The sequence below is a fragment of the Spinacia oleracea genome, chromosome 2, assembly GCF_020520425.1.
Source record: "Spinacia oleracea cultivar Varoflay chromosome 2, BTI_SOV_V1, whole genome shotgun sequence".
NCBI lineage: Eukaryota > Viridiplantae > Streptophyta > Magnoliopsida > Caryophyllales > Amaranthaceae > Spinacia > Spinacia oleracea.
Window position 1 is genome coordinate 69,135,951 of NC_079488.1, and position 144,179 is coordinate 69,280,129.

At 36.7% G+C, this 144,179-nt stretch overlaps 4 protein-coding genes, 3 long non-coding RNA genes and 16 other non-coding genes across 27 annotated transcripts; 16 read left to right on the forward strand and 7 right to left on the reverse strand.

The window, feature by feature from the left end:
• Positions 1-14,942: 14,942 nt before the first annotated feature.
• On the forward strand, positions 14,943-18,974 carry LOC110788265 (protein EIN6 ENHANCER). 3 transcript variants are annotated; one of them, XM_021992908.2, is made up of 4 exons: positions 14,943-15,123; positions 16,332-16,723; positions 17,105-17,172; positions 18,581-18,974. In XM_021992908.2, the coding sequence occupies exons 2-4, from the start codon at positions 16,549-16,551 to the stop codon at positions 18,710-18,712; spliced, it is 375 nt and encodes a 124-aa protein (XP_021848600.1). In that variant the 5' UTR covers positions 14,943-15,123; positions 16,332-16,548; the 3' UTR covers positions 18,713-18,974. The 3 variants fall into 3 exon arrangements, with proteins under 3 accessions (XP_021848600.1, XP_021848598.1, XP_021848599.1); XM_021992906.2 differs by having other exon boundaries at positions 16,350-16,723; XM_021992907.2 differs by having other exon boundaries at positions 16,353-16,723.
• Positions 18,975-19,432: 458 nt separating this feature from the next.
• Positions 19,433-19,506, reverse strand: TRNAT-AGU (transfer RNA threonine (anticodon AGU)). The gene has a single exon. It is a non-coding gene; the product is annotated as a tRNA-Thr (tRNA).
• A 5,039-nt stretch (positions 19,507-24,545) lies between these two features.
• TRNAV-AAC (transfer RNA valine (anticodon AAC)) lies at positions 24,546-24,619 on the forward strand. Its single transcript has one exon. It is a non-coding gene; the product is annotated as a tRNA-Val (tRNA).
• LOC110788264 (uncharacterized) lies at positions 24,615-38,603 on the forward strand. Of its 2 annotated transcripts, XR_008927929.1 has the most exons (6): positions 24,615-24,761; positions 27,927-28,024; positions 28,120-28,181; positions 31,828-32,021; positions 32,249-32,435; positions 38,187-38,603. It is a non-coding gene; the product is annotated as an uncharacterized lncRNA (long non-coding RNA). The 2 variants fall into 2 exon arrangements; XR_008927928.1 differs by lacking the exon at positions 38,187-38,603 and having other exon boundaries at positions 32,249-32,807.
• On the forward strand, positions 25,977-26,064 carry TRNAY-GUA (transfer RNA tyrosine (anticodon GUA)). Its single transcript is given in 2 exon segments — positions 25,977-26,013; positions 26,029-26,064. It is a non-coding gene; the product is annotated as a tRNA-Tyr (tRNA).
• On the reverse strand, positions 31,679-31,752 carry TRNAT-AGU (transfer RNA threonine (anticodon AGU)). The gene has a single exon. It is a non-coding gene; the product is annotated as a tRNA-Thr (tRNA).
• LOC130467913 (uncharacterized) lies at positions 32,918-33,951 on the reverse strand. Its single transcript, XR_008927930.1, has 3 exons — positions 33,848-33,951; positions 33,577-33,747; positions 32,918-33,474 (listed from the first exon to the last, which is right to left on the reverse strand). It is a non-coding gene; the product is annotated as an uncharacterized lncRNA (long non-coding RNA).
• Positions 38,604-52,900: 14,297 nt separating the features above from the next.
• Positions 52,901-52,988, forward strand: TRNAY-GUA (transfer RNA tyrosine (anticodon GUA)). Its single transcript is given in 2 exon segments — positions 52,901-52,937; positions 52,953-52,988. It is a non-coding gene; the product is annotated as a tRNA-Tyr (tRNA).
• Positions 52,989-53,484: 496 nt separating this feature from the next.
• On the forward strand, positions 53,485-53,572 carry TRNAY-GUA (transfer RNA tyrosine (anticodon GUA)). Its single transcript is given in 2 exon segments — positions 53,485-53,521; positions 53,537-53,572. It is a non-coding gene; the product is annotated as a tRNA-Tyr (tRNA).
• Positions 53,573-55,291: 1,719 nt separating this feature from the next.
• On the forward strand, positions 55,292-55,379 carry TRNAY-GUA (transfer RNA tyrosine (anticodon GUA)). The gene is given in 2 exon segments: positions 55,292-55,328; positions 55,344-55,379. It is a non-coding gene; the product is annotated as a tRNA-Tyr (tRNA).
• Positions 55,380-60,168: 4,789 nt separating this feature from the next.
• On the forward strand, positions 60,169-60,242 carry TRNAV-CAC (transfer RNA valine (anticodon CAC)). The gene has a single exon. It is a non-coding gene; the product is annotated as a tRNA-Val (tRNA).
• Positions 60,243-60,316: 74 nt separating this feature from the next.
• Positions 60,317-60,390, forward strand: TRNAV-AAC (transfer RNA valine (anticodon AAC)). Its single transcript has one exon. It is a non-coding gene; the product is annotated as a tRNA-Val (tRNA).
• A 72-nt stretch (positions 60,391-60,462) lies between these two features.
• On the forward strand, positions 60,463-60,536 carry TRNAV-AAC (transfer RNA valine (anticodon AAC)). The gene has a single exon. It is a non-coding gene; the product is annotated as a tRNA-Val (tRNA).
• A 927-nt stretch (positions 60,537-61,463) lies between these two features.
• On the forward strand, positions 61,464-61,537 carry TRNAV-AAC (transfer RNA valine (anticodon AAC)). Its single transcript has one exon. It is a non-coding gene; the product is annotated as a tRNA-Val (tRNA).
• A 73-nt stretch (positions 61,538-61,610) lies between these two features.
• TRNAV-AAC (transfer RNA valine (anticodon AAC)) lies at positions 61,611-61,684 on the forward strand. The gene has a single exon. It is a non-coding gene; the product is annotated as a tRNA-Val (tRNA).
• A 73-nt stretch (positions 61,685-61,757) lies between these two features.
• On the forward strand, positions 61,758-61,831 carry TRNAV-AAC (transfer RNA valine (anticodon AAC)). Its single transcript has one exon. It is a non-coding gene; the product is annotated as a tRNA-Val (tRNA).
• A 61-nt stretch (positions 61,832-61,892) lies between these two features.
• Positions 61,893-61,967, reverse strand: TRNAT-AGU (transfer RNA threonine (anticodon AGU)). The gene has a single exon. It is a non-coding gene; the product is annotated as a tRNA-Thr (tRNA).
• A 5,430-nt stretch (positions 61,968-67,397) lies between these two features.
• TRNAY-GUA (transfer RNA tyrosine (anticodon GUA)) lies at positions 67,398-67,483 on the forward strand. Its single transcript is given in 2 exon segments — positions 67,398-67,434; positions 67,448-67,483. It is a non-coding gene; the product is annotated as a tRNA-Tyr (tRNA).
• Positions 67,484-67,565: 82 nt separating this feature from the next.
• Positions 67,566-67,652, forward strand: TRNAY-GUA (transfer RNA tyrosine (anticodon GUA)). Its single transcript is given in 2 exon segments — positions 67,566-67,602; positions 67,617-67,652. It is a non-coding gene; the product is annotated as a tRNA-Tyr (tRNA).
• A 212-nt stretch (positions 67,653-67,864) lies between these two features.
• On the reverse strand, positions 67,865-73,922 carry LOC110788262 (NADP-dependent malic enzyme). Of its 2 annotated transcripts, none has more exons than XM_021992905.2 (20): positions 73,801-73,922; positions 72,898-73,160; positions 71,385-71,505; positions 71,226-71,300; positions 70,824-70,975; positions 70,628-70,733; positions 70,471-70,536; positions 70,290-70,385; positions 70,132-70,203; positions 69,938-70,021; positions 69,758-69,856; positions 69,615-69,662; positions 69,469-69,522; positions 69,274-69,372; positions 69,096-69,185; positions 68,929-69,006; positions 68,759-68,833; positions 68,583-68,673; positions 68,338-68,466; positions 67,865-68,258 (listed from the first exon to the last, which is right to left on the reverse strand). In XM_021992905.2, exons 1-20 carry the CDS (start codon positions 73,828-73,830, stop codon positions 68,170-68,172), a joined length of 1,917 nt encoding a protein of 638 aa, XP_021848597.1. In that variant the 5' UTR covers positions 73,831-73,922; the 3' UTR covers positions 67,865-68,169. The 2 variants fall into 2 exon arrangements, with proteins under 2 accessions (XP_021848597.1, XP_056692927.1); XM_056836949.1 differs by lacking the exon at positions 73,801-73,922 and adding an exon at positions 73,656-73,772.
• On the forward strand, positions 73,922-76,349 carry LOC110788263 (uncharacterized). Its single transcript, XR_002533292.2, has 2 exons — positions 73,922-74,532; positions 76,093-76,349. It is a non-coding gene; the product is annotated as an uncharacterized lncRNA (long non-coding RNA).
• Positions 75,617-89,757, reverse strand: LOC110788261 (probable RNA-dependent RNA polymerase 5). Its single transcript, XM_021992904.2, has 21 exons — positions 89,096-89,757; positions 88,941-88,976; positions 88,265-88,330; positions 88,042-88,168; positions 87,807-87,948; positions 87,574-87,645; positions 87,048-87,240; positions 86,421-86,595; positions 86,231-86,324; positions 85,943-86,086; positions 85,141-85,197; positions 84,950-85,021; positions 83,579-83,685; positions 82,360-82,508; positions 81,985-82,210; positions 80,996-81,221; positions 80,455-80,600; positions 79,342-79,504; positions 78,698-78,839; positions 77,020-77,183; positions 75,617-76,934 (listed from the first exon to the last, which is right to left on the reverse strand). The coding sequence occupies exons 1-21, from the start codon at positions 89,376-89,378 to the stop codon at positions 76,674-76,676; spliced, it is 3,045 nt and encodes a 1,014-aa protein (XP_021848596.2). The 5' UTR covers positions 89,379-89,757; the 3' UTR covers positions 75,617-76,673.
• Positions 89,758-123,320: 33,563 nt separating this feature from the next.
• Positions 123,321-125,544, reverse strand: LOC110779735 (uncharacterized). The gene is made up of 2 exons (XM_021984220.2): positions 124,456-125,544; positions 123,321-124,364 (listed from the first exon to the last, which is right to left on the reverse strand). The coding sequence occupies exons 1-2, from the start codon at positions 125,542-125,544 to the stop codon at positions 123,321-123,323; spliced, it is 2,133 nt and encodes a 710-aa protein (XP_021839912.2).
• Positions 125,545-144,179: the final 18,635 nt, after the last annotated feature.

Here is a 144,179-nt window from a genome sequence, read left to right on the forward strand (position 1 = left end):
AGGAGAGGCGCATTGGACTGCTGCCAAGAACATTCTGAAGTACCTGAAAAGGCACAAAGATGACTTCCTGGTCTATGGTGGAGATGATGAATTAATTGTTAAAGGCTATACGGACGCAAGTTTCCAAACCGACAAAGATGATTTCAGATCACAGTCTGGGTTTGTCTTCTGCCTCAACGGAGGAGCAGTAAGCTGGAAAAGTGCTAAGCAAAGCACCATTGCGGATTCTACAACTGAAGCGGAGTACATTGCTGCACATGAAGCAGCAAAGGAAGCTATATGGCTAAGGAAGTTCATAGGAGAACTTGGTGTAGTCCCCTCCATTAAAGGACCAATAGCCCTGTATTGTGATAATAACGGAGCTATTGCACAGGCAAAAGAGCCTAGACACCACCAGAGAGTCAAGCATGTACTTCGTAGATTTCACCTTCTACGAGAGTTCGTTGAAAGAAAAGAAGTCGAGATAAGCAAAATTGGAACTGATGACAACATATCAGATCCATTAACTAAACCTCTGCCGCAAGCGAAGCACAACTCGCACACTGCAGCTATGGGAATCAAGCATATTGGAGAATGGCTTTGATGTCTCTGTTTAATGTTTTAAAGTTTTAGAGTTTAAATCTTTGTAAAACATTATTGGTTAATCATTCACAATAAATGAAAGGAATTCATTTTTTCCATTTAATTTGTGGTTTATTAAATGATGAGTCCCTTCAACTTGACGATATATTCAAGATAGACTGTCAGGACCAGTCCTGTGACTAAGAAATGTCTATCAAGTGAACTTGAATGTCAAAGGTTGAAAATGGTCCCTAATCGGAGTTTTCTATAAAATTGGACGCATAGAAAACGTTAGACGATTAGAATGCAAGATGACTAGTAGTTCTGTTTCTTGAACTATGTGGACATGGCAATGTCATAATCATTTGCATAGATACTTACTTTGGGAAGACTAGTATCGGACAAGACCTATGAAACTTTACTGTAAGAGATGAAAGTCTGTCATAAGTAAATTTCATTAAATTATTAGACACTAAATCCTCAATACCTGAGTGATTTGAGATTACTTGTTTGAGAACTGGTTGCTTTGACGTTGACCAACCGTCGCACCGTAAAAGGAGGCTATAAAGGCAACGCTCAGGTAATCACCTATCAAACGAAGTCTAATCTCAAGATCGCAAGATTGGGATTGTCCTCCCATAAATCGGGAAGAGATGCTTAAAAGTTGTACAAGGCCACTCGGAGAGCTAGAAACTGTGAAATGCATGGCCGTGCTCGGATGAATCATAGGCTATGATTATCTGTTTATTTGATCAGTTGAACTCTGAAACCGAGGAACACCTCTGGACATAATAAGGATGACAACTCTTACCTTATGTTCAAGAGCAAGCATCGAGCGACAAAGGAATTAGGAAATGCACACTTGTCCCTAAGGACAAGTGGGAGACTGAAGGAAATAATGCCCTTGGTCCAAGTATGCATTCTATGTTAAGTCTAATAAATGCGGTTCAGTATTAATTAACAAGTTAATAATTCAGTGAGATCAAGTGAGCTGAATGCCTAGCTAGAGGCCGCTTCAGTTCAAGTGGAATTAATGATATTAATCCACAGCTTACTCTTGACTGAACCCGTAGGGTCACACAAATAGTACGTAAACGGATCAAGTATTTAATGGCATTAAATACTCCATCTATGAATATTCGGAACCGACGGATCTTGGTTTCAGTGGGAGCTAAGATCGTCACAGGCAAGAAATGAATACTCCGGAAACGATGATATTGCCGGAAACGGAAATATGGATCGTATCGGAAATATGAATATTATCCAAGTCGTAGATGTTGCCGGAAACGGAAACATGGTACGTATCGGAAAATATTATTGGAAATGGAAATATTACCAGAATCGGAAATATTGCCGGAAACGGAAATATTGTCAGAATCGGAAATATTACCGGAATCGGAAAATAATTCCGGAAACGGAAATATTAAATATTTGTTCGAAACGGAAATTAATTCCGGAATCGGAAATATTAAATATTGTTCGTATCGGAAATAAATTCCGGAACTGGAAATTTAATCGGAAGCGTATCGTACGAATTAACATCGGACGAGGCTTGCCGGACGAAGGCCCAGCACGAAGCCGGGGCCATCGCCCAGCAAGCATGCGCGCCACAAGCCCAGCCAAGGCAGCGCCCAGGCCTACCGCAAGGCAGGCCCAGCGCGCGCCAAGGGCCACGGATGCGTGGGCCGCGCTGCGTGGGCTGCTGCTCGCACGCGCATGGGCAGCCCTTGTGGCTGCCGTGTGTGTGTGAGTTTGTGCTCATGCGTGATTCCTGAATCTACAAGAGTCAGTGTATGATTAAATTTCTATTCCTAATTGGATAAATTAATTAAATAGAATTCATGTAGGATTCTAATTTCAATTAATTCGTATCCTACTAGGATTACGATTCCTTTTCCATAACTCTATAAATAAAGGCCTAGGGGTCATAATTTATACACAAGTTTCAAAGTATTCAAAAGTGAGTTTTTTGAGAGAAAATTAAAACACACATCTTGCTCATAAAGTGCCGAAATTTTCTAGTACCTTAAGAGCGATTCTAGTTGGTCAATCTTAAGGCGGATCCGGACGTGCTGTGGACTATCTACGGAGGGACGACACTTGGAGTCCTAAAGACTTGTTCTTGTTCGGTTCGGGCGCAGCTAGGGAGGGCACGCAACAAAGAGTATGCATCTAAATTATGCTATATGATTATGTGTAAATAATATGTTGTCCTGGGTTAATGGTTGTTTCCGCATGATCTATGTAATGTCATATGTATCATAACCTAAAAGAACTTCCTTAGCCATATAGCTTCCTTTGCTGCTTCATGTGCAGCAATGTACTCCGCTTCAGTTGTAGAATCCGCAATGGTGCTTTGCTTAGCACTTTTCCAGCTTACTGCTCCTCCGTTGAGGCAGAAGACAAACCCAGACTGTGATCTGAAATCATCTTTGTCGGTTTGGAAACTTGCGTCCGTATAGCCTTTAACAATTAATTCATCATCTCCACCATAGACCAGGAAGTCATCTTTATGCCTTTTCAGGTACTTCAGAATGTTCTTGGCAGCAGTCCAATGCGCCTCTCCTGGGTCTGACTGGTATCTGCTCGTAGCACTGAGTGCGTACGCAACATCCGGGCGTGTACATATCATAGCATACATTATTGAACCAATCAATGATGCATATGGAATCCCATTCATTCGTCTACGCTCATCAAGTGTTTTTGGGCACTGAGTCTTGCTTAGAGTCATTCCATGAGACATGGGTAGGTAGCCTCGCTTGGAGTCCGCCATCTTGAACCTATCAAGCACCTTATTGATATAAGTGCTTTGACTAAGTCCAATCATCCTTTTAGATCTATCTCTGTAAATCTTGATGCCCAATATGTACTGTGCTTCTCCTAGATCCTTCATCGAAAAACATTTCCCAAGCCAAATCTTGACAGAGTTCAACATAGGAATGTCATTTCCGATAAGTAATATGTCGTCGACATATAATACTAGGAAAGCAATTTTGCTCCCACTGACCTTCTTGTATACACAAGATTCGTCTGCGTTCTTGATGAAACCAAAGTCACTGACTGCTTCATCAAAACGTATATTCCAGCTCCTGGATGCCTGCTTCAATCCGTAGATTGATTTCTTTAGCTTGCATACCTTCTTAGCATTCTTTGGATCCTCAAAACCTTCAGGCTGTGTCATAAACACAGTTTCTGTTAAAACGCCGTTTAAGAAAGCAGTTTTGACATCCATCTGCCATATTTCGTAATTGTAATATGCAGCGATTTCTAACATTATTCGAATAGACTTTAGCATTGAAACTGGTGAAAAGGTTTCATCGTAATCCACACCGTGGACTTGCCTGTAACCTTTTGCAACCAATCTAGCTTTGAAAACTTCAAGTTTCCCATCCTTGTCTTTTTTCAGTTTGAAAACCCATTTGCTTCCAATGGCTTGGTAGCCATCTGGCAAATCGACCAAATCCCATACTTGGTTTTCAGACATGGAGTCTAATTCAGATTGCATGGCTTCTTGCCATTGCTTGGAGCTAGGGCTCGTCATAGCTTGTTTGTAAGTCGCAGGTTCATCACTTTCAAGTAATAGAACGTCATAGCTTTCGTTCGTCAAAATACCTAAGTACCTTTCCGGTTGAGATCTATATCTTTGCGATCTACGCGGGGTAACATTTCTAGATTGACCATGATTCTCACCAGATTCTTCTAAAGATCTCTGAGTTTCATCCTGAATGTCATCTTGAGCATTCTGTAGAGTTTGTTGTTCGACTCGAATTTCTTCGAGGTCTACTTTTCTCCCACTTGTCATTTTGGAAATGTGATCTTTCTCCAAAAAGACACCATCTCGAGCAACAAACACCTTGTTCTCAGATGTATTGTAGAAGTAATACCCCTTTGTTTCCTTTGGATAGCCCACAAGGATACATTTGTCAGATTTTGGATGAAGTTTGTCTGAAATTAATCGTTTGACGTATACTTCACATCCCCAAATCTTAAGAAAAGACACATTTGGAGGCTTTCCAAACCATAATTCGTATGGAGTCTTTTCGACAGCTTTAGACGGAGCTCTATTTATAGTGAGTGCAGCTGTATTTAGTGCATGTCCCCAAAATTCTAATGGAAGTTCGGCCTGACCCATCATTGACCTGACCATGTCTAGCAAGGTTCTGTTCCTCCGTTCCGACACACCATTCCATTGTGGTGTTCCAGGAGGAGTCAATTCTGATAGAATTCCACATTCTTTCAGATGGCCATCAAATTCATAGCTCAGATATTCACCGCCTCTATCAGACCGCAGTGCCTTAATCTTCTTGCCTAATTGATTCTCTACTTCACTCTGAAATTCCTTGAATTTGTCAAAGGATTCAGACTTATGCTTCATTAGGTAGACATAACCATACCTACTGAAGTCATCAGTGAAAGTGATAAAGTAGCTGAAACCACCTCTAGCATTTGTACTCATTGGTCCACATACATCTGTATGGATTAAACCCAATAGTTCATTTGCTCTTTCTCCAACTTTAGAGAAAGGTTGCTTTGTCATTTTGCCAAGTAAACATGATTCGCATTTACCATAATCCTCTAAGTCAAATGGTTCTAGAATTCCTTCCTTTTGAAGTCTTTCTAAGCGTTTCAAGTTTATATGGCCTAATCGACAATGCCACAGATAGGTGAGATCTGAATCATCCTTTTTGGCCTTTTTGGTATTTATGTTATATACTTGTTTGTCGTGATCTAATAAATAAAGTCCATTGACTAATCTAGCAGATCCATAAAACATCTCTTTAAAATAAAACGAACAACTATTGTCTTTTATTAAAAAGGAAAATCCCTTAGCATCTAAGCAAGAAACTGAAATGATGTTTTTCGTAAGACTTGGAACATGGAAACATTCTTCCAGTTCCAAAACTAGCCCGGAGGGCAACGACAAATAGTAAGTTCCTACAGCTAATGCAGCAATCCGTGCTCCATTTCCCACTCGTAGGTCGACTTCACCCTTGCTTAACTTTCTACTTCTTCTTAGTCCCTGTGGATTGGAACATAAGTGTGAGCCACAACCTGTATCTAATACCCAAGAAGTTGAATTAGCAAGTATACAGTCTATAACGAAAATACCTGAAGATGGAACGACTGTTCCGTTCTTCTGATCTTCCTTTAGCTTCAAGCAATCTCTCTTCCAATGCCCCTTCTTCTTGCAGTAGAAGCATTCGGATTCAGAAGTGGGTTGACTGACCTTCCTCTTTACAGATTTGGCGCCAGTTTGCTTAGTTGGGCTGGCCTTGTTGCCACCTTTCTTAGCATTCCTCTTCTTTCCAGATTTCTTGAACTTGCCCCCACGCACCATAAGCACATCCTGCTTATCACTTTTGAGCGTCTTTTCAGCGGTCTTCAGCATACCGTGAAGCTCAGTGAGCGTTTTGTCCAGAATATTCATACTGTAGTTCAGTTTGAACTGATCATACCCGCTATGAAGAGAATGGAGGATGGTGTCTATAGCCATTTCCTGAGAGAATTGCTGATCCAGCCGACTCATATTCTCAATGAGTCCAATCATTTTGAGAACATGTGGACTTACGGGATCGCCCTTCTTAAGCTTGGTCTCAAGAATTTGCCTATGAGTCTCGAATCTTTCGACTCGAGCCAGATCTTGGAACATGTTCTTCAACTCACTGATGATTGTGAAAGCATCTGAGTTGATGAACGTTTTCTGCAGATCCGCACTCATGGTGGCGAGCATTAGACATTTCACATCCTTGTTGGCATCAATCCAACGATTGAGGGCTGCCTGAGTGACCCCGTCGCCTGCAGCTTCGGGCATCGCCTCATCTAGGACATACTCCTTTTCTTCCTGCATAAGAACTATTTGCAAGTTCCTTTGCCAGTCAAGGAAGTTTTTCCCGTTCAACTTCTCCTTTTCGAGAATTGATGGAATGTTGAATGAATTGTTGTTTGCCATATTAAAAACTACAATTGAAAAGAATAAACAAATAAATAACCATTCACAGTTTCTCTTAATAAACTTAAATTCTAGCATACATGCATAATTCAATGTTTATTAAGCATTTTATTCAAGTTATGTGTTCCGGCAGGTGTGAATAAAATGATTCCAAGATCCTAAAATCATTGAAGAACTAAGCACAGTTTGTCGACTTAATCCTAGAACATCTTAGGTAAGCAAAAGCCTTTTGCTAATAGTCTAGAAACTATTCTTGGTTGATAGGTACGTCTAAGAACTTATTAGGTAAACCTATCGATTTTGCCACGACATAAAAGGACTCCTTACTTATATCGTTGAGTTTCACCAAAACTAACATGTACTCACAATTATTTGTGTACCTTGCCCCTTTAGGACCAATAAGTAACACCTCGCTGAGCGAAAACTATTACTAGATTGATGTAAAGGATATCCAAGCAAGTGTATATTTTGGCATGGCACCTTTTAACTCAATTTTTAAGTTTGGAACTTAAGGCTCTTACTATGTTGGTTAGATTTTAAGTGAACTAAAATCCTTAATCATGCAACATAATCAAGCTTTTGATCTCATGAATTTTAAGACATATTTAAAAGCAATAAATAACTTAAAACATGCATAAGATAAATGTGATCTAGTATGGCCCGACTTCATCTTGAAGCTTTGACTTCAAAGTCCGTCTTGAAAATCTCCGTGGGAGGCACCATTTTCTTCAAATAGGATAAGCTATAACTAATTACAACTATTTGATGGTTCGCAGACCATATTTGAATTGAAAAATAACTTTGGTACCTTAGACCAATTACATTCAAATTAATGGTACGCAGACCATATTTTCTATCCTATTTGGGCCATACTAGTCACTTCATAACCTGCAAAACAGTACATATACAATATATACCATTCACCCATTCATTATCATTAATGGCCCACATAGCTGGTTAGTAAAACACATTATGCATCACGTAAACATTTGCAGCAATTAATCAAGGGCACCAATAATCTACCAATTATTCAGTCCTTATTAATTCTAATCAAGTTGTTTTAACCTTAAGGATTTGTAGACCTAATCAAGAGTTTATGACTAAAAAGCGCTCCCACTTAAACCAATAAATTCATATGCTTTACTAATTTTAAACATAAAAATGTATTTCTAGTCTAACCGGAAACATACAAATTTAATTAAAATTTAAAGCTCATATAAATTTATAATTGAATCCAAAAAGTTTAATTTAATTTCAGTCGTTATTTAAATTAATTCATGATTTTAATTTTAGGAAAATAATTAGAATAAATAACATTTATTATAATTACAATATTCAAAATTAAAATCCAAGAAAATAATTTAAATTATTAATTTTAAAATTAATTAAAATTACGTGAACTGAAATTTTCAAATTAAACATTCAAAACGATCTAATCGTAACGCAAACACCCTACGCATTGCACGCCCATGGGCCGCACGCACACAGCCATCGCTGGCCATGTGCGCGCAGCCCATGCGCTCGTCGCATAGCTGCTGCATCTCCATCGCAAGCCATCGCACGCTGTGGTGCTTGCTGCGCGCGCGCCAGCGCTGGACGCACGCGAGCCATCGCTCGTTGTGTGCGCTCGCCAGCGCACGCTGCGCGCGCTCCATCGCTCGCTGTGCGCGCGAGCCATTGCTCGCTGTGCGCGCGAGCAATCGCTCGCTGTGCGCGCGAGCAACACTGGGCGCAGCGCTCGTGGCACGCGAGCTTGCGCTCGCTGTGCGCGAGGCTGCGCGCTCTTGCGCGAGGCAGCGCGCGTTGTGGCGCAGCTCGCTTGCTGCCCACACGCGACTGCCTTGGCTTGCCTTTCGCCCATGCCCATTTGTTCATAGCTCGTGGCCCACGACACAAGGCAGGGCTGCTGCCTTGTGCTCGTGCACCACGCCCTTGCTCATTGCATTCGTGCCGCACGAGCGACGAGCTCCCTTGCTCGTCGTCGAATGCCCGCACTATACAACACCCCTTAAGGGTAACACGAAGCGTCCATTGCTTTGTGCGTGCATGTTTTATGAACGAATCGCATAAAAAATTTAAAATTTATATTTAAAATTAATGACAAATTAATAAATAATATTAATTTCATAATTTTAGGGCGAAAAATCGAAAATTTATTATTCAATTGATTTCCGATTTACATGGATTCAAGTCTAGGTCATAAAAATTTAAAATTTATCATAAATTTACAATTTTTATGGTGGTTTTTAATCATAGGTTTCTAATTAAATTATAATTAATTATGAAAATCAAATTAATTCTAAATTATTCTAATTTTCAACAAATTAATCATAATTACAAATTAGATTGCATAATTAACAAGGCTAGGCATTCAAACTTGTTAAACATATACAGTAGGTCAATCAAAAATTCAAGATTTATCAACAAGAATCGCAAAAATTTAATTTAACATCTTAAATTTACGAAATTTTGCATTCGAAAAACTAAAACCTTCGAAAAGTCATAGTTAGGCTTCGAATTTGAGAATTCTGGGTTCGGCAGAAAAAAAATAAATTTTTGTCAAAATTTTAGAATGCCTTTTACATGCGGAATTGACACAAAAATCACTCGATTTGGATGAGTAACGAAGAAACTGCCGAAAAACTGCGTACGTATAATTAAATAAACGCAATTTGCAATTAATTAACAATTACGAAAATTAATCACCCCTTTTAATTCTTGCAAATTTGTAATATTTAACCATGTTTATGCAAATTAGATTATGAAAATAATAAGGGGCTCGTGATACCACTGTTAGGTTATGATACATATGATATTACATAAATCATGCGGAAACAACCATTAACCCGGGATTACATATTATTTACACATAATCATATAGCATAATTTAGATGCATACTCTTTGTTGCGTGCCCTCCCTAGCTGCGCCCGAAACGAACAAGAACAAGTCTTTAGGACTCCAAGTGTCGTCCCTCCGTAGATAGTCCACAGCACGTCCGGATCCGCCTTAAGATTGACCAACTAGAATCGCCCTTAAGGTACTAGAATTTTCGGCACTTTTGAGCAAGATGTGTGATTGAATTTTTCTCTCAAAAACTCACTTTGAATACTTTGAAACTCGTTATAAATTGTGAACCCAGGCCACATATTTATAGGGGTATGGAAAGGGAATTGGAATCCTATTCAGATACAAATTAATTAAACCTAGAATCCTACAAGAACTCTAATTAATTAATTTATCTAATAGAATTAGGAATTTAATCATTAACCGAACTCTGCATGTTTTAGGAATCGTGCATGAACACAAACACTCACGCACACACACACGGCAGCCACGATGGGCCGCCCATGCGCGTGCGTGCGAGCAGCAGCCCACGCAGCAAGGCCTACGCGAGCTACAAGCCCACGTAGCTCCTGCGCGCGCTGTGCGCGCTGCCACGGCCTGCTGGGCCTGGCCTTGCGCTTGGCTTGCTGGGCGATGGCCTGGCTTCGTGCTGGGCCCTCGTCCGGCAGGCCTCGTCCGATGCTTATTCGTACGATACGCTTCCGATTAAATTTCCGATTCCGGAATTCATTTCCGATACGAACAATATTTAACATTTCCGATTCCGGAATTAATTTCCGTTTCGAACAAATATTTAATATTTCCGTTTCCGGAATTATTTTCCGATTCCGATAATATTTCCGATTCTGACAATATTTCCGTTTCCGGCAATATTTCCGATTCTGGCAATATTTCCATTTCCGATAATATTTTCCAATACGTACCATGTTTCCGTTTCCGGCAACATCTACGACTTGGATAATATTTATATTTCCGATACGATCCATATTTCCGTTTCCGGTAATATCATCGTTTCCGGAGTATTCATTTCTTGCCTGTGACGATCTCAGCTCCCACTGAAACCAAGATCCGTCGATTCCGAATATCCATATATGGAGTATCTAATGCCATTAAATACTTGATCCGTTTACGTACTATTTGTGTGACCCTACGGGTTCAGTCAAGAGTAAGCTGTGGATTAATATCATTAATTCCACTTGAACTGAAGCGGCCTCTAGCTAGGCATTCAGCTCACTTGATCTCACTGAATTATTAACTTGTTAATTAATACTGAACCGCATTTATTAGACTTAACATAGAATGCATACTTGGACCAAGGGCATTATTTCCTTCATTCAATTTGCTCATTGCTTGCAACATCCTGTTTTTTTTCTCTATATCACATGTTGGTTTGTCACATGTTCTTATGTCTTTGTTCTCCAATTCCTTATTTCATCCTTTTTCTCCCTAATTTAGTTTATATTTAACTTGCCCACTTGATATTGAAGTATTTGGTCACTCATTTCAGTGACTTTCAATTGCCTTCACGAGAGTGTCTTCTTTTTATTTGGACTTCCTTTTTTATTGCTTGAGATGGGAGGATACCTGCAAATACAAGATTCAGGTTCCAATCTTCTTTTTCTTCTTATGGCCTATGTAGGATTTAGAATGCTTAGATTTTAAATAGATTTTTATGTCAATATCTTTTTCCTTTCACTTCCTATTAAATAATTGTAGTCTACTGCTGTCACTAGCTCTTCATTCTATTACTACTTTGCGATGGAAAATTTATCATGTTCTTAGTGGATTGATGATCATTCTTGGACATTCACGTTGTTCAAAATAATTGAACACGGAGTATTGTAAATTGTTTTCTGCCTTACGAGTCTAAGACTTGCTATACCTCTATGTCCTACAGAATAAAAATAGGCTATTGAAAGATATATACTTCCTCCGATTTTTAATACTTGCAACTTTTGTCACTTTTACGCATGCCTATGCACAACTTTGATCATTAATACCTTTAATCTCTTTAAGAAAAATTTATAAAAAGTTAATATTTTGAAAATACAAATTGAGACGAATCTAACAAGATCTTACATATAAATCACCAACAATAAAAATAGAATATGTGGAAAGTGTAAAATACACAAATGTTGAGAGTATTAAAAATCGGAGGATGTATGTTACAATTTCCTGCACTAAATATAAAAGATGTAGCATATGGTTCATTGTTATTGCTTATTTGCAAATCATGAGCATTTTTGCTGGTCGCTTTATACGATAATCTTTCAATTTGTTATTGAGTTATGCACAACTTCCATGCTAAGGTTAATGCCACATGGACATTGGGTTACAAAACTTCCATTTACGGTCCCTTCACAAGTTCACATACACACCAAACACCTTTACATACTACTCCCTTACTCGATAACTAAAATTCTATTACTAACAACTCTGCCCTTGCTTTTTGTCCAGTTGTTGTATTTGGTGTTGGGGGACTTAGGATAATTAATAGTATTAACACTCCATATTGTTTGATGTTAAGTCACATACTTCCATAGTTCCATAGGGATATAACTACAACACTTGTGATTTTATGTTCCTATGAAATACCCCAATTGCACCTTTTGGATCCGTTATGGAATATGTATTAGGGGTGTGTCTGTAATCTACATTAACTAATTATCAACGCTTCTTATTGTCTCTATATTCATTCTCTTGAGGATTTTGCAAGAAAACATCACAATATTATGGCATAAGTTTAGAAATATTGCAGCAACAACAGGACAAGACCTGTGTTAACCTTCAGAATGGTGGCTTCTGTTGCCACATCTGTTGAGATAGATTTTCTTTTGTTGTTCTGCAACTCAGTCTCGCAGTGCCATAGGCTTAGACCTCAGGTTCATGTTGTAGATTCAAAGAATTTCTTTCTATTGAAGAATCAGGCTTCTTTAAGTTTGTACACCTAGCCGATGGTCCCACCCTTAAAGCCTAGGTATTAGCTATTAAGGCTTTCCTGATCAATCAATTGCACTTGATGTCATTTTACAGGCTTCTTATGTAATTTCACAGAAACAGGTATTGATGGGGTGTAATGGAGTCATTTCAGTGGTGGCAAAGTGGCTCGCATTCAAGAAACCATCATTGACAAGAAGATCGGCTATAAGGGGTAGTGCATACTACAACTTTTTTTCAATGGATGCATGATCATCATACTTTAAAGGCTAAGTGTACACTTATGTAACAATAGCTTATTTTACCTAATTTCCTAATCTAGGACATACACCAGGGTCACATTCTTGCAGGCTCAAGGTTTACAAGAGGTTGAAGGAAAGTCCATCAGATTTTGGTTAACTCTCTGCTGGGAATTTATTATGTGCTGACGCAAGTTACTCCTGATTCTTTCAAGAACAGCAATCTTAATCATCAAATTTATAATAACAATAATCACAGTATTAATAATCTTTCTAGGTTTCCTTGTACTAATTTTAGAACCAATTATATATATTCTTGAAAATAAAGTAGACGTTGCTTAGTATTCCACTACTATTATTTTACATTTGTAGGTAGTATCAATGAATTCATATATTATTCAAAGTTAGTTTGCAATCATATATGTCCTAACCTAATTTCCTATATTAATTAGGGTCGGGATTTGCTTTGCGTTTATGTAATTATTTTCCTATAACTTGGGGGACTGTGCGCGATAGCGCACAGGCCAACAACTAGTTTATTAAACATAGGAAGTTTTATTTTTGATGAATGGATCGATATCATGGTAGGTTTGAACAAAATGAATATTAAGGTAGTTCTTTTCAAAAGTCAATATATAGATAGATATATCTGGGTTTATACCTTGTAAAATCGAAATCTCGCCTTCAGGCCCCCACTGCCCGACCACTCGAGCATGTTAGGGGGAGATAAGCCACAACATGTGCCTCAGCTAGCAATGCAAAAGGGGTTGCGTTTCTCACAAAATTTTGACCTTGAACTCTAAATACCCCCTTAATGTTTAGTTGTTTATCAACTAAGATAAGCACTTGACTCATTAGTTGATATACCTTAGTTGAGCTTAAAGATGATTGTGAGTCGTGTTGGACCGTTTGTTGTGAGCCTGCATGCTATGGTCCTGACACAAATCAAGCTCACTTGTTTTCGTGTTGGGCCGAAAATTTCAAAAGGGTTTCCCAATCTCACATGCCCTCGTGTCTTGTCGTTCTTCGTGTCTGGGCTAATTTCACTCAATTTAACGTGATTTGTTGTACTCCATCCGTATTTTTTTAGGAGTCACGTGTTGATTGGAACAAGTATTAAGGATGTATAGTTAAATTTAAAATAATAATGATACAAGTGGGGTAGTTGACAATAAAGAAATATAAAAAAACAAGTGGGATGTAAAGTTTACCAAAAATGAAATTATTAATGATTAAAATGGGCTAATAAAAAAATTAAAATAATAATAAGCAATTGGAAAGTAGGTGTGAAAGTTAACAAAAATGAAATTATGACTCCTACAAAAATACGACTGGAAGTAATATTTGTGACTCCTAAAAAAACACAATGGGAGTATTAAACTTTACGGTGACTTTTGTTATTGTGCTTTTTCGGGAAAAAAATGCGCCACAAACCCATCACACTCCACCCCTACAATTTGATACAAATTTGTAGACCGCCTAACGGTTAGACCAATTTGTTGTCACCTAATAAAACTGATTAGTTAAGCATTGAACCAATTAGTTAAATAATGAAATTGATTAGTTAAGCAATGAGATCAATTAGTTAAGATTTTATGAGTTTTAGTTAATAATAAGTTTGTTCAAAAATAATATCTATTCGACTCATAAATTTAACTATTTGTTTTTATACCTTAACTATTTTGTTATTCAATTTAGTTATGATTTTATTACTTTTAGTTATGTTTTACACTTATTTAGTTAGTACAAAAAAAAATGGTATAACCATTAGGCGATTTTACACAAAAGCTTTTGACAATTTATACCTGCGTTTAGGGATGGCAACGGGTAGGATCTGGACCGGATCCTCTAGGATCCAGATCCAGACCCGTTTTTTAGGCAAGGATCCAGGTCCTACCCGGATCCGCTGGGTAATTAAATTGAGGATCCAGATCCAGATCCGACGGATCCTACGGATCCGGGTCCAAAACGGATCCAAAACGGATACTAACTTATTTTTCATCAAACGAAACTAATTTTCATTTTAACCTTAAAACATAGTTTAATAAAACTTCAATAACAAAGCTATTTTTCCATACAAGCATTTACTAAAATAAAATTTAACAAATCCAACATAAATAATACTAAAAGTTCAAAAACTTCAATAATACTACAAGTTTTAAGTCTTTACTTTTATATTTTTATATATTTTTTTTATAAAAACGGGTAAACGGATCTGGATCCGGGTAATGACTTAGGACCCGATCCAGATCCGTTTTTAAAACCAAGGATCCATATCCTACCCGGATCCGTCGGGTCCAAAAATTAAGGATCCAGATCCGTTGAAAACGATCTGGATCCACGGATCCGGGTCGGGTCCATTACCCACTGCCATCCCTACCTGCGTTAGCCGTGTTTTTTTCCGTGCCCGTACCATATTGTGCTTTTTTCGGGCTGAGATGGGGCAGAGCCTCGCCCCGGACTGGGCCCAGTGCCATTTTTAGCTCAACTGACGTTTATTTTTCCTGTTGGCTGTTGCTAATTATGGCGAAGAAGGTTTAGGGAGGGAGGATTGAAGAAGACCGTATCTCCAATTTCTGCCAGAGTCCATGGTAATCCCTCTTCTCCTTCATTATACTATGTTTTTCTCTCTCTAAACACGACGATGGAAACCCTAATTTGTAACTCGTCTTGATTGTTTATATCCACATTCATTAGTATTTTACTTTTAATTGATTTTAGGGTTGCTGTCAATGTGTGTGAATTTGAAATTCAGTTCGAACCCTAAAATTGAATTTGACAAGATTTAATTACGAATAAAAATAAATAATTCAGTTATGTTGCAGTGAATTGGAATTATTTTGGTCTGTTCAAATTGATTGAATTCAAAGATTACTTCTTTTTCAGTCTGATAAGATTAACTTTTGATTTCATTGTCTATTGTTCGAGAAAATTATTGATGGTAGTGTATAGTCCTTCAATGTATGATTGCATTGGAGATGGGGTACGATAACCCTGCCTTATTCTGTTGGTAAATCCCTAAAGTGGAGGACTGTGAGTTCCCAATGCCCAGCAAGACCAGCAGATACTCCTTAGGCCGCTGCTTTGAATCCAGAATATTTTGTTTTACCTTGTATATTTCTGCTCATTTGATAAATTATGTGCGTTATCCAACTTTATCAAATGAGGCAATGAGCAAAAAAGAACACTTCAGGTGCACCTAGCTGCTGATGAATTAAGAATTTTCACATATTTATACCGTTCTTTGTTGTGAAGTTGTCTTGAGTGAAGTCCTTTTATTTCTTGATCAGGGACCGAGTGCATTTCCTATTCCCTAGGAGGCTAGGACTTCTGTTTGGAAACAGCATGCCATTTTGTGAATATAGTTTTCTGAAACAGTTACCGTATCTAATCTGACTGAGAGAATGAGATAGGGATATGAAGTACTTCATATTATTTTGAGTTTTGGGGGTTGATATGCAGGCATGCTTCCCTAATTACTGTTCTATAAGAGTCCTAGTTTGATACATGAAAAATGAAATTAAGTATGTTGTCATATCCTAGATTGAATTTATTAACAGGGTATGGTTACATCTATTTAAATGGGAACAAATTAAAGCTCAGTTGATAGAGCCTAGAACTCTAGTTTGGTTAAAACAGATGATCCTTCAATCGCTGGATCGAATCCAGCACTTCAATATTATTATTATTTTTTTTGCTTTTCCAGTTTTTACTTAATTTAAAGCATGAATTTTTCCTTCTAGATATGATAACATGGATTTTTCTATAATCGGTACTTCAGTTATCAAAGTTATGATAGTTTTTGTTTTTGTGATAGAAGCCTCTGTGAGGGGATCCAGGAGAAGGCTTCTGAAGGGTAAAATCAGTAATCACTTGTACTGTGAAATATCAGCCAAAAGAGTTAAGGCAAAGAGATTTTGAACCCCAGGAACTGTGCTTGTTCCTTCTCTTTATATAGAACTTCGGAGTAATAATAGTGGAATTGTGATTGCCTGATTGGGGGGTGAGAAAGAATCATGGAGAGAGAGGTGTTGGAGTCAGATTTAGTATTGCCGACCCACTTGAAGTTCAAGAAGGTTCAGATGTATGAGAAGTACCCTAAGGGTCAATCCAGGGGAAGGCATTGGAAGCATCTCAAGCAGATTCTCCAGGCTGAAAATTACAACAACTATCCTCCTGATGAACCCAATTGTGAGTATCTTATTCTTACAATGTACTTGTAGTTCACCGCATTTTATTTACTACTAGAAAGATGAATTTATTAAGTTTTTTTTTTAGAATGATTATTTTAAAGTTTTGTTATAGCTTTTGTTGCTATGCTTGGTCTTATGTGTTTATTTGTGGATTTGAAGCGTGATTTTTCTGAGGGAAGAACAAAAAAGTATTTATGAGGGGTCTGTTGGGCCTTGATGATAATTGTGTATGGATGATAGTGGTGATGGTGAACATATGGTTTTTCACTTATGTATATAGGATTGATTGAAAGTATTGGTCATTTTTGTCTACGAGCAATTCAATAGCTTTTGGTGGGTCTTTGATGAATTAATACTCCTTTCCCCTTTTGGATCACAGATGTCAATATTGAGACACCACCTTCAATGCATCCGCCCAAGAGAATTTGTGATTTTACAGGATATGAGGTGAGTCCCTTCTGTTAAATGAAACAATTGGTACTGTGGTACGGCTAAATTATTATCTTCTCATACTATCCAAACATTGTAGTATTGATTGTGTCGTAAATATTTCACTGCTTCATAATTGACATGTTCAACTTCAACTGCCTTCATCCTTTGTTTGTTTATACCGTGGTTGAGTTTTTAAATTCAGCAAGGGAGATCAACTTTGTTTGTGTTTATCAAAGGGCACAGTGGATACTGGATAATCTAAAAAGCTTACAATATTAATATCAAGGCCAAAATGTACTTTCACTTTAAGGATGATAAAAGTTGTCTCATTGTTCAGTTGAAGTCCCGGATTTCTTGAACCCAATGGTTTCTTCGTGAGGAGATGAATCTCAAGTCATGTATATAAGGGCAAGGAAATAGATGAGTATTTTGATCCCAAAGTTTGAGAAAATAATATTTTTATTTAACGATGTTAGTGTGTATATCTGAAGGCTGAATCTCTTCCATCAATTAAACTAAGAGCATGTTTGGTATAGAGTTTTTAAGTGATGAAAATGGAATCACTTAACTATTTTCATTACCTAATGTTTGGTATGAGAGGGAGTGATAACACAATCCATTTCCTAAGGGTAACCATTACTACCATTTGTTACTTCTCCCAACCTTATGGTAATAACATTGTTATCCTCCTTAGTCCCCAGATTGTTATAAGTGAGTCATTTTCTAAGGTATACCAAACAACTAATATTGGTAATAGCTAACACTACCTTTTCCCCTTCTTATTTATTTCCTTTCCATTTCCTTTCCTAAGTTTATACCAAACATGCCCTTAAGTCCCAGGGTTTGTTTCGTTTTCAGGGGATTCAAAAAATCATATGCTTATAAGTTATAAAATGTTATGGTTATAAGCCTTGTAGTAGCTTCAGAATGGATCCACTTTAAGATCACTCTTCTGGATGCGTCTGTTGTTGTTAATTTCATTTTGGGACTTGGTTTAAAAAGAATAGAAGTATAGAACTCATTAAACAGCCACACTAAGCCTTGAGACCGGTATTGAAAGATGAATCCAGTTGATTAAGTGCTTTCCAACATAGACTAGAATTGTTAGTAAACCGTTCGAGTCCAAATGGTGGTCTTTGAGAAGCTCTTCAATTGAGATTTTTAGGATGCAATACAGGTCTCTTCTCTGATCATTGTCGCCTAATATTGATCATTGTCGCCTTGTCGGTGATAAATGATAGCGTACAACTTTAGCGAATCCATGTGATATAGTTAGATGAGTTATTAACATTATTTCCTTCACCCGTTATGATGATATGCAAAGACATGACAATCTGTAGCTCATAATCTATAATTCAGTAGAAAAGAAATCAGGTGGTTGCTCGTATATTCTGGTGTTTGAGAATTGGGTTGTTTTATGCAGGCACCTTATTCTGATCCAAGGACCAACATGCGTTATGCAAATGCTGAAGCCTTTAAGCACATAAGGTCACTTTCTAATGATTATGTGCAGCAGTATCTGGGTCTTCGAAAGGCTGCTGTCGTCCTCAAGTAGTTTTGCACTACTTTCTTTGAGCAATCTGGTGTTTAGCTACTTGCCCATTGTCTGGAGCCGATGAAGAAGATTATGGACTTTTGCCTGCAGAACTTTGTCCGTTACAAAGTAATGCAATTTGTAAATCAGGTGGCTGATACTATGCATCTGATTCTCGAGTACACGTTACTGCATTACTATTAGTTAGTTGGCTAATTGCTCAGCTATATCAACTGTAAAGGACTAACGGCTTATTTTCGAATGAAATTGTTTTTCCTGCTAACCAACTCAAGGATCATCATTCATCAATCATCATCATACCCGATAGTACCCTAACAACTCAACGGAAAAGAAGTGAAATGCTTCAACTTTTCAAGTCTTCCATTTTTAAGACAATGGCCAAATTTGACCTTTGTCACAAGGATGTATAGGAATTTTAACTTAAGAAATAAAGTAAGAAGAAACTTAATGCTCGTTTAATTTATAAATACTCAATTCAATCTTGCTTGAGCTTAAACTCGGAATTCGAACGACCATGTTTGTGAACAAAAGTTCAGACACAAATAATTTTTATGAAGTTTAGTTCGAACATAATAAAACTCAGCTTGAGCAGTTTAAAGTCATTTTCAAGTTTGAATGCATCGATGTCTGAACAATGAAACAGATAGATATTAATGGAATACTTCAGCTATGGAAGACGCTAAGACAGGCCTGGCCTATATACACCAAAAACTTAAAAAATGCTCTCGTTGAGAGTCGAACTCAAGACCTCCCGCTTACTAAACGGGTGCTCTAACCAACTGAGCTACGAGAGCACTGATTGGTATTAAATTCATCATCAGGGTTAATAAGCAAATTTAAAAAAAAGATAGGTAACCCAACTTGTAATAAAAATAAGGATATTTTTTAGATGACACGAGTGTACTTTGACACTATTTATATAATATAGTTTGACTATCTAATGGTGATTTATACTTAAGAAAAAATATAGTCATGTGAGGTCTTGTTATAATCGTTTTATCATATAGTTATATAATACAAGTATCAAATTTTATAACTTTTACCCATTGACATTAAAGATATTATTGGTTGAAATATTATATTGACAAACGTGACAAAAAATTGCGTCATCTAATAAAGAACAAAGGAAGTACTTAACTTACCATTAACAACCTTTTGTTTTACCTGTCTTCAATACTAGCTACCCCCTTATAAAATAATTTAATTTTTACCACCTTAAATTTTGCAAATGGATTTGAAATTGCCACTAAGAAACATTTTTCGTCATATGAGGTGCATATATCCTCTCACATTTTCCCCTTAAATGTGAGGAGAAAATATGAGAGAGATCACCCATGGGCATAAAAATACCCTTGGGAGTACGGCGCACCCGGGTGCACCTAATAAATTTCAGTCATTGTGGGTCCATTAACCGATTTCTCCAGCTTTTCCTTATTGTACCTCGTCTCCAGACTTGTCAAATTAACGAGTTGGTCGGGTTATAAAAAATTACTTCCGTATTGAGTTAATTTGGGTCGGTTACTTTCGTGTTTGGGTATACAAATGCTTGTTCAAGACTCAAAACTTTTGGGTTCAGGTCGACCCAATGGTTTGATCGAGATACTTTAAAACGTTATGATATTTTCATTGATTTGTGGAATAAATATAAAAAATATGCGTACAAATTAACTAATTTTATATACAAGTTTATTTTTAGTCCAATTCAACCATAAAATGGTTTATAATTCAAATCAAAGTCATATTACACCTAACAATAGTAACAACAACGTGTTTATTGTTCTTAAGATTTCTTATAATCTCATATATTACTATAAATACAACAATTTTCAATCGGTCGGGTCAAAAACGGGTTCGGTTGGGTTTTGACCCATATCTTTTGGGGTTATTCGTGTTATGATTAAATCGGTTACGCATAACAAATCTTGTTTAAGACCTAATATTTCGTGTTGGGGAATTTCTGGCCAGGTCAATTTTTAACAGTTCTACTCATCTTCCGTGATTTCTATCTCCTTCTCCAATTTGCTTCCTCTAAATGATTCAACTAAAGCTCTGAACGAGATTTTTTATTTGTAGTTTTTTTTATTAGAGTTTATCTAAGCATCCTAAAACTAGTAATTTTTTTTTTAAAAGAGTTCATAATTTCTCTTTGCTTTTCAATTATATATTGTGAACTCCATTGAGATTCAGTCCTATGTCGCTTTGATTCGTTAAAAAAAAAATTATATTTTGTGAACTTCAACCTCACTTACATCTTCATTTTTCATTAAGATGAGTGAATGAGAAATCTAAATTCATTTTTCCCTAGACCAACATAAACATTATTTAACCATATAAGTTAGTTAATTATCATCCAATTGATGAAATGTTTGCATTGGTTTAGCTTTTTCAGATTCAGAAGAAGGGATAGCTAGAGCACTCAGGTGTCGCTTTCTAAATTGAGATCAGGTTGGAGTGTTTAGAGGTTGCAAACGAATCGTGCATATCTGAGTTTAACCTTGTTCTATCTAAACTTGATAATGATTTTAACTATGCAAACATTACAATTTGTCGTTTGAGCTTTTTTCATTAAGCATTTGGTTGTCTCGAGCTCCGCTAGAGGTCGAGGTAAACGAGATTTGAACATCATCAACTTGATGTAAATTATATAATCGAGGAGAAACTTAACAAAACATACGAATATGATTGAGATATTATATGGGTTATTATACTGCATGATTGATTCACTCTGTTTACATATTATATTTGCATGACATTTAAGGGTCATATTTTTGTTTTTAAACTCATATTTTTATTCCACAATAAAAAATTACTTTTTTGAACTTAAACGAGTTATAAACGGGTTTATAAATGAGCTTATAAACGAGTAATTGATGAGCTATAACGAGTGCTTGTGAACATTAACGAGTGGAACATGATGTTGTTCGAACTTGGCTCGTTTACTTGTCGAGACTATATTTTTTGTTCAAGCTCATTTACTTTGACCCGACTTTGATCGAACTTTTTAGTGAACGTATCGGCTCATTTAGCTAGGGTATCTGCTAGTCTGTTCCCATCTCGCTGCTCATACTCCAATTTCAGCGATTCAACCCTCCTCATGAGATCCCTGTAATATTGTACAATCAAATAATTAGCATCCCTGATCACCATGTCGTTGAGAATAACATCAATGGCATGTTTTGAGTCCAAACAAATGATGGCATTGGACAAACCTCTTGCTTCAATCTGCTGCAAACACAAATAAATAGCTCTGATTTCACCTGTGAGAATAGAAGTGATACGACCCTTAAAACCATAACCCCAAATCCAATCTCCATTTGAGTTCCTACAAACCCCTGCCATACCTGCATGTTCACCAGCTTTCAAAAGGAAGCGTCACAATTAATTTTCATCCAAAGGGAGGGGGGAGGCTGCCATATTGGTTGAATCGAATGATGATGAGGTTTGGAGATAGGGTTGCAGTCTCTTGATGCATGGTATTCCCAAGCTAAAGCTCGGGCATCAAGAGCGCACCTAACAGGGGAGTTTTGATGATTTTGGAAGACACCCTCATTCCTTCTTAACCAAATTTTCCATATGGTAAAGGCAAAAAGAGTTTGCCAAGGTAAAGAGATGTTATCTGTAGAGGAGTCGGGCTTGAGGGTGAGGTTAGCAGAGAGTCAATCTGACCTATTTTCAATGAAGAAAGAATTTGAAACATTATATAGCTCCTACACTTCTCTTTCTTAGATACAATCCCTAAGAATATGGATGGTATTCTCAGGGGAATTAGTACACCAAGCATAACAATCTAATTGAATCAATTGTCTCCGTTTTAGTAACACCTTATGGGAAAGTCTATCAAAAACACACAACCAAAGAAAAAAATTTGACCTTTGGCAATGTAGCCACTTTCCAAATCCAACTGATATCATCGTTTAAAGAAAAGGTCACATTATTGTTTAACACTTCCATCGCCTTTGAAAAACTGAAATTTCCTTTAAAAGTGAAATCCGAAAACATGAAGTCTAGATTATTGAGATTTTGATTCGGAATGAAAACACTTTCACAAAGGTTGATTAACTCATCGGGGAGGACAAAAGAAAGATCACTAAAATTCCAAGAGTTATTTAACCACAATTGACACACTAACATGTTTTCCTCCCCTACTTGAAAAGGACAAGAAATTGCAGTCCTTAAAGAGAAGTTACCAACCCACTTATCATGCCAAAAAGAAATCTGCAACCCATTTCCAACACCCCAATGGATGCTTTGCTTGAAGACATCACAAACCCTCCCTAGCCCTCTCCAAAGATGGGAACCATAAGCAAAAGCTCTAAAAGTATTGTTGGATTTATAATATTTATCTTTGAGAACTTTAACCGCGAGATTACTCTCTTGGTTCAACAATCTCCACCAAACTTTTAGTAAATGAGCCCTATTGATGGTACTAGCACATCTAATACCCCCCCCCCCCACACACACACATGCTTAGGCTTTGAAATAAAATCCCAACCCACTAGGTGAAAACCTCTCTCATCACCCCCTTTTCCCCATAAGAATTTAGCAATGTCGGAGTTAAGCTTTTTGGTAGTAGCTTCCGGAAGTAACATGCATTGCATATAATAATTAGGAATGGAATTGAGAGTAAAAGAAAGCAAACAAAGCCTACCCGCTCTAGATAAAAACTTTGACTTCCACAAGGCCAACTTATTCATGATTTTTTGGGTAATGAACAACACCTTGTTCTTGGAAGGTCTCGAACTTGAGAGGGGAAAACCTAGTTAGGGGTTTATATCATCAGATTCTTTAATATTCATGGAATCACAAAACAGGATCCTGTCATCTAGGGAAGTATTTTTGGAGAAAAGGACTCTACTTTTTTTCCTCACTAATAGATTGGCCCGAAATTTGACAAAATTGATCAAACACCTCTTTGAGGACCCAAATATTCTCCTGGGAAGTCTCACCGAACAAGAGGATATCATCCGCAAAGAGGAGGTGGGAAGGAACCTCCTTCCTCCCCATTGCGAAAGGATTCCAAGCACCTCTATATGTTGCGTCATGAATAAGCATAGAGAGGATCTCTATACAGATGATAAAGAGGTAGGGGGAGAGAGGGTTCCCTTGTCTAATTCCCCCAGTAGGGGAAAAAGAGTCCGCAGGAATACCGTTGACCAAAACAGAAGAGGAAACAGTTGAACACATCTCATAATCATCTCAACCGAAGCACAATCTAAGCCATAGTAAAGAAGGGAATTTTTAATGAAACCCCACTCTAACTTGTCGTAGGCCTTTTCTAAGTCCAATTTAAGCACGAACCAACCCCTTTTTTCCTTCCTACCTTTCATCGAATGAATTATCTCATTTGCAATAATGACATTGGTTTCTGTACCTTTCCCCGGAAGAAAACTATTTTGGTTCGGCGAAATTTTACTAGGGAGAGAACATCTTAGCCTATTAGCAATTATCTTAGCAATAATTACATAAATCATAGTTGGAGAACTAAAAAAACATAATCAATACCCTTTTAGAGGATAAATTGCAAATTCAATAATAGCCCTAATTTATTTTTGGTTTTGATTAAAAATCTTGGATTGATGCAACCAAATTTAAGAAGGAAAGAGAATGGGAAGAAAATGTGGAAAAGTAGAAAAAAAAAAAGGAGGAAAATAAAGATAAAAGCCAGTACGTGGGCCTCATAATAACGGAAAAATGGATGAAAATGGTAAAATAATTGTGGAAATTAAAGATGGTAAAAGTTAATATTTTTTTCATAAGTGGTATCACAATGCAATACACTGTAGAGTAGGTGTTAAGTTTCACAAAATTAAATAGTGAAAATTTATAGCACAAAGGTTTCGTGGTGTAGTTGGTTATCACGTCAGTCTAACACACTGAAGGTCCCCAGTTCGAGCCTGGGCGAAGCCATTTTTAATTTTGCAAAACTTCCATTTTGTGGTTTTAGGAAAGTACTCCCTCCATTTTATTCTGCTATGGTGATTTTCAGAGACAGAGAGAGAAGGAGAAGCTCTTCGAATCAAAATTCTTCGCCACTGCTTCAAATTCAACTGTAAGTCTCTCTATCAATGTTATTATTGTTGTGTGGTTGTGGAGAAGACGTGCAAAATGTTAAGTTGGAGAATTTTGATTCTAACCCTAATTTTCAGCTTACTTTCGCGAATTTCTGAATTCTGTTGTTTATATTCATTGCATTTTCTGTTTGATCATTTATTTTTCTTATTTAATTGATTTGAGAACATGTAAATGAGAAATTTATTTAATCCCTGAAGTTTAGCTGAAATTAACCCAAATTTCTGTTTGTTCGAAATAATACATGAATTATATTTTCGTCGCTGTTCGAAATTAACCAATATATTTGCCTAGTAGATTACTGGAGGGTCGTGGCATAGAGAGGAATGATGAATTGAAGAAGGTGAAACATGCATCAAAGAGTGGAATTTGCGCAATTAGTTGTGAATCCCAACTCATATTGGGCCTTTTTACTGACTAAATTTGATGCTGTATACCCCTCCTCATTATTTCGACGTCGAAATGATCTGCTCTCATCTCGTGGGCATATTTTGTTCGAATCATAGTTACAAAGTGAAGAATGATACGGAGTAGTTCTTTAAAAACTGAAATAGAAACTCTTTTGCAAACAATTTTATTAGAATGGCATTGGAAAGCAACACTAGAATATTATGCCCCGGAAAAATTAGCATATGTTGGTATGCTATTATCTACAGCCGGGGCACAAGAACTAACCTTAGGTCAGCTGATTCATCAGATTGGAGGATAATTTGAGGTCAAACAGATCATTCTTAGGTAGGTGATTCGAACTGGCTAATTTGATGTTAGTTACTTAGTTGTGTGCGTTTTTTTGCCGTATCTGGGCATGATTGTTTCCTAATCCGGCAAAATCAACTTTTACCCTTATTTATTACCGAGAGCTCTAAACCAACTATGGATTTTTCTCTCCTAGCCAAATGGATGTATGCTGGCAACAATAGTAAGTAATGGATTTTCAGCAATAAGGGTACATAAATTGAACTTAGCTCAGTTTGTGAGAGGGGGGTTATCCTAGTTCAATTGTTTCAAACTTCAAATAGATAATCCTAGTTCAATTGTTCGAATTCTGCACTGTAGATCTTTGTCAATTGTTGTAACAACTAACATGCCAATGGGTATTGACCACTATGAAGCAGCACTGGAATATTATGAGTTTATCACCCAACCAAATAAAAATAAGTTGAAATGCAGTAGACTATCTGTTAGGGTACAATATCCGACCTTAGCTCAGTTGGTAGAGCGGAGGACTGTAGTTGGTCAAACCAATGATCCTTAGGTCGCTGGTTCAAATCCGGCAGGTCGGACGTTCGTTTGCCTTATTTCCTTTTTTCATTACATTATTATTGACATTGTGATGTCAAGTGTCATCACTTATTGTTTATAGCTGAGAAGATTGTCATAATATGACCCAGCCAAATGAAATTATGTTGGAATGTTATAGATTTCATCTAGAATGCAAGAACCGACCTTAGGTCAGTTGGTAGAGAGGAGGACTGTAGCTGGTCAAACAAATTATACTTAGGTCGCTGGCCGGTTCAAATCCTTTATTCCCAGGCATGCTTGTTTGATGATTCCAACATAATTCTTCTAACACAGAACAAGATAGTCTCTGGCTATGATTCTGAAATGCATTACTGTCTATGAGATTTTGTATTCTACCATTGATTTTTGATTGATACTCTATCATTTGTTCATCTCTGGATTTAAATTGGAATTAATGTAGTTACATAATTATTTCGATACCAAAACAGAGCCAAGACTTGACTCCTGTTGTTAATCTTTATGTTCATTCTGCCAAGCTTGTGATTTAATATATGATAAGCATTAAGTTTGTGGCTTGTCTCTTGATCTGTTTTCTGTGTTGAGATCTAACTAATGAACTGGGATCCAATTCAGTCTTCTCGTCCCCCCTCCCCTCTTTTGTCGATCATATAATGCAAGTATAGTTGCAAATGTGTAATTCTTATCATTTTGCAGCTCTGAGGTTTTTATCTGTCAGCTAGATGTGCTTGTTTTATACGTAGTAGATTTTAACATTAATGGATAATCAATTACTTCATTTTATTTGTTAATTTGAGTAGCATGATGATCTTATTGCCCTCTTGCCAAGTTACTCTACTTGGTTATTGGTTTTTGCATTCTTTCCCTTTTGACATTAAGAAATTTTTTGGAGTCCCTTCAATGGATACTCTTTGTACATCTCTCTGATAACTGTAAGAATAAACTAAATAATTTATGCCACTCACTGATACCACCATCAAAATGGTTGTTCCTTGTCAAGTTGGTAAGGAGTGAAAATGTGCAATGGGAGTTTTAAGAACAAGATAAATCAAGATATGCAGTTCCCCTTAACCATACTGTATTTCAGAACTGGTGAATGATTATTTCTTTCCTAAAGGTTCAGTTGTATCGGTGGTTATCAGATCAGCATGCGATTTTGAAGGTCTCTGGTTCAGTACCAAGTGATGGATTAATTTCAACTTATTAATTTCTTGTTTCTGTTTTGAAATGCCAATTATGGACTCTTATATGGATTGATTTCCATTAAGATAGTTTCACTTACCTGTAGTGGTCCATTACAGAATCTTGTTCGTCGAATTTTTTTTCTCTTCTCTTACCACTCTGGTACTCTACCTTGGTTTTTGGTGTAACTAATGAGCATCGTTTAAATAGTTTCAACACATGCAAATACCTTATCATTGTCAATTTCCAGTTTTTGGATTTTTTGTTATAAAAGTCATACTTCGTATGATTTAGATTGAATCATGAACTAAAAAATAGTCATACTTATAGTAATCATGTTGTTTTTGAAAACTAACAACAAAAAACTGCAAACTATTTTTTGTGGTTTTCATATTTTGGTTTTTAGTTTTGTTAAAAACAGAAAACTAGAAACAAAAAAATGATACCTAACGGGGCCTTAAATTATTGACTTCATTAGCTGTAATGTAAATTAAATAGGATTGAACTGATTCATTCTATGCATACTTTCTTTGTGGTTTATATTTCAGTATGTTTCATTTTTATGTTAACAACTGTGGTGTCTGGACCATTGTGTAGAGGTGAGGTTTACTGTCTAGTTCGCAATTAACCAGATCAGTTGTTGATAAATGAGAAACATTAAAATTGTATACCCGATTTAATTGAGATTCTTTTTTTCGGTTAGGCGGCAGAACTATTATGCGCTTGAAATTAAAGCCACCATGTACAAAGTGATATTTTTGATATATCATCACTCTTCAAGAATTTTGGTTGGAATTTCAGGTGATCCTCTCTAAAGTCTCTCATGCCAAAGTTATTCATTATTTTACTTTCTCCACTTTATCACTCTGGCTTGCTTTTTTGCTTCTACTTACTAGGACTGATTTCAGAGAGTTGATGATACAAAGGTGCTTGCCGTTTTGTATTCCAAAGTTAGCTGGTAATCACACCAATCTATCACCCTATAGCTTCTTTTTGGGTCATGCAGTGACAATTTAATGTTCTTCATAAATTGCACGAATAGCTTCTAAATTTATATGTATGGCACTGTTTTTTTGAGTAAAAAGATAAATGGAAACATTTGTGAAGTATTTAATGAAGCTGTGAATAACTGCCTTGTGATAATTTTGATTTTGAAAGTTTATGTACTTCTTGGAGGAAGTTAATAATTATAAGTCACTGTTCTTATTGAGAGTGAAACTCAAGATATTCCGCTTACAACAATGGGTGTTGTAAGTTTGTAATCGAGCTATGAGAATGTTGATAGTTTCAATATCCAGCACTTGCTACTGTTATCAGTTACTACAGATACACACTTACACAATGGGTAGGGTCCTCACTAACAATCTGCAGTTCTAGAGTTCACTCTGTAAAGGAATCCAGGTCATGAAAATCTTAGTATGCTGGAGCTGTAGAGTTGCAAAGAGGTGACCTTATCTCAGTTGATAGGGCTTAGGATTTATCCTGGTTAGCTTATAAATCCTTAGTTTGCAGTATCTTGCTTATTTTTTGGTAAATAGAGATTTCATTAACCAAAATAATATGATTACAAGCTAATCAGCTACAAGAAAACAAAACAGGTGTCTATTCAGAACCCAACACATGGTACTGAAGACAACCTAAGGCCACAAGCCATTACAGACATTCAACAAATCTATGGAGATTACTCAAAGAAAACCATTTACAGAAAGTAATAAACTGAATTTGTCTAAATACTTCCTCATTAGACTTGGCACACCTTCTAAACAATCTTTGATTTCTCTCTGCCCAAATGCTATAAACTACAACCATAAAAACCATTCGATATACCTGTGTAGAGCAGTCTTCCCCTTAAAAGCAGAGGCATAAACCAATTCCTTGCTCCAGTTCTCAGCACTTCTATTAATTCTCAACCAACAGAAGGCCTTGTTCCAAATTTCAGCAGAATAGGAACAAATGAAAAACAAATGATTGACACTTTCATCTTCTTACATACAAAGGGCACAAACAGGGCTGCATTGGACTCCAAACTTATCCAACCTGTCACATGCAGCTAGCCTATTCAAAATAGCGAGCCAACCAATGAAAAGACATTTAGGGGGGGCCGGGTTATTACAAATCAATTTCCTCCGGTTTACTCTCTCTGAGCAACCTCTAAGAGCACAATAAAGCTTCCTGATAGAGAATTGATTGCTTAAAATGAACTCACGACCGTTCAGATCCAAATTACTCAAATACACAGGAGCACCAATGATTTTTTTAACGACCCAAGAAGCCTGATTAGGAACTTAAAGAACATATAAGTCCCTATTCTTGATATAGTAAGTGTGCACCCATTTTATCCACATTTTATCCTGTTTCTGAGCAAGAGCCTACAACAACTTACAAATAGCAGCTTGATTCCAAGTAACAATACATGTAAGATTCCAGCCGCCTGCTTTTTTAGGTAAGCACAAATATTCCCAGGAAACTAAAATTCGCTTTGACGTACCAGTGTGTCCGGTCCATAGAAAAGTCCTGCAAGCAGCTTCAATTTAAGGACTTTCTTTGGAAGCACAAAAATTAGACACCAGTAAGTCTGAATGCTTGAATGCTAAAAGGCACAGACTTAATGAGATGGAGTCTTCCTGCATACGATAATAATTTTGACGCCCACCCTTCAATTCGATCTAGGATCTTCTTTATAAGAGGTTGACACTGGATAAAAGACGGTTCCCTTGAAGTAAGAGGGATGCCCAGGTACTTGAAGGGGAGAACACCCACTGAAAACTGAAATTTCTCAATAATCGCATCTATGACCTCACAGGGAACTCCACCATAAAAGATGGAAGTCTTGTTCAAAATTCTCTTTCAAAGCAGAAGCAGAGGAGAAACTCATAAAGGCATCATAAAGCTGATTTCAAGTCACCTCTCGAGAATAATAGAAGGTCGTCCGCGAAACACACATGAGTCAAATTTAACTTTTTGCATCTTGGATGAAAAGAGAAGTTCTGATTGTTTTCCATTAGATTTAAGCACCTTTAGAACAAAGAGATAGGGGGAAATTGGATCTCCTTGCCTCAACCCTTTCTTAGCAAGAAAAGGTTCAGTGAGATCACCATTTACATTGAAAGTATAAGAAACCGTTCTCAGGCGTTCCATGACCCAGTTAACGAACTTAGTATAACATAAGGTACTCAATGCATGGCCATTCTACAGAATCATAGGCTTTTTGCAAGTCTATCTTAATCATACATCTAGGGGAGATGTTCTTTCTGTTATACCCCTTGACTAGCTCATGACTAAGTACAATATTATCAAAACTAACTCTGCCCTTAACAAAAGTAGATTGGCTAGGACTTTAGAGATTATTTTGTAAAGTACCTAGCAACAGGAAATGGGCCTATATTGCTTCATAGAAATAGCATTTGAGACTTTAGGAATTAGGGAAACATAAGTACAGTTTACCTGGACAGGCATTTTACAGTACTTAAAGAAGTCTTGAGTTGCTCCAATAACGCTGTCCAATGACACTCCAAGCAGACTTGTAGAAGTGAACATTAAATCCATCTATTCCTTGTGCTTTGAGGTGATCCATACTGAACAAAGTATCTTTTATCTCTTGAGTAGAGATATCTCTACACAACTGGAATTGCTCATGAACACCAACAACAGGACCAGTGTTAATAATATTTCTATCTACCATAGGCAACGAGTCACCTGCAGAAACCACTTCATTCTTTATCTGATTATGTTGTTGAATTCTGGAGCCATTATCCTTGACAAGTAAACGAATGCATTATTGCATTGCCTCTCCTTAGTGCAAGCATGGAAAAACTTTGTATTAGAATCCCCAAGCTGTTCCCAACTTTGTATCTTGCTTATTTCTTACTTGTGGGGGATGGTATGTGTGCCGTCTGACCACATGGACGTCTTATGACTTATAAGAGTTCACTAACCATTTTGAAGCAAAAAAAATTGAGTTATAATTTCTCACACTAAGGCTCCGTTTGGTTTGGTGTAAAACGTTTTCATTGTAAATGATTTTTCATGAAAAACATTTTTCAAGGGAAAACGCAATTCCAAACTAGTTTTCCAAATGTAAAATGAAGGGAAAAAGGAGAGGGAGGTAAGGAGGAAAGAAGGAAAGGGGACTTCCCTCCCTTTCAAATGGAAAAAGTTTTTCCACCTTTGAGCGAGTTATGGAAAATTGTTTTACATCCCTTGCCCAACCAAATAACGTAAAATGATTGGAAAGGAGAAAATCGTTTTCCATGAAAACGTTTTACACCCTACCAAAAGGAGACTGAAGTAGTCAATGTGCTTTAGGCGTGTTGTTGTGGATTGTAACATTAAAATTTGTGTATGATTTTGGCTCCCTGAAAGGTGGACCTGTACTCTGACATTGTTGCTGATTTCTGATGCACCTTTGTTCTGCTATGTGTTTATTCGCTGAAAAAGTCAAAAAATAAAATACAATGCTCTCGTTGAGAGTCGAACTCAAGACCTCCCGCTTACTAAACGGGTGCTCTAACCAACTGAGCTACGAGAGCAGTTTTGGTTCATAGTTTTATATTTGTGTTTAAATCATATATTTCTACAGATTGTATGTAACCTTTGTCATTCAGGACTTGAGCTACCTCAATGATCCGAGCAATGACACTGCTGGAGCTAGCATTTGTGCCTGATCAGATACTTTATGATGCATTTTATGGAAGATATGAGAATGGTACTGGAGCAATTATTTTGCTTATCGTCATTTGGGGATCAATTTTCTTTGCCGGGCTTTCTATCACTAAACTACTAAAGTGCAGCCAGAGTTGTAAGTAAAACAATCCCTACTTGAGACACATTCATGAAAATGCTGAAATTTAAAAGAAGACTTTTCTTTTTTCTGTTAGTATTCTTAGTGAAGTTATCTTTCAATAGTACGAGATAGGCTGCGTTAGCCCCCTTCTTTTCTCATGCCCTCTCCACAATTTCCGTCCATTTTCTTCAGAGTTTCACCAAGTACATTGTATAAATTTTGCATATTTTCTTGATCATCAGGTATACGTATTATCTAGAGATGGAGGAGTCCCATTTTCATCCGTTTGGAGAAAAGTGCACCCCAAGCATAACATCAATTTGCACAGTCGGGTGGGTTGGTGGCTATGCAGTTCCATCTTTGTAAGAGAATGGTTATGGCGGAGGAAAACTTCAAACCCGGGCCATTTTATCTTGGGAGAGCAAGCAGGTTAGTTTGCTTAATTGCATTTGCATGGATTTGTTATACCTGCGCAGTTACTACCCTATCAAATGGGACACTTTCAATTATGCACCTGCTGCTTTGGGTGTAGTGTTGGGTCTGATCATGCATCTGTTATCAGTAGAGCAGCGGCAAGTCGGAAATGTGCATATAGCCTCCATTAATAGTTTAATACTCCTATATTTATGAATGCTGAACTTGGCCAAGGTTTAAACCGTACAATCTACACTTTTTCACAGCAATGCGATAGACTTGGGACATTTTTCTAATCATCTAGTAGTTTGGATTTCCCCCTTGACCAAACACTTACGCTCTTTACTACTCTCCTGAATGATAATTTTTTACTATGATTCTTGTCGAGTTTGGGTTTACAGCTTGACACTATGACACCTACTTATTCTTGTTATATTTTTCTCACTTACATTTGATGTTGCCATCTATGTACTTTATGCTTTTGTGTGCCTATGCTATTCTTTTGTTGCAGTTGATTATCACGTAAGTTGAACTCGCTGGTTCTTTAGATTGAGTCTGGTCGATAGCTATACAGATTGACCTGAGCCTAAAAAGACGGACCTCATTGGCTAGAGTAGAGAGCTAACTCAGTCTCAGGCTCTCAGCACTGGTATTGTAAAAATAAAAGGCCTACCCCTAATCAGTAATAACAGAGCTATTGCTCTCGTTGAGAGTCGAACTCAAGACCTCCCGCTTACTAAACATAATGACCAGCTCTCATCAGAGATTCAGAGAAGGTTAGGGTTACAAATGCAAGGGAGAAAACGCTGACAAAAATAATGCTCTTCCATCGCATGGTATCCCAATACTTAAATTTTAAACAACAAAACTTAAGGGCAAACAGACAAATAAATAGTGTATACAACTCCGGTAACGGGAGTACTAGATTATGGGTTCGTTCATTTCACTAAATATCACAGAGATTGTTGTTCACTTAGGCCATAGACTGATAAACCACATTGTAGACACTCCACATGCTCACAATGTAGAACTTCATCCAACTTGAAGGTTTCGTCTGCACAGAGAGAGAGAGAGAGACAATAAAACAAAAATGAGTGTTTGCCCAAAGAGTACGGAATAACAAGAAAAAAGAATATGCAAAATTGTAGGAACGTACCGTAAATAGGTTGAAAATCAGCTTACAACAATCAACTACTTCTGGACTACCTGATCTCGAGCCCAAAAAAAGTTCATATTATGTCCAACAACATATTGGCCGTCTGGGTCGTCTTCATATGTTGCACTCAAGGTGATATTTTTTACATATTCATAAATCATAATCAACACCCTAGTCAATCATTACAAAATAATTACCCAGTCAATAAATAGAAATCATTAAACTACAAATTTATTTAAGAGAGGAAAATAAAATACACAAGAAAATAAACCTGTCGTTTGTTATATTCTTCAAGAATGAGAGAGGTATCTCTACCTATTATAGCATTGGCAAACTTAACTTCTTCTTCTGGCACTGACAACGCCATGAAATTCTTCCTGTTAAAAAGACAAAAAATATGAAACAAAAAAATACCTACTTTGATTCTTATCTTTTTTTTTTTATATATAAATCTAGATGTTGTTTTGGAGTTTTTTGGGTTGGATAGTAAACTATAACTGTTGCAATTATTTGATTACAGATTGGGACATTGACGCAACTAAAAGAATAAAAAATTGTTCATTACTGTGAATATAATGATACGGCTTACCCTAATACGGGTGCCTGGACTCATCTATATAATAATATCGTACAGTAGTACAATTACGAGTATGGTATCCTCTATTGCACCCCCTCAATCTGTGCAGGGGGAACCACGTGCAGATTGAATCTTAAAAACTCAAAACGTTGACCTAACAAACCTTTCGTAAAAATGTCAGCGATATGTAACTCAGTAGGGACATAACGTACAACTAAATCACCATGAGCAACACGCTCCCGAACGAAATGATAATCTATTTTGATATGTTTGCTACGATCATGCTGAACTGGATTCACTGCAAGATAGGATGCAGAAACATTATCACAAAAGAGCCTTACGGGTGCGCGGATGCCGATTCCCAACTCAGCTAACAAGGAACAAATCCATAGAGTATCTTGTACTGTGTATGCAACAACGCGGTACTCTGCATATGTGGAAGATTTGGAGACAGTGGGTTGCTTCTTCAAGCGCCAGGAAATTAGGTTGCCCCCAAGAAAAATAGCATAACCGGTGGTGGAACGACAAGAATCAGGACAACCTGCCCAATCCGCATCTGAGTAGGCAATCATGAGGGACATATCTGTGGCGGAGCGAACAGGCTTTATTTATTACAGCTGGGCATCCGCAAAATAAAGTTAGCAGCTCTGATACCATGTGAATATAATGATACGGCTTACCCTAATACGGGTGCTTGGACTCATATATATAATAATATCGTACAGTAGTACAATTACGAGTATACCCTTAGTATCCTCTATTAATTACAACCTGGTAAATTGTTGCAATTATTTGTTTACAAACTAGGACATATATTGACGCAATACAAAACTAAAAAAAAAAAACATAATTGGATTTCGAACATTGACACAAGCACCTTAAGCAAAGTTGAGTACTCCCTGCAGTTAGGCAAGCGTAAGAGGTTTTAGTGTTTTACAGCCTTTGGAGTTTTGGTATATTTGATTTGTTTGTTGGTGAAATTGAGTAAGAGAGAAGGGAAAACTCACATAAACAATTTGACTAGGTAATACGAAGTATTATGAGATCTAAATTCATACCCCTCACGATAATCAAAAGAGTATACTACTATGTATATTGTATTTTGGATAAAGGGAAGTAAGTTTAAAGTTTACGGAGTAAATACATCATATTAAAGGAGTTATTATTCATATAATATCAACTAACATAATAAATATCATAATCCGTATATTTATTTTATTATTCTTACAAAAATAATAATTATAGATGTCAAAATATATAGAATGTCAATTAAACTACTAAAAATTTCAGGTACTTACAAAACTAGTTCTACCAAACAGACAATATAAACAACTATCTTATCAGTTTCAGGTACTACCTTATCAGTGTCAGGTAATATCTTATCAGTTTCAGGTACTACCTTATCAGTGTCAGGTACTACCTTATCAGTTTCAGTTGCCTTATCAGTTTCAGCTAAATTTCAGCTAGTGTTGCTAAACAGAGCCAAAATCATTAGAGGGGGCCTGAAACAACTTCAACTTCATAGTAGAGTTTTTGCTCGATTGAAGGAAATGATTGACGACCCATTTGGTAGCTGACCATAAATTTTGTGTCAATGAGAATGCATTTGTATGTAAATTTGTAAGGAAAATCAATATTCAATATTCCCATTATAATGCTAGTTCACACAAAATTATCTCTTTTTCTTTATAAATTTTCATTACCATCCATTACCCTTTTGGGAGTGATATTAGGTGTGAATGTAAATTTATGAAGAAAAACACCATGTTTGAGACAAAAAAGTCATCACCATGAACATCATGATGCTATTTTCTTGTCAAATTACACTTAAATTTATTCACATTTCCACCATTTATTATCGGCTACCAAAAGGACCTATGGTATTAGGGAGGATTTGAGATACTCAAGATAAGCTAGGTGCATAGATTTTCTGCTACAAGGCGAGGAATAATGCTTTATTTCCTCCCTCGAGAAATTTCTAGCTACCCAAGAGGGTGCTTTTAGGCCCGAGTTCAATGGGTTCAGGTCCAACAACTTTAGACCTATACTAGTATAATATTCGTGCGATGCACGGTTTAGATTAATTTTGAATGAAAACTAAATTACAGTTATTGACAATTATCATCGATAATGCTTATAGATATTCTTCTAATTAAAATTAATACATGATAGATATGTTATGACTTATGACCCATTTCAGTCTCTTATTTTACTTTATTTTTAAAATAACACGAAAGTTAGGAAAGTCTTCTCTCAAAACTGTAACCTAACTTATCTAAAGAAATAAAATAAGAAAACTTGTTGTTTACGTAAGGGTCAATATCTTGATGTGTCTGAAATTGGTAACCTAAGGAGGCAACATAATCAGCCGCACGATTGGCTTCCCGATACACATGACGAGAATCAACATGTTCGATGTGAGACATCATTTTCTTTATATCATCCATTAACAAACGAATTTTCCATGGACAACTTGATTTATCCTGCAAAAGATTAATAATTAATAAGTTATCACCTTCAATGAAAATATGACGGAGATTAAAATCCATAGCTAGCAACAGGCTGTTGCGGAGAGAAATTGCTTCTGCAAGTATCGGAGATGATTTTCCCAGGTTGTACGTACGACTAATGATATTATTACCATGACTATCTCTAATTACAACCCCGGCTGATCCTGAGTTGTTACGAACAGAACCGTCAAAATTAATTTTAACAACACCAGGGGTCGGAGGTGCCCAAGAAACACTGATAGGTTTGGGATCGCGGGGGGTATAAGTAGTAGGAGTGCAATTATCCAAAGAATCTAAACAAGTACGAATTTCCCATTCTGTAAACATTTTTAGAGCTCGGGTATAAGTAGTCGTAGAAGAAATAGGGGTTATTACGGGACTTCCATATACTCCAAAGAGAAGTAAAATTTTTTAGCTGGAAGTGTGAACTTATGATGCAGGTTGCGGAAAAGATCAAGAATAGTCGAGTCATGAACACGATTTCCCATCCATCGGATAACTGTACTAGAATTAATCCCAATATTCTTTAGTGATTGGACACTGCAAAAATAAATGGTCTTGCGATTCCACTTGAGTAACACATAGGGGACACATATTGGGGATTAATATTACGATTTGCCAAATTGAGTCTGATAGGAAGTCCGTTATGAAGTAATTTCCACACAAATATTTTGAGTTTTGGAGCAATGTCTAGTTTCCAAATCCAAGAGTACTCCCATTTAGAAGGAGAAGGGAAATTATGAGCAAGCCGGATGGCAGATTTAACAGTAAAATCTCCATTATTTGAACAACCCCAACAAGGTTCATCGGGTAAGTCATATAGAGGTAAAGGAATACCTTTAATCGTCTGAACAGCTGAACTATTGCATGAGGAACTATTAAGGAAAACGCATGAAGATCCCAAGATCGGTTTTCATTAATAAAGTGATCAACATTAATATCCAAGTTTTGAATGGCTTCTTCTTCAATGCTAGAAAGAGACGCACTCTCAAAATAGTATTGCCCTTTTTTGTGACTCTAATGGCCATAAACTTATAGCTGATAGAGAAATAAAAGTGGAATTTGGTGATTTTTACACCAAGTTACTAGGGTCGATCTGTTGCTCATAACTTTCATAACTTGGTGGTAATTGGTGTTGGTATTTCAATGGTAACGAAAGGTAAGCAATTAGTGCCGGTGCTGCAGAGGACCTTTTTAAACCTATTTCTAATCAGGAAATAGATGATGTTTTGAAGGTATTGAAATTAACAAGGCACCGACTGATGGTCTAAATAGTTAATTTTTTCAAAAAGCTTGGACAACACTTAAACAAGGGGTTTATGCTGCTGTTATGAAGCTTTTTGATAAAAGTATGATGCATATATGCTCAAACAAATAACCAACACTCACTAGTAGATTGACTTCTAGGAAAGTATTAAAAACTACAGGTCATGGCATGATGACCTGTTTGTTGTTCCTAGGTTTTGGTTGATGACACACACATTGCAAACTTCCTAATTGCTGTTGCTAATGAATATTGACAGGTAAATGACTGAGTTCCTATGAGGATAGGAACTTGGAATAGCTACTGGAGTTCCTGAGTTGGAAGCAATAAAAGCTAGAGCATCAAAGCCAATAAAGTCAAGCAACAACTTCTACAAACGAGTGATTTTCAAATACGCAAGGGAAGATGTAGTTCCTAGTCCTGAGTTCCTCTGTAAGCATAAGAGGAACTCACCACTGTTCCAAAGCAGGAACAACTGAAGCTTCTGAGTTGAAAGCTCCAAAAAGGGGAAGATATAAATGTCTAGGTAGTTTACTATACTTAGATTTTATGTAAAATATTAATGTGCTAAAATATTAATAAAATAATTTACTTACAATTATTTTGCATTTAAGTTGATTTTTGTTTAAGTTATATTTTTATTATATTTAGTTAATAATATATTCATATTAGTTAAGAATTTTTTTTCTTTAGTTACGATTAAATTACTTTAGTTAAAATTATATTTTCATTAGTTAAGAATTTTTTGTTTTAGTTAGGAAAGTGACCAGCTCTACAAGTGCCAGCTCTACTTGATGGCTCAATAGTCCTTTAATGCTTAATTAATTGGTTTCATTGCTTAACTAATTGTTCAAATGCTTAACTAATTGAATTTGAACGCTTAACTAATTAGTTACATTGCTTAACTAATTGATTTCATTGCTTAACTAATTGGTTCCATTGGTTCCAATGCTTTACTAATTAGTTCCAAGACTTAACTAGCTGATTTCTAGGCTTAACTAATTGGTTTCATTGCTTTAACTAAATCATTCTATTGCTTAACCAATTGGTGAAGGAAATAATGCCCTTGGTCCAAGTATGCATTCTATGTTAAGTCTAATAAATGCGGTTCAGTATTAATTAACAAGTTAATAATTCAGTGAGATCAAGTGAGCTGAATGCCTAGCTAGAGGCCGCTTCAGTTCAAGTGGAATTAATGATATTAATCCACAACTTACTCTTGACTGAACCCGTAGGGTCACACAAATAGTACGTAAACGGATCAAGTATTTAATGGCATTAAATACTCCATCTATGAATATTCGGAACCGACGGATCTTGGTTTCAGTGGGAGCTAAGATCGTCACAGGCAAGAAATGAATACTCCGGAAACGATGATATTGCCGGAAACGGAAATATGGATCGTATCGGAAATATGAATATTATCCAAGTCGTAGATGTTGCCGGAAACGGAAACATGGTACGTATCGGAAAATATTATTGGAAATGGAAATATTACCAGAATCGGAAATATTGCCGGAAACGGAAATATTGTCAGAATTGGAAATATTACCGGAATCGGAAAATAATTCCGGAAACGGAAATATTAAATATTTGTTCGAAACGGAAATTAATTCCGGAATCGAAAATATTAAATATTGTTCGTATCGGAAATAGATTCCGGAAATGGAAATTTAATCGGAAGCGTATCGTACGAATTAGCATCGGACGAGGCTTGCCGGACGAAGGCCCAGCACGAAGCCGGGGCCATCGCCCAGCAAGCACGCACGCCACAAGCCCAGCGCGCACCAAGGCCACGGATGCGTGGGCCGCGCTGCGTGGGCTGCTGCTCGCATGCGCATGGGCAGCCCTTGTGGCTGTCGTGTGTGTGTGTGAGTTTGTGCTCATGCGTGATTCCTAAAACTGCAAGAGTTAGTGTGTGATTAAATTCCTATTCCTAATTAGATAAATTAATTAAATAGAATTCATGTAGGATTCTAATTTCAATTAATTCGTATCCTACTAGGATTGCGATTCCTTTTCCATAACTCTATAAATAAAGGCCTAGGGGTCATTATTTATACACAAGTTTTTAAGTATTCAAAACTAAGATTTTTAAGCAGAAAAATCAGCCAATATTCTTGCCTACCTAACCGAAAATATTAGAACCTTAAGGGCGATTCTAGTTGGTCAATCTTAAGGCGGATCCGGACGTGCTGTGGACTATCTACGGAGGGACGACACTTGGAGTCCTAAAGACTTGTTCTTGTTCGGTTCGGGCGCAGCTAGGGAAGGCACGCAACAAAGAGTATGCATCTAAACTATGCTAAATGATTATGTGTAAATAATATGTTTCCTGGCTTTATGGTTTTTCCGCATGATTTATGAACTGTCATATGAATCATAACCTAACAGTGGTATCACGAGCCCCTTATTATTTTCATAATCTAAATTGCATGAACATGGTTAAATATTACAAATTTGCAAGAATTAAAAGGGGTGATTAATTTTCGTAATTGTTAATTAATTGCAAATTGCGTTTATTTAATTATACGTACGCAGTTTTTCGGCAGTTTCTTCATTACTCATCCGAATTGAGTGATTTTTGTGTCAATTCCGCATGTAAAAGGCATTCTAAAATTTTGACAAAAATAATATTTTTCTGCCGAACCCAGAATTCTCAAATTCGAAGCCTAACTATGACTTTTCGAAGGTTTTAGTTTTTCGAATGCAAAATTTCGTAAATTTAAGATGTTAAATTAAATATTTGCGATTCTTGTTGATAAATCTTGAATTTTTGATTGACCTACTGCATATGTTTAACAAGTTTGAATGCCTAGTCTTGTTAATTATACAATCTAATTTGTAATTATGATTAATTTGTTGAAAATTAGAATAATTTAGAATTAATTTGATTTTCATAATTAATTGTAATTTAATTAGAAACCTATGATTAAAAACCACCATAAAAATTGTAAATTTACGATAAATTTTAAATTTTTATGACCTAGACTTGAATCCATATCAATCGGAAATCAATTGGATAATAAATTTTCGATTTTTTCGCCCTAAAATTATGAAATTAATATTATTTATTAATTTGTCATTAATTTTAAATATAAATTTTAAATTTTTATGCGATTCGTTCAAATAACTTGCACGCACGAAGCAATGGACGCTTCATGTTACCCTTAAGGGGTGTTGTATAATGCGGGCATGCGACGACGAGCAAGGGAGCTCGTCGCCCGTGCGGCACGAATGCAATGAGCAAGGGCGTAGTGCACGAGCACAAGGCAGCAGCCCTGCCTTGTGTCGTGTGCCACGAGCAATAAACGAATGGGCATGGGCGAGGGGCGAGCCAAGGCAGTCGCGTGTGGGCAGCAAGCGAGCTGCGCCACAACGCGCGCTGCCTCGCACAAGTGCGCGCAGCCTCGCGCGCAGCGAGCGCAAGCTCGCGTGCCACGAGCGCTGCGCCCAGCACTACTCGCGCGCACAGCGCGCGATGTCGCTCGCCCAGCGAGCGATGTCGCGCCCCAGCGAGCGATGGCTCGCGCGCACAGCGCGCGATGTCGCTCGCCCAGCGAGCGATGTCGCGCCCCAGCGAGCGATGGCTCGCGCGCACAGCGCGCGATGTCGCCCGCCCAGCGAGCGATGTCGCGCCCCAGCGAGCGATGGCTCACGCGCACAGCGAGCGAGCCAGCGCGCCCAGCGAGCGATGTCGCGCGCCCAGCGAGCGATCTCGCGCGCGCGCACTGCGAGCGATAGCTCGCGTGCGATGGGGCGCTGTGCGGAGGCTTGCGTTAGGACAGCAGCAGCTATGCGACGAGTGCATGGGCTGCGCGCACATGGTCAGCAATGGCTGTGTGCGTACGGCCCATGGGCGTGCAACGCGTAGGGTGTTTGCGTTACGATTAGATCGTTTTGAATGTTTAATTTGAAAATTTCAGTTCACGTAATTTTAATTAATTTTTAAAATTAATAATTTGAATTAATTTCTTGGATTTTAATTTTGAATATTATAATTATAATAAATGTTATTTATTCTAATTATTTTACTAAAATTAAAATCATGAATTAATTTAAATACGACTGAAATTAAATTAAATTTTTTGGATTCAATTATAAATTGATATGAGCTTTAAATTTTAATTAAATTTGTATGTTTCCGGTTAGACTAGAAATACATTTTTATGTTTAAAATTGGTAAAGCATATGAATTTATTGGTTTAAGTGGGAGCGCTTTTTAGTCATAAACTCTTGATTAGGTCTACAAATCCTTAAGGTTAAAACAACTTGATTAGAATTAATAAGGACTGAATAATTGGTAGATTATTGGTGCCCTTGATTAATTGCTGCAAATGTTTACGTGATGCATAATGTGATTTACTAACCAGCTATGTGGGCCATTCATGATAATGAATGGGTGAATGGTATATATTGTATATGTACTGTTTTGCAGGTTATGAAGTGACTAGTATGGCCCAAATAGGATAGAAAATATGGTCTGCGTACCATTAATTTGAATGTAATTGGTCTAAAGCACCAAAGTTATTTTTCAATTCAAATATGGTCTGCGTACCATCAAATAGTTGTAATTAGTTATAGCTTATCCTATTTGAAGAAAATGGTGCCTCCCACGGAGATTTTCAAGACGGACTTTGAAGTCAAAGCTTCAAGATGAAGTCGGGCCATACTAGATCACAAATATCTTATGCATGTTTTAAGTTATTTATTGCTTTAAATATGTCTTAAAATGCATGAGATCAAAAGCTTGATTATGTTGCATGATTAAGGATTTTAGTTCACTTAAAATCTAACCAACATAGTAAGAGCCTTAAGTTCCAAACTTAAAAATTGAGTTAAAAGGTGCCATGCCAAAATATACACTTGCTTGGATATCCTTTACATCAATCTAGTAATAGTTTTCGCTCAGCGAGGTGTTACTTATTGGTCCTAAAGGGGCAAGGTACACAAATAATTGTGAGTACATGTTAGTTTTGGTGAAACTCAACGATATAAGTAAGGAGTCCTTTTATGTCGTGGCAAAATCGATAGGTTTACCTAATAAGTTCTTAGACGTACCTATCAACCAAGAGTAGTTTCTAGACTATTAGCAAAAGGCTTTTGCTTACCTAAAATGTTTTAGAATTGAGTCGACAAACTGTGCTTAATTCTTCAATGGTTTTAGGGTCTTGGAATCATTTTATTCACACCTGCCGGAACAATAAAATCGAATAAAATGCTAATAACTTGTTTGAATTGCATGGTTGCTTTAATTTCAAGTTATTATTCATGATAAATGTTTAGACTTTGCATGCTTCAATGTATGTTTTAATTATTGTTTATAATTAAATATCTTGCACTGCAATAAATCCTTTTAGAAAGGTAACAGTAAATTTCCTCGATTGGTAGTGAATCCAAGAACGATTCACGGAAAAGAGAGAAAATGAGCAATTTAAAATGTACGTTTCTTATATCGACTTTTATGGTTGTTTTCGAATATCAAAATCGAATGGCAAACCAATTGGTGCTTGTGAATTCAAAATACACTGTAGTTTTGAGATCATAAAGCATTGAGCTTAAACGCTCAGCTTTACCAATGGTTAACAACCTAATATCTTTGTCCATTTAATTCTCGAATGAGTCTAGTTCCTAGACATTCGAATAGATCGATGCTTAGAGAACTTTAGAAGCTTCTGGTAAGATCATCCAGTTGAAATATAATGTTCAACATAAATTAAAATGGTAAGAACTTTGTTGTAGTGACATTGGACATGTCTAAACAAAGTATAAAAGTCAACACTAAAGAATTCAATTCTTAAGACTATAAGAAAGGGTACAAGAAATAGGAAAACGAGGAACAAATGAAAGGAATTTACGATTCCGTTTCTACCTATAAGTTTATGTTTAAAGAGAAGTGACCTAGCAATCAAACTTCCTTGGTATCATATACCGCTTGAGGTTCTTACTTCGGTAATAACTCAAACAATGGAAGCTAGGATACACTAATGACCTACAAGTGGGAAATGAAGCATGGCAATGCTACATTAGTTGTAGGGTCATCTAGTTTGTTTTAAGTCCTTTCAAGGCTGGAACTTAATGGCTATTTTGTTCCATAATCAGCATACCTAAATTTCTGCTTCAAACACAGAAAGACTCACATTCAAGAAAAACAAAAACAATGTTTGTTTGTTTATTTGAATGAAATGGTCAATTACAGGTTGAGTCAATATGCTTGATTAAAACAAACAAATCTTTAAAGAACTTTACTAGGTTCAAATCAAACCCTTGATTTGAGTTCCATTAAATCTTTGGCATTGTTGCTTAGACCATATCAACAAGTTAACATTCATAAGCTCTATTTTGATGGACTTTTGAAAGTTGGTTGATTTCTAGATCAACTTAAGACAAGCTAGTCTTACTTGTTGAAAGTAACAAAGAATATGAACTATTGTTAGAACGCCTAGACGATAGAGTTCAAAGCTAAAGAAAGGTTTTATGACTTTATTATTTCACATGGATTTGAGTGAATATAGGTTTATTTACTCAAATGTGATATAAGTTGAATCTGTTTGGCTAGTTCAAAGATTCAGAAGTATAAAATCCACTCGGCAAGAAATCATAAAGATCTAGGTTAGATCATGTTGATTACTTGAGACCAAGTATGATCATCAATGATTGTGTGTTGTAATTTCACAATCTAGCTCCATAAGATATGGCATATCTACGTTGGAATGATCGAAGTCAATTAGTACTTGATTCGATCAATGATGAATCATAAAGACTTTTCCTATAATTTCTAAAACAAAATGCTCAACTACCACCAAACTAAACCAAATTCGTCAAAGCTATTGAAAAGTAATTTCAGAATATCTTTTCATAATATATCTAAAGAGTTCCTAAACTCAGTGGGAGCTTAGTGTTTGTTATTCAACAAACTAAGGCCCAAGCATAGATATATGTTTCATTGTGATTTATTCAAATGAGACACAAGGGTATTGTTTCTACCACGAATTTTTGAGAACATAATGTTTGTTTGCTCGAAATAATGTCCTTTTGGAGATTCGTTTCCAAAATGACAAGTGGGAGAAAATAGACCTCGAAAGTTTTCGAGGCGAACAACAAACATAAACGGACATTCCGGAGGCTTTTCGAAGTGCTTCAGAAAATCCGAACTTATTCTTTAAGGACGTTAGAAGTGGCTTTAAAGAATAGATATCTCTTAGAAGACTTTACAAGTGCTTCAAGGAGAACAGAATATTCAAAGGACTTTAAAGTGGCTATTGATATTCTATTGTTTGATGTTATATACCCAAGTAGGCATAGAATTCAAGTCACTGAAACTATGAGATTCTTCTATTAGATAGTAAAGAAACATAGAGATCAGGTCAATGAAGCTATGAGATTCTTCTATTAAATAGTGAAGAAACCTACAACTTGCAGTCAAACTATTATCATGTAGATTAATGAGTTTATGACTTGTAAGAAAGCTATGACGAAACCCAGATTCCCTAAAATGGTTAGAGGCCATATATAGACTCAAATGTTTTTAAATGGTTAGAGGCCATAAAACATACTCAATGTTTTGATGACGAAATTGAAATTTTGTTGATTTGCAAGAATAGTTTCACACCTATTGGTTGCAAGTTTGTTTTAAGGATAAAAACCATCAAACATGGAATTGTGTTCACACACAAAGCTAGATTAGTTGCTAAAAGTTACAAGCAAATTCACAATGTGGATTGTGTTGAAACCTCATGCAAAATCGTAATGCTTCAAGTCTATAATTCAAGCAATGATTGCATATTGGTAAATATGGCAATTGGATGACAAAAGTATTCCTCAATCAAATGTTGGAATAAACTATGTACATGGCATGTCATAGGATTTGTGGATCCAAATAGATGCTTGAAAAGGAAAGCTAGCTTATAAAATCTAAGTACAGATTTAAGCAAGCAATTGGGAATTGGAACTGTATTTTAAGTGAAGCTAATAAGCATTTTAGTTTCATAAAATATACATGATTCTTATAGATGTGTAAGAGGTTTAGTGGGAGTACATAAAACTTAATCTACATGATAATAGTTTGACTGCAAGTTGTAGGTTTCTTCACTATTTAATAGAAGAATCTCATAGCTTCATTGACCTATTGTGAAATAACATTCAAATGCTAATGACTTAGATTTGAAATTATTCATCAATGATGGACCATGGCGAAACTTAGTACATACTGGGTATTAAGATCTATTTACAAAGATCTTATGATATTGTTTTGGATTAAGTAATGGCATTTACTAAATCAAACACGAAAATCTCCATTGGAGATATTCGACCCATGTGAATAAATCTAAGTAAAGGATGTTTGAACTATGTATAAGCATTTACTAAGTTAAACATCAAAGAGTCTAAATGAGATTCTTAACCTATATTATATGTCAAAGAATTTAGCTGAATTTAGTATCTACTGAAACGAGATAAGCTAAAGTTACATGAATAGAATTCAATTGGGAATTATTCTCCAAAAGAATTTATCATGTATGATATAATATGAGGATCGCCAAAAACGTATCGTATGACTTTAGCCATGACGAACATATACCAATCTCTATTGATCTAAGTGAAGATCAACTAGATTGAGATCAAGAATACTTATGGTACTTGAAAAGGTACATAGGAATAGTTCTTGATTCAAGGAAATAAAGATATGCTAAATATTGATGCTACACGCATAAACACTGGCAAAGGATCAAGCAAGACCCTTTGGAGTTAACCATTGATAAGGACGAGCTATAGAGCATCGGGTTTTGAAATGGCAACATGGATTGGAGACCATGAGTTGTTGCGTGGGAAATTAAAATAATAATTTCTATGTTCTAAGATATAGTTGGAGAGTCTTCCACATATCTATGAACTGCTTGGATAGGTAAATCCAAACAAAGCATCACTAGCAACCTATACAGTTGAAGTAAAAGTAATTATTGCCTAAGAAGCAATAAAACAGGGTTGTTTAAAGTTCTTCACTGAACTTGGGTAGATCACCTATCTGCTGGCTTGATGGTTCTTCATTGAAAAATGCGTGGAACCACTCTTGAAGCAAGAAAAACGTCTGCTAACTTAATGGTTCTTCATTGCAAAATGCGTAGAACCACTAATGTAGTAAGAAAGACTAGATCACATAATAAACAAACTCGAAAAGATCTTATCATCATATCTCGAAGAACATTCGATGAAAAGGATATTAAGATTGGCAAAGCATGATAACTAAACCTATGCAACAAGTGAGAAGCAACACTCACATTGTCGCACTGGAAATTAAGCATAGCTTTGAATTCCATGAATTGTTTTAGAAAATGGGTTTGAGGCCCATGGTTGTAAAACATTGGGGTTGAACATTTATCATATATGAAATGTATTTTCATATTCCATTTAATCTTGGTTTAGTATTAAATGATGAGTCCCTTCAAATTTGACGATATATTCAAGATAGACTGTCAGGACCAGTCCTGTGACTAAGAAATGTCTATCAAGTGAACTTGAATGTCAAAGGTTGAAAATGGTCCCTGGTCGGAGTTTTCTATAAAATTGGACGCATAGAAAACGTTAGACGATTAGAATGCAAGATGACTAGTAGTTCTGTTTCTTGAACTATGTGGACATGGCAATGTCATAATCATTTGCATAGATACTTACTTTGGGAAGACTAGTATCGGACAAGACCTATGAAACTTTACTGTAAGAGATGAAAGTCTGTCATAAGTAAATTTCATTAAATTATTAGACACTAAATCCTCAATACCTGAGTGATTTGAGATTACTTGTTTGAGAACTGGTTGCTTTGACGTTGACCAACCGTCGCACCGTAAAAGGAGGCTATAAAGGCAACGCTCAGGTAATCACCTATCAAACGAAGTCTAATCTCAAGATCGCAAGATTGGGATTGTCCTCCCATAAATCGGGATGAGATGCTTAAAAGTTGTACAAGGCCACTCGGAGAGCTAGAAACTGTGAAATGCATGGCCGTGCTCGGATGAATCATAGGCTATGATTATCTGTTTATTTGATCAGTTGAACTCTGAAACCGAGGAACACCTCTGGACATAATAAGGATGACAACTCTTACCTTATGTTCAAGAGCAAGCATCGAGCGACAAAGGAATTAGGAAATGCACACTTGTCCCTAAGGACAAGTGGGAGACTGAAGGAAATAATGCCCTTGGTCCAAGTATGCATTCTATGTTAAGTCTAATAAATGCGGTTCAGTATTAATTAACAAGTTAATAATTCAGTGAGATCAAGTGAGCTGAATGCCTAGCTAGAGGCCGCTTCAGTTCAAGTGGAATTAATGATATTAATCCACAACTTACTCTTGACTGAACCCGTAGGGTCACACAAATAGTACGTAAACGGATCAAGTATTTAATGGCATTAAATACTCCATCTATGAATATTCGGAACCGACGGATCTTGGTTTCAGTGGGAGCTAAGATCGTCACAGGCAAGAAATGAATACTCCGGAAACGATGATATTGCCGGAAACGGAAATATGGATCGTATCGGAAATATGAATATTATCCAAGTCGTAGATGTTGCCGGAAACGGAAACATGGTACGTATCGGAAAATATTATTGGAAATGGAAATATTACCAGAATCGGAAATATTGCCGGAAACGGAAATATTGTCAGAATTGGAAATATTACCGGAATCGGAAAATAATTCCGGAAACGGAAATATTAAATATTTGTTCGAAACGGAAATTAATTCCGGAATCGGAAATATTAAATATTGTTCGTATCGGAAATAGATTCCGGAAATGGAAATTTAATCGGAAGCGTATCGTACGAATTAGCATCGGACGAGGCTTGCCGGACGAAGGCCCAGCACGAAGCCGGGGCCATCGCCCAGCAAGCACGCACGCCACAAGCCCAGCGCGCACCAAGGCCACGGATGCGTGGGCCGCGCTGCGTGGGCTGCTGCTCGCATGCGCATGGGCAGCCCTTGTGGCTGTCGTGTGTGTGTGTGAGTTTGTGCTCATGCGTGATTCCTAAAACTGCAAGAGTTAGTGTGTGATTAAATTCCTATTCCTAATTAGATAAATTAATTAAATAGAATTCATGTAGGATTCTAATTTCAATTAATTCGTATCCTACTAGGATTGCGATTCCTTTTCCATAACTCTATAAATAAAGGCCTAGGGGTCATTATTTATACACAAGTTTTTAAGTATTCAAAACTAAGATTTTTAAGCAGAAAAATCAGCCAATATTCTTGCCTACCTAACCGAAAATATTAGAACCTTAAGGGCGATTCTAGTTGGTCAATCTTAAGGCGGATCCGGACGTGCTGTGGACTATCTACGGAGGGACGACACTTGGAGTCCTAAAGACTTGTTCTTGTTCGGTTCGGGCGCAGCTAGGGAAGGCACGCAACAAAGAGTATGCATCTAAACTATGCTAAATGATTATGTGTAAATAATATGTTTCCTGGCTTTATGGTTTTTCCGCATGATTTATGAACTGTCATATGAATCATAACCTAACAATTGGTACATTTGCTTAACTAATTGAATTTCAGACTTAACTAATTAGATTAATGCCATTGACCTAAACTCAAATGTCTTAACTAATTGATTCTAGTGCTTAACTAATTGGTTCCATTTTTTAACTAATTCGTTCAATTGACTAATTAACTAATTGAATTAATTGATTCTATTGCTTTAACTATTTCGTTTCGTTGCTTAACTAATTGGTTCAATTGCTTAACTAATTGAATTTCGGGCTTAACAAATACTTTCTTAATTTATATCTGTAAACTAATACCCAGAAACACGTACCTAAACCTTCTGAAATAATCACTAAAACACCGAAAACCGTAACTAAAACTTCTGATTAAATTTGGTTTAGTTATGATTAAGTTTGGTTTAGTTAAGAACCATTGCACGCTTAAGATTGGCAAAGTAAATAATCGAAGATTATCAAAGTAAATAATCGTTCAAGATTGTCCGAAGTAAAAGATTACATGAATTAGTTACAAGGGAAAAGATTGATGCGCAATCAAAATCATAACTTAAGTAGCTATTTTCTTCCTTTCTACTACGAATTTGCCTAGCTATTCTTCTTTATATAACTAAAACATACAAGATGTAACTAAATACAACAAAAGCTTAACTAATTGGTTTCATTGCTTAACTAATTAATTCAAGTGCTTAACTAATTGGTTTCATTGCTTAACTAATTGGTTCAAATGCTTAACTAATTGGTTCAAACGTTTAACTAATTAGTTCGATTGCTTAACTAATTGGTTTCATTGCTTAACTAATTGGTTCAAATGCTTAACTAGTTAGTTCGATTGATTAACTAATTAATTCCAGTGCTTAACTAATTTGTTTCATTGCTTAACGAATTGGTTCAAATGCTTAACTAATTAGTTCGATTGATTAACTAATTAATTCTAGTGCGTAACTAATTGGTTTCATTGCTTAACTAATTGGTTCAAATGGTTAACTAATTAGTTCGATTGATTAACTAATTAATTCCATTGCTTAACTAATTGGTTCAAATGCTTAACTAATTAGTTCGATTGCTTAACTAATTGGTTAAATGCTTAACTAATTGAATTTCAACGTTTCACTAATTAGTTACAGTGATTAACTAATTGATTTCATTGCTTAACTAATTGGTTCCAAAACTTAACTAATTGAATTTTGGGATTAACTAATTAAATTTTAGGCTTAACGTACTAATTAGTTACATTGCTTTAACTAATTCATTCCATTGCTTAATTAATTGATTCCACTGCTTAACTAATTAGTTCAAATGCTTAACTAATTAAATAATTAAAACGAAGTTATTCTCAACTGGCAAGCCTAGCACCAAAATACAAATTATTTATCAACCAAGTAAATAATCCTAACTAAACTTCAAAAACAGAGTATTAACTAAAACGAATTAACTAAATCGAATTTATTCTTAACTAAAAAACAAATATTTTTAACTAAAACAATGTTATATGTTACTATAATCTATCTCCAATAACACAGATGACTTCCGTCCAAACAATGTAACTAAACTATTTTATTTTATAACTAATCATGCCAAAAGTATAACTAAAACCAAATAACTCTAAACTAAAATCAATTAAATCATTATCAAAATAAATAAAACTAAATTGTTTGAATTTACAATACTGATCAAATCATATTAGAGCTTGTAAATTGTTTGAATGTACAATACTGATCGAACTAAATTGTTCGAATCATATTAGAAATTACAATATATATTGTTCGAATCATATTAGAACCACCGTCGCGGCCTCCGTATCCTCCAGACGAAGGTGGCTGCCTCTCAATTGCACGACGAGGAAGAGGTGGTTGTCGTTGAGTCGGTGGCTCTTCTCTTTCGTCTCCTTTCGCCGGGCACGTCGAAGGCTATTGTTGATGTTACCAAATCCTTCGCGGAACCCTAAACAAAAACAAAATCGAAACAAAAATTGAAGCACCTAAATGTAAAATCAACAAAATAATCAAAAACCTAAAACTAAGATGCAAGAGACGAAGGAGAATGGAGGACAGAGAGAGATGGAAGTTTTACCTTGAGAGCGGCGACGAGTTACGGACGGCGGCGACCATTCGAGGAGAGGCGGAGAGTTTGAGGGAGACGAGATTGAAGAGACGAAGACAGATCTCACGCCGGAGAGGAACAACCGAGCACGAAATTCGCCGCTGCACCTTCACCGTTGTGGCGTTTATGCCGGCGAAAATGGAGGAGAGAGAGAGAGGCAGAGAGCCAGAGAGATTGTGAGGAGAGAGAAAATAAATTAGGGTTTTAAAATGAGATGGAAATATAGTTATATATATGATCCGAAATTTATGACCCATTCCCATGTTTTTGACCCGCGAAACCCATGGTTTGTTTGGTATGACAAGCAAGACCGTCGTTTTAAAAAATTTGTACATAATATTTACAAAATAACTGCATATTCTATCAATGGTAATTTAATAATATTTTTATTTCATTTTTTATCTTAGTTTCCTAAAAAAAAATGCAAAGTAAAATCTTTTAAAAAAAGTTAAAAAAATATATATTTTGGCGGAAAAAAATTGCACCAGGAAATGACACGTGTCATTCCTGGTGCCTATTTTAGTATATAGTACTCCCTCTGTATTTATTTAAGGGATACACTTGCCTTTTCCGGCCGTATTTATTTAAGAGATACACTTGCCATTTTTAGTAACTTATCAACCCCACCGATATAAAATAATATATCTACACCCCACCCCATCCCCCACTCCCTAAAATGACATAGTCCCCACTTGTTTTTCTTATTAAAATATCTAGTCAATCCCACTTGTTTTATTACTCTAATTCATTCAATTCTTTTTCTTAATACCCGTGCTCGGCAAGTGTATCTCTTGAATAAATACGGAGGGAGTAATAGATATATAGATTCCGGTGCACACCTGCACCAACAAAATTTGGGAGCAGGAAGGGTATTCCGTAATTGAAAACAATATTGACAAAATAAAAAAGTATTCGCTTTTAATGCTTTATCTTCTTCGTGCGGATTTTTTGCTGGGAGATGAAGAATCTTTCAGAACCTAATCCTAAGTCAACGGTAAGCCTCTTTCAACGAATTATTGTCAACCATGATTAATTTCCGCCTTATTTGTTTTGATTGTAGAGAAACGTGCGAATCATGAACTGGGGATTCGATTTTCGAACCCTAATTTTCGAATCCTAATTTTCGAATTCCTCTTTTTCAACTTCCGAATAAATTTTTATTTGACTATATTCCTGTCTGATTGTGCAACAACGTGTGATTCGGATGCTGATAAAAACCCTAGAATCATGTTGCAATGCCTTTTGTAATGGATGTAGAATATGAACAGAATCTAATATTAATTGATTTTATCGAGTTTAATTAATTGCAAAAGTCTGAAAGGAATGAGGTTGATTTGTCAATCATATTGGATTTTGGGCTAGGGAGTAACAAGAAGCCGACCTTAGCTCAGTTGGTAGAGCGGAGGACTGTAGTTGATCAAGCAGTTAATCCTTAGGTCGCTGGTTCGATTCCGGCAGGTCGGAGTTCCCTTTTTTTGAATCATTTTTTTTCATGTGACAGACTATTTGTTGTTAATTACTCAAGCCAAAATAAAGATAAAAATTTGTTGTCGAATATTTAGGTATTAGTGTATAGCTAGTGGAACCGTAGAGGACTAGGTTTATTCAGTAAGTTAATCTATAGGTCGCAGACCTCCCTGGTTCAAATCCTGCAGATCGGAGTCTCCTTTTTCGCCTGCATATTATGGTTTTGTTCTCTGCTCCTAGAAATAGTCTTGTTAACAAGATTAATACGACATTTTAACCTGCTTTGCTGCCAATTCCTGTGAGTCCCGTTACAGAATCGTAATTACAAGTAATCAAAATTTGAGAGACTTGGAAGCTTTTTTATTGTTCGTCTTTGATCTTGATGAGTGAAAAGTGGAATCAGTGTCTTTGACTTTTTTTTTAATAAGGATAGTGAATTTTGGGATAAAAGTGGAAAGGCATAAGTAATAACTTCTTGCTATTATGACATGATCCGACCTTAGCTCAGTTGGTAGAGCGGAGGACTGTAGTTTGTCAAACAGATAATCCTTAGGTCGCTGGTTCGATTCCGGCAGGTCGGATTTCTATTTTATTTTTCTCCTTTTGTCTTCTTTCCCTAGCATACCTTTTTGCTACTCTGACAGACTTTTTCAGAATATTATTAAGCATGTTGAAGCAATATTAGAATATGATGACTTTCTGCAGTTATTGCAAGAAGCCAACCTTAGCTCAGTTGGTAGAGCGGAGGATTGTAGTTGATCTAGCAAATCAATCTTTAGGTCACTGGTTTCTATTCTGGAAGGTCGGAATTTCCCTTTTTTTATTCACTTGTGACAGCCTGCATGTTCATATCATTGGAATTTCACTGCCGTAAAATCTTTTTTTTGTGATCATTGAGCAAAAATGCTCTAATTTGTTTGTGTTTGTTGATTTTTTTTTTATTTTCACGTGGTAACTATTGTTGTCAATTACTCGAGCCAGAAAGGAGAAAAAAAAAATTGTCGAATATTTAGGTATAAGTGTATAGCTAAGACCCGACCTTTGTGAGGTTGGTGTAGTGGAGCTGTGGAGGACTAGAGTTATTCAGCAAGTTAATCTGTAGGTTGCTGCTCTCGCCGGTTCAAATCCTGCAGTCGCCAGTCGGAATCTCCTTTTGCATCCTTCAGTTATTTGGTCTGCAGATTATCTTTTTGTTCCCTACTCCTTGAAATAGTTGTGGTGTTAGAATAACAAGATTAATCAGACATTTTAGCCTGCTTTGCTGCCAGCTCCTCTGAGTCCTGTGACAGAATCATAATCTATACTAATATATTAAAAGGCGTTGCGAAAAAATTTTATGTGCCACGTAGAACTCTCCTGTTTACGCCACGTCATTCACTCACCAAGGTTATGGGATGTTGTTGACAATTAAAAATCAATACAATAAGGTTCGAACACAAGACCTCAAGTTTGGAGAATAACTCTCATTACCATCTTAACCAACCTCTAATTGTTGTTTATCAATGCACGTTAATTTATAAATACATGTTAACATGAAGTCTAAAACAACTAATTTTCTATGTTACCTCTTATTTCTTGTGGACTATATTGAAATAAAAATAATAATTAAAATATTAGAAAAACCATGAATTAAACAATTAAAACATTAAGAAAATTACTTGGCATTATAAAGGTAATGTACATGTGTAATTGATGAACGGCAACTTTTGTGTAAGACCGCCTTACCGGAAAGACCACTTTGATTGCTTAACTAATTGGTTCCATTTCTTAACTAATTGGTTACATTGCTTAATTAATTGATTCAATTGCTTAACTAATTAATTTCCTTGCTTAACTAATCGGTTTCAATGCTTAACTAATAAGTTCAAGTGCTTAACTAATTGGTTTCATTGCTTAACTTATATTACACTAAGGCGGTCTTTTGTGTAAGACCGTCTTATAGAAAAGTTTGTAATTGACCAACTTAATAAATCTTTTCACTTTTATGGTCTACATGTATTTTAGTCAAATATTGAGTTGAAAAAGAATTTCGAATTTTAATTATTCAAAGTAGTAACCAGGGCATCGCCCGGGCTACACAATAGTTACAAGTAATAAAAAGATTGACAGACTTGGAAGCTTTATTTTTGCTTGCCTTTGATCTTGATGAGTGAAAAGTGGAATTAGTTATGCATTAGCCTGTCTCATTAATTTTTACTCTTTGACTTTTTTAATAAGGATAATGAAATTTGGGATAAAAGTGGAAAGTGGGATAAAACTTGAAAGGCATAGGTAATAAGTTCTTGTTATTGTGACATGATCCGACCTTAGCTCAGTTGGTAGAGCGGAGGACTGTAGTTTGTCAAACAGATAATCCTTAGGTCGCTGGTTCGAATCCGGCAGGTCGGATTTATGTTTTCTTTTTCCTACTTCTTGCCTCTTTCTCTAGGGTACCTTTTCTCTACTATGACATGGACTTATTCGTCATATTATTTGAAGTAATAGTAGAATATGATGAATTTCTGCAGATACATTGCAAGAACCAACCTTGCTCAGTTGCTAGAACTGTAGAACGGAAGACCGTATTAGGTCAGCTGTTTCATCAGAGTTGATGATTGTAGTTGGTCAAACAGATTATCCTTTGGTCCGTGATTTGAACTGGCTAATCTGATGTTGGTCGTCAGTCTTTTTTGTCTTATGTTCTTGGGCATGATTGTTTTCTAATGAGGCAGAATCCATTTTTAGCCTAGTGTATTGTCGAGAAATCTAAACGAACTCCGAATTTCCCTCTCCTAGACAAATGGAAGTTTGCTGGTAAGTAGTGGACTTTTGGCAACAATGGTACATAATTGAACTTAGCTTAGTTTGTAAAGAGGGTAATTATAGTTGTCCAAAATCCAAATAAATAGTTCTAGGTCAATTGTTCAAATTCGACAGTGTAAATCTTTATCAATTGTTGTAATATGCCATTGAGTGAGTATTAATGTATGACCACTGTGAAGCAGCATTGGAATATTTTGACTTTATGACCCAGGCTACCCAGCCAAATAAAGAATGTTAAAATGTCATAGGTTATCTGCATTTACGGTGTAATATCTGACCTTAGTTCAGTTGGTAAAGCGGAGGACTGTAGTTGGTCAAACCGATGATCCTTCGGTTACTGGTTTGAGTCTGTCAGGTCAGAATTTTGTTGCTCTTATTTTGTTTTCCTAGACATATTTTTTTCTCTAGCCTGTCACTTGTAAGTTGTAACCTTTGACAAGTGTCATTACTTATTATTGACCACTGTGAAGATTGTGATAATATGACTCAACAAAATAAAATTATGTGACAATGTTATATATTTCATCTAGGATGCCAGAAGAGAACCGACCTTACTTCAGTTGGTAGAGCAGAGGACTATAATCGGCCAAACAGACAATCCTTAGGTCGCTGGTTTGAATCTGTAGGTTGGAAATCTGTTGTTTCTTATTTGTTCTTTTTTCCCAGGCATTCTTGTTTGATGATTCCAACATAATTATTTTACCATAGAACAAGATAGTCTCTGGTTATGATTCTAGAATGCATTGCCGTCTATGAGATTTTGTATTTTCCATTCTTCTCACCCTTGATTGATGGTAATTGGTAAATTTAGTAGCTAGTTTCTTTATTCAATAAATATATCAACAGGGATATCTGAACGTTGGATTAAAGGGGAAGGACGTAAGGTCTTGTTAGTTTGACATGATAGGACCTTCGCTCAGTTGGTAGACCGTGAACTGTAGTTAACCAAACAGGTAATTCTTATGTTGCTAGTTCGAGCCAGGTATATCTTATTGCTGTGTTTCAGTTCTTGGCACGAATTTTATCTAATTTCATATTTACTTTGCCAAAACAATATTAAACATGTTTGATGCAGCATTGGATTATAATGACTATATGCAGCCACACTGCAAGAACCAACTAGATCAGTTGGTAGAGTGGAGGACTGAAGTTGTTCAACACTTCAACCATATAATCCCAAGATTGCTGGTTCAACTCCGGCAGGTCAGATTTCTGTTGACTTTTCCTTGTCTTCTTTCTTTGGCATGCCTTTTCTCTTGTCGGACACGGTCTTTGTTATAATATTATATAACATGTTTAAAGCAAAATTAGAATATAATAAACATTACAAGAACTGACCTTAGCTCAGCTGGTAGAGCGGAGGACTGTAGATGGTGAATGATGCACATATTATCCTTAGGTTGTTGGTTCAAATCTGGCAGGTCTGATACGGAGTACAATTTTTCTTGTGATAATTGCACAATCTGATTGATATTCCCTATGGAACTGTGATGCATTACTAGAGTAATTCCATGGGCTGTTTTTTGGCTTCCAATGGAATAATATAATTAATTAATTTCTTTCCTTTCTCTGAATTATTATTGTGACTTACACCCTCCAGTTCATTATCAATTTATCACATTAATGTCTATCTCTGAAACTCAACTAGGAGGCTGACCGAGCATGACCCAAAGCTATTCTTAGGTAGCTGGTTCAAATTCTGCAGGTCAGATTTCTTTGTTTGTCTTTCTCCGGGTAAGCTTTTTGTATTATTTTCGTTTTTATAACGAACCTCTCCTTTTAAATGTTTTGGATTGACTTATAATAGAATGCTTTGTAGCTGTAACTCTGGGAGTAGACTCTTTATGCAAAAGTTTGCGTTTCCTCTTTAATCTAGTAGATGCCTTCTGTGTCTTGCAGTGAACTTGTTCTAGGTTTGTAATGCCTCCATTGAAATTAATGCCCCATTTTGTTGTTCTATATGTTAATCAGATCTGATGTTTTATTTTTCTTCTAAAAATGGTTGTGCTGTGCATGTTGAGTTTAAAAGAACATATATGATGTTCTGTTATTATAGTACAATACTTCTATTACATATGCAGTCGTGTTCTTTTGGTGTTCAATGAGCATTGTGCACAAGTGTTCATGCTCTATTTTGCGCCACCAACTTGCACTTTTTGAGACCATCTTGACAAATGTCTAAAGCAACATCAAAATATTTCCTCTTCCAACGGATGAATTTTGTAGTATAGTGGACACTAGGCAACCAGGTTGCAAGAACTAATTTTAGTTCTGTTATTAGACAAGAAGACTGTAGATGAGTAACTTCCCCTTCTGCATTTGATATTTCTTTCAATTGGTTCCTGCTCTTTGTTATTTTGTTTGTTTATAGTTGTCGAATAGAAAATAGAAATGCTGAGCTGCTGGTTCATTGCCTTACTTACATCAGTTTACCAGAGATTTGCTGCACTCATCTGATTCTTCGTAACAAGTTCTATATTGACATGCGAAGTTTGTTTTGTTGGCTTGCATTCATGATCCAGCCTTTAGCTCAATTGGTACAGTAGTGGACTATCGTTGGCCTGTGGCCCGTGGATAATCCTTACTCCTTAGGTTTTTAGTTCAATTCTGGATTTCTGGCAGGTTGACATTTTTCTCTTCCAAGTTCCAACCCTACTCTTCCGTTTTTATGGACTGTAAACTGTAGAGTTCTATTACCTGTAATATGATGTTTTGTTGTCATAGTTTTAGCTTGATGTTTGCTACTACCAACCATGGCCTCTGGCAAAAACTTCTGTTACACTGGCTGTGTAATACGTATACTCGTATAGTACAAGTATTGACATTTTGACTTTAGCCCCATCACCATAGTACAACAAGTATTGCCCAGCTGATAGAGCGGGCTATTGTTGGTCAATGACTTGTAGTCCTAGATAGTCCGTAGATGCCGGTTTGAATCTGGCTGGTCGATTTCTTTTCTCTGTTCTCGTTGTAGTTCTTTAAACTCTGCTTGTTTCCATGTTTTATTCTGCCATCAGAGTGATGGTTATGTGGCTTATTTTTACTGGCAGATCACAAATATATATATATGTAGATTTAGGTTCACGTGAGAACTCTCTTACGGTGAGAACCTCAAATGTGCATATTTTTTGAACTAAATGTACATGTTTTTTGAACTAAATGTGCATCATATTTCAACCGTATAAACTGTTCATATTTTTTAAACTAACTAAATGTGCATATTTTATACTCAAATGTTATGTGCATATTTTTTGACCAGAATGTGCATTTTTTTTCGTTTTCAGAAAATCAAAAATTTTATTCCAACTTTTAAAAGGAAAATGGAATCTGGTAGTTATATTTCTTTTGTAGTAGTTCCCTTCCCATAAAATCCCTGATATGATTATTCTGTTCCGCTCTTTCTGATTCCCTAATTTGGCTTCGGAGTTTGGATGTCTCAAAAAGCAGCACCACCGCAATCTCCTATTTGTGCTTTTAATCCACCACCACCTCCTGCCCGTAGCACCTAGTCCACCACCACCTGTCACTTTTCTTCTCGTATTCACCACCATCACAAATTCCCTAACTACCACCAACCTTCATTAACCACAGCAACCAGCAAAACCCACCAGGGTCACTACCCTTCATCATGCTTCCTTTAAAACTATTACCTGCATAAATACTCGAACCAACACATCACCCTGAACTCCCTTCAGTTTGTTCTATTCTCTTTATAATAGATTTATTTGTCGATTGTTCTATATAGTAATGCTTGGATTGTGACTTCTACACTATATAATCAACACTGGACTGTTCTGAACTTTGGGTTCAAAATTTATGGTCTACGTCTCCATAACCTAGTTGTTAGAAGATGGGATATATGAATAACAGGGCTGCAATCCCATTTCCCTGACCTCTTTGCACCAGGTTTTATGTTCAAGTTATTTACAGCTTTACATAGTGTATCAGAATGTGCATGTTTTGGTTGGCTATTGCTTGATTCTAATACGTTCACTGGTTTTGATCCATGTGTTCTCAACTTATACATTTTCTTGCCTTGGTTAAATCGTGTTCCTCATGCTTTATAGTCATGCTTGTTCTATAGTTTCTAACATTTACATTGACTGGTTCATTCAAATATTATGGATTTCAGTTTTTATTTAATTACTGTTTTGAAATTTTGGCACTGATCCAACATTTTGACTCCTGAGACTCTGTGAGTCAATTGTCATATCGAAAAGGTCGGTGTCGCTGCTTGCTTAATTTCAATGGAGGCTTTACAATCCGTGCTAGAAAGCAATTAAACTCAAAGCAAAAGGTATGCTGCTAGACTTCATCAGAGAACTGTTTGTTGTATTACTTTTATTATTGTCAATTTACAAGCTTAATACACAAAGGTTTCGTGGTGTAGTTGGTTATCACGTCAGTCTCACACACTGAAGGTCCCCAGTTCGAGCCTGGGCGAAGCCATTTTTTTATATTTTTAAACATCAATTTTGGGGGTAAAACAAGTTGATCTTTTTATTTTCGAAATATGGCACAAAGGTTTCGTGGTGTAGTTGGTTATCACGTCAGTCTAACACACTGAAGGTCCCCAGTTCGAGCCTGGGCGAAGCCATATATTATTTTAACATCAATTTTGGGAGAAACTTTATTATGTTATATTTTTGTTTTCAAAATAGGACACAGAGGTTTCGTGGTGTAGTTGGTTATCACGTCAGTCTAACACACTGAAGGTCCCCAGTTCGAGCCTGGGCGAAGCCATTTTTTTATGGTATGGCTTGTGATCTGTCTGCGTGTTTTGTTGGGATTTCCAATGCAATCAACCATGAGGTTGAGTCCAATATACAGTGAGGTTTCTAGTTTAGTCTGCTAGTTATGGATGAAACTTGGGGTAAAAGACATTGACGCCTTAAACTATTTTGATGAACTAATGTGCAAAGAACTGGTCGAAGATGAATGTTTTAGAATAATGTGAAAGATTAGTTCTGATTCAGTCATTCAGAAGCTATGTCAAAATTCAAATTACTGATTTATTTACAGGTTGTAGGATCAATCTGTTGTTGGGTTGTTTTCTCATATAAGCATTGAATTACGTATTACTAAGAGCTTTGCTTCCCATATTATAACAGCGATATGCTTCAAATACATTTCGCCAAGGTGCACATATCTCACTTTTGAAATGCCTTGTAAGCTTTCATTTTGGAATGTTTACGTTTATCTGACTTCAAAACTTTAAAGTATTTCTATCTGTATTGTTCTCTATTAACCTGTCTTCGGAGTCTAATTGTAATGTACGTGCCTGTGCAAAGATTATTGTTTAACCAATGAGTAGACAGCAAAAGGTTCAAATGAGAAGATTTTATACTTCAGAATATAGTAGAATCAGTAGATGATGTTTACCTTCAAAATGGTATTGTGTTGTAGTTTGTTATCGCGTCAGTCTAACACACTTGAAGGACTCTAGTTCCGGTTTGAACCCGGGAGTGGACTACGCCAATTCATTCAACTTGAATGCTTTGTGAATCGTGACCAAGGAGAAAAGAGTAGGAAAGGGATTTGGAAAATAATTAAAAAGGAAAGCGACTGGGCTACTACTATCAGTCTATCAGAGCAGTGGTGGTTGTATTGTTTGTTGTATTGGTAATGATTATATGTACAAAATGTTAAAATACGTGAGTATTATATGAAGGTTTCGTGGTGTAGTTGGTTATCACATCAGTCTAACACACTGAAGGTCCCCAGTTCGAGCCTGGGCGAAGCCATTTTTTTATTTTTTTAACATAAATTTTGGGTTAAAAATAACTGTATAATTATTATTTCCAAATTGTATACAAGGGTTTCGTGGTGTAGTTGGTTATCACGTCAGTCTAACACACTGAAGGTCCCCAGTTCGAGCCTGGGCGAAGCCATTTTTTTATTTTTTTAACATAAATTTTGGGTTAAAAATAACTGTATAATTATTATTTCCAAATTGTATACAAGGGTTTCGTGGTGTAGTTGGTTATCACGTCAGTCTAACACACTGAAGGTCCCCAGTTCGAGCCTGGGCGAAGCCATACTTTTTTTCATCTTTAAACTTGAATCTGTGTTGTTAAAAAAAAGTTAAAAATTAAGTGATGCTCTTCGTTGAGAGTCGAACTCAAGACCTCCCGCTTACTAAACGGGTGCTCTAACCAACTGAGCTACGAGAGCACTTCTGCTAATAATATGTTCATGTGTAAATTTGTCTTGTGCAAATGACTGTTATTGGACAACCCAACGCAATGCACCATTGAGTTCTTTCAAGTGATGAGGAATTAAAAGATAAAAGATCCATAGTGTTCCTATGTTTAGAGATACTAGATTTTAGCCCGTGCGATACACGAATTCTATTAAATTATTAATTTAAAATAAAACTCATGTATATACCAACTGTTATATTATAATTTTGGATTGAATTTCATTTTGGATTTATTTTTTTAATTATTAGAGTGTTTGATTTCGGACGAAATTGCATATGCGTGGAACCTAATTATTTATCTACATGTCACTCGACTTTTTTAATTAAAAAATAATTTTGAAATCTTATTTTTCATTAGCCGGAATCATTAGATTTTGTACGTGGTGCTCTAATATTGGATTAATGTTTAATTTTGGATTGAATTTTATTTTAGATTAGTGTTTGATTTTGGATGAATTTTATCTCAGATTTATTTTTTAATTATTTGAGTGTTTGATATTATATGGAGTTCTATATATTAGTAATTAATTAAATTAAATATCTACGTGACACGACTTTTTTAATTCAAAAATAATTTAGAAATCTTACTTTTCATTTGCCAAAACCATAAGATTTTATACGTGGCGCTCTAAATCTCTAATATTATTTGTATTAGTGTTTGACTTTGGACAGAATTTTATTTTAGATTAGCGTTTGATTTTGGATTAAATTTTATTTTAGATTAGCAGAGTATTTGATTTTGGATGGAGTTGTACATATTATTAATTAATTATCTAAAATATCTACGTGGCACCTAATTAATTATCTACGTGGCACTTGATTTTTTTTAATTCAAAAAGATTAGCGTTTGATTTTGGATTAAATTTTATTTTAGATTAGCAGAGTATTTGATTTTGGATGGAGTTGTACATATTATTAATTAATTATCTAAAATATCTACGTGGCACCTAATTAATTATCTACGTGGCACTTGATTTTTTTTAATTCAAAAATAAATTAGAAATCTTATTTTTCATTGGCCGAAACCATTACTAATCCTACGTGGCGCTCTAATATTTCAGCAAATATGCCTCCTTTATATATGTATATGTATATTAGATTAGATTTGTTAAACTAATGGAAATAATATTGATTGACGATTATTTAACTTAACCGCTTCATTATAATTGGTTACATCATTGGTTTATATAGTAAACCACGACATAACTAACACAACTTTAGTTTCTTGGACATACTACTATACTAGAACCCTAGAGTTCTTATTTTTAGAGATATTAAAGATGAAAAGATCTATAGAATTCCTATGTTTAGAAATAATAACTAGCTTGTAGGCGCGAATAATGCCCCGATTTACTACATTAATAACATTGACAATAATTTTATATACTTCGTATAATTTTTTTATTTTGCAATGATAACATGAAACATATCATATTTAGTGGTAAAAGATTTATTTTTAAACTCAAGATTAGGGGTCCAAACCTTATTAATTTCATATTTGACATTTTTTTATGTATATGAAGACTACATGACATATTTGGTGATTAGAATCATCTAATTCGCCTCTTAGCTATCAATTTAATGAGTTTTCCGTTTTCGTTCATGCCTCGCTCTGTTGAACCAAACCCTTGCCGAGCCCATATGCGACAGATTTGAGGATATTAGAAGCGAAAGTTAGGCCGTGAATGATTCCGTACTATCTTTTATGCCTAGGATACATCCTACATCCTCCGCTAAGTCTCTAAAAAGTTCCAAAAAAAGACCAAAACGGTGTATTATATCCTTAATATTTTTGATAATTTGAACCGTTTCGAACCCTGAAAGGTTAGAGGTTCAGATGATTACCATATACCCCGGCCCATGAAACTCGGAAGGCATATTGGTTAGTTAAAACCATCTACTTTGGCAGTTAACTATCAATTTAATTGGTTTTGGTTTTCATTGCATTTTGTTGAAACAAACCCTTCCCGAACTTTATGCGACTGATTAGAGGGAATTTTAAGAAAAAGTTAGGTCGTAAATGGTTCTGAACCCGACCATGAGAGAAATCTCACATCCTAATGTAAGTTTCAAAAAAAATTCCAAAAAAAAAAAACATACCAAAGCGGTGCCTTTTTTGTTTTTCGAATGATTATCATGTACCCCCACGAGACCCCCTGAAGCATGGGTGGTTTACACCATCTACTTTGGCTCTTAACTATGAAATTAGTCTGATTTTGTTCACGCCTCGTATTTTGGAACCAAGCCAGCATTCCGGAGCCTTTATGTGCGACTGATTAGAAGGCGATAGTTAGGCCGTGAATGTTTCCAAACCATCTTCTTTGACCAAAGAAGGCATCCCATACCCTCACCTAAGTTTCGGAAAATATTACAAGAAGACAGACCAAAATGGTGTTTTAGCATAATTCAGATAATTTGGATTTTTCAGACCATTAAAGGTTAGAGGTGTGTATGCTTTCCATATACCCCATGGGTCTCCGAAAGGCGTAATGAGTGATTAGAAACATCTATTTCGGCTACTAACTATCAATTTAATCAGTTTTCATTCACGCCTCGTTTTGTTGAACCACCACAAACCCAAATGTTTATGAAAAATATTTTATTATAGAATTAAAATCAAGGATTTTTTTTTGGTATTTACTATCTTGAAATGTATTTACTACCTTATGAAAAATTTATTTTAAATTACTACCTTAAAGTTCCAATTTATTTTTATTTACTACCACTTTACAGTTTTCTCATTTTAAAATTGAGATATCTCTTTCGTTTCTTAATTATTTTAAGTGATTCAAAGCCCATTCTTCTCATTTATGTGTAAAGATTCCATAGGAATCTTGCTTTTAAAATTTTGTAAAAGGTAAAATGAATTAAATATTATTTATAAAAGTTTAAAATATATATGAATTATCAAACGAATTGTTTTGAAATGTCGTTCTCAATGAAATCCCTATAGAGCAAGGAGAATAATGAACTTTGAATCACATTAAACGATTAAGAAACGAAAGAGATATCTTAATTTTAAAATGATAAAACTGTAAAGTGGTAGTAAATTAAAAAAAATTGGAAATTTAAGGTAGATTTAAAATAAAAATTTCATAAAGTAGTAAATACAAAAATGGTATATTTTTAAAGTAGTAAATACCAAAATTTCCTAAAATCAACTTATGACATACTTCGTAAAATTCAAATCATATTGTATAATCAAATTAACAAATTAATTAGTAAATTTAGCAAAATACATCTAAATAAACAACAAATTTGAATATCAAAAAAATCAATTGGTTTTTTAATTATTGCCTTCAGTTATTGTAAAAATGGACTCTTAGTTACCTAAGCTTCTTCCTTTTCAGTTTCTCAAAATATTGTTTTACATCATAAATCTATAAATAAAAACTTTCCACGTGACAATTTTACCCATTGTACTCCCTCCGTATTTATTTAAGGGATACACTTGGTCGAGCACGGGTATTAAGAAAAATAATTGAAAGAAATAAAGTAATAAAACAAGTGGGGTTGGGTAGATATTTTAATAAGTAAAACAACTAGAGACCATGTCATTTTAGGGGGTAAGGGGTGGGGTTGGGGTGTAGATAGATTATTTAATTAGATGGTGAGATTGATAAGTTACTAAAAATGGCAAATGTATCTCTTAAATAAATACGCCCGGAATAGACAAGTGTATCTCTTAAATAAATACAGAGGGAGTGGCATTTTACCCATTGTAGCATGTTATTTACCCAATTTTACACACGTGACAATAAATCTACAAAATAATGCTTGAAGATTCGTAAATTCCCAAAATACGCTACTTTTTCACTTATTTCCCACTTTACCGTCCACGTCAGCAAGAAAGCCGGTCTAATTTTTTTTTATAAAATCTACAATAAACCGCTATCTGAAACAGCGGTTTAAAGGGGTAAACCGCTATCTGAAATAGCGGCTTATGTATTTAATGAACCGCTACTTCAGGTAGCGGTTAACCCTTATAAAACCACGTGGTTATATAATAAAACCGCGCGGTTTTGTATTAAAGCAAACCGCTAGCTATCTCAGATAGCGGTTTAACGGTTTTGTATTAAAGCAAACCGCTATCTCAGATAGCGGTTTATACCATTAAAGCAAACCGCTATCTCAGATAGCGGTTTATACCCTTGAACCGCCATCTGAGATAGCGGTTTGCTTTAAAACAAAACCGTCATCTCAGATGGCGGTTCAACGCTGAACCGGAAAATTAAAATACTTTTCTTTCTCCCTTGCTAACGTGGACGGTAGGGTGGGAATTAAGTTAGAAAGTAACGTATTTTGGAAATTATTAGATTTTTATGCAATATTGAAGGAAATTGCTCTGTTATTTACTGACAAGGGCCCTCTAATAAAACGAGGCAAGTAGTTGAGACCGCCTTATATCATTTGAAAGATCAAACCTTTCAGAAAAACGGATTATTATCAAATTCTCCAAAATAAAAGAGCATTTTGCAAATAGCTTATCAAAATTAATGATGGACACGCCCAGGAACCTTGATAGATTCCAATCACGTGCATTGTGCATCTTTGTATGTTTTACACAGAGAAGAGAAGGCTAACGTGGTGCGTTGGGTGGGTCGTGGGTCGGGGATAATTGACACATACCCGCTTCAGTTAAACTAGGGTGGGCCGAGTCGTGGACTGCGTCGAAAAAAACGGACACAATACATGATGGGTCGTGGGTCGAGTTTGGTTGTGCGGGTCGGGTGAGTCTTATGGGTTTGGTGGGTTACGACAGATGTGATTCCGACGGGTCAGGTGGGTTTGGTGGGTTTACATGAGTTTTAGGAACTGCTTTGGGTCAGGTGGATTTGGACGATTAATTAAGCGTTAAAAAAATTATAAATTTTGTATAAACGTAAATTAATTAACTTTTATGTTATTCACTTACCCATATAAATGTGATTAATGCATATTTACACAATAAAATTAGAATTTATTAGCATTTTAAACATACAAAATTGTTTAAATTAGGATAAGTGTCGCGGGTTGGGTTCGTGTGTTGGGTGGGTTGGGTTTGTATGATGGGTGGGTCGGGTGTGCCATAGTGGGTTGTATCGGGTCCGATGGGGTGGGTGGAATGGATTGTGTTAAAAAAAGTTCAACCCACAACACATCAAAAAAAGTATCCGGGATTGAACAGGTTGCGTCATGGGTCATAAGCGTGTCCGATCCACGTGACCCACTATTGGGCTGGGTCAGAATGCGCTGGGTCAAACCCAATCCACTGGCCATCTATGGTTTTACATGAGCAGCTATGATTCGAGCCATAAAGAACGTGCATATTTTTAGAATTTTGCTTCCTTATCTTAAAATGCGGTAACAGAGTTTCTTTATTTTTGAAATAATTAATAAACAATGTACAAAGTACACAACAACCGACCTTAGCTCAGTTGGCAGAGCGGAAGACTGTAGTTGTATGCAGATAATCTTTAGGTCGCTGGTTCGATTCCGGCAGGTCGGAATTTTTATAAAATTAGCTTTAACCACCTAATAAGTTATATTTAAAAGAATAAGTATCTTACGACCTTATAGTTTAACAACAACCGACCTTAGCTCAGTTGGCAGAGCGGAAGACTGTAGTTGTAAAGCAGATAATCTTTAGGTCGCTGGTTCGATTCCGGCAGGTCGGACTTTTCTTAAATTTTTTTTGTTTTTCTGAAAGTGATTGTCAATAGAACTACATGTCTGAGATGAATAGTCACGGTTAAACTATTTATACAGTCCTTTGCCTAATTCATGTCGCCTTACCGACGGACTCAGCTCGGTACCTCTTACATTAAAAGTCGAGCCACACTACATCAAAACTCACAGGATTACAAGCATAATTATTTGACATCAAATGTTAAGACAGTTTGTTTATTCAAAGGATAAAAATGACATGCAACACCATTTATTTACGAGATTTCGTCACACACACTTACAGAGTTACGGTTACATTTCCGTCAGCATATAAACAAACCGTCTGTAGTAGACGCTTAAAGACATGAGCCAAACACATTCAAAACACACAATACAATGCATTGCTGAAGGTAATTATTCGCTTAATTACAAACTGAATCATACAAAGAAACAGATTCGCCTTCGAAAAAACACATAGAGAGAGACAACACACTTGCTGTATGCCTGTTTTTGCTGTTGTTTACTCATTTATCTGTAGCTGCGGTAAGCAGGGCTATACATACAACTCTCTGCATACTTAACAAGGTTTTCTGGACGAGGAAGGCGACTTGCCAAACCTACAACAAACCATGTAAAACCTATTACTACAATTGCACTCTTAACGAGCAAAATACCAGAAAAGGGAACATGACTCACCTAGATCATAGGCCTTGGCAGCAACATTAGCAGCGATATGAGCTGATATCTTCCTAATATTGGAGAACGGTGGATAAATCATCCCATTTTCATAGTTCTCTTGTGTCACTTGCCCAGCTAAGGCTTCCGCTGCCAGAAAAAAATAACAAAGTGTTCAACAAACTTGCTTTTAAGATACAAGTAGAAAACAAGTGAAGAATGCACCAAAACTGAACAGCAGAAATATGCTCAAGGCTGTTACTCACAAGCTGACAGAAGCATGTCATCGTGGACTCGAATAGCACCAGACATGACTAAACCCAGCCCAAATCCCGGGAAGATGTAGGCATTGTTAGCCTGTATATGACAATCAAACAATCCATCACATTCCGGTTCCACCCAGCTCTATAAGTTCAGATAGTACAAGGATAATATTCTTTACCTGGCCAGGAACAAAAGTTTTTCCCTCATACTCAACAGGATCAAAAGGACTTCCACTGGCGAAAATGGTACGACCCTTCAATTCAGAAATAACAAAGAAGCTATTACGATTATAGACAAAGAATTAATATTTACTACTCAAATCCTTAAGGTTCCTAAACAATTTGTTACCTTAGTCCAAGTATAAGCTTCTTCAGCAGTACATTCTGATTGCGTTGTAGGGTTAGAGAGAGCCATAATCAGAGGTTTCTGGACCACATTTCCAGATGTAATTAGTTAGTTAAAGAACCATATTCTTGCTACTATATACCAAGACTACAGTAAACAGGACGACTTACCTCGTTAAAAGAGGCCATGGCTTCAATAACTTCTTTTGTAAATTGTTTTCCTACTCCAGATGATCCAATCAATACTGTCGGCTTAATTGCCTACAGACATAAAACACAGACCAATTTACATCACAAGATATACAAACATAAACCAATAAATTTCACCTCATTCAGTTAAAATTTGCACCTTGACAGCACTTAAGAGATCGCCAAGAGGTTCGTGTTCATGAGCCCACGGCTTCTTGAATTCTTGAAGTGAACTGTTTCGTGACCTGACAATCAACCCCTGCAACAAAATTCTCAATATCAGTAAATACTCAGATTTATAATGAATGATACTCCGTACAAATGTACAATACAAAAGCAAGGTACAATGTTCAACCTTAGAGTCAACAAGCCAAATCTTCTTGCGAGTTTCTTCCAAAGGTACTTTTGTCTGCAGTAAGAAAACGTCACAGTTATGTAATCTTCGTCTTCAAAAATGTCTCAAAAAAGAGAATACCTAACTCCATTATAGCTTTGACATACCTGTTTTGACATCTCAAGAGCAATAAGCTCAGCTATACCTGTCCCAGCCTAAAATATCAAACTCAGAAATTAGCTTCAGATTTATCAAAGGAAAATAAATAATAAAATAACGGTTGCAAACTTCCAATAGGTATCAATCTTACTTCCCCAGCTCCAAGGAATAAGAATGTGTGTTCAGCCAAGGTGCCGCCAACTAATTTCAGTGCTGCAACAACACCTGCTAGAACAACAGATGCCGTTCCCTACACGAGAAGGATAGACAAAGCAAATTAGTTCACAAGGTTTAAGCGACTACATAAAAAATTACAAGTACCATTACACACCTGAATATCATCATTGAACACAAGATGACTTGTTGAGTATTTTGAGAGCAGCTTGAAGGCATTGTGGTTGGCAAAGTCTTCAAACTAAAGTTATAAATCCAAGAAATACAAAAGATTAAGGCTATTAAATATAGAATACTTAGAACTTAAACAACGGAAAGCATAATTAAATTGTATATTTATAGATGGCAAACCTGTATAAGAACTTTTTCTCCATAGTTCTGCTTCACTGCACTCATGAACTCGTCAAGAAGCTCATCATATTCCTACAAAAGAATTACATGTACAGTCTAATGAAAATGACTTCTACACTTTTGACATTTGTATCCTAATAGCTTAAACAGATCGTTACCTGTCCGGTTGCTCTTTTTTGTCTTAGACCAATGTAGAACTCATCTTTCAACATTTGCTCACTGTTTGTCCCGACATCAATGGTTATTGGCAAACACTGAAACAAGAAAGCCGGATGCATGATGCTCTTCATATTAGTTATTAAATGGAAAATAAACTGACTGAGGGCTTAAAATGCTTACAGCTGATGGACGGACTCCTCCAAGAGCTGTATAAAGAGCCAATTTTCCCACAGGTATTCCCATCCCCTGAAAGATGTTCATGTACCTAAAGCTATGAAACCACAAACATTCACAATATTAATGGTCTATGAATTAGGGATAAGGTACATTCACCCACCTGACAACCAAGGTCACCGAGCCCCAAAATCCGTTCACCATCAGTCACAACTATAACTTGTATGGTTCTCTCAGGCCAATTCCTCAAAACTTCAAGAATTCTTCCCCTGTGAAAAAGCCAAAGTTTCAAGTTCATAAAAAAATAGTAAAATCAAAGATGATTTCTAAAAAGCAGGAAAAAAAACAAAAATCCATACTTCTCCTTCAAACTAATGTATAGACCCTGAGGATGCTTGAAGATGCTTCCGTATTTCTGACAAGCCTCACCAACAGTGGGTGTATAAACAATTGGGAGTAGTTCTTCAACATTGTCAATAAGAATCTTGTAGAACAGCCTTTCATTTCTTTCCTGCAGGCAAAACGAGGGGAGAGGGGAGGAAAAACACAGTTCAGATTAGCATTGTTAAAAACATTTCATTGGATTTTGAAGAGCCACACTTTGCTATATATACACACATATATATATATATATATATATATATATATATATATATATATATATATATATATATATATATATATATATATATATATATATATATATATATATATATATATATTCCCTAATTGGTCCCTCATAGGGACGTGAGTTCCACTACCTGTAGGTCCATCATGGCTATGTACTTCTGCAACGGAACCTGATACTGGCGAATATTGTGCATTGTTTTCTTCTCCTGCAAAATAACTAGGAATGAGTTTATGGAAATGTAAAGAGCAGAAATCACAAACTTAAGCATAAGAATGTTGCTCAACAAAACCTGAAGTTGCTGAGAGATTTCTGTCGGAGGTAGAAGACCGCGCAAGTAGTGCGCATCCCTCTCTCTTTCCGAGAAGGCCAGTCCTTTGTTGAAGTGTGGATCCCTCAACAATGAATATCCACTGCACCAGGAGAGAAAGGAAACGGTTCAAATCTTGCATAAAACCCATGCTAACATCTAATAATACATGTCCAATACATTCTTGCATGTATTCACATAGCAAATGGCAACACAGGTAACTATCAATTGACACATTTGACAGCATGTTGTGCAAACACTGAACTTGCCAAACCCGGGAAAAGAAGAAATGCAAAACCTTAATCATAGACAGAAGTCCGAAGATATTCCTAGGAAAAACTCAAGGCAACTTTAATCATAGACAGAAGTCCAAATTTGGTTGAAGAAACCGATTTTAACCAGGGTAAAAAGCATCAGAATTGTAATAACAAAGAGTAAATTTGTTCAAATCACAAAAGTTATTCAAAAAAGAACAGAATGTTTTTCAGAAAAAAATATTATACAGATGTACATAAAGTTTACACAGCAATACAAAGCTTTAGAATCTATAATCAAGAAAGGTGTTGTCAGCTTAACGGCAAGAATATGTCACCAGTCATATTAAAGTGTTGCATCCAGAACTAAAATTCTTAACATTTACATCACATTTTGATTCCAACAAACAGAAAGCAATTGGTTTTAAGTTTTTAACAACAATAAACAGAGTTCCTTGTCATGATCAAAAGCGAACAATATACGAAAATCGCATGAAAACACCCTCTTAAGTGACACCACTAACTAGTATCAGAAAGTATTCAAACAGTTGTACCTTGCAAAGTACAAACAAGGATAAATTTATTTACCTATTTCTCACACAAGGTACAACCCGCTGTACATAAAAAAATCGGGATTATTTTTGTTCCGTGCTAATTAATCATAAATTATACTCCCTCCGTCCCTTAATACTCGGCCTGTTTTGACTTTTTGCACTATTCATATAATTCACTTTGACCCTATTTTATTTATAGTATATGAAAACAAATGTTAGTATATAATATATTGTTGGCTTCATCTTAATATATATTTTCAAAATATTAATATTTTTATGAGTTTTTATAATATGTAGTTAAAGAAATTGGTGGTCAAAGTTGTGCATCGACAAGCGTATTCGGTCAAAACAGGTCGAGTATTGAGGGACAGAGGGAGTACTGCCTATAGAATCAAGGGTTAATACTAAAAATAACAAAAGGGATTCTTGCTTGGCATCTAAAAGCAATTAAAAGTTCTATCAGCTTAAAGATTAACGCCAAGAATCTATCAAGCACTGAATCTAGTTATCCATTTCTGCATACAACCTCTTCAAAACCAACAATTTTATAACATAAAAGTAAAAACATGGGGAAATTTTTTTACACTTTAACATGAGAAATTAATAACTAATATGAATAATATGATCACAAATTTTCAAAAATCAAAATAAAAATGAAAAGACAAGCTAAGAGTAAATTGTTTATACCTAGCAACAGAAACGGTCCATGGTGTAACGAGCTGATCCTCGGTGGCGGAATCCTCACCGTAGACGTCTTGAACACCGCCACCGACGGCGGTTTTCTCATCAACCATGTCCTTAGCAGAAGTATGCTCCATACCTTTAACTTCTCTTTTAAAAAAAAACTTCTTAAAATTCAAAGAACAAGTGATGAAAGCTTTTCTAGCTTCCCCAGAAGAACTGCTAGTAGTTGTAGTGGCAGTAGTAGAGTTATTGATATCTTTGCTCCTCTGTTTAACACATTAAAAAGGAAACACCAAATGATTAATTAAAGGAGAAATCATTACATTTTTAGATTAAATATAAAATATTGATTAAAAATATGAGTAATGGGGTTTGAATGTCCAACGTTGAAACATCATCATGCATGACTGATGTGTAACTCATTGGGTGCGCCGAGCACAGACAACAAAAATGGAATTGAAAACTGAAAAACTAATAACGTTGAATGACTCACAAAAAAATTAAAATTAAAAACGAAGACATTTGAATATAAGGCTTGTCCTAAGTAGATGTTCTATCTTAATCAATAGGTCAAGATCTCATTGGTACACTTTATAAGTTTATATAATACGTTCTTTGATCAATTGAGGTTGGCATGAGTGGTTAAGGGCCTCTTGTTCCTTAACCAAGGTCTTGGGTTTGAGCCTTGAGAATGAAAAAAATCTCAACTGGGAGGGATGCTGCCCATCGAGATACCCATGCAAACTCCCACGGGAGATTACCTTGCCGAAGGCGGTAAGAACTCCTCGTACTAACCAGAAAAAAAAAATATAATACGTTCTTTGTCCGGAATTACTTAACATGTATAGACGTCGTTAAATGACACTATTAATTTGACAATGAATATAAAAAATATAGAGAACTAACCAGGAAGGTGGTTCTAGGAAGTGAGATCATGGTGATGGGGGCAAAGTTGGAAGTGATGCAACGTTTTTTGTGATGTCTGACTCTTACAAGTCACAGCCAAGATAATGATAATTTGTCGGTTTGCTGAAGTTGAGACTTGAGAGGAAGGAGGGCTGCTCTTTTTTGTGGAGAATAGAAAATGATAAAAGCCTACTTTTCCCTTTGTTCTTTTCTTGTCAATCCTTCGTCTGAATTTAGTGTGCATATTTAGTGTATCGCTATTCGACGTCCGCGTACGTTAAAATCGACCGTAATTCTAATGTAGAAGTATATTTTTACCCTTGTAAAATGTCCCCCTCCCTCCATTTTTCACCCAACATTCACCCCCTCCCACCTCCCGTCAGCCACCATCTTGTTACCTTCACACCATCATCATTGCTCCTCCATCCCTTTATTTGGAGTTTTGAGCCACCCTTACTATTGCTCCTTCTCTTTACCCCACCGTCACATCACTATAAATCCCGCAGCTAACTATAGCTTCTGCCCCATCATGAAACTTTTACTCCACCGTTATTGTTGAAGAAGAACAAGATCAGAGTATTTGCGAGCCGAAGCCAACTGCCGTTAAAATCACCATCACCATTAACAAAGTATCCTGCAGCCACCATCACCATAATCGTCGAGTAAATGAAAGAAGAGTTTCCTTCAACATCGTAGTTGTCGTCGTTGCATCCTCATCGGCCATCATCGGAGGTTAGGAAAATCGTTTTTTTTTTTTAAATGAGAAGCCGGTGCCGCACGCAATTTGCGCGGGCCACACGGAGGTGGCGCAAAGATCTTGCACCGGCGACATGACGGTGGCGCGCAAGATCTGCGGCACATCCGTGTCGCTAGCGTAAATTATGTGCGCCACCTCCTTGTGGCCCGCGCAAATTATGTGCGCCACTGGTTTTGATTTTTTTTTCAATGTTTAATTACGTTAATTATATACATTTGTTTCATCTTAGAAATGTTATACGAAGTATAACTTAAATTAATTCCATTGATATGTAAATTTATTTCATTTAAAAATGTTAATCAATTAGTTTACAAATGAGGAAGTTTTCCTTATTTATTCCATAAGTATATACACGACTGATATTATGCTTTGATTGCTGCACTAATTATGCTCTAATTATACACATTCTAAATATACAAGGATCGCCAATAATGCTAACATAACTGCCTAATATACACTATATTATTCTAACAGTTAAATTTTTTAGAAAGGTTTTAGTTTTGCCGTGGCGCAAAATAGAGCACATCGGAATATTTTTGGGTGGTGGTGGAGATGATGGAGTTTGGCCGGAAGTGTAAAGCAAAGGTCATATAGGAGAGGTGATGAGGGAGGGGGTGAATTTCTTTTAAAGGGCAAATACGTACTTTTACGTTAAAATTACGGGCGTTTTTAGCTAACACGGACGTCGATTAAAAACCCCCTTATCGTAACACGTACATGAAAATATTAATAATTGTCGTATCGAATAATGCGTGCTCTAATAAATTGGAATGAAAAAAGTAGTAATATTTATGTCCAAATGGAATCATGGTTGGTTGAGGTGGTTACACATTCAACAAGTATTCCCTTGGGTGGTAAAGGTTCGATTCCTGTTAGAGTCATTTGAAGATACGAATGAGTTTATATTTGTTTTTAAGTTCTATAATCGTCTTCTATTTATTTATTTAGTTTTGGATCTTGATGGTTGTGTACATTACAAATTTAGAAGGGAGGCAAATATAACATAAGCTTGCATGATTTGCTTGTAAGAACTTTTGGCCGGGATGGCGGATGGGGGAATGATCTGAACGAATGAAACTGATTTTTCATTAACATAAGTAAAACTTAAGGAGCACCTGTTCGTACAACATACTTGTTAACATTTTCTGGAAATGCTGAAAACGGACATTAAAACATGAAAGGACTTCCCCTCAGAAACAAAGATTCAGCTGTTATTCTCAAAAGCGGATAATCTTCTTAGCTAGCTCCTTCAAGAAATCCTTCATCAGAACACAGCCAGATGCAAGCCTTGTGGGGAAGGCGATGGACCAGGTTCAGAATCCGAGTTGGAGAGATCTGCTTCTTCTGGGAAAGCCAAAATCTATTCAATCCCAAGATCGGAGCGAAGTTTTTGGAAAGCGCTCGGCTCGTGCCCTCGAGGCAACCCTATACTCAAATCTCCCTCCTCAAAATAACGAGGGAGAATATGAAACTATTGTACGGGAGCACTTTGATCAGGCTCTAACCGTTAATCACTATCTGCTTATCTTTGACAGGGAGACCTTTGAAGGGTATTAGAGAAGAGGTTTTGAGCTTAAGCGATCGGAGCGAAGTTTTTGGATTGCAGACTGAGTGCCAATCAGAACCTTAACAGACTGCAAAATGATTGTCTTCTCTCTTCAGAAGCACCACCTGACAGAACTGTAATTGTTGAAAATTTGGGACTACACTGCCCTTCTTGTCGATGTAATTCACAATTCTGTAGGCAAATGCAAATGCCATGCTCCAAAACCCTCAGGAGATCTTTTGACTACATATTACATACAAAAACTTGGAGTTTAATTTCTTAACTAAAGAAAGTAACAAAAAATCATAAGAGAAGATATCCTTCTAGGTCTCTTTCATCTGGCTCACTCCCTTTGGCTTCAACTGATCTGCTTCAACCACTACGTTGTTTGATCAGATGTGGAACTTAACGATGCAGCATACGCGTAAAATCCAGAGATGCAAAAGTTGCTGAATGAAGTTAGTTCATCCTATACTACTTATATATATACATGAGCCCCATATATTAGCCTTACCTTGCAAGTGGTTGCAAAAATAACCTACATACAAAATACACATTACCTGAACATATCTACATTTGTTCTTGGGCAACTTTCCTAGTAAGAACTTCTTGGAGCACTGAAGGTAAACAAACTAAGGGTTTCTCTGCCTGACCTTCAGTGATAATCTTCAACAACGCTTCACCTGCTACCTTCCAGGCAAAGCCACATTTCTTGGCATCTTCTTTTTTTATTGCATAATCATATGTCACATGGTATATGGCTAATGCATCAATGCGAATTTCCTCCCATTTTCTGGGGCTCTTTCCAAAGTCATCTGCTTCATACAATATCTACACAATTGATAAAAAAAATTGATGAATAACCAAGGAAAACAAAATCGACTAGCCGGCTTACATAAATCTGCTTATGCATAACCTGTTTATATTTCTGCATAACTTTATCTGCATTCTCTCTCTTTAATTCTACATCATTACTGCAGAGCGCGGAAGTCATTTCAGGTATGTAGATTGTGTACAGATATTGCCACGTCTTCAAGTTATGTTCAGGAACTTCAACATCTAAAAGCGGTAGCTTCCAAACTAACAGGAACAAGAAGTGAACATTAATTGATCTTATAACGATGCATGCATTTAAAATCCAAAGCTTTCAAACTAAGTGGTTACTACTTTAAAAATATTATAACAGTTTCACAGTAAAATCTACTAAGCAGTTCACCAGCCACTAGAGGGTGCCAGGCAATGACAATGTCGTTTGGATTTTTCTGTGTTGTTTTCCCATGTGCTCAGTTTTAGCAATTGACTAGGATTCATTGTTAGCTAGCTACCTATTCATTAAGATGTATTAAGGAAATCCTATATTATTCCAATTTCCAAGCATAGTAGACACGAGAGTAAGGTGATTGAGCACGATATGAGCTTTTTTGGGATTGAGGAAAATATGGCGTTGGATAGGACAGAGTGGAGGGAGAGAATATGCATTGATGACTTTAGTTGATTTATACAGTTTTCATGTTTTTGTTTCTTTCTATTTTTATTTTATTTTTTATTCTTATGTTTATTTTTATTTTATTTTTAAAATTCTTTTAATTTTTTTAATTTACATGCTATTTTGAAATATACTTATTTTACTTATTCATTTATTTTAAACTTTACTTATTTTTTATTATCTCTTACAATATATCTTCTATAATATATATACATTTTTCTCTTATCTTACTTTCATTAATTCCACTTTCTCTTCCTTGTTTTTCTTATTACTTCTTGCTCCTTTTTTGTTTGATTGGTGACAATGACGATCTCCTACGACGATTCATGTTAGCCGACCCCAAATCATTTTGGGACTAAGGCTTTGTTGTTGTTGTTGTTGTTGTTGTAGTAGACACGAGAGTAAGAAAACAAAAAAGTTTAAGCAATTCCTTATCGGGCAAGGAGAATCTAGTCCTATAAAATGAGTTTAAGGTTTCTGTTCGAAGCAAACTTGTTTTATGTAAAGAATTTGGCACATTAATAAATTTGCAAAGAACTCTGTGCATCTGAAGGTACGATGATGGCGAATAAATGTGTGTGTGTGTGTGCGTGTGTGTGTGTGTGTGGCTGTACATTACTAACATTGCTGATTACTGGTAGAGCCACATATAGTAAACTTAATTTATCTCAATAGTTTGGGATATTGCCTAAAATGAAATCCACTTTACCATAACTAGTTCTTGTCTGGTACTCGAGTCATCCAGAGATCAATTTTTAAGTTTGCAAAGAACTCTGTGCATCTGAAGGTACGATGATGGCGAATAAATGTGTGTGTGTGTGTGTGTGTGTGCGTGTGTGTGTGTGTGTGTGTTGTGTCTATGTGTGTGTGGCTGTACATTACTGACATTGCTGATTACTGGTAGAGCCACATATAGTAAACTTAATTTATCTCAAGAGTTTGGGATATTGCCTAAAATGAAATCCACTTTACCATAACTAGTTCTTGTCTGGTACTCAGAGTCATCCAGAGATCAATTTTTAAGTTTCTTTTTTCATGTACGACGCTAATTTCCTCACCTTTCTGACTAAATCATTTACAAGGTCAACTGGCTTTGAAGAACACTCACCTGGAACAGAAGGAATCTCGATTTCCCATTCTAGTGCTTTATCATACACCTTCCCCAAAACAGACTCTGAATGGTAAGATGAGGCAGCCTTTCCCATGTAATGTGGGTACGTCTCTGCAACTAACTCGCGTGGAACAGTAACCTATGAGGCGAATTATTGTTTACAATCAACATCAAAACTAGTAAAATCATAATGTAAAGCTGACAATAGGAATAAGATCTTATCTGAAACAAAAGCGAGATCATGTAGACAAAGCAAATTGATGGATTGAAAACTAGATCCTCATTAACAGTGTTCTTGTGCTCAATTTCAATACTTAATGTAATGTTCAAAGTCTTCAAACTTCTTGCAGCACAAAAATGCAGTAATGGTTTCTCAATACAAACCATTGACATATTTTTTGGCAGTCGTTAATCGTTATATACATGACCTCTCAATACAACAAACTTATAACTTGTACATCTAAGGCAGGGGTCTTTCATTCAGTAAACTAAATTACCTTAGCTGCAATATGGCAGCATACTCAATAAAGATGGAGAAAATGCAGGTTAGCAAAACAAGAAATTGGTAATAATTAAGAATGGCACAAAGACAATAGTTTGAATACTAAAACCTACTACTTGTCAAGCATCCAGAAACTGACCTTAATGCCTGTTTTTGGTGCATCCAGCGCATCGTAGTAAATGTCCACTAATTTCAACATCTTCTCCTTCAAGCATTTTTTCTCATTAACATATTTGTCTCCTGGGGTTAACAACTTATCCATGTGTGCCAACCAGCTGTTAGAAGCAATCCCCATAGCCAGACTGGAAAAAAAATTGCATGTAAGCAGCTAGAATTTACTAAAGTTTCTGCTAGTGTAATGTGTTTAAAGCTAATAACTAACAAGTACAGTAAAAACTAAGAAACCTATGATAATAGAAAAAGGCTGAAAAAGGTGATCCATGCTAATAACTCTGTTTTCTATCTTGGTTGACTGTTCAAAATATTCATTATCAAAAGATTGCACATGAGTTTTGAAAGCAAAATCTGTGGGCTTTTCGAACTTTTCTTAACAGGTTTACTTAACCAGGACAATATTAGTGAAACAAAGCAAGTATTTGAGACCAGTAGAGCAGTTGCAATAAGAAACTTTGAAACGCATCTAAAAATCCCAACATTTATAAAACAGCTCCGAATTCTGATGTTGATTAGAAAATCTAGTTGCATACATTACAAAAATGGGTCTGCTGTCTACCATATTAGTCTCATAGCACTATCATGCCTTCTAAAGAGATGTTCATGCCTTGTGTATTAAAAAATAATAGTTACACAGAAGCACCCAATTGAAACGCCGAGCCCTGAAAAAATGCGTTCTACCATGTTCCGTTCCGTTTTAAGAGTCCAAATGAGTTCCTCTATGTTCAAAATTAAAGGTTCCCCTTAAAGTAGAAATAGAAAAAGTGTCTGAACTATGAACAGCTGACCATTGTGTCTTTGTGTAATGTGTGCAAGATCAATAAGGGACACCTTTTTTGTAATCTGTAATATGAGACTCTTAACATGGGATAGAGTGAGTAGTCAGAACTCTCAGAAGTATCTATTTAACCATAGATTGGCACATATTGGGGAGGGGAAAAGATCTGTGTTTCATACAGGACAGATACTATACACATAAACTACACATAACCTCAATCTTTCAAGATCAAGGCACTCTATTCGTCATTGTTATGGGGCAATCAAGTTTAACTAACTAGAATCATTTGTAAATTAATACCTTGGTTGAAATCTTGCACCGAGGAAGCGAGAAAAGAGCTCATGCTCCAACTCCTCATTAGAATAATCCGATGGTTTCTTCTGATGGGAACTTGATGCATTGTTCAAACACGTCCAGGGGTCACTGGGTTTGAAATATTTTAAAAGCTGCAAGAGGACAATCATTTGTTTAATATTGAACAAAGGAACAAAAAAATATATATATTTGAGTTTCTGTTGTAAAAAGGAGTAAAATCTAAGTGCATGCTTGTTACAGAAAATTTTAGCTGTACTTGAGCCATGGGAATAACTAATTGCAAAATACTTTATCTATAGATCTTTATGTTTCCATTCTGATTGAGAAGTAGTACCCTGCTCTCGAGGGTGCCTAAACCCTCATGCTAAAGATTGTCATGAAACATTGAGAGTAAACTGATGTGTGAAATAAAATAGTGTGAAATAACTTTCTATTTGCCTCCTACTAGTAATTGAAAAGAACTGAAACATGTAAAGCAAACATAGGAAACACCATGCTCGAGAGTAGAGAGATTATAATTGCTTACATCAAGATTCCGTGACACCCAATACATATCTCCATCAAGATCACCACCGGCCATTGCATCAGCTAATGACCTTGACCCTTGGGTGGGAAAGAATATGCCATACTTTGAGTTTCCCACTATCTCTTCCAAACCTTCTACATGTGTCGCAGTGAGAACATGAACGTCACCAAAATGAATCCCTGGATTACGATATACCAGGACCTTGCCAGAAATTTGTCCATTTTCACTACAAGTGAGTGAAAATATAAAAATTCAAGTTACCGAAAGAACGCAAGGAAGTTAGCATTAGCTGCTAGGCAACAAGCTAGTGCAACATACTGTAAAAACATCTTAAGTGACGTCCTTTTTTGCTTAAAAATGCAAAATGGTTGGTTAATGGGATAGATCTGCTTCTTCTAATCAGATGATAACTAGATATCATATAAACAAGGAAAGAGCCGAAAGACGCTCTACTCCTTCGTAGAAAGATTTGGCCAGGCTTTATAGTGACCTTTACTCAGAAAGTGGTGTGGTCATGAGAGCTGTAGTACTAGTTTAGTCAGAAGGACTGAGGCCTGCCTAGTGCCGGAAAGTCAAGGAAGTTGGTGACCTGATGATGGGGGAGCCGGTGACCGAAGCGGCAAAGCCCCAGTGAAGGGCCCCCCAGCTCTTCTACTGCCCTCCAATCAAAACATCAATGACAAAGCCTTATTCCCAATTACTGAAAGAAGTAGAAGTAGAAGTAGAAGTAGAAGAGCATGAAAATCTAAACAATCTTTCTGTAATACACTGATGCTTTGAAGGAATAGAGCTAGTTGATTTAGCAGAGGATCCTTCTCATACTCAACTATGATCAAGTTACATGAAGAATTAGAGAAATAACTTTAATGAGACATATCCCCAAAATAATTAAAAGCACATTGATGAGGCCATACTATTCCGACAATGTAAAAGTTCAGTTTCAGGGAGGTTTCAAGGGAAAACATTTCTCGTGATATAAAACAACATACTGAATAATGCAGACTTCTCCGCTTCCAAGGATACCCGTTGGATCAGCTGTCCCCATAAGGTAGAAGCTTTCACTAATTGGAAGTTTCCCTTCTTTCAAGCTCTTGTTTTGATGATTAGTAAGGAAACTTAAACGTGTCTGCATGTATGGTTCGTGAAGAGGAATTCCAGATAGAATCATCCTTGCAATTGTAAACTCGTCATCCATATCCCCACCAGCAAGAGCAACTATACAGAGAAAATCAACCAAGATTAGCTAGGCTTACCCAATTAAAGTGGGTTGACGGGTTCAATTCTATCAACATCCAAACTGATGGAGAATAGACAGAAATTGTAAGTTGAGATATAACTATCCTCATCGAAAAGGCTAAAATCACCTCGAAGAGCTGCTCGTTTGTCAGTCAAAGAAGTTTGGCCATCATCCATCGCATTCTTTAGTATATTTGTGAAAAACTCTGTTGGAACTCCTCCATAGTGTAGTAGACAAACTAAGTATCTTGATAAATATGATTGCTTAGGTCGACCACTGGAAACAAGGGGAGGAAAGTACTAAAATTCAGCCAGGAAAAAAATCTAGAAAACCCAACCCCAAGAGAAACGTAATATAACAATGACAACATCTCTAAAGTCTAAACAGATAATTCGACAAGAAAGAGTTACAAGAAAGGAGACAGGATGTCTATAATATGTAGGACAAATAAGCCAATGACAAATGGTTGACAAGTCTGGTACATTGCACTACTTGCACGTGTCACCAGACTCATCACAAATGTTTAGATCATGGCAACTGGAAACATTTAAGTAGCAACATTTTTGGATGGCAATGAAGGGATACAATTCATCCAAGAGCTTCAAATAGCCAAAGGGATATGCAGCTAGACAATGAATAAATAGGTTGACATGCTTCAAGATAACTACACAACATGTCATGTCAATGGCTTCCGAGAAATTACATTTCTGAATGCCTACACAACAAAATTAGGAATTCTACATATTCTTTCCCAAGTAATAGTCTCATAAATGTAGAACTCCGAAAGTTAACCTGTTAAATACAGTACAATAGAAGAAGCATACTTGTACTTTTGTTATCCTGGCCTTTTTGTGAGACGAGAAGTGGAGAATTTCTTAGGCAACTTTCTAGAAAGCCAAAATTTCTTGTTCAGACTGGTCAAGAGTCACGACCCCCAATAGCTGGAGTATTATGTTACAGCAAATAAATTTAATAAGAAGGTAGCACAGTTCACAACTTAGAGAAGTTATTGTTGTTTCAACATAACATTTCTGCTTGAAATATTTTACCATTTACATTATTTCCGAGGCTAAATTAAGAAGGCAGCTAATGGTTTATTTCACAACGAAATAGGAAGATCTTTCACAACGAAATAGGAAGTTATTGTAGATAATCATTTAGAAAGTCTACAGAACATACAATACAACCTTGTCCTATCTTGTTTTACTTGTAATTTGTCTTTGTGTTGATTACCAAGTTGCAGTTCTCACAAATATGTAATGAAACCTGTATTCTTGAGCATAATTTAGTTCTAATGATGATGTAGGAGATGTTTAACAACACAATGCATATCATGCAAACATTACCTCACTCCCACAACCTCGAATGAGTTCACAGTCAGAGAATGTGCACGTTCCTGATCTTTAATAACTTTTATCATGGATGGTCGAACTTGAATTGTTCTTGGTGGAAGCTAGGGTTAAACAAAGAGGGTATGTCAATAGAAGGGATTACAGCAAAAAAATTAGCATCAAAGTTATTATTAGGCAGGAATTAAAAGGGATTGGTATGGCTAGACTTGTCAAAAAACACATTCAGCAGATTAGCATTTCAGGAGGCACACTGCTCAAATTCTAAGAAAACTGGTCCAATGATCAAAGGCAGTCCTCTTATATTCAATAGATGCCAATTACTAAAATATCATTAAAAATGCTAATCATTATTAGTTTGCATTACTTTGATGTCCTACTTTCAAATCTAGAACCTTTTACCATTGAGAACTTGGTATGTTAGATCAAAATATCAAAGACATTCATCAAAAGTTTTGATTATTTAGTATTCTGTCTTCATCCCACTTCTAATACTTAAGTTTTGATTATGCAGTATCCTATAACCAATACCCTTGCAGATCTTTTCAACATTTATAACACATTGCTCTTGTTTATGCACCCTCCTATAGCGATAAGCGAATACCCTTTGTTTATCTTATTATACTTCTTATTCAGAAGCTTAAAATAAACAGATTTTTTTTACTATCAAGATAACAATAGATTTTCCTCCAACCTATGTACATTTCAGACTCGTTGCAGGAGAAATTCAAATTTCAACAAACTGATCAGTTGACGATTCATATACAATTACTCTTTCAATGCACCTCTTAAACATTAAATTTGATATAGCTGTCAGCAATATTTCCCTTAGCCATGACCAGTATCCAACAATGAACAGAACCAAAAATCTCTGCGCTTTAAAAAAATGTAGATTGAATAAAAGGAATGAATGATCAAGGTACACCAAAAGGATGGCTGCTAGTTTCATGATCCTGATGATGCCAGAATTAAGATCTTCATTTTATTGATCTTGTATATGATAAAGTTGGAAACTAACATGGTTCAAGACTTTATCAAAGAGATTACTTTGTTAAATTTCAAAACAAAACCACAATCTAAGAAATAAAGGTCGCGGATTTACCATGTTACTGCCGAAACTAGATCTATAGAGAAAATACGTGAGATTTAAGGAGTAGCATTTCCATAAATGATCAAGTACAGGTACAAAATGATTATCTTCCTCAAAGTTTAGCGTGTTCATGTCAAGCATGTGTCGTACATTGCAAGAAAAGACAGTTCAGGGGCATAAACAAGACATTTCCATTGTTTGTCAGGTTTTAGAGTTCCCATCGAGATGCAACTTGCAGTACAAAAAATACCAATTGGGAAAAACATTTATCTTTATACCTTTCTATTAACAAGGACTGTCCCCTTAACAGCATAACCCATGTAGAATAACCGGAACTGCATTAACAACGGCTGGAAAGACATGGTGATAAGAAGGTGTCAAAAACACAAGCTCTATGAATTAATAGCACTGTTTATGAATACATTTTCTGGCATAAAATACATATTGATTTATTGAAAGATACATGTACCAGTTCAGCAGATTGTGTAGACAACTCCTTGAGCTCGGAACTATGGACATCATTTATCTGGAGAAATAGAATAAGAGAGAAAGGATGCAAAAGATATTAAGGATGAATAATATCAACTAGCTTGTGCGAAATTGCAAATTGTACAGTGGTAAAATGACATATGGAACCAAAAAACAGGGATATGATAAATCATTTAACAACATACCAGAAGTATTCACCTCGGATATAGAAACATTTAACAAAATGTCAAAGCATTTAACACATAACATGAAATTCAACAAGCTTCCTAAGAGCTTGAACTGATCTTAGAACACTACAAAGAGACGAGATATAAAACTAATCAACCGAATAGCAGCTACACATCATCCTAAGGTTCTCAAACATCGAAGAAAAAGAATAACTAGACAAGCGACCAGTAGTTCTTTCATATGAAAAACCTCAAAAGTGAGTTTCACAAAGACCACAAACTCAAGTTTGCCTGTAATTTTGTTAAGTCACACCATTATCAGCACATTAGATATGATTCAAAGTATGTTAGCCTTAATGAAACTGCCACGTGGTTAATATCATGGATCGTTTTATCCTGATAATTGATAACATTGTCATGTTGGCCACTTGATAAAAATGTACATTGAGCTAAAATGTCAATCTAAGCTGAAATACGACATGTAGTCTGTACATTTATGCAATGCCTTCAGGTAGGAAAATAACTAGAAACGTTGATGAGTATGACTTGACAAATATACTAAGCCATGTAACCACAACCACATTAAATTTAGGCTTAAAAATGACAAAAGAACACCTCAAAGTTATGATCACTTGTCACATTTTCCTTGAACCTCTTCCAAGGAAACCTACGAACTAGATCCTCTGATATGCAGCCAGTTCCATCAGTGTGTATGAGAACTTTCCCATTTCCATCTCTGACAACAGAACCATCAGCAAGCTGTCCAAAAGATATGAAAAGAACAGAACTACAAAAGTCAAAAAGATACCATATTAAAGGCACTTATATAAGTAACGTCACAGACAAAGAACCAAAGGTAGAGAAAAGTTCTTAATACACAATTTTGTAAGATTTACACTTCACCTGACAAGGTATATCAGCCATGACTTCAAGATTGATATCTAAAGAATCCAAATCAATGGGTAAAGAAATTGTTTTTGAGAGAACGAGCTCAAGCCTACAGTGACCAAAAATCAATGCTAAGTGTGGAAGTGGACTTAAATAAATAAAAGAAGTCAATACTTTACTACAAAACAACTTTGAACCACGGTACCTGGCTGCATACTTGGACAAGCTGGGTAGAGTATCCAAATGCATGAAAGCGGATCTTAGTTGACGTGGACATTTGTCGATATCATAAGATTCTGCAAAGGCGTCCATGTTTACAAAATAACATTTGACAGAGCCGGTTATTCCGTCCTTCTCTCTTCTCCCTCCGTCTTTGTAAGCTAATTAACATCACAGACACATGCGTTTCATCAATTACAGCAACAAAAACTGGAAAGAGGTGCAGATATGTACAAGGCACAAAAAATATACTTACATCACATCAAGAATGATGCAATGTCATATAACATACATCTTAAAAGGTGCACCAAAAGGCCTGTTTTGGTTTTATAGTTTTCTACTACTGTTTAAGGCTACGAGACCTTTTTCGTATAGCACAAAGCGTGGTGATTGTCTAATGTCTATATGTAAAGAAATAAAGATCTCACTTTGGGAAACTTTTCCAATAATTGAACATGGAAAAAGTAGGAACTTGTTTGATACCACAATAGGACAATAGGATAGAATTTCACTGCTGCTATTTGTTATTCCAGAAACATTCTCAAAATAAGTAGCAATAGAGGCTAGTGCTTTGTAATGAAATAAACTAATGCTAAAGGAAAAGGAAGCTCACCAAAGAACCTGTACAACTTATGACCTAAATAGATTCCATCTTGGGCAACCTTTTCTATAGCAGCAAATGAAGCACGGGAACCCTTACTTGAACTTGTTTTTCCCTTTCCCTCATCAACAAACTTTACGATCAGTACATTCTCTTCTTTCAAAACCTTCTGCAGCAAACTTGTTCTATTGTTTAAGAAGGGACCCTAATCAGAAAAGGAAAGTCATGATTAAGTAGAATTTATAAAAACGCCATAGAATACAAACGTTCTTAAAAGTGACTTCATTTCTAATATATTAATGATATTTTAGGTTATCAAACAATTAAAAGTTCATTATTATATTCTGTCATCATTTGGTCTTAAAAATATTGAAGATTTGAAGTGAAGTATGAGATCACTGGAGAAAGTAAAACAATTTTTGGACTGCAGGTCCAGGTGAAAGAGTCTTCAGGGCCTTCCAAACAAGTACACGCAAGAGAAACGTTGAAATGAAATAGCAAGTTTTACAGAATTTCAACAGTAGTTCAGAAACTTCACCTTGAAACAATAACTTCCATCAAGATGAACATGACAGTGATAGAAGTAGCATGATGAATCCCATTTACGGTACTGCAAAGCAACAATAGAAAAAACAGTTTAACGGCGTATTATATTACTATCATTCAGGTACCACACCTTAGATATCATCAATTTCAAACACTTTGGCATGCAACTTGCAATTAACAAGCAATATACAGAAATGACTGAAATTTAGATGATTAAACATCAACCTTTCTTCGATCCTTTCTGAAACAATACTGATCACCATATCGACCCCACACCAGGTTCTCAAAAGATCCCATAGTAAGTTTTTCACTTTCAGCTACTAGACCTTTAATATCGCGAACAGAAGCTACATCCTCAAGCTTCCTCCTAGAAAGAGATAACAGATAAGTATAATCACAATTAGGCTCTAGGTAATGCCACAACATCCAGCTATAACAAAAGACATGAATGATACATTACCCTCCTAGATAGCTTAAAACAAGGAAAGCTCGTCGAAATCCCAATTTCTCCAAGGAAAGAAATTCATGACTTGGTTTGTGTGGCTTAGAGGAGTTGAATAAATTCAATTTTATCGATGTTAACTTATCTGTATAGACATTAAACAAAAGCTCGAATCAGCAAATATAGTGATCAACACTTCATTCTCACACATGTCAAAACTCTTCAGCAAAAGGAACCTTACCGGATATAAAAGAGAAAACAGACGCATTATCTGAGTTATCTCCACTTTTTGTATTAGCAGTACTTCCTGCACATATATATTTAATATTAACTTCAAACTCATTACAATTCCTTTATGATCAAATGTTGAAAAAACATTCCTAAATTGAGAATTTCACACAATTATTACCACCTAAATAAGATTACAGAACAACGATTGAAGATTAACTCCAATCCCGCCCCCCCGGATAAAGGGGAAAAAATGATCCCTCCGTCCCATTGATACAGGACCATGGGAGAGCCATCACCAAAAGCTAGCTCAAGGGGAGGAGAGCCCATGATCATAAACCCCACATCAGCCTCCCATACGACCAATGCGAGACTTAAGTCTCAGACCTTGCAATGGACCGTAACATACCACCCATCTTTGCAGCCACATGCCTTCATGTGGCAGGCTTTGCGCTAGGAAAATGGACATCTAAATTATTTCAGTCATCAACATTGTTGCTTTACCACTATTTCACCGGTTCATCAACTCCATCCAACCAAATATAAAAAACCCGAGGAAAAGGGACACGGGGCATACATACATACATACAGGAATTGTGAAACTATGCCGAATCATTTGATAGTAGAATTATTTAAACAGTGATTGGGCCAATTAGAAGAAGACTAAAACAAGTATATTTGCAGCTTACCTTGAGAAGTACCCGAATGATCAATTGAATTACTTCCTGCAGAAAAACCCAATTTAATAAATTAATCAACTAATCGAGCAAACAACATAAATCATCAGAAACTTTCAACCAAAAAAAAATCATCAGAAAAAAAAAAATGAAGGAGATGAAAGAACCATGAGAGCTCGGAAGGGAAATAGAAGTGAGTTGATCAGGAGAGCCCAAACTGGTGGGAGTTCCAGAAGAAGTATTTGAAACCCTAGCCAAATATATGATAAAACCAGTAAATGATTTGGCAATCTTGCTTCGGCGAATTTGATTCAGAATTTTAAGCGATTCCTCTTCGCCCAAAATTGAAAGCTCTCTTCTCGCATGCAATTCAGGAGGAGATTGCGATTGTTCTTGACAAATTAGGTTGATTAAATTCTCGACTGATGGTGGAAGTGGGTAATCCGCCATTTTTGATGGGATTCGAAGGAAATGATGAAATTGAGTGTTTTGTGAATTGAAATGCAACTTGAAATTTGAAATTTAAAGGGGTGATATGAAATTAAGTGTGCTGTGGAATTTTTGGGTAAGGATTTGAGGAAGGAACAGTAACAGGTACAAGAACAGGAGTTGGAAGTGACATTTTTGCAGTGTGTGAAGGTGTGTGTGAGAGAGAGAGAGAGAGAGTGAGAAAGCGAGAGGGAGGGGGAGGGTGTGCGGTTTTCAAACTTCAGCAACGTGTAGTTTCTCTTCAGTTTTTTATTATTATTTTCCCGCCTGCTGGAAACGGCTAAAAAGAAGTCAAGTACTAGAGTAACTAGACTCACTAGACTGGTTGTCCGTACTTTTTTTTTTTTTTTTTAAATTAGAATGTGAATGTTGCAAATAAAAAACACAAAATCTTGTTTACAAAGGGTGTACAATAAATTATTGTACACCAAGCCCAACTATCAGGCTTTTATTGTTTTGGGCTTTACTCGCACGTGTGAATATAAAAGAAATGCGTCGTTCTTCCTTTCCTTTTTTCTCTCTTTAATCTTAGGACCAGCACGGCAACACCGCTTGTACCATCAGCGGAAGAAGCATCTTCATCCATGCTACCACCAATATCAGGACCAGCACCGCCTTGGTACATCTTTGCAATGATTGGGTTGCAGATAACTCCAGCTCATTCATCTTGTCATCGAACTCGTCCGCTTCAGCAAGCTGGTTTCTGTCCAGCCATTGAATTGCCCGTTCAATAGCATCCTCAATCTTCTTGTCGGCTGCGTCCAACTTAGAATTGATCTTGTCGTCCTTGATTGTATTTCGCATGTTGTAAGCATAGTTCAATTCTCATGGGCGTTCTTGTCCTCTACCTTCATCTTATGCTCTTTTGGCCGGTAGTTTTTTCCTCAACAGAGACATTGAGGATACCATTGGCATCAATGTCAAAGTATATTATCTTAAAAGTTACATCAACTTTTACTCTATTAAGGGTTAACTTTTAATACAAAATGTTAACTTTGCTTTTTAAGGTTTCACCGAAAAATGAATATCAATATAAAAGTAAAAATTAAGAAATTTTTTATTATCATTTACCTAAATTTTACTATATGATAGTTAACTTTTAATGCCAAAAAGCTAATTTTTACTTTTTTTACTACAAAGAAACTAATTTTAAATTCTAAGTTTCACTTAAGTGAAATTTCAAAATATTAATATAAAAGTTAGTCATAGTGTAGTAAAAGTTAAGAATATCAATATAAAAGTTCGTCATAGTGTAGTAAAAGTTAAGAAAAGTTTATACCTAACTTTTAATACAAGATGACTAACTTTTAATGCAAAAAAGGCTAACTTAACTTATGAGTTTTCGCTTAAATGAAAAGTTAGTAATATCAATATAAAAGTTAGCTCTGGGGTAGTAAAAGTTAAGAAAATTCTTATATCAGTTTAACTAACTTTTACTACATAAAGGCTAACTTTTAACGCAAAAAAATTAACTTTCTTACTCCTTTTTTTAATAAAAAAAAGGCTAACTTTAATTTATGATTTTTCACTTCAAAGAAAAGTTAAACATATCAATATAAAAGTTAGCCCTAGTATAGTAAAAGTTAAGAAAAGTTTTAATTACCAATTTACCTAACTTTTACTACATAAAGGCTAACTTTAAATGCAAAAAGACTAACTTTAAATGCAAAAAAGACTAACATTAAATGCAAAAAGGCTAACCTTAAATGCAAAAAGGCTAAGTTTTATATTTCTACCTTTTTTCGGCTAATGTGAGTCATGCAATCTGTTTTATTCCACACCTTGTAATTTTATGTGTTAAAGTTGTGGTTATGTTGGTTAAAGTTATGGAAATTGTTCTAAAAGTTAAGACAGTCTTCCGTCGACTCAAGCCTAACTTTTACTTTTAATAACTTAACTTTAACTGCTAAAAGTCTGACTTTTATATTTTTACCTTTCTTCAGCTAATGTGAGTCGTGCATTATTTTTATTTCACTCATTGTACTTGTCTGTGTTAAAGTTGTGGTTCTATAGGTTAAAGTTATGGAAATTGTTCTAAAAGTTAAGGCAGTTTTTCGTCGTCTCAAACCTAACTTTTACATTTATTAACTTAACTTTAACTACTAAAAGTCTGACTTTTATATTTCTACCTTTCTTCGGCTAATGTGAGTCATGAAATCTGTTTTATTCCACACCTTGTAATTTTACGTGTTAAAGTTGTGGTTATGTTGGTTAAAGTTATAGAAATTGTTCTAAAAGTTAAGACAGTCTTCCGTCGACTCAAGCCTAACTTTTACTTTTAATAACTTAACTTTAACTGCTAAAAGTCTGACTTTTATATTTTTACATTTATTCAGCTAATGTGAGTCGTGCATTATTTTTATTTCACACATTGTACTTGTCTGTGTTAAAGTTGTGGTTCTATAGGTTAAAGTTATGGAAATTGTTCTAAAAGTTAAGGCGGTTTTTCGTCGTCTCAAACCTAACTTTTACTTTTATTAACTTAACTTTAACTACTAAAAGTCTGACTTTTATATTTCTACCTTTCTTCGGCTAATGTGAGTCATGCAATCTATTTTATTCCACACCTTGTAATTTTATGTGTTAAAGTTGTGGTTATGTTGGTTAAAGTTATGGAAATTGTTCTAAAAGTTAAGACAGTCTTCCGTCGACTTAAGCCTAACTTTTACTTTTAATAACTTAACTTTAACTGCTAAAAGTCTGACTTTTATATTTCTACCTTTCTTCAGCTAATGTGAGTCGTGCATTATTTTTATTTCACTCATTGTACTTGTCTGTGTTAAAGTTGTAGTTTTATAGGTTAAATTTGTACTTAAGTGAAAAATTAGGAATATCAATATATATTTCTTAAAAATAAAGAATTTCAATATAAAAGTTGAAGTTTTATATCAGTTTACCTAACTTTTTTTACATAAAGGCTAACTTTTAATGCAAAAACGCTAACTTTTACTTTTTTTTAACTCAAAATGACTAACTGTAACTTTTGAAGGTTTTCGTAAGTTAAGAATTAAGAATATCAATATACTCCATAAAAGTTAAGAATATTAATGTAAAAGTTAGCATTGGTGTAGTAAAAGTTAAGAAAAAGTTTTATATTAGTTTACCTAACCTTTATTACATGAAGGCTAACTTTTAATGCAAAAAAGCCAACTTTTACCTTTTATGCCGATTTACTTTTTATAATAAACCAATAGCCTATGTAGGATTTGAACCTACATCTCCATACAAGTTACACGGTGCTCGGAAAATTGAGCTAATAGGCTTACAAAATAAAAACACACAATGTAGAACATATATTCTTAACTTTTAGCCAAGTTACTATTATTTCACCCACAATCAGAATAACTTTGTGTAGGTGTCCTTGTATTATGTTTTAATTACATACTTAAAGCACAATTGAGTATCAAAGTCCATGAAAGTTACTGACCTAATGGAAGTAGAGGTTATGGATTTCCTCAACGCACGAAATTCCCTTGATCTTCCTCTAAAGATGCCCAAAATAATGAAGAAAATACAAACAAATTACGTACCTGAGGTCCAAGCAAATGAACAAGAATCCCACTAGTAGAATAGCCCAACAAAGCTCCAAAAGAATGACAAAATACACAAAGACTTTGCAAATAGGTTGTTAATTCCTTCACCTTAATACTTTTCTTAGCTGTACAAGCATCAATAGTCGTGGTGGCGATTACCATTCCACCATGAACTCCTATAAAACAAATGAGAGCAAAGCTTTCAGGCAACTTCGATGTTACGGTCACGAGGATCGTAGACGAAACACCAACAATCCAGCGAAGACAAAGTAAGGCCTACGATGATATCCCATGATTAGGTTTCCCACAAATTTGATAATTCAAGTTTGAGCAAGCAGGAAAATAAAATATGTGGGAAACCTTGATTAGGTTTTTGCAATCGGAAAAATTGAATGGAGTTTGTTGATTTTGCAAATATATAGCAGATTCAATGTTGACTTTGCTGCCAATTTCACCTCTGTTTCGCGGCTTCTAGTTTTCCTCCTCTGTTCTGCGTTCTGTTCTCTCGCCTTAATAGCGTGGTTTCTTTCTTATGTTTAATGACTTCACACGTGTGAAACTTTGGTGTACGTTAATATTAACGTACACCTATTGCGCGCAAGACCTATTGAATAAAAAATACGGTTATTGATTAGAACAACAAATGAATTTTAAACAAAAACACGGGATATATAGAATATTATAAAAAAAAAAAGGTATATACAGAGTAGTCAATTTTAAAATGATACTCCCTCCGTCCCGGAATACTCGACCCGGTTTGACCGGCACATAGTTTAAGGGACTTGAATTGACTTATTTAATTTAATAGGTAGTAGTTGATAGTGGGGTATTATTTTAATGTAGTTAGTGGGAGGTGTGTTAAGAGGTGGGGTTGGGGGAGAGTAGGGGTTGAATTTTTAATTATTTTTTGTATGGAGTAGGGGGTAGGTGTGTTAATAGGGGTGGAGTGAGAAATAATATAATATTGTTAGAATATTTCCATTTTTAGAAACAGGTCAAGTATTAAGGGACGGTCTGATAAGGAAAACAGGTCAAGTATTCCGGGACGGAGGGAGTAATAATTACAAATAAAACCTCATAAAATCATATACTCCTATTTAAATAATTCAACATTTTTGTCGTTCTGTCTCCTCAAATAGTATAATTCTTCTTCCCATCTTACTCGCAAAAACGATGCAACTACGATATCATCACTGTTTAGCTTGGGAACATGTAGTATAAAAGTGAAGGAATTCATCAAACACTCTTTCAAGTGGTCCTCCAAAATGATGTCTCCAAATTCCTAATTATGAATAAATGTTTCAGTTAGTATATGTTGTAATCCAAATACAATATAGTTGCAGAAATTTATAAATTGTACTTACATGATTTTCAAATTCTTTAATATCTGAAACTTTAAGATCGATGATCATCTCAGCATGTTTTCCAAAAAGTGTAACGCGCTTTGCACTTGTATGATCAATAATTCTTACGTTTACTCTTAATCTGTTATTATATAGGATAACACAAATATTACAATGTTTGTAGTTTCTTACAAAGTTTGGAAAAAAAAGTATAATTACCTTGGCTTACTAAAGGAGGGGTCACATTGTGAGCATAGATATATCGACTCTCTTTGAGTGCCCAGCACATGATTCATTCCAAAGATGCTCTGAAGAATCAATATCTAGTATCCTTGTGTTAGGTTATGATACATATAAATAAACATAAATCATGCGGAAAAACCATAAAGCCAGGAAACATATTATTTACAAATAATCATTTAGCATAATTCAGATGCATACACTTTGTAGCGTGCCCTCCCTAGCTGCGCCCGAACCGAACAAGAACAAGTCTTTAGGACTCCAAGTGTCGTCCCTCCGTAGATAGTCCACAACACGTCCGGATCCGCCTTAAGATTGACCAACTAGAATCGCCCTTAAGGTACTACAAATTTCGGTTAATAGGGCAAGTGTTTGTGGCTGATTTTTGCTTGAAAATCTTACCTTTGAATACTTCAATTCTCGATATAAATATGTGACCCTAGGCACCTATTTATAGAGTTATGGAAAAGGACCTGGAATCCTATTAGGATACTAATTTAGAATCTTATTAAAACTCTATTAAACAAATTCTATCTTTATTAGGATTAGGATTTAATCATAGAACAAATTCCATTAGCTTTAGGATTTGTATTGAAACACAAACGTTGCACGAGCACGAGCATCACATAAACCCGCGCAGGACTTGCGGCCCACACGAGCTGGCGCTGCTCGCAGCCCACTCGTCGTAGCCCCGCGCGCGCGCCAAGGCCATTGCTGGGCCTAGCCTTGCGCTGGGCCTGGCGTGGCTTGGCAGCGTGTGTTTGGGCGCTTGGGCTTGCTGGGCGTAGGCCTGGATTTGTGCTGGACCTTCGTCTAGCAAGTCTCGTCCGATGCTAATTCGTACGACGCGCTTCCGATTAAATTCCTGATTCCGGAATTTATTTCTGATACGAACAATATTTAATATTTCCGATTCCGGAATTAATTTCCGTTTCGAACAAATATTTGATATTTTCGTTTCCGGAATTATTTTCCGATTTCGATAATATTCCCGATTCTGACAATATTTCCGTTTCCGGCAGTATTTCCGATTCCGGCAATATTTCCATTTCCGATAATATTTTCCGATACGTACCATATTTCCGTTTCCGGCAACATCTACGATTTGGATAATATTTATATTTCCGATACGATCCATATTTCCGTTTCCGGCAATATCATCGTTTCCGGAGTATTCATTTCTTGCATTTGACGATCTCAGCTCCCACTGAAACCAAGATCTGTCGATTCTGAATATCCATAGATGTTGTATTTAATGCCATTAAATACTTGATCCGTTTACGTACTATTTGTGTGACCCTACGGGTTCAGTCAAGAGTAAGCTGTGGATTAATATCATTAATTCCACTTGAACTGAAGCGGCCTCTAGCTAGGCATTCAGCTCACTTGATCTCACTGAATTATTAACTTGTTAATTAATACTGAACCGCATTTATTAGACTTAACATTAAATGCATACTTGGACCAAGGGCATTATTTCCTTCAGTCTCCCACTTGTCCTTAGGGACAAGTGTGCATTTCCTAATTCTTTTGTCGCTCGATGCTTGCTCTTGAACGTAAGGTAAGAGTTGTCATCCTTATTACGTCCTGAAGTGTTTCTCGGTTTCAGAGTTCAACTGATCAAATAAACAGATAATCATAGCCTATGATTCATCTGAGCACGACCATGCATTTTACAGTTTCTAGCTCTCCGAGTGGCCTTGTACAACTTTTAGCATCTCATCCCGATTTATGGGAGGACAATCCCAATCTTGTGATCTTGAGATTAGACTTCGTTTGATAGGTGATTACCTGAGCGTTGCCTTTATAGCCTCCTTTTACGGTGCGACGATTGGTCAACGTCAAAGTAACCAGTTCTCAAACAAGTAATCTCAAATGACTCAGGTATTGAGGATTTAGTGTCTAATAATTTTAATGAAATTTACTTATGACAGATTTTCATCTCTTACAGTAAAGTTTCATAGGTCTGTCCGATACTAGTCTTCCCAAAGTAAGTATCTATGCAAATGATTACGACATTGCCATGTCCACATAGTTCAAGAAACAGAACTACCAGTCATCTTGCATTCTAGTCGTCTAACGTTTTCTATGCGTCCATCTTTATAGAAAACTCCGACCAGGGACCATTTTCAACTTTTGACATTCAAGTTCACTTGATAGACATTTCTTAGTCACAAGACTGGTCCTGACAGTCTATCTTGAATATATCGTCAAATTGAAGGGGCTCATCATTTTATACTAAACCAAGATTAAATGGAATATGAAAATTGATTTCATATATGATAAATGTTCAACCCCAATGTTTTACAACCATGGGCCTCAAACCCATCTTTAAAACAGTTCATGGAATTCAAAGCTATGCTTGATTTCCAGTGCTACAATGTGAGTGTTGCTTCTCACTTGTTGCATAGGTTTAGTTATCATGCTTTGCCAATCTTAATATCCTTTTCATCGAATGTCTTCGAGATATGATGATAAGATCTCTTGAGTTTGTTTATTATGTGATCTAGTCTTTCTTACTTCGATAGTGGTTCTACGCATTTTGCAATGAAGAACCATCAAGCCAGCAGACAAGTGATCTACACAAGTTCAGTGAAGAACTCTTTAAAACAACCCTGTTTTATTGCTTCTTAGGCAATAAGTACTTTCACTTCAACTGTATAGGTTGCTAGTGATGCTTTGGTTGGATTTACTTATCGAAGCAATTCACAGATATGTGGAAGACTTTCCAGCTGTATCTTAGAACATAGAAATTAATATTTAATTTCCCACGCAACAACTCATGGTCTCCAATCCATGTTGCCATTTCAAAACATGATGCTCTTTAATTAGCTCGTCCTTGTCAATGGTTAACTCCAAAGGAATCTTGCTTGATCCTTTGCCAGTGTTTATGCGTGTAGCATCAATATTTAGCATATCTTTATTTCCTTGAATCAAGAACTATTCCTATGTACTTTTTAAGTACCATAAGTATTCTTGATCTCAATCTAGTTGATCTTCACTTAGATCAATAGAGATTGGTATATGTTCGTCATGCCTAAAGCCATACGATACGTTTTTGGCGATCCTCATATTATATCATACATGATAAAATTCTTTTGCAGAATTATTCTCAATTGAATTTTATTCATGTAACTTTAGCTCATTCTAGTTTCAGTAGATACTAAATCCAGCTAAATTCTTTGACATATAATATAGGTTTAAGAATCTCACTTGGATCTTTTGATGTTTAACTTAGTAAATGCTTATACATAGTTCAAACGTTCATTACTTAGATTTATTCATATGGGTCGAATATCTCCAATGGAGTCTTTCATGTTTGATTTAGTAAATGCCATTACTTAATCCAAAACAGTATCATAAGATCTTTGTGAATGGATCTTAATACCCAGTATGCACTAAGTTTCGCCTTGATGAATAGTTTCAAATCTAAGTCATTAGCATTTGAATGTCATTTCACAATAGAGAGATATGTGTGTGATACACATAGGACCAATTAAATTTTATGTACTCCCACTAAACTTCTTATATATCTATAAGAATCATGTATATTTTATGAAACTAAAATACTTATTAGCTTCACTAAAATACAATTCCAATTCCCAATTGCTTGCCTAAATTTGTACTTAGATTTCATAAGCTAGCTTTCCTTTTCAAGCATTTATTTGGATCCACAAATCCTATGACATACTATGTACATAGTTTCTTCCAACATTTGATTGAGGAATACGTTTTGTCATCCAATTGCCATATGTACCAATATGCAATCATTGCTTGATTTATAGACTTGAGCATTACGATTTTGCATGAGGTTTCAACACAATCCATGCCATGAATTTGCTTGTAACCTTTAGCAACTAATCTAGCTTTGTGTGTGAACACAATTCCATGTTTGATGGTTTTTATCCTTAAAACCAACTTGCAACCAATAGGTGTGAGACTATTCATGCAAATCAACAAAATTTCAATTTTGTCATCAAAACATTGGTTATGTTTTATGGCCTTTAACCATCTAAAACATTTGAGTCTATATATGGCCTTTAACCATTTTAGGGAATCTGGGTTTCGTCATAGCTTTCTTACAAGTCACAAACTCATTAATCTACATGATAATAGTTTGACTACAAGTTGTAGGTTTCTTCACTATCTAATAGAAGAATCGCATAGCTTCAGTGACCTGAACTCCATTTTTCTTCATTATCCAATAGAAGAATCTCATAGTTTCAGTGACTTGAACTCTATGCCTACTTGGGTATAGAACATCAAACAATAGAATATCAATAGCCACTTGAAAGTCCTTTGAATATTCCGTTTTCCTTGAAGCACTTGTAAAGTCTTCTAAGAGATGTCTATTCTTTAAAGCCACTTCTAAAGTCCTTAAAGAATACGTTCGGATTTTCTGAAGCACTTCGAAAAGCCTCCGGAATGCCCGTTTATGTTTGTTGTTCGCCTCGAAGACTTTCGAGGTCTATTTTCTCCCACTTGTCATTTTGGAAACGAATCTCCAAAAGGACATTATTTCGAGCAAACAAACATTATGTTCTCAAAAATTCGTGGTAGAAACAATACCCTTGTGTCTCATTTGAATAAATGACAATGAAACATATATCTATACTTGGGCCTTAGTTTGTTGAATAACAAACACTAAGCTCCCACTGAGTTTAGCAACTCTTTAGATATATTTGAAAAAGTATTCTGAAATTAATTTTTCAATAGCTTTGACGAATTTGGTTTAGTTTGGTGGTAGTTGAGCATTTTGTTTTGAAATTATAGGAAAAGTCTTTATGATTCATCATTGATCGAATCAAGTACTAATTGACTTCGATCATTCCAACGTAGATATGCCATATCTTATGGAGCTAGATCGTGAAATTACAACACACAATCATTGATGATCATTCTTGGTATAAGTAATCAACAACATGATCTAACCTAGATCTTTATGATTTCTTGCCAAGTGGATTTTGTACTTCTGAATCTTTGAACTAGCCAAACAGATTCAAATTTATATCACATTGAGTAAATAAACCTATATTCACTCAAATCCATGTGAAATAATAAAGTCATAAAATCTTTCTTTAGCTTTGAACTCTATTGTCTAGGTGTTCTAACAATAGTTCATATCTTTTTTTACTTTCAACAAGTAAGACTAGCTTGTCTTGAATTGACCTAGAAATAAATCAACTTTCAAAAGTCCATCAAAATAGAGCTTATGAATGTTAACTTGTTGATATGGTCTAAGCAACAATGCCAAAGATTAGTGGAACTCAAATCAAGGGGTTGATTTGAACCTAGTAAAGTTTTTATTGTTAAAGAGTTGTTTGTTTTTAATCAAGTATATTGACTCAACCCGTAAATGACCATTTCATTCAAATAAACAAACAAACAAGCATTGTTTTTGTTCATCTGAATGTGAGTCTTTCTGTGTTTGAAGTAGAAATTTAGGTATGCTGATTATGGAACAAAATAGCCATTTAGTTCCAGTCTTTGAAAGGACTTAAAAAAACTAGATGACCCTACAACTAATGTAGCATTTCCATGCTTCATTTCCCACTTGTAGGCCATTAGTGTAGCCTAGCTTCCATTGTTTGAGTTATTACCGAAGTAAGAACCTCAAGCGGTATATGTGTGAGGGGGTCGAAAAAGCACGAGGCTAATGCGTGACCTCGTCCCTCGTGGGTGTGACGTTTCTTTTTGTCAAATCAAGTGTAATTGGATTTCCTGTGAGTTTACACCCAATTGACTAGTAATATAGGAGTCGCCATTCAGTTTTTAACGACAATGAGAAAAACTGACAAAACCCGGTTATCGTGACATAAAGGGAGTGCAATTATGTTTGACCACGACGGCCGTAGGTTCCCTTGTGATCCCTGGTGTGGGGATCTCTCAACATACACCCGCAAGGTAGAGATTGAGGGTTCGGGGGACTGTAACTACCGAGAGGAGTACTCGCTCGTCGATAACTCCAGAGGCAGGATATCCTTACTAGCTCAGCATAAATAATTGAAGGGACATGCGTTAACTATTAAACTAATCTGAGTTGATTTTAACAATATGCAACATATAATACTAGATCGATCGCGATTATATGATTTAGATTGTTTTAAGGGACCTAGCATGATAATCCAATTTCCTAACATATTATCTTTATTAGGCGTGATAGAACAATCAGATTCAATTAGTTTAGCAGTTCATAAAAGGGCGAGGAAAGCAATTAAACCATGGAAAAGGGACACATTACGACACACCCTTGAGAGGTTCGTCACGGTTCTCAGAAAACTAACCACTTTGACTTTGCTATTTCTCCTTTTATTTAACGAATCTCAAATTACGGGACAGGACACGTTCTGTTCGATTTTTGGATCGATTGCGACAGAACGCGTGATCAATTTCGCAGCGTGAGGCTTAGGCTTAGGGGTTTAGAGTCAATACTCAGAATAATAATTGTGTGTTGTGTTCTTTTTCACGTCGAACTTGGGGCTATATTTATAGAAAAGAGTTCGTGGAAAGATAGAATTGTAGAACTCTAATCCACGAAGAATTAGGAAAGAACACGTCCCAGGTAATTTCAGTGCCCAGGGCTGGGCGCCGAAGATTTCGGCGCCCAGAGCCAGGCGTTGAAAATAGGGTCTGGGTCGTTTCTTTGTCAGATTCGGACTCTTAGAATCCGATGTGTATGAGACTTTAATCGAGTCTTTTAGTGCGTATTAATTTTATGACGGAACGCGTCTGGGCCCGTTACGAACTCTAGGCTCGTTAGGATCTTAATTAATACGTAACTCTTATTTTCGAATCGTATTAGGAACAAGATTCTTCTCGCAATTTCTATCTCATTTAGGATTTATGTTGGAGTGCAACACCTAATTCTGACAGGTTTCTATCTTTTATGACTTGCCACTTTTAACAACTACCCATTACGGCAGTTAATATTTTTAGCAGGTTTCCATAAATAGCAGGTTTCGGGTGAAATGTAAAGGGGAATTGAGATTCGTTATTTTACAGGAGATGCGTTGTCAAGTGGAGATTTATGTTCTCATCATCGAACCTTCCCTTTCGGGAATGGGGACAAAAGTAGGTGTCTACAGTTAGCCCCCACTTTGACAGAGTCTTGGAATAAGACGATGGTCAAAGTATTAGACGGAGTGCGTCACACAAGCCATGGTGACCTGCTTTTGCGAGGGTCTCACGAGCCCCCGAGTGATAACATTTGACTTAAGGGTCATCACTTGAAGTGTCGACATATCCCTCACGTGTCATTGGGATTTCTCAACGGATAGTATAGAAACTCCCTCACTTTGTCATTGGAAGTATCTAAAGAGGCGTAGAAACTCCCTCACTTTGTCATTGGGAGTAGCTACAGATGTTATTCGAAATCAAAGCTATAAAGTGTAATTGGGCCTGGCCAAGCCCAATCACGAGGTAAAAATGTTTTTAAAGATTCTCATTTTCAGGGTTAGCTAAACGAGAAAAACCACCTTGTTTTTATGGGACGTAAAACGAAGGAAAATCCAGCACATCGTTCTTTTTTGGAAAAACGGAAAACCAATCCTTTAATTTTTGGAAAAAGGGAAAACCGATCCTTTAATTTTTGGAAAAAGGGAAAACCGATCACATCGTTCTTTTTTGGAAAAACGAAAAACCAATCCTTTAATTTTTGAAAAAAGGGAAAACCGATCACATCGTTCTTTTTTGGAAAAACGGAAAACCAATCCTTTAATTTTTGGAAAAAGGGAAAACCGATCCTTTAATTTTTGGAAAAAAGGGAAAACCAGAAAAAGTTATCGCTGCAGCGACTAAGGACCTGCGCGGTTAGTGACGCAGACCCCGCTGGCTAAAGATGGCGAGCCTGTCCGCTAAGGGTGGACACCCCGTCCGATAGAAGTGGACGAATCTGTTTTTGAAATTTTTGAAAATAAGGACCTACGCGGTTTGTGACGTAGACCCTGCCGGCTAAAGATGGCGAGCCTATTTTGAATTTGAAGACTTTATTTTTCGAAAACTAAGGACCTGCGCGGCTAGTGACGCAGACCCCGCCCGCCGAGGGTGGGCGAGCCCATTTTGAATTTCTTACTTTCTTTTCATTTTGCCTATGTAGAAGGGCTTTTGTGATTACAACCTGTTGGTGGGTCGCAATATTTCCTGATTAGGTGTGTCCTATAAGTGGGCCCACACTGTGTATATTTCTATTAACGATATTTTTAAAATACCGTTTTTTTTTTGAGATTATCCAAACATGGGACTGTGTATAGCGTAGTCTGGGAACATGATTTTAACTTTGCACACTCTTTGTTGGAGTATATATTTTCTTTCGCGAGCCCCCAAGCAATTGGGCTCGTCGGTCATTTTTCGCCAAGAGAGGTACGTAGTTTATAACGTCTTTTAATCATGTCTGGGGTCATGCTCGTATGTGCGAGTGACCTTTATAGTAGTATGCTATTTTGACGAAGTCGTGGAGTGCGACTTCAGCTTCCGGGCGACAATGTTTTTTTTCTAATAATATCCGGTTTAGCTTGGCCCGGATTAATCTTTTGACAAACAAACATTTTTCATTTTGAGAAACCAACGACTTAACAATATTTTTTTTGGTGTTTCGAAGAATGACCTTGATATTTATTTTGCTCATATTTGTTTTGAAAAGTGTACACATATATTCCTTGAGACGAGTCTAAGTTTTGACCAAGTTTTAACATTCATTTTTGATATTTGGGTGATAAAGGTGCTTTTGGGCTTGATCTTAATTGCAATAGGGCCTCGCGTCTAGCGACACGGTTTTAAGTCCTTTCCTGTTCCGCGTTTTGTGAAATCTGGGCCTTGGGCTGCATATTCAGCGCCCAAGGCAGGGCGTTAATTATTTCGGCGCCCAGCCGTGGGCGCTGATAGTCCTCTCCTGGCGATTTTTGGTTTGCGGATTTCTTTACGCTTTTCCGAATGGGATCAGGATGTCACTTGATGTCTTCAGCTATATATAGGGGCTAGATACGTCCCTATTTTCTATCACTCTCAATTTTCTTCTCTCTTGTAATTGCTTAGTCTTAATCCCTCCTTGCTTTTGTCATGTCGATTCCTCCCTTCTCACTCCAACGAGCTGTTAGGCGTTGGCTACGAGCCCTTACTCCTACAGAAAAGGCTTTGTTGAAAGAATACCACTTAGAGGCACTTTTAGGCTTACAACAAATTAATATTGATTATAACTTTCTGCATGCAGCCCTAAGCTTTTGGGATTCCGATCATGATGTTTTTGTCTTTCGGGGCAACGAAATATGTCCTTTGCCAGATGAATTTGCCGCGATCCTCGGTTATCCTACTAATGCTACTCCTGCCACCCCTGGCACCATTGAAGAGGGTAAAACAACCATAGGGGCTTTCCTAGGACTAGATGCTAACATGCTTGCTGAGATTGTTGTAGGTGATGAGGTTAATTTGGCAAAGCTTGTAAAATACGACCGAACAAAAATTGAACATTCGAGCCCTTGTATTTTGCTTGTTGAATAATTATTTGCTGTCGAATAACAATGGTGAGTTCGGTGACATAAGGTTGATCCCCTTGATTAGCCAGATGAAAAGTTGCTATTCTATTATGCCGTTGGTTGTTGCCGAGACTTTGCTGAGTGCGGATGAACTGAAGAAGGATGCCAAATCTGAATATTTTAAGGGGAGCCCCCTATTGTTGCAGGTAATCGATCTTTTCCTTGCGCGTGTTTTTTTTGCATTCTTTTTTACTCGTCCTGCCTGGAGCTGAGTTTCAGCGCCCAGGGCTGGGCGTTAGAATTTTCGGCGCCTGGTCCTGGGCGTTGAAACTGCGCCCCAGGCTTCGTTTGTTTATTTATTATTTTTTGATCTGATCGTACCCGTTTTTTTGCAGATTTGGCTCATGTAACGACTTAGGCTCTTAGAAATTCCTGCCGATCCTAAACACTATCTCCCTATAGCCTTGGGTAACCGGAAGTGTTTGCACCGAGGCCAGGACGAGGCCGAGTGGGCCTCCTTATTTACTCATTGTATCTGTTCTATTAAGTGGGTGGTACCGTGGTGGGGTTTGACTACTATGACGGGGGGTTCTGATGTATCGGTTTATGTCTCTTTGTTGGGGCTATCCCGGCCCATTTATATTTTTCCTTACCGAGTCATGCGTCAATACGACTTAAGGCAGACCATCCCCTTTTCTGATACGGTACCACCTAAAGTAGCGGCCTTTTCACAAGCACGGGTTCAAGCATGGGCTAAGTATTATGATGGTCTCCCGCGTTGGGCCGTAACTACAAATGGCTTTGTGGGTCTTTCTGAAAACTACAAGTTGTGGATGAGTTCCGATGATAAAGATGTGAGGACCGAGGCTCGAAATGGGGAGCCGGCTGAGCTTTTGATACCTTGTATTCGGGTTAGATATGAGGGCCGTGATTCTGCCAATCCTCGCACCAATGGTATTAAGACTGTGAAAGCTCGTCCTGATCGAAAGCGAAAGGAAGTTCCTCCCCGTTCCAGTTCTAGGCCTAAGAAGATGCCTAACATGAAGGGGTCTGCCGTTGCTAAAAGAAATGCAAGCTCTCGCAGAGATCGTCGCCGGAACAATGTATGGGTTAGGAAGGCTCAGCCGCCTGTAGAAACAGTGACTAATCTAGTTGATGTTGATAATCCTTCTCCCACCATTGTCTGTGCCCTTGAGGCTGAGCAGGCTGTAACTGAGAATGTTTCTGAAGTCTTGGCATCTTTAGAAGTTAGTGTCCAGAAGCAGGTTCTTATGGAGATTGATATGGGGGCAGCGCAGAAGACCGTGGGGGTGGATCCTGCGAACATTGCCCTCTACAAGACTTTATTTGATGATCCGAAAGAACTAGAGTAGTGTAGTTCTTGCTAGGGTGTAGGTGCCCTTTATTTATTTCAGTTGTGTTTGTTTTTTCCCTTCTTAGCACTTTTGTTTTCCTTCTTATCATTTTTTAATAAAGGCGTATTTTATTTTTACTTTCATTTTTGCTTCTCTCTTTTTTTATATGCCTAACACTTTTGCACAATGTATATATGTTTTTTACTTGATTGGACCGAATCCATGAATAGGATTGCCTACGTATCTTTGTTAGAATCAGGTCGCGCGTAGTTCTAGCTAGAATAAATTCTAGGATGCCGAATTTTAATAAATATGCCCTGAGGTGGAAACATATTATTTAATTTGTAAAAAATGAGTGAAGTATTATCATTATTTTAGTCTGCTTTTTTTTTTTTTTTTTGCCGTAAGATGCGTATCTGTTCATAAAAATGAAATTCCATGTGTTTTTTGTACGGCTATTTTTTGGTACGCATATTTGGATAAGTGCTGTACCCCCCAAGTGTTCGTTATTTTTCCGTTATGTGCGGATAAAATGACGAGCACTTCTGGAAAAAAGTTAGGCAGGCAGAGAGTTTCAACGCCCAGGATGGGGCGTCAAAGATTTCGGCGCCCAGCCCTGGGCGCTGAAAATGACTTCTGGGCGGTCTCTTTTTTTGACGCTTTGCTTCACATGTTCTTGCATTTATTTCTTTTTCTCTTTGTTTTGTGCTTTACTTTTTACTTGTATTAAGATCAATTTTGAGGCTATTTCGGAGGCTTTTTTTTTTTTTTTGACTGTTAGCGTGGGACGCATTTTTGTCCGGATTAACTTTTTCTATTCGTGACTCGAAACGGTTTTGAGAATGGGGTTAGTGTGTGGAAGATATGAGGATCTTTATGTAGGCATTTTGAGTGGGCTGAAGTGCGTGTCGATGCGGGGGGCGGTGTCTATTTTTTATGAGTTTTTTTTTCTTGAGCAACATTTGTATTGTTTGAATTTGATTTCCTTTTGATTTCTTTGGGTTGCATGAGTTAGGCCCTTATGTTGTGGCAATATGATAGTGTGGTTCATTTCGATGTCACGATTCAAGACCGAGTGGGCCTTGTTTATTGGGCCTAGAGTGGGCTGCCTCTTTGCAAGTACGTTCGGTGCTCATTTAGTGTTAGAAATAAAGTTTTTAGGAGGAATATTACGCCTTTATTAATTTGGAAAGTAAGGAAAACACACTGAAATAAAATCAACCTATATTCTAAGGGGTCTTAGGACCATCTAAAGCCTTTATTGTTTGCTACCAATCTAAAGAACTACTAGGCGTTTTTTACTATGGTGCTCTATATGGCTCAAGCCTTGGGTTTAGTCTCGTAAAACTTTGGTCCTTCACCGGTACTCATCTTGAATTCTATTCCTTTTGCGTTGTCCCACTGATATGTCTTCACCCATCCGTTCTCGATCTCTTCTAGTGTTGATGCAGGAGAGATTAACCGGGTTGGATCGAAACCTTCATCTTGTAAAGCTAGGGTAGTCATCACAGTCTCGTCCTCCATAGGCCTCGACTCGTTAAACAATGTCCATAGAGCCTGGTTGTCTAATATTTCAGCTGTTTTGGTCTTGGTGAGGTGGGGTGCCTCATCCAAGGTGTGGCAGTCATGGAAAATTTCAAATCCGGGTTTTAGCAAGCCATCCTGAACGAAGGGTTCAGGGTGTAAGTTTATGATACATATGACAATACATAAATCATGCGGAAAAACCATAAAGCCAGGAAAGCATATTATTTACACATAATCATTTAGCATAATTTAGGAGCATACACTTTGTAGTGTGCCCTCCCTAGCTGCGCCCGAACCGAACAAGAACAAGTCTTTAGGACTCCAAATGTCGTCCCTCCGTAGATAGTCCACAGTATGTCCGGATCCGCCTCAAGATTGACCAACTAGAATCGCCCTTAAGGTGCTAGGAATTTTCGGCTATTGTTGTGAAAGTGTATGGTTGAATTTTCTTTCAAAAACTTACCCTTTGAATACTTCAATCGTGCTTATAAATTATGACCCTAGGCCCTTATTTATAGAGGTTTGGAAAGGGAATTGTAATCCTAGTAGGATACGATTTTAATTAAACTTAGAATCCTACAAGGACTCTAATTAATTAAATAATCCTAATAGGAATAGGAATTTAATCATACACCAAATCCTAATAGATTTAGGAATCGTGCATGGACACAAACACACACACACGCACGGAGCCACGAGGGCGCCCGTACGCGTGCGCTCGGCCCACGCAGCCCACGCTGGGCAGCCTTGCCTCGGCGCGCTGGGCCTGCCTTGCGGTGGGCCTGGCGCTGCCTTGGGCTGGGCGTTGTCACGCGTCTTTGCTTGCTGGGCGATGGCCTGGCTTCGTGCTGGGCCTTCGTCCGGCAGGCCTCGTCCGATGCTTATTCGTACGATACGCTTCCGATTAAATTCCCGGTTCCGGAATTTATTTCCGATACGAACAATATTTAATATTTCCGATTCCGGAATTAATTTCCGTTTCGAACAAATATTTAATATTTCTGTTTCCGGAATTATTTTCCGATTCCGATAACATTTCCGATAGCATTCTAGGGACGACTCGGGATGCGCGCGGGTCAAGGAATGCTGGATCATAATCTTCGATGAACTGAATTGCTTCATCCATTTGAAACCCATAAAGGTCGTCTGCAGTTTCGGCCGTGCCAACCATAGTACAATTGACGTCGAGAGGAGGGGCGTGGATTTCCAGCATTACCCCGTTATGGTTAAGTTTAACCATTTGGTGCAAGGTAGAAGCCACACCTCCTAAGTCATGGAGCCAAGGTCGCCCCAAGAGGAGGTTGAAAGTGGGCTTGATATCGATTATTTGAAACTCCGTGGTGCGTGCCACAGGCCCGGTTTGTATGGTAAGGTTGATTTTTCCCAACACAGGCCTTCGAGAGTTATCATAGGCTCGTACCCCTTGCGCGGAGGTTTGGAAGTCATCGTTTCCTAGCCCCAAGCAATGGGCGGTTCGCAATGGGAAAACGTTAACTGCCGAACCGTTATCTACGAGCGCTAGGGGGATGTTTTGTCCTTTGCATCCGACCACTAGATAGAGGGCTTTATTGTGAGCACCCCCCTCTTTGGGCAAGTCTTTGTCAGTGAAAACTATGGCCTTTTCTCTAGCATCTCTCATGACGTGGTTAACCAATGAGTCAGGTGTGATATCTGTAGGCACCGAGATGAGGTCAAGTGAGCGGATAAGATTTTCGCGATGTTCCTTTGAAGTACACATGAGGTCCCAGATGGTAATCTCGGCCTTGGTTCTTTTTAGCTGCTTCAAGAGAGGATTTTCAATGACTTCCGCGACGGTGGTGTGCCGTCCATTCTCAGGAGTTTGTCTGACTGGGATATCGTCCATAGGAGGTGGGCGAATATCCGATTGATATATCCTTCCGGATCGGGTGAGATTGTCGACTTCGGGTTCCTGAGGGGTGGTGTCAATGAGAGCATACTCGGGCCAAGTTTCAGTAAAGAGGTCCTGGCCCGAGACTTGAGATAGGTATATATCTTCAGCATCATTATCCCACACACCGCACACTTCTCTCTCGATTCGATCCATAGGGACCACAGCGAGTGGTGCAGCTTGAGGTGTAATGTACACCGTAGGGTCGAAGTTCTCATTTTCTGGTTGGTCGAGAGAGAGGTGACAAGAGCCGAGTGGGCTTTTGTTGTTGTTGGGTTTGCCAACGTTAGGGAGCGGTATCACTTCATCCTCTATCATGTCCTGGATCGTATGTTTTAGATTCCAGCAGTTTTCTGTGTCATGCCCATTTCCTTGATGGAATTTGCAGTAAGTACCTTCGACCCAATATTTGTTCTTGACAGGAGGGTCACGGGTGGGGCCTATAGGCCTCAACTTTCCTTGATTGGTTAGTCTTTCAAAGGCTTGTACCAAAGTCGACCCGAGTGGGGCAAACTTTCGGTCTCGGACCCATCTTCCAGGGTTTCTTCGGGCGGGAGTCTCCTCTACGGCATGGACTTCTTGGGCTTGGGAGGTGTTGCCCCTGTTGTAGGCGTTGCTTTTGTATGCGGGTTTACTTTGTATTGTTTTTGCGAGGTCATCCTCGATCTTTATTCCCATATCATAAACTCTTTTGAAAGTGTCAAGTCCCAGGTACCTAAGGTGTTGTCTGTAAGCCGGCTCCAGGTTGTCAATGAATTTTTGGACCAATTCTGTTTCGGGAGGCCTATTGATTAGTTGGGCCGCCTGGTCCCTCCATCTAGCAAAGTAGGTTGTGAAACCTTCATTTTTCTTTTAGAAGAGAACTTCCAGCTCGCGCATGGTGACTTGGAAATCCATGTTCGATGAGTATTGCTTGATGAAGACATTGACAAAGTCTTCCCAAGTGGGGAAGAGCTTAGGGTCCTGGTGGTAGTACCATTTGAGCGGCACATGTTCCAAGGACAAAGGAAAGGCCGGTAAATACATGGACTTGTCCACGCCTTTCAAGTTCATGGCATTCACAAAGCTCAATAGATGATCACGGGGATTGTCCGTGGCTTTAAACTTTGGTAAGTCAGATGAACTAAACTTTTCTGGTAGTTTGCCAGGAAAAGGTTCAGGATCGAGGGAGAAGTACTTGCTCCCCATGGTTTGCTGTAGGACCATTTTTTCAATCCTCTTCTCGTTATCGAGGTCATTTTTGGCTTGTGCGGCCGCTAAGGATTCGTTTTCCATTTTCAGTTGGCCCATGAGTTGGGTCATTTGGGCCATCTGGTCTCGCAATTCTTCGATGGACATGTTTGAGGGTGCGAATCGCGGTTGGGGAAGCGGAGATCCTTGAAATGAGGGATGACGGACGGAGCTTGGAGTTACTAAACCTGGTGTTGGCGATGTATCTTCGAGACGCACTAACCTTTGATTTCCCGATCGGCACCAAGTGGCAGGACCAGTCCTATGGATAAGATAAGCTAAAGTTTTAGGCCACAAAGTTTCAAGAATTACTTAGTCTAGACTTTGACTCTCTCTATTGGTTCTTTCGCTCTTTGTTTTGTTGGTACACTTTTTGGCTCTTTCTTTTAGTCATTCTTTGGATTTTCGAAACACTTGCCTATTGTGACATTCATAGTTATTGGCATGTTCGGTTTTGGTGACGAGCATTGTCGTCGTAGGAGGCCTAACAACGACTCGAAGAGTTATTTATATATTTTTTTTAGTCGCTTTAAGGATCGAGTGCTTTTCATACGCCCTTGCAGCAATTTTTTTACGAATGGTTTTTTTTTGCTACATATTTTTTTGCGCGGGCGCCGAGGCTGCTGCGCCTGACCAAAAGGCCAGGCAGCAACTTCAGCGCCCAGCGTAGGGCGTGAGAAATTATGGCGCCCAGCCAGGGGCATTGAAAATGCGTCCCTGGTTGGTTCTCGCTTTCTGTTTACGTTTTCTTTTGTTTATGCGACTTGGATTTTGCGTGCTTGCCTTATAACGTCCTTTACGCGTTGTGCAGCGTTTGTGGGATTCGTTACAGGCCATCCCGAGCGTCGCTTATTTTTGTGGCGATCATTCGGGTTTGCGGAACACGTATCTTGGTATAACTCATTGGCCAGTTGGTTTACGAATGTTTGGGCAATTTTTTAAGGTCGTTGGTTTTCTAGGATGGTTTGTCACACAATCATATATTTCGCTACACATAACTAACATTACATCATGAGGTAATACTAATATGTCATGTAGTTTATGATAGGCTTCTATGGGTAGTATTTGCGCCTGGCTTGGTACCGCTTTTATCGCAGATCCGACACATGCCCCGGTCGAGGTAGTGCCTTCAACAGACAAATTTTGCCCAAGAGGCCAATCACGATGTAAGCCAAGGGGGCATGCATGCACCGATGAGAGGGACCTAATGGGCGAGAGATTGGGTTTGGGACGGGTGTACTACTAGCGAAAGTAGCGAGTGGACAACATTCGAAGCGTATGCACCCCCCGGTTGGCGATGGGTATCCTTAGTCCCGACTCCCGAGATGAAACATCCAAGGGAGCCAAGATTCGTTATGCGGTTCTGCCCGTTCACATTAATATGCTGATTTTCAGGTCGTCCCAACTTGATGGGGAAATAAACGCGGGGTAGGATCGTTTCACCCTTCGGCTATTTTGATTACCTACAAGCACGAGTATTTCCTTCACTATCCCCAGTGGAGTCGCCACTGTGAGGGGGTCGAAAAAGCACGAGGCTAATGCGTGACCTCGTCCCTCGTGGGTGTGACGTTTCTTTTTGTCAAATCAAGTGTAATTGGATTTCCTGTGAGTTTACACCCAATTGACTAGTAATATAGGAGTCGTCATTCAGTTTTTAACGACAATGAGAAAAACTGACAAAACCCGGTTATCGTGACATAAAGGGAGTGCAATTATGTTTGACCACGACGGCCGTAGGTTCCCTTGTGATCTCTGGTGTGGGGATCTCTCAACATACACTCGCAAGGTAGAGATTAAGGGTTCGGGGGACTGTAACTACCGAGAGGAGTACTCGCTCGTCGATGACTCCAGAGGCAGGATATCCTTACTAGCTCAGCATAAATAATTGAAGGGACATGCGTTAACTACTAAACTAATCTGAGTTGATTTTAACAATATGCAACATATAATACTAGATCGATCGCGATTATCTGATTTAGATTGTTTTAAGGGACCTAGCATGATAATCCAATTTCCCAACATATTATCTTTATTAGGCGTGATAGAACAATCAGATTCAATTAGTTTAGCAGTTCATAAAAGGGCGAGGAAAGCAATTAAACCATGGAAAAGGGACACATTACGACGCACCATTGAGAGGTGCGTCACGGTTCTCAGAAAACTAACCACTTTGACTTTGCTATTTCTCCTTTTATTTAACGAATCTCAAATTACGGGACAGGACACGTTCTGTTCGATTTTTGGATCGATTGCGACAGAACGCGTGATCAATTTCGCAGCGTGAGGCTTAGGCTTAGGGGTTTAGAGTCAATACTCAGAATAATAATTGTGTGTTGTGTTCTTTTTCACGTCGAACTTGGGGCTATATTTATAGAAAAGAGTTCGTGGAAAGATAGAATTGTAGAACTCTAATCCACGAAGAATTAGGAAAGAACACGTCCCAGGTAATTTCAGCGCCCAGGGCTGGGCGCCGAAGATTTCGGCGCCCAGAGCTAGGCGTTGAAAATAGGGTCTGGGCCGTTTCTTTGTCAGATTCGGACTCTTAGAATCCGAACTGTATGAGACTTTAATCGAGTCTTTTAGTGCGTATTAATTTTATGACGGAATGCGTCTGGGCCCGTTACGAACTCTAGGCTCGTTAGGATCTTAATTAATACGTAACTCTTATTTTCGAATCGTATTAAGAACAGGATTTTTCTCGCAATTTCTATCTCATTTAGGATTTATGTTGGAGTGCAACACCTAATTCTGACAGGTTTCTATCTTTTATGACTTGCCACTTTTAACAACTACCCATTACGACAGTTACTATTTTTAGCAGGTTTCCATAAATAGCAGGTTTCTATAAATAGCAGGTTGCTATAAATAGCAGGTTTCGGGTGAAATGAAAAGGGGAATTGAGATTCGTTATTTTAAAGGAGATGCATTGTCAAGTGGAGATTTATGTTCTCATCATCGAACCTTCCCTTTCGGGAATGGGGACAAAAGTAGGTGTCTACAATATGATACCAAGGAAGTTTGATTGCTAGGTCACTTCTCTTTAAACATTAACTTTTAGGTAGAAACGGAATCGTAAATTCCTTTCCTTTGTTCCTTGTTTTCCTATTTCTTGTACCCTTTCTTATAGTCTCAAGAATTGAATTCTTTAGTGTTGACTTTTATACTTTGTTAGACATGTCCAATGTCACTCCAACAAGGTTCTTACCATTTAATTTATGTTGAATATTCTGTTTCAACTAGATGATCTTACCAGAAGCTTCTAAAGTTCTCTAAGCATCGATCTATTCGAATGTCTAGGGACTAGACTCATTCGAGAATTAAATGGACAAAGATATTAGGTTGTTAACCATTGGTAAGGCTGAGCGTTTAAACTCAATGCTTTATGATCTCAAAAACTACATTGTATTTTGAATCTACAAGCACCAATCGGTTCGCCATTCGACTTTGATACTCGAAAACAACCATAAAAGTCGCTAAAAGAAACATACATTTTAAATTGCTCATTTTCTCTCATTTCCGTGAATCGTTCTTGGATTCACTACCAATCGAGGAAATTTACTGTTACCTTTCTAAAAGGATTTATTGAAGTGCAAGATGTTTAATTATAAACAATAATTAAAACATACATTGAAACATGCAAAGTCTAAACATTTATCATGAGTAATAACTTGAAAATTAAAGCAATAATGCAATTCAAACAAGTTATTGGCATTTTATTCGATTTTATTGTTCCGGTAGGTGTGAATAAAATGATTCCAAGACCCTAAAACCATTGAAGAATTAAGCACATTATGTATTTAGACTCAATTCTAAAATCTTTTAGGTAAGCAAAAGCCTTTTGCTAATAGTCTAGAAACTATTCTTGGTTGATAGGTACGTCTAAGAACTTATTAGGTAAACCTATCGATTTTGCCACGACATAAAAGGACTCCTTACTTATATCGTTGAGTTTCACCAAAACTAACATGTACTCACAATTATTTGTGTACCTGTAGGACCTGATTCTCGACCGACTATTATTTACCTTGAGAATCCTACATGAGAGTCTGTTCAGACTGTTTATAAAAGGTTTAGAGTCGCCACCCTATTTTTATCCGAACAGGGAACGGATTTTGTAAAACCATTTATGAAAAAGTTTAGAGAAAAAAATTTCGAAAATGATTAATAACTCCATAAAATAAAGGCATTTTCCTCTTTGAAAACTGATCTTTTGAAATCAAAAATTCGGGTTCAGGGTCTAGGTTAAGAGAATCGAACGTCTGGAACTCGGCTTCTTTTCTATTCTCAAGAATAGGCTCTTACTCTGACTTATATCTAGTTGATTTGATATATGGCTATTTGAGAATTTAGATAAAAAAAACATAGGTTTCACGTTGTCATACACATGCAAGCATACTAAAAAGGGGTTTCATTAAGCCAAGACAAGATTATTAACGCATGATAGGTTTGAGCATTGAAGTTGCACTACGTACCGATCATCATGGGATTTGAATCCACTCTCGGATCAAAACCATCGTAGTTCGGACGAATGTCTCACTTTAAATGGCCAATTCCACTTGGGTTTGAGGGATAATGATATTGGGTTTTATTTTGCTTAGAATAAGGTTTTTATGATCCTTAATCAATTCACTTTAAGAATCAAAATGATCCACTTAGAGTTGAGGAAATCACACCGATTAGTGATTACCATAAAGGTCTTCTGAATAAGACGGTTTTAATGAGAATGTGCGCCCTGATTGGCGGCTTGAATGGATCAAAATGGTTTTTTGTAGTAAATTGTTAGGGGTTCTCTTTGATAATTGTATTTTGAGAAAATTACAATCATGAGGGTAATTGAGGGATTATTTTTGGTTTTGTGTTTGGGTTAATGGAATTGACCAAACAAAGTAAGACATCCGTCTAGGCCTTATCGCCAAATAAAAGGGACAATCGACTATTCAATCATATATGATTATGATTTAATCCACCGGAATTTTATAGTGAATAAGGGTTTTTGATGGAGATGGATTATCTCAATACCTTATATGATTGATAAGTCAACCTAACACCTCAAATTTTAAATAAGGCCATTATCATGTGTTAAAATGCATTATGACTTAATTGATCAAGCAAGAAAGATGTTTCACACTCCATACATTGACAAGATTAAATTCGGCAAAAATAAACTTGATATTGTGCACAAAACTGATTAAATTGCATATTTATTATTATGGGATTGAGTAAAGTTGTTTTATAACATTTTTGCTAACTATTACACAATTTAAAGATTTGAAAAACTTTCTTTACTTTTTCTAAAGTCATCTCTGTTATCTATAAACTCTTACAAGATTTAAAAGTTTTAACGTTTCTTCACTTGTTTCTGAAGTCATCTCTGTTGTTTATAAGCTCCTACAAGATTTAACTTGTTTCTGAAGTCATTTTCTTTTAATTTTTTATTAACTTAAAGTTTTATAGAAAACTTTTTACGAGGGTGCAATAGACTTTTATAAGACATTATATCCTCTGTTTCATTTTAATATTTTATAATTTTCGGATTAAAAAAAAAGGAAAATTTAGATTTTTCTTAATTAGTATTTAATAATTAACTTTTAGTTAAGAAAATTTATATATAAAAAAGATTTAACTGAGGTAAATTTTAGACCATTAGGAAGGCAATACTATTTACTTTCAATGGTGTTTCAACAATTTTTTATAAATCTTAGATTAAGTTGATTTATTTTTGTGGTTTAAGTAATTAATCTTATTTAGATAGTTAACACGAAAATATTCGTCGTTTATTCTAGAAATCTCCGAAAATTTCAAGTCATATATGGTTGGAAATATCTTCTTATGTACTTTAATTCATATTTAGGAGTCTTTGACTGAAAATGAACCGAGATGGTATGAAAATGACGTTTTCTGAAGTCGTGTATATCGTTTTTGTCTTTTAATTGTTTTTAGCTAAAAAGTACATAACTTTTGGTAGGGAAGTGATTTTGACTTGATTCTTTTTGCAAACTTTGACTTAAATTAATATCTTTATGATATTATATAAAGTGTGTTTAAAAATTAAAATTATTTGGACGAAATTATTATTGTCATTATCTTATTAATCAATTTTATGCACAATATCATTCATGTTTTTTTGATAAAATAATTTGAACTAAAATTTAATCATCAAAACAATAAAAGTGCAGATAATATTAAACACATAACTCTCAAATCTCACCGGTCCTATAAACTTCACCAATAGGATCAGTTGCTAATAAAAGATTATCATAGATTTAGGGCAAATTAGCACCTAATATCTTGATAAATCCTTTTCGTAATGTCACATGGAAACAAATATGTTAGTCCCCAATAATAATCTGAATAAATTAGATTAAGGATTGAGAAAATGTACCTTGATACGGAAGTAGATATTTTAACCTTTGGTGAAATGATTAATATAACCCTTTTTTATACTTTAATTAACAATACTGATCTTTTTTTTGTAAGATAAAAATTTCTAAATTACTTTTTTTTGTTTTTTGTGTTTTTGGTGAAAGGAAAATTCTCACAAATTACATAAAATACTTAAGACAATTAAGCTATTTTTTTTATAAGAACCTTTTTTTTTATTATTTTTTTATGAAAACTCTAGTAACTTTTTTTTAAAACTCACTTAGAAAGGATTTTAAGAAATTTGCTTGTTTTTTGAAAATGTTGTGTTTTGAAGTTAAATTTTTGTTGCTATTTATAGAAAAAAAATGTAATTTTATAATAATTTTTGAAAATAAAATTAATTATAAAAGATTTTGCAATAAATATAAATATTTTGTAATCATGACATAAATTTAATACAGGATTTCAAAAAGATTATATTACTATTTATTTTACTATTTTCGTTTTATTTGTTTGTTTTGATAAATTATACTGAATTAGAGTTAAACTGATGAAATAAAATTTCCGACATAAATATTTATCAATGTTTCTAAAAGAGTAAAACTTAATAAAAAGACCTAATGAAACCGTTAATTTATTTATAATGAAAATGATATTTTTTTGTTAAAAAAAACAAGATTGTTAGTAATATATAAAAAAATATTTTAGCGTTGCGTAATGTCGCATATAACAATAGATTTTGGAACTCTTCCTTTGATTATTCGCGTTTGTACATACATGTACAAGTACGGGTTAATACAAATTTAGATAGTTAATTATGCGGTATTTGTTTACCTGTACGGATTTTATAATCACGTAGTCACATGAGCCTTAAAGACGGGTGATTACATCTACTACTCCGCATTGAGTCTTGTCGTGTGTTAGTTTGTTGGGACATAATCTTACGTCCTTATCCATACAGTGGGGCTACGGAAATAAGTGGTGTTTTCTAGCGAGACTTTATTTTTGTTTTTCATATAGCCGATGACCCACTCACTAATATAACGTATATATCTCATTGCTCTTATGAGACGATTGTCCACATATTTATGAGCCCGATCCCTGGATCACCTTTTATGTGGGAAAGCTTATTACTTTAAGTACTTTAGTGGTAGCCTACTTGAAGTTTTGGGAGTTATTCTTGAAAATATAAGAACACTTATTTTTTCGTAAGAAATACTAGTTGTTTTGGCCTCGGTGCGTAAGAAAATATTAGATGTTGACAATTTAGTTACCTCCTAGGGAAATTATGGCCCGTTACCCAACGTTAGGCATGACCACCTTTCATCTTGTTACATACTTCGTATATCTTAGACTTGTACAATCTAATTTCAAATTTATACAGTGTACGTTATTGAGTGTACAGAAAACTGATTAGGTATAAGCCAAAGTGATCTTTACTTGGCATTATTTTACCAACCTTTTTTCTCCCATGTGTAAATATTAGAGGGGTAACATAATTTAGTTAGTAAAAAGGGAAGAAAAGAGTGAGTGTACACTTGTTATCCATTCCTGTTTTTTGAGGAGCAGTCCCACGAAACACCTCCGATCAAAGGTCAAACGTGGTCCGTTTTTGCTAAAATTTGGTCAGCCTGTTCGGGACATATAGCCCTTCTTTTCCACCAAAACTCTTGTCTTTTCGTTCCCCAGAGTGAAAGTTACAGCAGCCGCACTAAGCCTTATTTTATGGTCAAAATCATATCATTCTCTCAACTTACTTTCCCATATTATAACTTCTATTATTTTCTCATGTTATCGGACTACTCATTATCTCAATACCGATAAATTTCTATTTTTAATCATATCCGTGATATATTTCGGAAGGAAAACGTGAATAGTGAGATGATAAAATTATATAGTTAGAAGATAAATGTACGGAGAGGTGAATTATTATCGCGTAATTTACGCTGCAATTCACTCAATGGAGTCAAAGACTCAGTCACCAAGTAAATGTATGGCTAAAAAATTATACTGTATACCATTATGACAAACAAACAATGAGATTCCCATCAATTATGCAATTCACTTTGCCGACACACAAAAATTTCTCTTTTTCCTTATATATATAATATAATAAACGTGACAAACTAAACCCATCATTTTACCCGTGTTTGTTTACTTGGGTTGTCCTAGTCTATTATTTAACATCATTATTCAGACCCTTTTTGTCCTTGACTTTTCTATACTTAGTCATATGACGAAATAAGTCATACTTAGAAACTACGAATTGGTCCTATCTTTAGGCAATCGTGCGCACGTAGACTTCAAAATCTTTTCGTCCTGGGGTTACATTCCTTTAACTTTTTAGTATATCATTGTGTGTCATAGTACGAGGTTAACTAGGGGCATATATTATCTATCCCAAAAAAAACTACTTTTGACTTCGTATGTTATATAAACTTACGTGTCCCTACATTATTAGAAGGGTCCCCAAGTATTGTAAACTTGGTTATATGGTAATAAAAAGGTTATTGTATACACAGAGATCATTATACCCGTCGTATACGAATATACTATGATGAATAGTAAATATACGGTTAAGATTTTCACCCTATAAAAAGAGATTTTCCTTATCCAATCCACCATTCACCACTTATTTCTTATCTTCTCATTCTTAATCTTACCCAAAACCCATCCATTTCTTCATTTTCACGGCCACCATGGTTCCTAACAAGCAAGAATATCCTTTTTCTTCGGTTCAGGAGGATTTACGAATGTTAAAATTATACATGGTCTATATTATGGGGCTAATAGCCTTGTTAATGGCCATAGTGGTTTTTATTATTATGAGTAAGTGAAGATTACGAGTTTTCTGGCGAGACAAGACTAGACAAAAAAATACACATTCTATCATTATACTTTGATTTTGTATTAATCTTAAGGTAGAAGTACATTTTGTAAGGATTATGTGTATTTTTGGAAATTATCAATGAAGTATTATTATTTATTTATTATTGTTATTCGCGTTTTGGTTGTTCGTGTTGTTCTTTTAAAGTTGTTAATTATTGGTAATTATTTCCATGATTATAATTATAAAAAAAAACGGAATTGTACAACATGAAAAAGAAAAAGAAGTAAAAAAATATAACAAAAACGGGGATCAAAATTTGGTGTCTACAGAATGCCCCACATTGATTGAGTTTTGTCAAAACGATAATCAATGTTTGATAAAAAAAAAGACACAAAATTTTGATTAAAATTGATTTAAAAGGGGTTTTGGTATCCAAAAGAAATGTGACAGTTGTGTGAAAACAGGAACCGGCTTGATATTTAGAAGTCCTGAAAGATTTTACTTGATTGATGGCTTGATGATTTGGAATCTGGAAAGATTTTAGTTCGCTTTGACTCGTTGCGGTTTGAGAAAAAACCGGCTTAATATTTTGAAATCCTTAAAGATTTGAGTACACTTTGACTCGTCGTGGTTTGAGAAAAACCGGCTTAATATTTTGAAATCCTTAAAGATTTGAGTACACTTTGACTCGTCGCGGTTTGAGAAAAAACCGGCTTAATATTTTGAAATCCTGAAAGATTTGAGTACACTTTGACTCGTTGCGGTTTGAGAAAACCGGCTTGCTGTTTTGAAATCCTGAAAGATTTGAGTACATTTTGACTCGTTGCGGTTTGAGAAAACCGGCTTAGTATTTTGAAATCCTGAAAGATTAAGGCGTACTTTGTAGTTTGGAAAAACTAGCTTGATGTTTTTATCTGAAATCCAAGAAATTGAAAACGAGTTATTGTTCGGTTTGATTTATTATTGCCCAGGAATTGATGAATTCCGAAATTCGGGATAAGTTTGGTGTTTGCATGATCGGAATAACTCAATGAATCCAAAATCATTTCCAAAAAAAGCATTTCCATAAGAGTGGAAAGTGAAATCTATTTGAATCATCTGGATCATATACTCGGTATTAAAAAAAACGAGTATTTTAAGCAAAAAAGGAGTTGAAAAAAACGACGTTGTTTATGGAGTATTTTAGTTTAGAAACATGAAGAGGATTCATCAAACAATTTGTTTTCATACATAGTTGTTGAAGATTTAGCAGAAAAAAAAACAGTTGTGCGCCCCTTTTAGAATGTGATGATTTGACCTTAATCGACTCGGTTCCGGATGGATGAGTATCTAAATGCTTGAGATATGAATTCAAGTATTTGATATAATGCTATTGGGATACTTCAAATAAGTGCATAACAGTTTGTTGCAAAAGAACGGAATGCAGTTATCAGAAACAGAGAAACTGACGTATTTCAGCGGACCGGTGTTTGAAAGTTGAAAAATGATTGTAATGGTGGGGCATGGATAAATTTGGTTGTATTATAAGGCTTCCCCTATATATTTCGTGGTTCCATGATTAATAACCACACTAACCTTCATTTTATCAAAATCCTTCAAAAATTTGGTGTAATTCTTCTTTCTCTTCATTTTTAGTTCAAAACACTTTTTTTCTTTTTCAAAATGAATCAAACTTTCCAAGAGCTCAATGAGATTGATGTTTCACACAAAAGAAACATTAGGGAAGCTTTGGAAGGAAACCCATTGTCTCGTTCTAATGACCTTATGAATCTTTTCACTAGAAATATCCTTCCACTTCTTTTCCTTAATATTTGTTATGACATGATTAACAAAGTGGTGAAATTCTGGGATGAGGAACGTCATGTTTTCCGTTTCGGGGAAACAGAGATGGTTCCTTTGGTGGAAGAGATTGAGGGTTTACTAGGTCTCAATGTCGGAGGGCCGGTCATTGTTATGAGAGAACCTGGGGAAAAAGAGTCAATCATGAGGGAGTATTTGGGTATCCCATGGGATAAGATGAATGCTTATTATTTACAAGATGAGATGCTTCTAGATAATCTCCTTATTGCTTTCTCTGGGGAAACTTGGCATTTTGAAAATAATGAGGATTATAGAGTGTGTCAGAAAAGAGCAATGGTCCTCATGTTATCAGGTCTTGTATTACTTATGGGTTCACTATTTTCATGTGATACCAGGTGCCTTACCCTTCTTTCTCAAATAGAGACCGGGGGTCGCTTAGGACCAATTGTCTTAGGTGAGCTTGTCATGAGTCTGGATAACGTTAAACAAAATCCCGGGGGTTTTATAGAAGGGTGTCCCGTCGTGCTTCATCTTTGGTTATGTGAAAAATTTAAGTTGTGCAAGCCTTTAAATCGTTTTCCTTATCGAACTTCACAGATCCGTGAGAGAGGATTATCTCCAATATTTCGCCAACTTTGCGATAGCGGTGCGTGGGGAGAATTTTTTCTAGCACTGGATGTGGAATGGGTGACTTCTCATCTCAACATAACGGAGGTAATTATCAGCACCCAACATCGCAAAGGAGTCCAACTTCCCGGGCTGGGTCGGGTCACCTTTTACCTTCCATGGAGGTGTTTGAGGCAAGTAGGTCAGATTCAACGTCTTCTACCAGTCGATGTGCTGCCAAACGTGCGTTGTGCTGCTTATCTCATTAGTAGTCGTCAAATTCTCTCATATGCTCGTCGTGTATGGCAATTCGCAAGGTCGGTGCCAGCTTTCTTGGCTTTGGAGGATAGCGTTCCTACTTCCTCGTACTCTGCCTGGTTGTCGGAGGATCTCTATGAAGACGAGTGAAGATTTGACAGGGCCGATGAGTAGGAAAGCTCAATTCAGTTGTGTGCTTCCTTTTTGTAATTTTCAATTTTATTGTCACGTCCTTTTTTCAACAGATGTTTTCTCATGAGAAGCTGGCTTCTATTTTTGGATAAAAAGATAGGAAACAAGTTCTAGGGAAAAGGTAGAAATAGGGATAAGGCATTATTGTTATTGCTTTTGTTGTTCCTTTTGTAGTTTCTGTATAACCGTTAATGGTTTGTAATGCAAGTATGAAATAAAGGTATTTAAATGTCCATTGTTGTAATCATACTTTCATGTTTGACATTAATTTAAATTACGAGATTTCCTTAACAATGAAATTCCTATGATGAGATAAAATAATGCTTTCTATCCATGGATGAGACACACAATAAATAAATTTGATAACTATTTATTCTCTTTTGTTTTGATGATTTTTTTTTTTGATTTTTTTTTTGATTTTTTTTTAGAAGACAAAAAAGGATTCAAGCGTAGTATTTCTTCAGTTGATCAAGGTTGGTGTAGTGAACAAATTCATTCCCGTCAAGGTCCATCAATTTAACCGCTCCTGCTAAAGTGATGTGTTTCACGAGGAATGGGCCAGACCAATTGGGCTTGAACTTTCCCCGAGGATCGTGAAGTGGCGCTCAATTTTCTTTTAGAACTAAATCGCCTTCTTGAACATTTCTTTCTCGAACCTTTTTGTTAAAGGCTCGACTAATGCGCCGTTGGTACAGTTGAATGTTATGAAGAGCTTGTAACCTTCGTTCATCCGCTAAAGAGAGTTCGTCGTATCGATCTCTAAACCATTGTTCGTTCGAAATTTCACTTTCATTTATAACCCGAAGTGATTGAATTTCAATCTCTATGGGAAGAAGTGGCTCCATACCGTATACTAAAGAATACGGAGTTGTAACAGTCGGTGTTCTAATGGAAATTCGATATCCCCATAGTGCATACGGAAGCTTTTCGTGCCATTCTCTGGTCTTATCAGTCATTTTCGCAATTATCGTTCGGATGGTTTTGTTAGCCGCCTCGACCGCGCCATTAGTTTGGGGACGGTAAGGTGAAGACTGGTGATGTCTAACTTTATATTTCTGAAGTGTTTCTTTGAGATGTCCTTCGAATTGTGATCCATTATCGGAAATGATCTCAAAAGGTACTCTATACCGGCAGATGATGTTGTTTATAACAAACTTCGACACTTGCTTTGCCCCTAATTTTGAGAATGATGCTGCTTCTACCCATTTTGAGAAATAGTCGATAGCAACCAAAATATATTGATGTCCGTTTTAGGCTTTTGGGTGGATTTGCCCGATGATATCTATCCCCCAGCTTGAAAACGGCCATGGTGAAGTAAGGTTATTCAATGATACAGGTGGCATATGGTTGACATTTGCAAAGATTTGACACTTCTTGCAGGCTCTTACAAAATGTACACAATCACTTTCGAGAGTAGTCCAATAGTATCCAGCCCGAAGAATTTTTCGAGCAAGCATCCTTCCATTCATGTGCGGTCCACATTCTCCTCTGTGAACTTCCTTCATGATCCTTTGTGTCTGTTCTCCATAAATACATAGTTGTGGAATTCCATCAAAACCTTTATGATACAATTGCTCTTTTAACATTATGAAATGAGCTGCTAGTCTTCGAATGGCTAATCGATCTTTCTTGTGACTTCCTTCAGGGTATTGTCCTTCGATTAAAAATTTCTTTATATCTATATACCAAGGATCTTCTTCATCTTCTTGTATTAACAAGGCGATCATGTTTTCAAATTCAATCACGGGAAATTCATTCTCCACGATCTTCACTGATTGGATTTTCACGTTCTCTTCCCAAGTTAAATTTACTGCTAAGTTAGCTAAAGCATCTGTAAAGTTATTTTGCTCACGAGGAAGATGCTTGAAATCAATATCATCAAAATATGGGATGAATTGTTGTACATAATCACTATACATTTGCAATCTTTCATCCCGAACTCTCCATGCCCCAATCGTCTGGGATATGATAAGATTTGAATCACCATACACGGTGAGATGTTTTGCCCCCGCTGCTAGGGAAGCTTTGATTCCATAGATACAAGCTTCATATTCGGCTGTATTGTTTGTGGTTGGGAAACCGAGTTTCACAGCAAAAGGTATGTGTATCCCATGGGGATCTATTAACAATACTCCAGCGCCGTTTCCTTTTCTATTGGATGCCCCATCAAAGTACATTTTCCATTTCGATACATTAATGGTGAATATGTTCTCGTCAGGAAAATCATCATCAAATTCGTCGCCTGATATGGGCCCATCAGCCAATGCCTCGGATATGGCTCTTCCTTTCACAGACTTTTGGTTTACACATTGAATATCAAATTCAGATAAAACCGCGTGCCATCTTGCTAGCCTCTCGCTTAAAATAGGCTTCTCAAAAATATACTTGATGGGATCGAGTCTGGAGATAAGGTACGTGGTGTGGGCTTGTAGATGATGTCGTAGCTTTTTTGTGGCATATATGAGGGCGATGCAAGCCCGTTCCAGCGGTGTATCTAGTTTCATATTCCAGAAACTTTTTGCTGAGGTAGTAAATAGCTACTTCCTTTTTTGTTCCTTCTTGATATTGAGCTAAAAGTGCTCCCATGGCCGTTTCCGTGATTGTGAGGTATAATATTAGAGGTTGGCCGGGTTTGGGTGGCATCAAAACCGGCGGGTTTGAAAGATATTCCTTCATTGAATCAAATGAAGCCTGACATTCGTCATTCCACTTTTTGGGAACGTTCTTTTTCAGCAACTTAAATATAGGCTCACACCTTGTTGTTAGTTGAGATATAAATCTGCTGATATATTGAATTCTGCCCAGAAAACCTCGGATTTCTTTTTCCGTTTTAGGAGGAGGTAGTTCTTGTATGGCTTTTACCTTGTCGGAGTCTACTTTGATGCCGTCTTGGCTTACTACAAATCCCAAAAGTTTTCCCGACGTTACACCAAACATACATTTCTGTGGGTTCAATCTCAGGTTGTACTTCCTTATTCGGTCAAAGAAAGACTTCAATTCTTCTACGTGATTTCCTCGATCGTGGCTTTTGACGATCATGGCATCGACATAGACTTCAACAGTGTTATGGATAAGATCGTGCAGTATTGTTGTCGCAGCTCGCTGATAAGTGGCTCCTGCGTTTTTCAAACCAAATGGCATCGCTCTATAACAGAAGGTTCCCCAAGGAGTGATAAACGATGTCTTGGGCATGTCATTTGCTGACATGAGTATTTGATTGTATCCTGAGAATCCATCCATGAATGAGAACATTGCGTGTCCTGCAGTACTATCCACTAAAACATCAATGTGAGGAAGGGGAAAATAATCTTTTGGTGATGCAGCATTTAGATCTCTAAAGTCGATGCAAACTCGGACTCTTCCATCTTTTTTAGGTACAACTACCACGTTAGCCAACCACTCCGGATGCTTAATTGGTTTTATGAAGTTGGCGTCGAGTTGTTTCTGGATTTCTTCCTTGACTTTAAGACTCATTTCGGGCTTCATCCTCCGTAGTTTCTGTTGCTTCGTTTGCTTTCTGGGTAAAGGGGGATATGATGTTCGGCAATTTCACGATCGACACCTGGCATATCGGCGTATGACCATGCAAAGACATCTACATATTCCCTAAGTAATGCAATGAATGCTATTTTTTCTTCAGGGGAAAGGGAGGACCCTATTTTGACTTCTTTTATATTACTTTCGCTACCTATATTTATGACTATGGACTCTTCCATGGGTGTCATGCATGTTTTAGGTTCATTGAAAAATTCATTATCAGACAATGCATCGTGATCAAAATTAATTTCTTGCATGCAAACATGTTTACTTTCAAGGACATTTTCAATATCTTCAGGGTCAAGGATGTCGGATTGAGTTTTTAAGGATGAATGGCTTGATGATGAGCTACCAGTTTCATAACCGTCTGTATTGGATGAATGAGTGGTGGATGATGAATCCGAAGAGGGTTGGGTAAAAGGATTATCTATGAATAGTTGGACATAGGTTTCTGATATTGGTTGGATGTTTTGTTCTTGTTGAATTTCTCTTTTTGATGGTGTGACAAGAGTGGTCGGATCAAAAGGTCTTTCGTCTTCAAAGCGGGGAGAGAACAAGTTTCTCAGGACACCTAGCTTCAAGTATTCAACCCAATCTGTTTTTTCTTTCGGTTCGTGGCTTTTGTCGGGCCAACCCTTAATAAAATCTTCGTTTCTGGCTTCTGCAAAAAAGATTTCGAGCCCAGGAAGTATTTATTTCTTAATGGGATCATACCAGGGTTCGGGAAACTCATAGTATGGTTCATCGTCGTTTTGCAGTATGAATTGTCCATTTAAGGTGAGTGATGGCTTTTTAGTAGGTTTTGAATCATTTTTCGGGTCATATCCAAGACCATATCGGTTTTGTTTATCACATATGGGAATTGGATATTTCATGCCCTCGCCACTACGGCCTAAGCTCGTCCCTGGTGTATAACCCATTTTCATCATTAATTGAAAACCTTTTGTGAGTGTTTGGAGAACAGGGTCTTTTGTTTCTTGGTTCATAATTGGAGATGGAATAGACGCTTGAGGCTGGTTAGTCATGAGGTAGGTTTGGCTTGGCATGAAATGAATCGACAACTCCACGGTCAATAAGATCTTGAATTGCACATTTGAGATCATAACATGAATCAGTTACATGACCATATTGATGACAGTAACTACAATATCGGGTCATGTTAGTTCCAGGTGGAGGTAGAGAGTACACATAGCTTTTAGCTCGAAGCACTCCTTTTTTGTTTAACCGGTTGTATACCATGCTTAAAGGTTCATTCAATTGTGTGAATACCCTAGTTGTATGAGCTTGTGTGCTGATCTTGGGTCTTCTTTCTTGTAATCGACTAACATCAATCTCATAACCGTATCTCTCCATGTGAGTGAGATCAATGTACTTGAAGGATACCATGTTCCGGTAATAGAAAGCATTCAATTTTTTAAGCAATATCAACATGAATTCTCTATCTGTAATGGGAGTTCGGAGTTGAGTGCGAAGATGTGAGCATCTTGAAAATAAATGTGAGAACGACTCATTTTCGGACTGAGAAGTTTGCACTAGCATTTTCTTTCCTTTATCAAATTGTTGAAATTTATGTTCCCAATCACTGAACGATTGTACTACCTCCTTCCATGAATTTCTATTGGTATGATCAGTAGTATAATACCAAGTTAGTGCTGATCCTTCTAGACTTTTATCGAATAACATCGGAAAATGTTCTTCCGGCACGTTCAGCGGATGTAAGGTGTTCACAAAGCTTTGGAGGTGAATGATCGGATTATCCAAGCCATTAAATTTCCGGAGGGGGGGGTAGATCATGATAACGATCTTCATGTTTATATTCTGGGAAGATGACAAGGCTATCTGGGTGTATTATCTTTCTAAGGAAATATCCGTCAAAGTCGATGTCATAATCATCATCACGAACTCCATCACCCATTTTGTTTATCTTATTGCTAGTCCAAGACCCGTCTCTGCTGAAAAGGTTGTTTCACTTACTACTGTTTGTGAAGGAAATAATGCCCTTGGTCCAAGTATGCATTCTATGTTAAGTCTAATAAATGCGGTTCAGTATTAATTAACAAGTTAATAATTCAGTGAGATCAAGTGAGCTGAATGCCTAGCTAGAGGCCGCTTCAGTTCAAGTGGAATTAATGATATTAATCCACAGCTTACTCTTGACTGAACCCGTAGGGTCACACAAATGGTACGTAAACGGATCAAGTATTTAATGGCATTAAATACTCCATCTATGGATATTCGGAATCGACGGATCTTGGTTTCAGTGGGAGCTGAGATCGTCACAGGCAAGAAATGAATACTCTGGAAACGATGATATTGCCGGAAACGGAAATATGGATCGTATCGGAAATATAAATATTATCCAAGTCGTAGATGTTGCCGGAAACGGAAACATGGTACGTATCGGAAAATATTATCGGAAATGGAAATATTGCCAGAATCGGAAATATTGCCGGAAACGGAAATATTGTCAGAATCGGAAATATTATCGGAATCGGAAAATAATTCCGGAAACGGAAATATTAAATATTTGTTCGAAACGGAAATTGATTCCGGAATCGGAAATATTAAATATTGTTCGTATCGGAAATGAATTCCGGAATCGGGAATTTAATCGGAAGCGTATCGTACGAATTAGCATCGGACGAGGCCCGCTAGACGAAGGCCCAGCACGAAGCCAGGCCGTCGCCCAGCGAGCCAACGCGCACCATCGCACGCCAAGCCTCGACCAGGCCCAGCGCAAGGCCAGGCCCAACCAAAGCCTTGGGCGCGCGCGCGAGAGCACAGCAGTGGGCCGAGCGCTGTGCGCCTAGCGTGGGCCGCAAGGCTTGCGCGGGTGTACGGTACTCGTGCAATGCTTGTGCGGGAATCCTGAAGCAATCGGGATTCGAAGTGTGATTAAATCCTAAAACTATTAGATAATGATTATTTAATTAGAATCCTAGTAGGGTTATAATTAAATAAATTAGTATCCTAATAGGATTCCAAAACCCTTTCCATAACTCTATAAATAGGTGCCTAGGGTCACATATTTTCATAGATTATTCAAGTATTCAAAGTGAATTTTTGAGAGAAAATTCAGACACATTTCTTGACTATAAGTGCCGAAAATCTTTAGTACCTTAAGGGCGATTCTAGTTGGTCAATCTTAAGGCGGATCCGGACGTGCTGTGGACTATCTACGGAGGGACGACACTTGGAGTCCTAAAGACTTGTTCTTGTTCGGTTCGGGCGCAGCTAGGGAAGGCACGCAACAAAGAGTATGCATCTAAACTATGCTATATGATTATGTGTAAATAATATGTATTCTTGGCTAAATGGTTTTTCCGCATGATTTATGAATTGTCATATGTATCATAACCTAACAGTGGTATCAGAAGCCTCTTATTATTTTCATAATCTAAATTGCATGAACATGGTTAAATATTACAAATTTGCAAGAATTAAAAGGGGTGATTAATTTTCGTAATTGTTAATTAATTGCAAATTGTGTTTATTTAATTGAAAATTGCGTTTAGTTAATTAATTTTCGAACCCAGAATTCTCAAATTCGAAGCCTAACTATGACTTTTCGAAGGTTTTAGTTTTTCGAATGCAAAATTTCGTAAATTTAAGATGTTAAATTAAATATTTGCGATTCTTGTTGATAAATCTTGAATTTTTGATTGACCTACTGTATATGTTTAACAAGTTTGAATGCCTAGCCTTGTTAATTATGCAATCTAATTTGTAATTATGATTAATTTGTTGAAAATTAGAATAATTTAGAATTAATTTGATTTTCATAATTAATTATAATTTAATTAGAAACCTATGATTAAAAACCACCATAAAAATTGTAAATTTATGATAAATTTTAAATTTTTATGACCTAGGCTTGAATCCATGATAATCGGAAATCAATTGAATAATAAATTTTCGATTTTTCGCCCTAAAATTATGAAATTAATATTATTTATTAATTTGTCATTAATTTTAAATATAAATTTTAAATTTTTATGCGATTCGTTCATATAACTTGCACGCACAAAGAAATGGACGCTTCGTGTTACCCTTAAGGGGTGTTGTATAGTGCGAGCATGTGACGACGAGCAAGGGAGCTCGTCGCCCGTGCGGCACGAATGCAATGAGCAGGGGCATGGTGCACGAGCACAAGGCAGCATCCCTGCCTTGTGTCGTGGGCCACGAGCCATGGATGAATGGGCATGGGCGAAGGCAAGGCATGGCAGTCGCGTGTGGGCAGCAAGCGAGCTGCGCCACAACGCGCACTGCCTCGCGCAAGCGCGCACAGCCTTGCGCGCAGCGAGCGCAAGCTCGCGTGCCACGAGCGCTGCGCCCAGCATTGATCGCGCGCAATTGCTCGCGCACAGCGAGCGATGGCTCGCGTGCATCAAGCGCTGGAGCGCGCGCAGCAAGCGCTGGCGAGCGCGCACAGCGAGCGATGGCTCGCGTGCATCGAGCGCTGGCGCGCGCGCAGCGAGCACCACTTGTGCGATGGCTTGCGATGGAAGATGCAGCAGCTATGCGACGAGCGCATGGGCTGCGCGCACATGGCCAGCGATGGCTGTGTGCGTGTGGCCCATGGGCGTGCGATGCGTAGGGTGTTTGCGTTACGATTAGATCGTTTTGAATGTTTTAATTTGAAATTTCAGTTTACGTAATTTTAATTAATTTTAAAATTAATAATTTAAATTATTTTCTTGGATTTTAATTTTGAATATTGTAATTATAATAAATTTTATTTATTCTAATTATTTTACTAAAATTAAAATCATGAATTAATTTAAATACGACTGAAATCAAATTAAAATTTTTGGATTCAATTATAAATTTATATGGGCTTTAAATTTTAATTAAATTTGTATGTTTCCGGTTAGACTTGAAATACATTTTTATGTTTAAAATTAGTAAAGCATATGAATTTATTGGTTTAAGTGGGAGCGCTTTTTAGTCATAAACTTTTGATTAGGTCTACAAATCCTTAAGGTTAAAACAACTTGATTAGAATTAATAAGGACTGAATAATTGGTAGATTATTGGTGCCCTTGATTAATTGCTGCAAATGTTTACGTGATGCATAATGTGTTTTACTAACCAGCTAAGTGGGCCATTCATGATAATGAATGGGTGAATGGTATATATTGTATATGTACTGGATTGCAGGTTATGAAGTGACTAGTATGGCCCAAATAGGATAGAAAATATGGTCTGCGTACCATTAATTTGAATGTAATTGGTCTAAAGTACCAAAGTTGTTTTTCAATTCAAATATGGTCTGCGTACCATCAAATGGTTGTAATTAGTTTTAGTTATAGCTTATCCTATTTGAAGAAAATGGTGCCTCCCACGGAGATTTTCAAGACGGACTTTGAAGTTAAAGCTTCAAGATGAAGTCGGGCCATACTAGATCACATTTATCTTATGCATGTTTTAAGTTATTCATTGCTTTAAATATGTCTTAAAATGCATGAGATTACGGCTTGATTATGTTGCATGATTAAGGATTTTAGTTCACTTAAAATCTAACCAACATAGTAAGAGCCTTAAGTTCCAAACTTAAAAATTGAGTTAAAAGGTGCCATGCCAAAATATACACTTGCTTGGATATCCTTTACATCAATCTAGTAATAGTTTTCGCTCAGCGAGGTGTTACTTATTGGTCCTAAAGGGGCAAGGTACACAAATAATTGTGAGTACACGTTAGTTTTGGTGAAACTCAACGATATAAGTAAGGAGTCCTTTTATGTCGTGGCAAAATCGATAGGTTTACCTAATAAGTTCTTAGACGTACCTATCAACCAAGAATAGTTTCTAGACTATTAGCAAAAGGCTTTTGCTTACCTAAGATGTTTTAGGATTAAGTCGACAAACTGTGCTTAGTTCTTCAATGATTTTAGGATCTTGGAATCATTTTATTCACACCTGCCGGAACAATAAATTCGAATAAAATGTAATAACTTGTTTGAATTGCATGATTGCTTTAATTTTCAAGTTATTATTCATGATAAATGTTTAGACTTTGCATGCTTCAATGTATGTTTTAATTATTGTTTATAATTAAAAATCTTGCACTGCGGTAAATCCTTTTAGAAAGGTAACAGTAAATTTCCTCGATTGGTAGTGAATCCAAGAACGATTCACGGAAATGAGAGAAAGTGAGCAATTTAAAATGTACGTTTCTTATAGCGACTTTTATGGTTGTTTTCGAACATCAAAATCGAATGGCAAACCAATTGGTGCTTGTGAATTCAAAATACAATGTAGTTTTGAGATCATAAAGCATTGAGCTTAAAACGCTCAGCTTTACCAATGGTTAACAACCTAATATCTTTGTCCATTTAATTCTCGAATGAGTCTAGTCCCTAGACATTCGAATAGATCGATGCTTAGAGAACTTTAGAAGCTTCTGGTAAGATCATCTAGTTGAAACAAAATATTCAACGTAAATTAAAATGGTAAAGAACCTTGTTGGTGACATTGGACATGTCTAACAAAGTATAAAAGTCAACACTAAAGAATTCAATTCTTAAGACTATAAGAAAGGGTACAAGAAATAGGAAAACGAGGAACAAATGAAAGGAATTTACGATTCCGTTTCTACCTATAAGTTTATGTTTAAAGAGAAGTGACCTAGCAATCAAACTTCCTTGGTATCATATACCGCTTGAGGTTCTTACTTCGGTAATAACTCAAACAATGGAAGCTAGGATACACTAATGACCTACAAGTGGGAAATGAAGCATGGCAATGCTACATTAGTTGTAGGGTCATCTAGTTTGTTTTAAGTCCTTTCAAAGGCTGGAACTTAATGGCTATTTTGTTCCATAATCAGCATACCTAAATTTCTGCTTCAAACACAGAAAGACTCACATTCAGAAGAACAAAAACAATGCTTGTTTGTTTGTTTATTTGAATGAAATGGTCAATTACAGGTTGAGTCAATATGGTTGATTAAAACAAACAACTCTTTAAAGAACTTTACTAGGTTCAAATCAAACCCTTGATTTGAGTTCCATTAATCTTTGGCATTGTTGCTTAGACCATATCAACAAGTTAACATTCATAAGCTCTATTTTGATGGACTTTTTGAAAGTTGGTTGATTTCTAGATCAACTTAAGACAAGCTAGTCTTACTTGTTGAAAGTAACAAAGAATATGAACTATTGTTAGAACGCCTAGACGATAGAGTTCAAAGCTAAAGAAAGGTTTTATGACTTTATTATTTCACATGGATTTGAGTGAATATAGGTTTATTTACTCAAATGTGATATAAGTTGAATCTGTTTGGCTAGTTCAAAGATTCAGAAGTATAAAATCCACTTGGCAAGAAATCATAAAGATCTAGGTTAGATCATGTTGATGATTACTTGAGACCAAATATGATCATCAATGATTGTGTGTTGTAATTTCACAATCTAGCTCCATAAGATATGGCATATCTACGTTGGAATGATCGAAGTCAATTAGTACTTGATTCGATCAATGATGAATCATAAAGACTTTTCCTATAATTTCTAAAACAAAATGCTCAACTACCACCAAACTAAACCAAATTCGTCAAAGCTATTGAAAAGTAATTTCAGAATATCTTTTCATAATATATCTAAAGAGTTCCTAAACTCAGTGGGAGCTTAGTGTTTGTTATTCAACAAACTAAGGCCCAAGTATAGATATATGTTTCATTGTGATTTATTCAAATGAGACACAAGGGTATTGTTTCTACCACGAATTTTTGAGAACATAATGTTTGTTTGCTCGAAATGATGTCCTTTTGGAGATTCGTTTCCAAAATGACAAGTGGGAGAAAATAGACCTCGAAAGTCTTCGAGGCGAACAAAAAACATAAACGGACATTCCGGAGGCTTTTTCGAAGTGCTTCAGAAAAACCGAACGTATTCTTTAAGGACTTTAGAAGTGGCTTTAAAGAATAGACATCTCTTAGAAGACTTTACAAGTGCTTCAAGGAGAACAGAATATTCAAAGGACTTTCAAGTGGCTATTGATATTCTATTGTTTGATGTTCTATACCCAAGTAGGCATAGAGTTCAAGTCACTGGAACTATGAGATTCTTCTATTAGATAGTAAAGAAACATAGAGTTCTGGTCAATGAAACTATGAGATTCTTCTATTAGATAGTGAAGAAACCTACAACTTGCAGTCAAACTATTATCATGTAGATTACGGAGTTTGTGACCTGTAAGAAAGCTATGACGAAACCCAGATTCCCTAAAATGGTTAGAGGCCATATATAGACTCAAATGTTTTAGATGGTTAAAGGCCATAAAACATAACCAATGTTTTGATGACAAAATTGAAATTTTGTTGATTTGCAAGAATAGTTTCACACCTATTGGTTGCAAGTTTGTTTTAAGGATAAAAACCATCAAACATGAAATTGTGTTCACACACAAAGCTAGATTAGTTGCTAAAGGTTACAAGCAAATTCACGGCGTGGATTGTGTTGAAACCTCATGCATAATCGTAATGCTCAAGTCTATGATTCAAGCAATGATTGCATATTGGTACATATGACAATTGGATGACAAAACATCTTCCTCAGTCAAATGTTGGAAGAAACTATGTACATGGTATGTCATAGGATTTGTGGATCCAAATAAATGCTTGAAAAGAAAAGCTAGTTTATAAAATCTAAGTACAGATTTAAGCAAGCAATTGGGAATTGGAACTATATTTTAGTGAAGCTAATAAGTATTTTAGTTTCATAAAATATACATGATTCTTATAGATATATAAGAAGTTTAGTGGGAGTACGTAAAACTTATTTGGTCCTATGTGTATCACACATATCTCTCTATTGTGAAATAACATTCAAATGCTAATGACTTAGGTTTGAAATTATTCATCAATGATGGACCAAGGCGAAACTTAGTACATACTGGGTATTAAGATCTATTTACAAAGATCTTATGATGTTGTTTAGTGATGGCATTTACTAAATCAAACGCGAAAGACTCCATTGGAGATATTCGATCCATATGAATAAATCTAAGTAATGAATGTTTGAACTATGTATAAGCATTTACTAAGTTAAACATCAAAGAATCTAATAAGATTCTTCACCTATATTATATGTCAAAGAATTTAGTTGGATTCAGTATCTACTGTAACTGAATGAGCTAAAGTTACATGAATAGAATTATTCTGCAAAAGAATTTATCATGTATATAATATAATATGAGGATCGACAAAAACGTATCGTATGACTTTAGGCATGACGAACATATACCAATCTCTATTGATCTAAGTGAAGATCAACTAGATTGAGATCAAGAATACTTATGGTACTTGAAAAGGTACATAGGAATAGTTCTTGATTCAAGGAAATAAAGATATGCTAAATATTGATGCTACACGCATAAACACTGGCAAAGGATCAAGCAAGACCCTTTGGAGTTAACCATTGATAAGGACGAGCTATAGAGCATCGTGTTTTGAAATGGCAACATGGATTGGAGACCATGAGTTGTTGCGTGGGAAATTAAATATTAATTTCTATGTTCTAAGATACAACTGGAAAGTCTTCCACATATCTGTGAACTGCTTGGATAAGTAAATCCAAACAAAGCATCACTAGCAACCTAAACAGTTGAAGTAAAAGTACTTATTGCCTAAGAAGCAATAAAATAGAGTTGTTTATATTAAAGAGTTCTTCATTGAACTTGGGTAGATCACCTATCTGCTGGCTTTATGGTTCTTCATTGAAAAATGCGTAGAACTACTATTGAAGCAAGAAAAACGTCTGCTAACTTGATGGTTCTACATTGCAAAATGAGTAAAACCACCATCAAAGTAAAAAAGACTAGATCACATAATAAACAAACTCGAAAAGATCTTATCATCATATCTCGAAAATCATTCGATGAAAAGGATATTAAGATTGGCAAAGCATGATAACTAAACCTATGCAACAAGTGAGAAGCAACACTCACGTTGTAGCACTGGAAATCAAGCATAGCCTTGAATTCCATGAACTGTTTTTAAGATGGGTTTGAGGCCCATGGTTATAAAACATTGGGGTTGAACATTTATCATATATGAAATGTGTTTTCATATTCCATTTAATCTTGGTTTAGTATTAAATGATGAGTCCCTTCAATTTGACAATATATTCAAGATAGACTGTCAGGACCAGTCCTGTGACTAAGAAATGTCTATCAAGTGAACTTGAATGTCAAAAGTTGAAAATGGTCCCTAGTCGGAGTTTTCTATAAAATTGGACGCATAGAAAACGTTAGACGATTAGAATGCAAGATGACTAGTAGTTCTGTTTCTTGAACTATGTGGACATGGCAATGTCATAATCATTTGCATAGATACTTACTTTGGGAAGACTAGTATCGGACAAGACCTATGAAACTTTACTGTAAGAGATGAAAATCTGTCATAAGTAAATTTCATTAAAATTATTAGACACTAAATCCTCAATACCTGAGTGATTTGAGATTACTTGTTTGAGAACTGGTTGCTTTGACGTTGACCAACCGTCGCACCGTAAATGGAGGCTATAAAGGCAACGCTCAGGTAATCACCTATCAAACGAAGTCTAATCTCAAGATCGCAAGATTGGGATTGTCCTCCCATAAATCGGGATGAGATGCTTAAAAGTTGTACAAGGCCACTCGGAGAGCTAGAAACTGTGAAATGCATGGCCGTGCTCGGATGAATCATAGGCTATGATTATCTGTTTATTTGATCAGTTGAACTCTGAAACCGAGAAACACCTCTGGACATAATAAGGATGACAACTCTTACCTTATGTTCAAGAGCAAGCATCGAGCGACAAAGGAATTAGGAAATGCACACTTGTCCCTAAGGACAAGTGGGAGACTGAAGGAAATAATGCCCTTGGTCCAAGTATGCATTCTATGTTAAGTCTAATAAATGCGGTTCAGTATTAATTAACAAGTTAATAATTCAGTGAGATCAAGTGAGCTGAATGCCTAGCTAGAGGCCGCTTCAGTTCAAGTGGAATTAATGATATTAATCCACAGCTTACTCTTGACTGAACCCGTAGGGTCACACAAATAGTACGTAAACGGATCAAGTATTTAATGGCATTAAATACTCCATCTATGGATATTCGGAATCGACGGATCTTGGTTTCAGTGGGAGCTGAGATCGTCACAGGCAAGAAATGAATACTCTGGAAACGATGATATTGCCGGAAACGGAAATATGGATCGTATCGGAAATATAAATATTATCCAAGTCGTAGATGTTGCCGGAAACGGAAACATGGTACGTATCGGAAAATATTATCGGAAATGGAAATATTGCCAGAATCGGAAATATTGCCGGAAACGGAAATATTGTCAGAATCGGAAATATTATCGGAATCGGAAAATAATTCCGGAAACGGAAATATTAAATATTTGTTCGAAACGGAAATTGATTCCGGAATCGGAAATATTAAATATTGTTCGTATCGGAAATGAATTCCGGAATCGGGAATTTCATCGGAAGCGTATCGTACGAATTAGCATCGGACGAGGCCCGCTAGACGAAGGCCCAGCACGAAGCCAGGCCGTCGCCCAGCGAGCCAACGCGCACCATCGCACGCCAAGCCTCGACTAGGCCCAGCGCAAGGCCAGGCCCAGCCAAAGCCTTGGGCGCGCGCGCGAGAGCACAACAGTGGGCCGAGCGCTGTGCGCCTAGCGTGGGCCGCAAGGCTTGCGCGGGTGTACAGTACTCGTGCAATGCTTGTGCGGGAATCCTGAAGCAATCGGGATTCGAAGTGTGATTAAATCCTAAAACTATTAGATAATGATTATTTAATTAGAATCCTAGTAGGGTTATAATTAAATAAATTAGTATCCTAATAGGATTCCAAAACCCTTTCCATAACTCTATAAATAGGTGCCTAGGGTCACATATTTTCATAGATTATTCAAGTATTCAAAGTGAATTTTTGAGAGAAAATTCAGACACATTTCTTGACTATAAGTGCCGAAAATCTTTAGTACCTTAAGGGCGATTCTAGTTGGTCAATCTTAAGGCGGATCCGGACGTGCTGTGGACTATCTACGGAGGGACGACACTTGGAGTCCTAAAGACTTGTTCTTGTTCGGTTCGGGCGCAGCTAGGGAAGGCACGCAACAAAGAGTATGCATCTAAACTATGCTATTTGATTATGTGTAAATAATATGTATTCCTGGCTAAATGGTTTTTCCGCATGATTTATGAATTGTCATATGTATCATAACCTAACAGTTTGAACTGCTCGATTCTCCTTCTTGTCTGGATGTATCATCTCCTTCCTGAGTATCATTTTCGGGATTTCCTGGCTCTTCTTCCATATTTTCTGCCAAATCTTCCTCAAGATCTTCTTCAGAGTCTTCTTCAGGATCTTCTAATTGGATATTATAGATAGAAAAACCGTCTACCCGAGTATCTTCTTCTTCGTCCAAATGGAGTATTGATTTGCCGATATGAGAGATACTTGCATCGCTTGGATCGCCTTTAATAGTTACCACGCCGTGATCAGTGAGAAACTTTACCTTTTGATGGAGTGTAGAAGCGATAGCATTATTTTCATGCAGCCATGGTCTTCCCAACAACAGATTGAAGCACGCTTCAATGTCAATTACTACAAACTCCACGTTTCTAACAACAAAACCATATTCAAGAAGCAACTCAATCGATCCCAGTATATTTCTCTGGGCATTATCATATGCTTTAACTACCTGGTTAGAGGGTGTCAAATCTTCTTTTGAATGGCCGAGTTTCTTCAAGAATCGGTAGGGGCACACATTGATTGCCGACCCATTATCGATGAGAACCTTAGGTACAGACCATCCATTGCACTCTACCGTAATATGCAAGGAATAGTTGTGGTTGGCATTTTCTGGAAGATCATCATTTGTAAACATTAATGTACAATCTACTCCATGGATAAGACCTACTACTTGATTGGGAGTGATAGAGGCATCGATTGATGCCTCGTGGAGATGTCGGATAACCGCAGTTCGATGAGGTTGTGAATGCATCAAAAGTTTCCAGATAGAAATGTTAGAATTAACCTCCTTCATGCGCTTAATGGCATCATCTTCTTCATTGGTTTCTTCTACCATTGGACCTTTTCCTTTTTCTTTTCTTATCAAAGCATCTAAAAGATTATCATCTTCAAGGTATGAGGGTTTGAAGTGACGACCGGCTCTAGTTAAGTGAGCTACGCTTACCTCTTCACCATCACTAAGATCGTCGAGGCAGATTGGGCGTCGAAAATTTTGTGGTGTAGTGAGGTGACCCCCAGTATTCTTTTCAACTATGGACATCACCGAAGAAGCATCTTCATCCAAATCACAATCTAGCACAAAAAATGCCCCGTCATAATCCAGAGTGGCGCATATATCCGAAAATGGGTCCTTGCTTGAAACGATGTCAAGACCTTTGTAAGGCATAATTTTGACCCTCTCTTGAGTGGAGAGATCGTACACAAAACATTTGTAGTTTTCATCGAAGAACATCTCATATGCGTTTGGAGTGATTTGATCCATCAATCGTGTCGGGTCAATTTCATTATGGGAGAGGGAAATGGTGTTATAGAAACTGCAGGTTTATGATTTGGAAGAGGGTTATTTGTGATGCTTGGTTGAGTGTCTTTGGGTTTATTGGACGAATTTCCGATGGAGAGTGTTCCAGCATCTATCATATCTTGGATACGATGTTTGAAGGCAGTGCAGTTTTCAATATCATGTCCTGGTCCTTGATGGAAATCACAACGTTGGTTTGGATTGTAGTTTGGGCCAGGGTTCCTTGGGGGTTGTCTTGGAATTAATGGTTGAACAAGATTGGCCTTTCTTAATTTGGAAAAGGCTTGAGCATAAGTCGTGTTTATAGGAGTAAAATTCCTTGGTTGCCTGAGTTGAAACGCGGAAGATGGGCCAAAGTTATAAGGAGTTGTACCAATATTATGAATCATGTTGGATGATTTCACAGGAACTGGATCGTTGTTGGAAAATTTTCTATTTCCACCAAACTTCGGGTTATATGAAGTACCATTGTGGTTAGATTCATCTTTTTTAATATTCCCTTTCTTTATACCATCCTCGAGCAAGGACCCTGTGGAGATTAGAGCTTTGAAAGATGGAAAATACTGGTATTCCATGTGTTTATTATAGACTGGGAGAAGATTCTTAACAATCATTTGCAATTGATCTTCCTCGTTTGGCCTATTTCTCATTTTTGCAGCCTTGTTTCTCCACCTTGTGATAAAGGCTGAGAAAGTTTCGTTGGCATTTTGTGAAGTAGTTTCCAAATCTCTTCGAGTTATATCAATTTCTTCATTATACTTGTATTGACCGGAAAATTCTCGTACGATGTCAGACCATGAAGATTTCTTTGAATTCTCTAGATTGAGGAACCAATGGGCCGCAGCACCATCCAGATATTGCTGGAATAATTGTGTCATTAATGCTTCATCAACACCCCAAGGGCTCATAGCTCCGACATAAAGCTTCAGAAAGTTCGTGGGACTTCCAGTTCCATCAAACCTCGTAAGGGAAGGCATTTTAAATCCATTAGGAAGACGAGCCTCTGGAAAGAGGGTTAGTCCGTGAATATCCATCCAGGGTTCAGCTTGAGTCATTCCTTTCAGAACCTCTTTTAACTTCATAATCTCTTCTTCAACCTTAGTGGGGGCTTCTTTGTCATTATTCCCAAAATCCAAATGAAAAGGGGAGGCCACCTCAGATTCCGGAGCGGGTGGAGGAACTGGCGCACTTTGTCTCATCATGTTGAGTACTGTCTGTTCTATGGTGTCTTGTCGATCAAGAATGGCTTGCATCATTCCTCTTAGTTCAAATGAAGAATCTGGTCGGGGGATAGAACTCGGCCTTTGCTCTTGACCAGGAGATTCAGACATGTTGCTGTCCGATGAGAATATTGCTGATGTTGAACAAGGAGTGAATGCTGCAGAAAGGGATCGTTTAGTGCGAAAAGAGGTTTGCCGAACAAGTCTGGATCCTGCACGTGTCCACATGGAGTTCCTGAAAGAATGAAATTATGAGGACATAGTTGGTTATATAATAAAAAAATCTTTTTTTTAAAAAAATACACGAGGGTTTATTTAATAAGAGAAGTGAACACCCCTTAAATATTATATTCATTAGTGATTTCTGATGGATTAGTGTTTTGTTTTTCTTAGTTTGAATAAATATTTGTTAATTATGAAATTGATTTGTTTGTTTGTTTTTGTTTTGTTGAGCATAATGAATTCTCCTATTTTTCACTGTTGTATATTTAATATACATGTAATAACAATAAAAGGAATATGTAACATAGTTCTTGATTCCATTTGATCCACCTGTTCAAAAAAAAAAAAAAACGTTAGAGTAAATGAACCGCACCCGTAGGCTGCCTACGTATCCCCATTAGTTATAGATGTTTAAGTTGTATTAGATGGTTCATTATCAGGAAATCAGGTTCAAACGTAGTTCTTATGAGAATTATAACTTCCCCCTTTTTTTCTTTTTTTAAAAAGAAACGACCGTACTCATTAGAGTGCCTACGTACCCCGTTACATTTGCTAAAGGTGAAATGACATGTAAGGAAACATAATACAGATGATATTTTTCGGGGATCAGGTCGTACGTAGTTCTAAAAAAAAAAGAAAACAATTAACAACTACATAATTATGACATCTTAAGTCCCCCTCAAATCTTGCATTGCCTTTAATTTATCGGGCTATCAATGAGAAAGATCTCCGTCAATGGTGAAAACCCCCCAAGGTGTAGACATCTTGACCTTTTGATGCAGGGTAGATACAACCGCTTTGAATTGATGGAGCCAGGAACGTCCTAAAAGGAGATTGAAGGAGAGATCTTCTCTTATAATCACAAAATCTACCCTTTTTGCAACTGGTCCACAAGTTAAAATAGTACTGGTTGTCCCTACTACCGGAGAGAGTGTCCCATCAAATGCTACTATATTCCCGAAATTCGACTTGAGGTCTTCGAGTGCTATCCCTAGATAATCCAACATCTTCAAGGGCATGACATTATGTGGAGATCCAGTGTCTATTAGGACATGGGGAGTATGCCTTCCATTGCATTGGACCATGATCACCAGAGGACTTTCATGGTCTTCGTTTTCTGGAAGGTCGGTGTTGGTGAAGACTATAGTTCCTGGTGGGCTAACAGATACCCCACTTGGAAGGCTTGGTTGGTCGGCTTCCCTTAAATGATAGACTGGTATTCCCAATAGTGGCGGATCCATGCTAGTCGAACATGTACCTTCGTGGTGATGCCTATCTTCCTCGGTTCTTCCCACTCGATCTATCAGGTTCATGGTAGATCTACCATGGTTGGTTTTTTCTTTCTTTATTCGTTCAATCACAAAGCATTCCTCGTTTATATCCTTGAAACGGGAACTTGCAGTTCTCAGGGTTCTTGCTCCTTTCTTTACCTTTTTACATTCTTTTTCTTGATCACATGAAGATGTATTGACTCCTGACCCATCTCCATGAATTGTCAGGACACCAAAGCAGGAGACATACTTTACTTTTTGATGGAGCGATGAGGCAATGGCCCCTAGTCCATGCAACCATGGTCTTCCTAGAATTAAGGTAAAAGTTTCAGGGACATCCACCACCAAGAAATCGTGGGCGCTGACGAGACCATGGTGTTCGAGAAACAAATGAACAAGGCCTAAAGCTTTTCTTGGGGTGTTGTCGAAAGATGTGATGGTTTGATCTGTGGGGAGTAGCGTCTCACCTTTCATTCCCTCATACATTTCTTTTGAACAAAGGTTGAAGGTAGATCCCGTGTCGACTAAAATTCCAGGCGTAATTCGACCATTGCATTCTAATGTGATCTTCAAAGCTTTAGTGGGATTAGGATTTGAGGGAAGATCATTATCGGTGAAAGTCAAAGGAGTTGTCACCCAAGACTTGTGGGGTGGAATTTCTCCTTCATCGATTAAGTCTTGGATGGCATATCAAAGATCAATACGTTCGTCCACATCGTGCCCGTAGATGTGACAGAAATCGCAGTGTTTTCCCATGTTTGTACTAGGAGAAGGTAGGTAATGATCACGTTGCTTAGGTTTCAAAAACCCGTGTGATTTCAATTGACGATAGATCATGCTGATAGATACCTCCGGCTGTGAGCATATTTCTGTGATAGATCTCCAACGTCCTCTCTTTCCCTTTTCTATCTTGGGTGGGGCACTCCTACTTAGAATTCCAGCGCCGAAAATTGTCACCATTTTGACTTACCTGCTGAAGCATGATATCTTGTTAGTGAAAATAAGTAACATGGGACAATGATTTTATAGGAGAATTCATTATTTTCTCAATTTTACAATTACTCTTTGGTTCGAGATTTTTCTTGTTGGTGAGGATATTAATTTATGGTTGAGTTTTGAAGCTTGCTTCGGAATTTTTACTAGTTTGCTGTTTTGGGATCTTTTGAATAGTTTATGAAACCAATCTTGAATAGTGGTAACATTCCTTGGGTTCTGCGACACGCTATTGGTTTATATAAACATAAAAAAATTAGATGTTTTGTGCATCGTTTTTTCTATTCGTAAACAAAATTCTCCACTTATCCTTGTAATGGATCTCAACTTAACTCCACCACCTTCTTCTGCACAACTTCTCTCCTCCTTAGACCAAGCTCTTCCCTCAAACATTTTTTCATATCCACTGGCAAAACCAGTGTTGGTAGGGAGTTTATCTAAACTTTTTCAAATGCGTGCTCCTTCAGAGTCCTTGTTTTTGTTTGTGGCGGATGTTATGGTGTCAGCCATGTCTCTTTGCCTATCTTTTCCTCGTAGTTTGTTTTATCCAATTTTAGCTGTTATAAATCCGTTCACACCTCCCTTTTTTGAAGAGGTTGTAGAAAGTCCTGATTCTTCTACATGTTTCCCTTTTAACCTGTTGCAGCATAGCTCACTTAGGTTGTTGTTTTGGGATGTTAGGGGCCAGTCTTCGAGCCAAATTATTGGTCATTTTATAACACTATTAAAATTCTACATTCCATCTTGTTTTGTGCTAGTTCTTTCTGACCAGTCAATTGGAGAGGAGGTGGCTAAAGGATTAAGTATCAAGATGTCTTGTATTCTTCCAATGTCAGGTTCTATCCCACCTATGCTCTTCTTATGGAGTGACAGATGTTTTTTCGCTGTATCCCAAATAGTTGGAGAGTCTATTACCATATCGGCTTATAGCTCCCCACCAAGAGTCAGAATAACACCAACGAAGAAAGGGGAAGGTCCTTTTAATAGCTCAATAAATTACCCCTGGTTGAGTTTAAAAGATTTTATTTCTCTCGACCAATTGACGATGGTCATGGGTGGCCCTTTGGCTTATAATACTTCTAAGGTAATATTCCTGGAAAAAATGTCTTCCTTAAACAGAAGATTTTCTCTCGTTCAAATTCCAGAGACATTATGGACCATAGGTCAAAAATGTCTCTTTATATTAGTAGATATGCTTATTAATGTGTCGTCAACCACGCTTTCGTTGAAATCAACACCTCACTTGCTTCCGCTTTCCATTACTCCTGATGGTTTACATGGATATAGGGGAGGGTTTGTGCTGCGCTATCCAGAG

Excerpts from the sequence above, each read along its gene's own strand:
- LOC110788265 (XM_021992908.2), top strand. The coding sequence starts at position 16,549 with ATGGAGAGAGAGGTGTTGGAGTCAGATTTAGTATTGCCGACCCACTTG. Across the intron at positions 16,724-17,104 it reads TCCTCCTGATGAACCCAATT|ATGTCAATATTGAGACACCA; the intron begins GTGAGTATCTTA and ends TTTGGATCACAG. Across the intron at positions 17,173-18,580 it reads GTGATTTTACAGGATATGAG|GCACCTTATTCTGATCCAAG; the intron begins GTGAGTCCCTTC and ends TGTTTTATGCAG.
- LOC110788262 (XM_056836949.1), bottom strand. The coding sequence starts at position 73,736 with ATGTTAAGTAATTCCGGACAAAGAACGTATTATATTTTTTTTTTCTGG. Across the intron at positions 73,161-73,655 it reads TTCTTACCGCCTTCGGCAAG|AGGAGCAAAGATATCAATAA; the intron begins GTAATCTCCCGT and ends TGTGTTAAACAG. Across the intron at positions 69,857-69,937 it reads TGTTCAATGATGATATTCAG|GGAACGGCATCTGTTGTTCT; the intron begins GTGTGTAATGGT and ends CTTCTCGTGTAG.
- LOC110788261 (XM_021992904.2), bottom strand. The coding sequence starts at position 89,378 with ATGGCGGATTACCCACTTCCACCATCAGTCGAGAATTTAATCAACCTA. Across the intron at positions 82,211-82,359 it reads CAAACGAGCAGCTCTTCGAG|TTGCTCTTGCTGGTGGGGAT; the intron begins GTGATTTTAGCC and ends TTCTCTGTATAG. Across the intron at positions 77,184-78,697 it reads CGAGATTCCTTCTGTTCCAG|TTTGGAAGCTACCGCTTTTA; the intron begins GTGAGTGTTCTT and ends TGTTCCTGTTAG.
- LOC110779735 (XM_021984220.2), bottom strand. The coding sequence starts at position 125,544 with ATGAGTCTTAAAGTCAAGGAAGAAATCCAGAAACAACTCGACGCCAAC. Across the intron at positions 124,365-124,455 it reads TCCAGACTCGATCCCATCAA|TCTGTGAAAGGAAGAGCCAT; the intron begins GTATATTTTTGA and ends GTAAACCAAAAG.